The sequence below is a fragment of the Mesitornis unicolor genome, unplaced genomic scaffold (genome assembly GCF_000695765.1).
Source record: "Mesitornis unicolor isolate BGI_N332 unplaced genomic scaffold, ASM69576v1 scaffold50546, whole genome shotgun sequence".
NCBI lineage: Eukaryota > Metazoa > Chordata > Aves > Mesitornithiformes > Mesitornithidae > Mesitornis > Mesitornis unicolor.
This window is the reverse complement of record NW_010192637.1, coordinates 1-126,060: the sequence shown is the minus strand read 5'-3', so window position 1 is coordinate 126,060 and position 126,060 is coordinate 1. Positions and strand designations below refer to the sequence as shown.

The 126,060-nt window shown below is 41.5% G+C and overlaps 1 protein-coding gene across 1 annotated transcript; it reads left to right on the top strand.

Annotated features, from left to right (window-relative positions):
- Positions 1 to 49,610: 49,610 nt before the first annotated feature.
- LOC104542752 (AT-rich interactive domain-containing protein 1B-like) lies at positions 49,611 to 123,533 on the top strand (the record flags this gene model as incomplete). The annotated part of the gene is made up of 9 exons (XM_010187161.1): positions 49,611 to 49,854; positions 65,975 to 66,064; positions 80,847 to 81,026; positions 87,310 to 87,637; positions 105,213 to 105,358; positions 112,849 to 112,958; positions 113,697 to 113,855; positions 119,723 to 119,932; positions 123,329 to 123,533. Coding segments are annotated over 9 exons (1,672 nt in total), but the record flags the coding sequence as incomplete, so codon positions are not given.
- Positions 123,534 to 126,060: the final 2,527 nt, after the last annotated feature.

Here is a 126,060-nt window from a genome sequence, read left to right as displayed (position 1 = left end):
AGTCCCTGAATGCTACCCAGCTATCTTGGTCAAACAAATGACAATAGAAAGCCTATAAAATTTTCAGCCAGCTGGGCAAATTCTTGTGTGTGACCCGAGGAAACCGTAAGTGCCCGTGCAGAATATTTTGTCTTCATCAGAGCTGCTCCAGGCCACTGCCTTTTTCACTGGAGGAGCTGTAACCCCCTCACCTGCACAGAGCTGCTCCGTCAGGTGTGAACTCTGAGGAGCTGTGACCCAGGCCTGAGCGCAGCATTAAGTGTGTGTTGCACTGGGTAGTTAAGTGTGGATCGATGATCCTTTCCAGCATTAGTGTTAACAGGGTATTATATGGGAATTGGCATGCATCAGAAATGGTTATTATTAGTGCTTATTTTCAGATTTCCCTCCAGAAAGATGGAGGGGTTCTGTGACCCATGCCTTTTGTGAGCTGGTGATTTTGTCCTTGCCTACTTGCTACGCCGTACTCTGTTGTTTGGATAACGGTCTGGGTATTAAGCGTAGCTGTGATTTCTCACGTTAACAGTATTCCACTTCCCGTGGCTCTTGCTCAGCTCCAGCTAATCCTATCTCAAACAAAGTCATGATGAGACAAGGAGGAGCTGGACTGAGCTGAGGACTGAATCAACGCCAAGTATGGCTTTGGAGAAGACCAGATTGTAATAATTTCTTGTGTCACCTAATCACTAGGTTGTACAACTCTGTTCCAAAAAGGTTTTATTCAGCATTGCTCCTCAAGGTTTTGATCTATGTTACAACTCCTTTTCTCTTTGTCAGGGAGGTAAAAATTACTCTGTGCATGATTTACTGTAAGTCTCTTGGTTGCAATGCAATATTGTTTGTAGAATTGGGGCTGTGGGAGTCCTTTATTGAAAAGCAAAACAAAAATCCTGAGTAAGTCTCATTACTTCTGACAAAAAGAGACTCAGGGCTACTCCCCAACTTGTTTCAGGGTACTCCACGTGTTATTCATCAGGAATTCTCCAGGCTGATGTGAGAACATTTATGAATTCTTCTATCTTGTAAAATAAAAATCTATTAAATGCTGCTGTATTCTATTATTAAATTATAGCATACTACATAAGCAGTAGTGGTCTTGGCCAGAGCCGCCCATTTCAGAGACCACAATAGGTAGTGTAGGGAGGTGGGGAGTCCATATCTTGTCACGCATTGGGGAGGACCAGCAGGGTTTGTTGGCACCATCCCGGCCAGCCCCAGGGGGGCTGTGCTCAGGCCAGTGCCTGGTTCCTGGAGTGCCAGGGCTGGGGTGCAGAAGCGGGGAGCAGGAGGCTTTTGGAGGGGTGAATTGCCCAGGCAGGACAGGCATGCTCCAGCTGTGGGGTACTCCTGCTTAAACCACTAATTGCGTGGCATGTGATTGATCTGCAGTGTATGATTAATACACGCACTCTCTAGAATAATGCCCCATTATTTACCCCTTGCCACTCACAACAGCCTCCTAGCCCAGAATTGCAGGATACTGTAGTGTGGTTTGGGTTTGCTTATTAGAAGCGAAAAGGCTGTTTGCTTCTTTTGAAAAACTGGAAGAAAACACCAGTGAATAGTGATTAAAAGTTGTTTTTACGTAGAAATAAAATACAGGGTAGACAGGCCCATTCGGCTCTAACACTGTACTGTGAGGAGTGGAAAGTGGATGGCAGTGGAGATTTCAGAGCAGCGCCTAGGGGAAAGCTACTGTATCCAAAACAGATATACGTACATTAAATCAACAGTGCTTCATTTAAGAACCAAGTGCTTTTTTTTATGATGCAGTGAATTTTTCACTGTAAAAGAAAAACACCCCCCTGCCCAAGATAATCTATTTACACATGTACAGGCAGAACAGACAACTAAAATAGGAAACATCTAATTGCCACAAATAAGTATATAATGAGTAGTTCTTAATTAATGTCTGATTATCTTGAAACAATAATGAATCTCCTGTTCATTTTTTTTGTTTATTGAAATGGAAGTGATACATTTTGAAGATGATTAAGAGAAAGATGGTGTTTGCCTGATTCTTAAGGACGCGAAATTTTCTTTCCTGCTTGGGTAACGTGGGTGCTGATTGAAGTACTCTCTCATTCCCACTAGAGGGGGGTCCTCTCAGCCAACGTTGGAATGCATTTTGGCTTTTTTGAAACTCAGCATGAGGAAAACCTCACGTTGTCCCACATCTTGTTTCAGTGCTTTATACTCTGTATCTTACGGTGTCAGCAGTTACTTGTCTCTTACTGATCTTAACTGCCTTTTATCTCAAGAGGTGAAAACCGAAATGGACGGACTAACACACTGGTAAACACAGTAGTAACAAAGAGTACAGAGGATGTTTTATTGCATCACCTCCAGGTGAGGACAAGTTTTTATCACAGAAGCTGTGTGATCGCTCTTGGAAAAACAGAAATGGCTTTATCAGACCTGTTTGATAACATGTTTTTAATTAGAATTATCATCTACACCAACAGCTGCACTCTGAAACATTTTATTCTCTCTGCGAGCCTTATGTTTCTGAACACAAAATACTTCTCTTTGTAAAAGAAATGAAGAGTGTAAATGCATTTACATCAGCTTAAACTTCTGCTTTACTCTTTGATGTCACAGTTTATTCCTCTTTGCAGTTTCTTGGTGAAAAGGAGTAGAATTGATTTTTTTAAATGTGCTGGCCATCGTGCCATGTTAATTCCTGTCTCTTGAAACGATGGCAGTCACGGGCGTTCCCTTGGCCCTGAGTGAGTGGGATCTTAATTATCACAGCCCATGTGTTGGCAGTGCCACTGTACCCCACAGCAAAGGTCCCTCCGTGGTGTGCTGACCTCTCTGCAGGTGGGATGGAGTGTGGAGCCCACCCCAAGTGCTCTCTGCCACATCGCTGCTGGGCCAGCACAGGAGTTTTGTGCTGCCCGCGGTGTGCTCCTGCACAGAGAGGAACCCAGTGACAGGCTCCCGTTTTCTTAATGAATCTCTACAGTAGAAATCAAGCAGAGCAATGAGCATTAAAGGGTCTGGAGGTAGCACCTAGGGCATGGGACTGGCACAGCACTGGATGGAGAAAACTGAGTAAGTTTGAACAATCTTGTTCATGTTTTGGGGTCTATCTAGTTACAGTAGCTGGATTTTGTACCAAAACAATAAGCCTAGTGAAAATAAACACTCACAGTTTAGCTGAATACCACATTAACTCTAACCAGACTGGTTTTGGTATTGGATTGACTTTTTTTCAGAAGCCACTTGAGCATCTGAGTAGGGCTCTGTATGGTGACAAGCAGTCATACTGTTCTTTCCAATCCAGTGGTTTATTATTCTCTTTTTGGCCTTGGGCAAGTCACTTAACCCTCTGTCTGTTTCTTCATCTGTAAAATATATTATGGATATTTATCAGTCTCACCAGGACTGATTGTTTAATATTTATAAAGTGCCTAAAGGATTAGAAGCTTAATATAAGTAGGTAATACATATCATTTTAGATTGATTTTATTTACTTGAAATTTTTTTTCCTACCTCCTACTGCGAGAGATGCTATTTTGTAGCCACTCGCTGCCATTCTTAATCAGCCAGACAGGTCACAATTTGGTAACTTCAGGTTCATTCTCTTCTTTCATTCCTAGTTTCTAGAAATGCTTTATCTCCTTCCCCCTTTTTTTCTCCTCTCTTTTTTAATTTAGAGATGAAGAGATACCGTATGTTGCTAGATCATGACATAAATATATTTAAGTGCTGCCATCATTGTTAGTTTATCAGCCTTTCCATTATAAACTCTCTTGTTCAGGGGTTTATAATTCTGGCATTATAACGTGCTTCAGGCTGAAACTTGACATTCATTTTTTCCCTCTTGATTTGCTTTAAATCCTTCACTCTTCTTAAGTTAAACTGGAGATTAGAAACATTAGTTATAGTTATACTAGTTGTGTAAATTATAATGCGGCAGTAGGCATTTTAAAAAAGGATGTAAATCAGCAAAACAGAGAATTTCCTAGTTGTTACACTGTGAGCCTGGGAGTAGAAACCTGTGATTCTTTTCCTGAGCGTGTCCCTGGCTTGGCACATGACTAAGAAATTATTTAACCTCTTTCTGCCTCGCTCCTCTGTCTGTGTATTGGGATGGTGACATTTCCAACTTCACCTGGTGTATTGGGAAGCTTGATTAATTAGAATTCATAAAAGCACTGAGATTCTCAGGTGAAAGGTGCTGAAGTGTGAAGTATTTTTAAGGAGTCTAATGAAAAATCAGTGCGCCTGCTTTTCTCCATCTGTGGCCTGTTGTCCCAGATCAGCGCCTATCAACTCTTACTTGGGGCACCACTTTGTGGCCAGCAGCTTGCTTCCCTCAAGCTTTCTTTCACTGCATCTTGCAGCCAGCTCGTCTCGACCTTTGCCTGCGGAGTTTGTATTCCCTGAATTCTACATTTTTCAAGGAATTTGCTGTGTGAAGACACACCTGAGCCTGTAGGCAAGACCCCTGGAGTACCCAGCCTGGTTAGAAGATAAGGGGATAGGAAGAGTTCAGATATTGCCAGCCTTTTTCTTACAGGGAGTTGTCATGGCAGATGGTTCTGCTTGTGCTCAGGCAGGTGTAGCCAGAACTCCAGATGTAATGCAGTACATTTTGGGACAGTGACAGATCCTTTTTACATCATTTAGGTTGAGATACCTTGTTTGTGTTGTGAGGGATGCTTTCTGAGTTACCTCTCTCGAGGATTTCTGTTGTCAGCTGTTAGTTCAGCCTCTCCTGTCGTAGATATGTTTCCTGACCCAGGGCAGCCAGATCTTCATTTACAGATCTCTTCTTTGCCTGGACTGTGGTGCTGTGCTCAGGAGAGAGAGGCCCTCGGTAGTGGCTAAATTTGAAATGCTCTCTCTCCTTATAATTTCGGGTCGAAGTCTTGGCGTCCGAGGATGGTACATTTGGACACAAGGTGTGTAGTTTGAAGCGGTTTTGTTGTATAGGTCCCATCAATTTAAATTGTTGGGTGTGATGTCACAGAAGACAAGAAGAATTGAGGATCCTGTGACTTATTATCCAACAATTCAGAAATTTTCCCTTATATGTGGTAATCTGAAAACAATACGCAGGCTGTCTTGTATAAAACACATGAGCAAATTTTATTTGCCATGTGGAAACAGGGAACGTCAGCTTTGCAGTAACTTTTAAGATTGGAGTTGCCTGAGTGCTGGATTTGTTCTTGTTGCATAGATATTTCAGCTCAGAAATTGTAGTTGTTACCTGCTTTGCACTCTATCAAGTGAGATGCTTTGTTCGTGGTCCTTTCTGATAGCACATCTCAGGTAGAAGGTGATACATTGAGCAGCTGCATCACCCTGTGTTCAGTCGTAGATCGATGTATGGCACGCAGCGTGCCTTGGAGAGACAGCTGTAGACCCACTCTGCTAAATGGATGGACTGTGTCGTGGTCATTGCTTGAGTTTCTTTGGCCGGTGAGCAGTATGGTGACAACCATGGTTTTAATTGAGCACTAATATGATTTGAAGCCAGGTAGCTTGTGTGTAGGGTGTATCTTGTTAGCTGGGAAGGGAGTGGATGGGGAGGGGAAGAAGGAGATAGTAGGAGCAGGAGGCTAAATCATGACAATGAAGAGTTTCCTGCTGCTGAAGGCCCACATGCTGTGATACTACTGCAGGTGAGAAAATAGCAGTGCTATTACTATGAAAGTGAAAAAAAAATCAAGAGAAGATGAAGTAAGTTCCCCAAGTTTATGTAGAATACCATAAACAAAATTAACCCACAGAAAAAAATAAAGTAGCTTTAAAAGCACTTAAATATTCATGATGGCAGAATGTACATTGTGTCCATATTGTACATTTTTATGTTGATATGTGATAAAGTGATTTATTTAAATTATTAAAAAACAAACAGTGCTACTCAAGTATTATTTGAAGTATTTAACATATGGCAGTCTGCAGTATTTTCTGTTTTTTATTTAATACCTAGCATGCATACAGAATATTCTTTGAATATTTAATAAACCTGGAGGGTCAGCTCTTGTGAAATCATCTCCATAATCCTTCAGACTAGGTGGGTAAACAGGAATATTACTGAAGATTATAGTAGCCAGTTGCTCTCACAACTAAAACACTGTGGAGGAGACTTCTTATTTTTTTCAAGACTAAACTTGCAAGGTGTTTTTCAGTCTTGGAGTCATCTTGATGGGCATCCTTTGAAGCTCCTTTTCATTACCAAAAGTTTTAAGAGTTTTCTGCTGCTAAGCTTCAGTTTTACAAAACCAAGTCAGAATTACAAAACTGTCCCCAGCTCTTAAATCTTCCCCCAGAGTCCCAAGCTACTTTTATGTAAGGTTCAACTTCAGAACCAACAGCATTTTTCGCTCTCTTTAAATAGTAGTTTAATGTTATATAGTGAACTATGTATGTGTAGGAATGTCATGTACTTTTTATCAGTCAGAAAGGTAAATGTATCATCTCAAATTTTGTTAATCCCAGAATTTATCTTAGCTGTTGATTTAGGCATGCTGTGAAAGCACTTTCTTTCCTCCTCTCCCTTAAGAAATGCTTCCTCCACTGCAAATAAAGGCAAATAAATGTTAGCATCTCTGTTACATTAACAAATCCATTGGTATGCCCATGGTTAATACATGTAAGCACATTTTTTAAAATGAGAAAATAATGTTAATTTTGTGAATTAGGAGATAAGTTGTTATGGCGAATGCCAGATAATACAGTTGAGACGATGTAAGGTTAAGAGTTTGCACAATGTGATGCTTTCCTTGATACCAGCTTTCAGCCTGAATTTCCCTCCAGGTCTAGTTGACACTGTTAAGGGTCTTTATGTGTTTGGGTGTAGTATGTGCCTCAGCTTGAAACATTTTAGGACCCCTGTGTATGCATAAGCAGACCCATAATTTGCTGCAGGGGTTGGCTCTACTTTTGACTCCAACCGTTCCACCTACCCTTAGCACTTGCCACTTAGTTTTAGGTTTGTTGACAGGCTGTGTTGCCAGTAGTTACTGTAATACTGTTTTTTAAAAAGAGTATTTCTAGATTGCTGAAAGAGCCTATCAATGTTGTCTGTTAGTCTTAAATTCTCTGTGATTTTAGTCTCATGGTAAATATGCACAAATGAGGCTGTTTCTCAGGAAAAACATCCTGAATGAGACGGCAAACATTGTTCAGCTTCGCTGTAGTTTTCGTCAGTGAAGTGAAGATCTGGCTGGGCAGTCTGCCCCTCGAATGGTTGAGTCTTTGAAGATGATGGTGATAAGTGCATGTAGAAATCAGCTACAGGAGGCTTTTGATGCAGGTTATGCATATTGATTTGGAGAAAATAATTCACATTTTAGAAAGGAAAATTAAAACAAAAGCTATTGTTTCACACTGTCAGAATACCTAGGGAAGAGGCACCTTGAAGTGCCAGATCTTACCTTTACTCCATAAGCACAGAACAGGTGCAAATTGCAGACGATTAGCAATAGTTGTTCAAAATATTCCCTCCACCTCACCTTTTTAATAAGAAAACAGTATGAATATGAGGCATTTATTGGAGTAAAAATGACATTTTTCATGTGAACTTTTTTTTTTCATTCTATGCACACATGAGGCCACTACTCTTTAGTGGGCCATGAAAGTGAAAGCAGTTTTTCAATCAGTTTAAATAAAAGTTGTTTGATAACTATAAAGATGCACAGATTTGACAGCGTTGCTGTCCAAACCTTTCCTTTGGTTGAGCAGGAGGGAGCAAGCCCATTCTGCTTTCTTTGCAACGAATTTTGTAGAAGGAGGAAACTGTTACTGTGCTGTAACAGCTTTTTGGAAGACGGTACAGGTGGTGGTCAGTTTAATTTACACATGAATTTGTGTGTGTGAGTCTGTATGCATGTTTGCGTCTTAAAGGAAAGAAAAAAACCCAAAACATCCAACTTTTGACTGATCCTTCTGTTTTGATATTTAGAAGGGTTATGATGCATGCATGGTTTTGTATGGAGAGACGTAGAGGAAATGACTGCCCTGCAAATCATGAACTGCTGATAGGTGATCTGGGGTGGACTTAAGCCTGGTTCATTCAAATTGTGCTGAGTATAAGCTTACACATGCAGTAAGTTCCTCCAAAACCGCAGTTGCCAAGAAACTAGCGCAGAGTAAGAGTGAATGGATGGAGTGGTATCTGCCTGGGTCTGCAGTCAACACACAGGAATGTATTTCAAAGTCGGAAACTCCTTCAGTCCCATTAATCTCATTAAAGCCTAATGATGACATGTAAAATACTAACGGTCCCGATTTATTGTGTGTTTATTTTAGCTGGAATAGAAAGATACATTTTTAGCAGATGGGACCAGTGTTCCCAGATGGTAGAGAAAATCAGGAGGGATGCAGAGATGTTAAAAAGAGAAAAAAGAGAAAAAAGAATAAGGCACACAGAGCAGAAATAAAAGGTAAAAGGTTTAACCATTTTGAATGATACTGATTAAACACCGAGGCAGTGAACAAATAAAAATAACAGTGTCTGAGTTTTTTAAATCCTCCTAAGAGATTTAGATGCTCAATTTCCATTAAAACATTTTAATCCCTGAGGTAGAATTGAAAACCTTAGTTTGAAAGGTTGGTTATTATGTAAAGATTTAACCCACATTTTATTGTTGTAGGAGCCACATATTGGCGTCAGTTGGAATTAAGGTGTCGGATGCAGCAGCACATACTCCAGACAGGCTACAAATGGTGCCTGGCCCTATCCAGAGAAAGATGCTTGACTTTTTCAATATTTGCGCGTGGTTTACTCTCCTTTCCCTCCCTTTCCCTGCGGCTTTTACTGCCACCATCCACCTGACCCAAATAGCGTGTAGTAGAGGAGGCCTCATTCGGTTTAAGCAGAGTGAGATCACCTCCTCCACGTGTCTCAACCTGTCCGCAGACGTGAGAAGTGCCGTAAGCTCAGAGAGGGCCACAGAGCCCGCCTGCTGCAGCTAATGCCGAGGTGCAGTGATCCCAGCTTAGCACAGCATTAATATAAATAAGTTTGTTAATGGCAGTCCAGCAGCTACATGTCAGGAGGCTCACAACTCTGTGCAACAGGAAAAGAGACACTTATGTTCCCACAGTGGGGGAGCTCCACCAAGAACGGGACTCTCTTATTTGGAAGTGAGCTTTAATCCTTCCATTGTGTGGCGTTTTAAGCTGTGTTGTGATGTAATTGGCTTAATCATTACTATTATGTTGCTTTGCACAAGTTAAGATTGTAATTTGACATATGGAAATAAATGGCAGCTGGATTAGTGATGTGCAGGTGTCATTTAAAAACAGGAGGCAGGGAAGAAAGCCTTTCATATTTTGCAAGCAGCGTGTTTGCCAATGCACAGAGGCAGAATTAACGACTCAACTGCGTCTCATGCTGCCTTGAAGCAGGAGGGAGCTTCACCTGTTCGTTTTTGGGACTGTGCTGCTGGGGCTGAGGAGGGAGAATCTCATTCCCGATGGATGCACTCACAGGAGGACATGATTTTACGCTTCCTGTGCAGAAGACAAATACAGGAAAAAAGCTTCCACTTTGATCAAGAAATCAGCATCATGGAGACACAGCTCTACTAAAGAAATGCAGCACAAGTGGCATTTCTGATGTGGCTGTGTCTGCACGCTGGAGTTTTCAGCATTTTTTCATGGAACTGGCGGTATTTTTGTTTCATGACACAGCACAAAGGGATGACCTCCTCTCCATAATTTAGTAGAAGTTGTTGAGAGAGTCTGTTCCTAAGTCTTTCTAGGTATGTGCTGCTGGGATGCATTTTTTTTTTATACTCTTTCTCTGATGCAGCATATATGGTGTTAAGACTCAAATATGCTTAGGACTAAAATATCTTTTTTTTTTCCATCTAAACATGCTACTTCTACTTCAGTTTTAAAATTCTGAAAATACTATTTTTTGGTTTTCTTCACCCTGCAAATGCAGTTTTATTGCAACACTCAGCGCATCACAGTGCATCTTCTGCAGCCCACTTGATTTCAAGGTCCCGGATACCAGAAGTTTAAATCCCAAGGAGAAATTCAGCCACGCAGCATACCTACAGGTCAGCTTCCTGGTTTGAAGCATAGGGCACCAAAGAGAGTACATTTGGACTGTGAGTTGTGACTGTGCAAATCTAGAAGGAAACTGTTTTCTTTCTAACAGTATCTGTAACACGGAAGCCATCAGCTATGAGATGGAGTAGAGATGCCATTTGAGAAAACTGAGAAAACGTTTTCTCAAGATATATTTTTTTGTATTTATTTGTATTAGCTTGATGCAACAAAGTAGTACATACTTCTTGGAAAGAAGGAGAAAAGCAGCCTTTGAAGGAGAATAAAAAGTAGGCATTAGAAATTGTTTTCTTTTAACGCACGCCTTGTTTAAAGACCGCTTTCTTTTGTTGGAGACTTTAAGCAGCCTCTGCGTCTGCCATCTGGTGGTTGCTAATGAAAGTTGCATCTTCAAAGCCAAATGAAATTGTTTTAAAGCCAATTAATCCTTTTCAGAAGAGGATGTTTTCAAGTGTCTGAATTATCTCTGTCTTGATATGTTGACACTTGGAGTGTCTGTGTGTGTGCTTAGTATATGGGAAAATACAGAGAAGTGAGTCCTCATTTACATCTGTCTGTGCACTGTTGACTTAAGTAGGAATTTGGGGGTTGCAGATAAGTTCTTGGATTTGTTTCAGCTTAGGAAAGATAGATATTCATATTAGCCTCCGGTAACTTATGTTTCCCTACTCAGAGCAGGGTTAGGATTACACAGTTCCCCAGTTCCGTCGTCATTTTCTTTGTGGAGTTGTTTTACCTGAGGTGTTCAGATGACTAAAAGGATTTTCCAACCTTCTTTCTTCAAGTCATTTTTAAAGCTGTGTTTTAGGATTGCTGAAGTCTTCTGAGTGCCCTCTGTGCTGGGTGTTTTCTAAGAGTAGAGAATGGCATTACAGCAGGGAACAGAGTGCTCTTTTAATGTTCTTAGGGACCCTTTACACATGTTTTGAAGTAGTTATGACTAAGTAAGTAGCAGCAGCTTGAACGTGTTTCTGCCTGACCTGTGCATATATCACTGCTGTGTTACTTGAAACAATCTATGAGTACACAAAACCGAGCAATTGTGATCATGCTTTACAAATTTCATCTATGTGATCAATAATTTTTAATGTCTGGTAAAATTAGTCTCAATTAATATATCTGTGGTTTGGTTTTGTTCTGTTTTATCCAAACTAGTTTTATAGAAATTAAGAGGCACACCAAGAGATGTAGAGCCTTAAGTTCCTCTCCATCCACTGTACAGTCCTGACCGTGATCCAGCTTTGTCCCGAGTGCTGCAGGCTGTAGAGCAGTGCATCTCACCCCCTTCAGTACACAGTGAAATCAGAACAAGAGCTCTGTACCCCACCAAAATCCATTCCAAACAGCACCTGCTTGTTGGGGTGCCCCGCTCCTCACCACTCACTCCCGCTTCCCATATAGAGAGGATTTTAAAGCTCTCTGGGAGGATGTAAAAAAGTGAGGGATTCTTAGAGGCCCTTATGCCTCCTTGTGCAGTGGAGGTGGATCTGGACAGTTCCAAAACAATCTTACATGAAGAAGAAGAGATGAAATGATACCTGGAATAGGAAAAAACCCCATAGGTTAGCTGAGAACCCCCAGATGTGAGAATGTCGAGACGTGCTGGATAAGTGGCGTAGTTGGCTCTTTCCTCCTTGTCCCCTGTAGCCCACACTCCTGGACTGTGGTCTCAGGAAAGACAAGACAAGGCTTTAGAAGGGGACCATCTCCTGTGGCTGTGTCCTTGTGCAGGTACAGCATGTCAGGCTTTCTTGAGTATTCCCTTGTTTCTTTTGCCAGTGACCCAAACTAGCGATAAATACGTGTTTCATGCTCCTTTTCAGCGTGAAGCATCTCACAATGCTTTGCAGAAGAAATACTGATGGCCTCGGGGTTAGACTTAGGCAGTCTGCATGGGTACGAGGTAACATTTGTTCTACAAAGCTCCCCGGTGCTCTGTGGTGGGCTTGTGTGAGTGCCACGGGTGAGCACCGTGCCCTGCTCAGAACCCTTGAACGCAGCTGTCGTGTGGTTTGCCCGGTGCCCTACGATCCACTGGGGTTAGCGCTAAAAATTTGTAAACTGCAAGGTTTTCCCTACGTTGTCTCTGCTTTATGGGTGTATATAAATGTGATGGACAGCCTTCATCTCCAGCGCTGTACAGTTTATGTTATCAGGGTGTGGATGGGGCCATGCTTTGGGTTTTGATACATGTTTAAAGCTTCCCACCGCCTTTCTGCGAGTGCCCAGGGACAGAAAGCGGTGTGCAGTTTTCAGAAACAGATGCATATGCGACTCAAGGCAATTGTTTGATTTTTGGCTGAAGTGATGTCTGTAAGTAAGAAGGCATGGCAGCTGCTTTTGCTTTTCTGACTGGTGAGTATCCCTCTTTGGTCAGTTCTGTGCCAGTTTGGGTTGTCATTTTGTTGAAATTCCTGCAGCCTTGAACCACCCAGCTCTTGTGGCAGCAGCAGCAGTCCATGCTTCGTCTTGCTGCTTTTTTGAAGAGGCCGTCTGTAGTGTGGTTTGCCCTTCCCAAACTCCATAGAAATGCCAGAAGAGTGCAAAACTTGGTACTTCTTTCATGGTGGGAACATGCATCACCCTCAGGGCTTGACTGAACCCACCGTTTCACACCAGTCACTACCATGCAGCAATAGAAATAACAACAGAAAAAAACCAAAAAAGTTAATTTATTTTCTCTTCTGTTCCCCTCTACATATGTAACTGGTGAATGTGCTTAGGTGGCGCAGGTCTGGCTGGGTGTGCTGCTCAGGGTCCTGCCTTGCTGCCTATTAATGTGTAGCTGTGGGGTGCTTCCCCTGTCTAGGGGGTCTTTTACAGTTCAGTGTGGCCCCTTTGATTTATACTGCTGGTTTGAACCTTGAGGAAGGTAAACCTACCAGTCTACCAAGAAGTCATCTGACCATCGGAACACTATGTTTGCTTGTAAATACCTGCCCATTTTAAATATATGTTGAGGCAGGTGGTCTCTTTTTTGGGGGCGGGAAGAGGGCAGGACGGAGTATTTGCAAACAGGTTGCTGTTCCTTCTTGATGAGGAGAGCAGGTTAGACCAGATTTCCTTTTCTTCTGTAAATTCTGCCTGATTGCACAAACTGGTGGGGCTAGAACTGCTCCCTCCAGCAACCAACCCCACCTTGCTACAGGAACCATGCTCCCATTCATATTGCGACTTCAACAACAACAACAACAAGAAACCACAAATATTTTTTTGTAAATGCTATTCATTTGTTTGCCTTTCTTTCGGTTTTGTGTAGCATTCTTTTTTATCAGCATGAAATATATGTATAGAAGAAGGTTCAGATTTCTGCTGTGTGGCTACTTCCCCCTGATTGCATAGTCGGCTTGTTGAAACTAATGCTAGGTTTGAAGAATAGGAATTGCAAAGAGGAACATGAGAAAGTTGTTGGGTAGACAGATGTGATTCAGGTTTTCATTTCCCCTTTTTTTTCCCAGTGACAAGGCCAGGTGTGTATCACGCTTCAGAGCTGTGCTTTGCTCAAAAATGGACTGTTGACCTGCCATGGGTTTCAGAGTGGGAGAAGCAATGACAATAATGCAGAATCTTAGTTTTTTCACTGAATGTACATTTCTTTTACAAAAACATAATTTTGTAACTTTGAAGCTTCAGTTATTCCATTGTTCATTTTTTAAAGAATTTCTTTCCTCTTGTGAGACAGGGTTTTCTAGTGAATTGGGTTTTTGATGGATTATTTTATTGGATTAGCTTGTCACTCGGAAATGTTGTTTTCCAAGGTCATTTCTTTGATCTTCTTGGTGAACAGTTAATTATACTTGGTCTTAATAATAACATTTTTCTTATATAGGAAGATCAAGATTACAGATGGTTTTGGCATGATTTTCATACTGTTGCAATGCTTCACATTGTTTAAGATTTTACACATGCAAGCAGTTGATATATTTCTAGTGTTGCAATCACTCTATGTGTTTGATGATTTTACTACTGAATCCTTACTACTACCTGAACTAGAAAGCAGACAGATTTACAGTCCCTTTAGTAAAACATGCCTTAACATTTTAATCTGCAGCAAAATAAGCACAATTTGTAGCATTCAATGTAACAGGACTGTTTTCACTCCACCGGCTGATTTCCCCCACCCCTTTATCAAGAGCTGTTTGAATCTCCCCGAGCTCCTGCGAAACCCTCTGACAGTGTTATTCCTGGCGTCAGAACCCATGTCCCCATCGCCTCACAAATGTAATCTGTATCCAGAGTGGTTTTACAGCTTCAGCCCTCATGCCAGGGCCGTGCTCCGATGGAGGGATGTGCACCATAGAAACACACGCTCGGATATGTACTCATTGAAAAATTATTAAGTGTGTTTTGAGAAATGTGTTAACTGCTGTTTATGGAAGAAAGCAATGAAGTGAATCATGTGGAACTGGCTTTTGTCGCATCTAAGTAACTAGATGTCATTACGGCACGTATGATTTCGTGCAGAATCTTTATAGTAATGTGGGTATGGCTGTTTATATGCTTATTAACTCGTAGGTTTTTAGCTATGCTGTGCGCATAATGCTGCCAAGGTCAAAGTTGTTAAGCTGCCCCGAATAGTACAGAGAGAAGGAATTCTGTGAGCTAAAGCTTGCTTTATTTTATTTTTTTTAAAATAAACTCTCTTTTTTTTTTTGCCAGCAGTGTTGTGGAAAAGGATCTTGAAGGAGAAATTTGGGGGTGCTGGGCTTGGAAATGGTGTGAAATTAGGGAAATTAATTAGGATTAGAACTGCTGTCCTTGGTGGAGCAAATGTTGAGGATGGCCACGATGCTCTCAGGATCCTCTGTGTTGCCTGGTTTAGTTACACAAGGGTTTGAAAGTGAGAAGTTCAAACTTGATACAGTGAGCCAGGGAAAGCTAATGGAGCACATGAAAAATGCAAGCTGACCTAGATATTCCCTTGAACGGTGCCATGTGGTGTGCAGCTCTATATGGCAGGCTGCAGCATCTTGTTGACCAGAGTAAAGCTAAAAAAGCCGATAATCCCGCACTGTTTACAAGTCCAAAGAGAAGACAGAAGAATTGGGCCGTCCTGTTCTGCTTTCTAGGTGATGTTAAGAAAAAAAACCCCGCTGTTAGGGCTTTTTTACTATGAAAGCAGCCATTGATTTCTGTTAAATGTATACAACGTTTGCTTAAAAAAATCCTACAGAAAATACTTCTGGGGGCTGATCAATATGCATTCCCCATCGCCACCAGTGTGTATCTAATTTCTGCTCTCTTCTGTCTAAGATACATCTGCACAGAACCCTGGAATATGGAAGAAAAATTCGTATTATGTTAAGAGTTAGTTGATCAGAGCTGAATTCTTTCTTTCTGGAATATGATGATATTCAGTATGGGAAAGGGTAGCAGAATCTGGCCATTAAATTTACATTAATTTACATGAATTTAATTTTTAATTTTAATTTTAATTCCAGATTAACTTTGAAGACCTATTTTAGGAGGTGTCAAGGTATCAGAAAACGTTACTATTACATTATTTTTCAGTTAATTAATATTAAAATAGCTTTTACCTGCTGTTTGAAAGTTGATGGAAAGTGATTCATTTTGGTATTGAGACAGTTTCAATTTGGAATTATTTTCTTAGCTTGTTTATAAATACCAAAAAAAGCTCACAGAGGAGATGTTGACCTTCCTTCCCCATCCCTCCTTGCATCTACCGTAGCCTCAGCTGGAACTGCATGAATGCAGGCATATATGATTGGGATATTATATATTTTTATAGGACTAGGAGGTTTAAAATGGGTATTTTTTTCTAGGGCAGTAAGTTATAATGTGTTTTCAGTTGGTACAATAATAATAAAAAAGGCTTGCATGTACCAGTGATGCATTTGATTCCTCCCTGCAGTGACTCATTGTGGATCTCTCTTACAGCTAAGTGCTTGTTCCTTGTGATCAGAGGAAAACGCTACACACCTTCTGCTTCGTGCCTATTAAATTCAGGTTTCTATTGTAGGCAGCATTACACAGCTATCTTTGAGAATTAAAGAGGGGGAAAAAGCAAGAACAGTAACTGAAGTGAAAATTTAAAAAGCCACTTTGTTCCTCCTCCATCCTAATGTCGATTTTCAGTGCATTTCTGTTTTCATGCTTGCCTATTCCAAGTTTACAAATTTTTCTTTCTTCCTGTTCAGAACCCCCGCCTTTGATACCCTGTTGAAATTAGTGACCATAACGGCAATTGCTCTTTTCTCTCTACTGGTACCTAAATGATGGACACCAATCTTTTTAATCTCATTACGTTAAACATAACGTATAGTTCCTTTATCTGGAGCAGCATTTTGAGTTGAAGAAGGGGTTGCGTTCTCCAATTTTGTTACCATTTTCCCCCCTCACCTTTTTCATTCCCTGAGGGAAAGGTCTGGAGAACAAAGTGTCCGTGTTCCTGGGAACAGAAATAGGTTGTTCCATTCATAATTTAGTGATCTAGTTCTGTTTGGCAAAGTTAAGCACATGCTTAACTTCAGGTCAGTGATTAAATCTCACTGACTCCAGTACGACTTAAACGCTTTGCAAAACCGTGCCTTTTATTCCCATCTCGCCATCGCACCGCTCCTTCTGTCTCATTGCTCTTTTCTTTTTTCTTTAATTCTCCCCCCCCAACCTCCTCTGCAAGTTGACTGTGCTCATTGTCAGCAGTTTATGTTCTGCATGTTTAATGAAGGCCGTGGCTCAGCTCACCATAGCCCTTCCCCTCACGCTAACAGAATTTTGATAAATGAGATTTCCTCGCGTGGAGAGCCGATAAGGGGCTTTGACGGGAAAAGGCAGGGCAAGAAATCAGCAGGTGTCAGGGCGTGCGAATTATAGGCGTTTTAAACCAGAAACAAAATAAAGAGCTTGTTATGACTGACTGTCTTCAAAATGTGTATCTTCCTATGAAGCACAAAAAAGGATTTAACAATACACTGGCAAAACAAAAGTAAATGTGGTAAGCAGTAATCTGAATCAGTGTATTTCTGCCTGCCTTTTTGCTCCCTATTCCCTGTGCCTACCACCTCAGTCATCAAAATATGCTGTATAAGCAACTGAATTACAATAATCATTGCTGAATTTAGCACATGGAAATACATTTCAGTTGTGGTTTGTATCCTGTGTTGATCTAAACCATTAGAAATTCCCTATTTTATGCTCACTCAAGTTATTGACTGCAATAGAATAACAGAGAGCACAGATGAAAAGAAACTGCCGGCAGATATTGCAAGAAACCTTTTCAACTAAGGTACATTTCTGTGATCCTTCCTCCGTTTTCAGTTCTATTTTCATTTTTCTGATACTGCTCACTACCTCCCCTCACCCCCTTTCAGTCTTTCTCCTTCATGCAGATGTAGCTTGTTCAGTGACCGATCCCCTATTCAGACAATATTGCTGTGTAATTTAAAAAGCTCCTTTTGTGTGCTCGCGTGTACCAGTGAGCTATTGGATTGTTGAAATAACATCGAATTCTTCACCGGAGATTATAATCTGACAGAAATTATTGAAGGCCAGAAATTGATCCTGCAACCCAAAAACGGAGCTATTTTATTACCTTATGTAACGTTTCATAAAAGTTTCTGCAGCTGTAGCGGATTAGAGATGAATTGTTTTTATTGGAGAGATGAAGAGAAAGGACAGTTGGTACGGTTATAATAATTAATAAATAACAGAGTTAATTACTGTGCTGGCTCTCCAGTATGTTCAGAGATTAATTTAAATCAATTTGTGCTCGCTTCTATTAAAATACTCAAAACTGTGTTTTTGTACACACACACAAAAATATAAAATGTATATGCACAGAGCTGTCTATTTAGATATATAAGTATAGTTTTATTTCTTATATATCTGTATTTGGTTACTTAGGGGTTTTTTTCTCTTTTTTGGCAGGATTTTTGCATGGCTTGAAAGCAAGGGTAATTGCAGATCTTGTGATTTTTTTCCTAAGCTGGTTCGTACCATGCCTGTGTGCTAAATCTTCCTGTAATGTCTACCAAGAGTTTCTCAGATTTTCTGCTCACCTCCAGCCGCCCTGCTTCCCCCTGTCCTGTCTCCAGGTGCCGGTGGGGCCCCTCTGCAGCCAGGAGAGGTGCGTAATTGCACATGAACACCCACTGATGTGTCCTAGTGTACAAATTTCTCTTACAGACAGTGTATTTTTTCTTAATTATTAAGATATACTCTTTATTCTAATTCCATCGCATCCCAATTTTATATTAAAAAAAAATAAATCCAACCATCATTTCTTTTCTTCAGATGTTTTACAGCAAACCAACTGCAGTTGCACAGGTGGTGGCTTCCAACAGTAGCTGTACGTAGACCTTAGGCTATGCCGTACCTTTTCCGTATTTTACAGTGCAACTTGTAATATAACAGTTTAAAATCCCAAATTCCAATCTCTTAGCGCCCTCAATCACAGAGAGTGCTCACAGATCTGTCTGGGAGGTGCTGGTGACTGGCTGGTGGGCAAGCAGAATTGGTGGTTCCTGTAAACTGCAGCCCAGAAAAGCCTCTTCCACAGCACCTGATCAGGCCTTTTGGACCACTAGGCAGCTGTAAGGGCAGGTACAATTAGCATCCCTTCTCTTAAGTTTATTGTGTGCAGGGAAGAAGGGTTTGGGAAGGACAGCAGAAGTTGGTGTGTCTGCAGCAACCCCTCTCTGTAAGAGAACCAGTACCGACCCTAGGTGCTTCAGCGCTTTTGGGGCCTTAATTTCCTGGTTTCATTTTCGTACCAAAATGGCAGTCCCAATTTTAAAGTAAGAATATAGGAATAGAAAGTAGTACAGATCACATTATCCCCTGCCCCAGATTCTGAGTTTGGCGGGACTGTGTGGAGAAGCGAGTTGGTGTTCCATGGCGAGCGAGCAAGGTGGTGCGGGACAGGAAGGGCCCATTCTTACCTCGATCGGTGGTAAAATTATTTTCCTATACCGCAGGTTTGATTGCAGTGGGATCAAGCTAGGACTTGAATATAAGCTAAAATACATCTTTCCTGGGGAGAAATGTGCTCTTGTTTGTTTGGATGGTGCTCACGGTGTTTTGGGGTTACTGGAGAGAGGCTCTGTGTGTGGGTAATGTGCTACAATCGTATCTCTATCAGATCTGAAATAAATGGTTTTAGTTAAATAAAGAAAAACTGTGTTAAAAGAGAGCTACATCCCCTTTCTGCACTTCGGAGTTAAACTCTGCTTATTTTGCTTATTTATTCACTGTGAATATACATTCTACCAAAGAGCATTGCTCACTAAGATCTGGAGATTAGTTTATGATATTTTGCTCTGATGTGAAGTAATTATACTTTAAACTTAAACTACGACAGACGTTTTAATTTGGAGATTGCATTCCATACATACCTTTCCATCATGTTCTGGCAAAGGCCATCCTTCTGCTAAATCTGATAAAATATAAATTTCAAATCCCAAATGCACACACACACAAAACTCAAGCATACCAGGGATGACTGTCGCTTCCTGGCACTGGCTGGGATATCAGATGCTTTCGCTTTACACCATCAGAATGCGACTTATTATGTGATAAAACTGCAGCATTAACCTTACCCCCGGGGAGCGCTGGCTTCTCCGGGCGCACTCTGCCTGTGCGGGCTGGGTTCCCCAGCTCTGTGGAGGCCTGGGTACCACACTGGTCAGAACGCTCCTGCTTAGCCTTAAATATGCCAACAGCCCTCAATTGAGAGCTTTTTTCAATGAAGAGTTATGTAGAGCCTGAAATCTCCCCAGAACTGGGGGCCACAGTCTGCAAAATCGGAAATGGACTTTTGGTAAGGCCCAGATGATCGCTGTGCTTCAGTAGAAGAGAAGGGTTAACCGTCTGCTTTTCCACCCGCACATCTTGAGATTATTAAGAAAAAAAAAAAAAGGCCTGTGAGGTCTGGACAGATTTCCAGATCTTTCTCCTGGTTAAAATTGTCTCTTCTTATTTTAGTCTCGCACTTCCAATTTTGCTCTGCAAAGTTATTTGAGTTCAGCGTGTTCTAATTTAGGAGTGAAAGATGGTTTTTGCTACACTCAAGTACATGTGATCATCGTAGCGCGGTCTCCTTGCATACTTCAGCAGGCTGGGACTGTCTCACTCCAGGACTTGCTTCCCTCAAGGCTCATCTCTTCCCCGTGTTTTGATGAGGAGATGAAAGGTGCTGAGAAGGGCTGGTGTTGAACGGGAGTTCATTGTCTCGATCTTTGATTTATCCCCTGGTCTAGATGTAGAATATCTTGCACCTAAATATTTTAGTAACTCGGAGGAAAGAACTGTGAAGTAATACGCTTTTCTAAATTTAATTCTCCAAATGCCAGCAAGCTCAGTACGTTCTGGGACACGTAACCTCAAAGCGCGGAGAGTTGGAGCGAGCCACTCAAGTATGTAAATTGATCAAACATCAGCCAGTAGATTGAAGTGTACATACACCTGTATATGACACTTGGGCTAGAAGAACGTGGATTTGCTTTGCTGGAAAGATATTTACTAAAATATGACCATTTTGACATCTTGGCTCATCAGTTTAAGAGCAGGTTGCATAATTTCTATAACAAGTTTTCCCCCCTTGTTGTTTTATTACCAAAAAAAGAGGAAAAAAAAAACAAACAAAAAACTGGGAAACACAAAAGTAAAAGGCACCCCCCCAGAAAACAGGAAAATATGGTTCAAATGCAGTGTTACATATTAGTATTTCAAAGTTATGGCTCCCCATTGTATGCTGAAGTATGTGCTAGGAAACGTATGTGGAAAAGCTTAAGTTGGTTTTTGGACAAGTTTTAGACTTCTTTATGCATACACTCTGAAAACTCACATTTTCATTGAGAAGATCTTGCAAAAGGCTTATGTGTATAAAGTCCTGGCTGCACATCTGTAAAGCTGTAAATGCTCAATTGGAAGTAACAGCATCAAAGACTTCTTCCACCTTGGGTTCGTTTTGTATGTACCAGCCGTATGGATGGTGGTAATATTAAACTCTTCAGTGAAAATAAAGTAAACCTGAGATTGTCACTGTAGACTGCCCACAGCTCTGCTTGTTGCTTATGTGTCACCACTAAGCAAACTTCTGGTGCATGTCTCCCTCCCAAAATTGGCACCTGCCCTCGCTGAGCAAAGGAAAGAAGCTCCCAAGTTTGAGTCAGTGTGCAGCAATGGAAAGACAATTTGTTAAGGTGAAAGTTAGTTTGATATTTGAAGTATGTTCAAAATCAGAATGTAGCATTTCTGGGTTTCAAAATGCTTTATAATAATTCATATTTAAGTTTAGTAAATTGCCATCAAGGAATCATTAGTAAAGGGATTGTGAATGGTTTCTATTCTTGCATACATATGATCTTGTAAATCAGAAAGAAAGCAATATTTTAAAACGTAAACTGTTTTAAAGGGTATCTGTGTTAGCATTTTTGTTCTGTAGTTGTGTGTCATTATCCCTGACTAAAAAAATACTTGTTAATACTTGGAACCAGTCTGCAAGGAAATTGTAAGGTGTGATGAGCAAATGTCTAATTCCAAAATACTATTCAGACATTATCCAGGTTTTGCAGTATTTTTCAGGGAGTCACAGGCTGTACTTAATAATTCCATTCAGAGAGAACACTCTTTGTGACCATTTTCCGAATTTGGTTAATTTACTAACTTGTCTCATTTCTTTAACATTTTTAATAGAAGAAAACCATGGAAATTTTGCTAACCTGTCTTTAAGATGATGTAAGTTATTTAACATCGTGGATTTTGAAAGTCCTGGGTAACCAAAGATTACATAATTTCCTTGATACCGTATGTGTACTAAGAAATGGAATAAGTACATGTGCCAGCTTTTGTTCATGCCCGTATAGCAAAGGAATGAGAATAGCTGTGTGCAGAAGGGATTGCTTTCCAGGTATTCAGGGTCATTCTTGTGATGAAGGGAGGTGTAATCCCAGTTTTGAGATCATGTATGTTTTTCTTACAGTCTTCCAGGCAGTAACTAAAATGCAGAGTATTACACTCTCTAATACGAACTCAAAACAACTGTATTTTCTGTTGGATGGAAAATGGTGTTTCTCTGGGGGCACTTGTATCTCTGTGTCATTGGTGTGGTTGTGCTGAAAGGTCCATGGACAAATGAGGCATTGTTCCCATCGATGGTACAATCCAGCTAGCATAGGAAGTCTTTTAAATTAAAAGAGATTCCCGTTGTTTCCAACCTCCTCTCAGATTTGAGGATTTTGGGGCTGGAACATAATGCATATTTTCACCACTCTACCCCTGCCCCCCAAGAAAGAAGGAAACAGGAAAACAACATTTTAGGAAAGGCATCTGTCCTCCCAGTTTTGTCTTGGTGCTTCTGTTTCACTCTGGAAAAGCAGTGACTGAGTGTTGCTACGACATTACATCTATGCAATTTATCAAAGCTTATGGGATTTTTACTTGGGTTACAGAAGGCTCATTAGTCGTCAAGTCAATTGAACATAGGTCATAATTATTACAGTATTAGAGCGTTCTTGAAAAAGATAAATAACCGTTAGGGCTCTAAGATCTGTTGGAATAAAAGAAAAATATTTTAATAAAAATGTCAGTATTTTCACATCCCTCAAGTTCCACAAAACAGATGCAAACCTGACTCTCAAATAAATTATAGCTCTACAATGATGCTAAAAGTTCAGGGATGAAGGGATACTGCTGCCTAACTTGTTAAACATAATCCAGTACAGTGGTGAAGGAAGCAACTGATGTCTGATGCTTCTTTGGGACTGTCCTTGGTGAGGACATGAAGGGTCCAGGAGAGAACTGCTTTGTGACGAAACTTTGCAAATTCACACACTTAAATAGTTTTTAAGTTCTAGTTGTAGTGGTAGGTTGTGGTTCCCCTGCTAACCACTTACTCCAGGGAATGCATCTTCCCATCAGTTCTTGGGTTTATCACACCTGCCTTTTCTGCAGACCGTTCTTTTGCATTCAAACAGTGTAGCAATGTCTGCTAAAAGCAGTGTTCAGAGAAGCAAAGACTAATTTCCAGAATTCTCCATCGTTGCTGTATAGCTGAGAGTGGTGATACACTCACTTATTTTTTTCCCTGACTACGATGTTGTATAGTTTATGTGTCTCTATTTTTATGGTTTGGCAGGCAGGCATTGTCCGAGAGTATGAGAATGTGTCTGATAATGTGCAAGGCAGCTGCAGCATGTCACATTTGCACTTCCTAAACCTCAGCACAAATTCCCTTGCTGGGTAGAAATTTGCATGCAGCTTGAAGGCATTAAAATACTGAGTCTCTAGGAAGTCTTGGTGGAACTCGATCCATTTGTTGCTTACAGAATCATGGTCTTGGATGAAAGGAAATGTTGTTTCCAAAATTCAGTTGTTCCAAATAACGTAGATTTGGAATTTTCTTCTCAGGCTGTTTTTCATTCTGGATGTTGCTGAAGGGGTTCGTGTAGCTGATCTCCTTGCATCTGAAGTTTTGGGTCCTTGCTACTGTTTGCAGAGCCTTTTGTATTCCCTATGGAGATTACTTATTTGCACATGATTGTGGATGTTCTTATTAGATGAGTTACTGTTTGCTCAAAACTATGAACTACAATACGTATCTGGATGTGCCGTTAAGTAGGTGATACGCAGAACTTAGACTGAGGTTTTAATGACACTGTGCTGTAAGCCTGCTTTTTATGTGCTTCCTTGAGTCAGCTGAGATCAGTCACAGTGTAACATAACATTGCAGAATTGGAGTTGTGTGATTTTAGGGATTATCTCTCCATTCTTTAGATTAGGTGCCTACCAAGAGGTCCCTTGACAGATGTTGCTGCAGACGGTGTTACTACCCTTAGCTACTTACCAGAAGCTACCAACCTTGTAACAGATGGAGTTATACTGCAGTAGTCCAGGCAGTCACGGATCGTGGTTTAAAACATGGATTCAGTTTGAGTTGGAGTAGCTGGGTGCAAATTCACATTCACTTACACTTACATTCACAGTGCAGCAGAGCGGTGCACTGGACAGGTGGGACAGCCTTAACCTGCCTCAGACAGCTCTGTTAGTATTGGGCTATAAAAGCCCTTGGCCCCTGTAGGTGAAGCAGATCAACAAGGCTGCTTGCACCCCAAAACACCTCACTGGTTCCTAGGAAGGCTTTCTATCACAGGCTGCCAGATCTTTTTGCTTTTTGGCTTTGCCAGATGTATTCATTGCAAAAGTAGGGAGTCTTGCATAATTCTGCAAAATTGGGGTTGGTCTTAGGCTGCTTCTTCTCAGGGAAGTTGTTAATTTCGCAAAGCTGGGTGTTGGTGTCCGGGAGAGCACAGAGATGAAAAGGAAGAACAGAAGCAGAGCAGATGCATTTGTCAGCGCAGGGTGATGTGAAGGGCAGCTTTGGCGAGGGTTGTTCTGCGACGCTGTGCTTCCCTTGTATTGCAGAAATGAAGAAACCTTTTCTTAGTAGCTATTGAACACTTCTTATGAGCAGTAAATACACTGGAGAAAGAAAAGCAATGTCTGTAGAGCTTTATAAAGGTTCCTTTAACAGCCTCTACCTTAGTGGTTTTTTCAGCATAAGCTGTTATGGCCCAGCTGACTGGCCTTCATTCGGTTTGCTGGGGTTTATACAGCACAGGAGGAGTGAAATCACCAATCACAGAAAAGAAATCAAAACAAACAAAAAAAAAAGCTTTTTTTTTAAAAAAAGTCTTTCTATTGGTTCAAAGCCAAGATTTAAAGCCAGTTTTTAATGGCTTTTTTCCCCTGGTGATGGGCTTCTCCCCAGGTCACATTGTTTTGAGAGAATACGTTGAGAGTAGCAAAAGGGTTGTCAAGCACAGGAACAGGCTACCCAGGGAAGTGGTGTGGTCACCATCCCTGGAGGTACCTAAAAGACGTGTAGATGTGGTGCTTAGGGACATGGTTCAGTGGTGGGCTTGGCAGTGCTCAGTTAATGGTTGGACTCCCATGATCTTGAAGGTCCTTTCCAACCTAAACGATTCCATGATTCTGGTAAGTTAGAATCCGGAAAAAACTCATCCATCTACTTGTATGAAGTACATTGCAAGGTGATGCAACAAAGTAACACTGGGATTTTAAAAACAGCAAAAAAATATTTATATAGCTACTCTATACTTTTTTTTTTGTTTTTAAGCAAAGGTGAGAATGAGAAACAACTTAAGACAAAAGTGATTGAAAAGGTACCGTTGGTATAGATTTTGCTGTTTAGCACTTAGCAGAAAAAAAAAAGTCCATGTCTCTTTCAGCTCCATTTTGGGAAGCAAGGATGAAAAGATCACCAGTGATTAAATGTATTTGTTGTAATTCTGTTGACAACAAAGGAATTACACAGAGGTAGAAATTTGGCAGTGGTTTAGAGGAAGTGGTTACTGGGGAGAAGAGGTTAGGAAGAAGATGAACAATTAAAAGCTGTTTTTTAAATGATGATGTGTTACAGCTAAAGAAATAAGTACAGTCTCAACCATTTAGTACAAAGAGGTGAAACTAACCCACTCCCATTAGACTAAAACAGGTACATAACTTGCCTAAACTTTATTTCCAGAAAGTCTTAATTTTCCTTATTTTATGTTATTTAATCTTGCAGTGAGTAGAATTTCTGGTTATTCATAATCCTATCCAAACAGTAGGAATGGACTGCACTGATGGTCTGATTATAAGTCTTATTGCTCTTTTTCTTTAGTAGAGCTTCATTCTCTCATTGGGGCTGCACTGGTAAATGACAGAGAAGTCATCTCAATATGCACAACTAAAGTCTGCGACCAATGATGGCGACAGCACAAATTCAGTAAATCTCACTTAGAATTTCAAAGAAGATAATTTGGATTTCAGACGACTTTCCCCATACTTGTAATACATTTGAAAATTTCAACTGTGCTGAAGCAGTACTGTCAGAAGTTTTCTTTTAAATGCATATCTTCATTTCCCAGGGCACTTTTCATGCCCTGAGCTTCCAGCTGTTGAGAACATCCCAGACTGCGTAGAGCTAACGCTCGCCTGCCCCGCAGGGTGAGCAGGTCCCAGGAGCACATGTAGGCCTGGGATGGGCTCACCACCACTGGAGCACCACTATCTCTCCTCCATTGGAGCACCACTCTGCATCCTGGGGCAAGGAGGTCGCAGAGCAGGTACCTGACCCGAGGTTCATCCTGCACCGCCGGTTTGAGGGCTGCTGTAAGAACACCCAAGAGGAGCCTGTTGCTCTTGGGTTGGTGAAATGGCCATGGAGAATCTCTCTTAATACTCTCATCTGCTCAGGTTGAACACAGGAGACAGCAGCCTGATGTTAATTTACTTGTGTTTCTTTGTTTAACAAATGCGGCATTTGTTTTATGTTCAAATATATATATGTAGGATTTTAATCTAGATTTATTAAACAGAAAGCAAATAAAAAGTATGCTTTGTGGGCATCTCACTAGCATTGAAAAACAGAAGGCTAATGCCTGCAGTAAGCAGTACCATCTAAAGCAGTACCTTAGCTGTGTTAGATCTCGTAAATCCTTTATACTTAAAGGAAAAGAAATTCTGCTTGCTCTAACATGAAATGTAAAACTTTCTACCTCGAGGAACAAACCCATCTGTCAAAGCTGGCCTGTAAAGCACAGCCCCGCTGCACGATCTGAAGGGCAGAAAACAGCCATGCTATCTTCCCGGCTCGCGTTTGTTCTCAGTCTTTGGGTAATTTTTACCAACACGCGTGGTCTCCTTGAAGAAAAACGAAACGTGTTGCATGTGCGTTCACCAAGTTTAGCCCCGAAGAAGAAGTTGGAAAAGGCAGAGGGAAATGGAGACGTGCCAAGCTTGTTGGCTGGAGTCATGGACAAGAGCAAGGCCTGTCTGAACTGCCACTCAGTTTTTATTCTGCGAGTTTGCAGGGTTGGTGATTAGAGTGGCTTTCGCCCAATTATGCTGTGATTATTCTGCTGCACTGTAATTGACTGGGGAGATATGCTAATACCTGTCATTTGGGATGATAAAAGATGAGCGGAGGACGCAATGCATTATTTAGCTGGCTGTGTGATAGATGAGGGATGCGCAGAGTGCTTTAATTGCTGAGAAGAGAGGTTAAGCTGAACGAACGGATGAATTAGAAATGAGGTTTTTTATGGCTTGTGGAAAAGTGAAATAAAGGGAAATATGCTTTAAAACTGTCGCAGCAGATAGAAGCAAACACAACAAGACGAGGTCTTTTAGGCAGCTTACTCTCTTAATTTAAATACATAAGACAAAACACGGTTTAGTGTTCGGTAAATAATAATAACAATAATGATAAGGAATGCTTGCTGAGTTCATATCCTTGCCAAAAAAATCGTTGTTAAAGGAACTGTTCTTATTTGAGGTGATAGTTGCAGTTCAGACCTTGAAAACCATATTTCTAAGGGCTGTAGTACCACTGCTGAATGGTGCGTTTTGTGTGCGTAGGTCAGACCCAGATTTACATAAATAATATCACGCGCACACACACATATATGCGCGCACACAAAATCTCTTGAGTATATGTGTTATACAGTTAATAAGTGCGCAGAGAGAGAAGTGAGATAAAATGAATATTCATAGCAGTTGGAGGAGTGGGGTGATACAATTAGCAGGAGTATACAAATAACGCACAAGTGACAAAGCTCTTGCCCTTTGGGTGGGAAGGTCATTAGAAACTGTATCTTCTTTTTTAAAAAAATTACCTAGTGAAAAACAGTGAAGGCAACTGGTACTTTTCCCATTGCATCCTTCTTTGCATTTGCACGTGCTTTTGCCTGTGGTTTAAGAAAAATATTTGGAGTCTGTGCTGTGAAGGCGTGTGTGGGGTAGTCCCTTCCTTTTGGGAAGGACTTCCAGGTTGCAGGTTGGTGTGCATGGTTTGTCATCGTGACTCAGGATTTCAGTCAAAAAGCACGACCTTCTCAGCTTGGTGAGAGGGACGTGTAAATTCAGGATCTGTAGAAACAGTGAAACTGTTGTTAATGTTGTGTAACAAGCCCTACAGATTCGTGGAGAACATTACCCCATGGTCACCCCATTGCATTTTGATGCTAACGTTCTAGGAAAATAAAAGGCATCTGTGTGTTTTGGTATCAAACCTTTATAAAATGGAGGAAATTATTTCTGGGGTGGTTGACTTATCCCTGGACCTATCAAACTGCTGGGAGGCTGCTACTTGTCCATTGGAATTAGTTTTTTTAAATTTTCCAGAACATTTTGGCTCTCAAGCCATTATTACTGTCTGATAATGGGTTTGTCCAGAATATCATGTCTCGAGAGCTGGATGCCAGCTTGAGACAGATGCGGTCCTCTGCCACCAACATAGAGGCTGCAGGGCCCAATCGTTCCCCCAGATATAATCATCACCTTGGTCTTTCTGCCGTTCACCAAAGTTTCTTTATGGCTGCTTTTCATCATCTTAGTCAGGGACTGGCAGCTTACTTCAGCTATGCAGCCCATTGTTAATTTGATTTTTTTTCTGAGGTTAGTTTTAAAAGAGCAGTTTATAAGGGAGTTTGCTGCTTTTATGGAGCGATTTATATTGCTGTGTGCTGGTTAATATAATTTTTGTGAAAATGACCGCTTGGATTTTGAAATGCGAGTGCTGCTGGTTGCACCTTGGCTCCTTTCCATTAGCTGAATGGATGCAGCTCTCAGAAAAGCTGTGCATCTTTGAAGAAAGAAGCAGTAAAATGCTCTAACATTATTGTTTTATGGAGTGTTATATAGAAAAATCTAACTTTAAAAAATCCTTTATTAGTCATTTTTAAAGATGTTATGAGAGAAAGTTTATTCTACATGGCTTGGTTTGTAGTAACATATTTAATGGAAAAAAAGTGCCTTCTCCCATCCAGAGAGACCCAGGCAGTTTTGTGTCTTGACGGCAGCCAATACTGGGGAGCGCAGCCAATGCTTGGCCCACTTTTGGGGTCTTCAATATCAGTGCAAAACCGATGGGAGACAGCGCTGTGAAAGCGTGGTCCAGCGTAGTGCAAGCTCTGGTCCTGGTCGAGCAGCATGCAGACGAGGAAAGGGAGGTTATGGAAAGGGGTCAGGGGAGCTGCTGCTCGCCGTGGGTCCCAGGTGGGAGCGGGTGTCTGCTGGGAACCTGGTAACTTCTGATGTGACAAATACCATTTTTTTTGTCTAAATCCTTCTGCTGTTTTTGTGGTTTGTGGCCTCTTACAGTTTTCTCCCACTCTCCGGGCTGTGGTGGACCCTTGCAATTAGGAAGGGAGTGGGGCCCAGCCCTGCTCATTTGCTGATAGCACGGGCGCCCTGGGAAATGATCGTACCCAGCTGCGTGCTTGCAGTCAGCTTTCGTCTGCTTCTGCATGTAAATACAATGAGGACAAGGCTACTAGCTTTATTCCATCTTTTCTAGTCCAAATTCCCTGCAAAGCACTATTTTCACTATTATGCCATACACAGAGCATCCAATGACTTTCAGCAGGCTGTAACTATGAAACCAGCATGCAGTTTAAAGGATTTTCATGCTTCTTGAATAATAAATTTTAACTTACCCAGGAAAATAAAATTCACTTATGGTACAACAGCAAAGTACTGCTGAGTGAGCCATTTTTCAGTACTTGGCGTTACTAATTAAAAGATGTGTGTGTATGTTTCCATAAACATGTAAATATGTGTAAATACTTGTGTAACGTATGTGAAATTCATGTGTTCCATGAACACAGATAATTTCTGTGTTGCACCATTATGCAAATGCCCGTGTATCAGAATTTTGACTTATTCTGCTGTGCCCTAAAAGGCACCTACAGTAAGTACAGATGGGAAGATTAACTCAAAACAAAAACCAACATACCTGAACTAAACACCTTGCTTATGATCGGCTGAAATGAATTATAGGAAGGAACAGAGTGCTATTTCATAATAGTTAATCTTTGTGATTTTGTGTTTAATACGTTGCTAGGTCAATTGAAAAGTATTAGTCCTCAATTGTCACTTGGCTTAGTGCTATTTCTCTACATATAAGTATCTATAATTTAGATTCTGAGGCAAAAATACCTTTATTTTGTTACTGATAAAAGATGAAACGTATTCAACTGACGTTGTTGGAAATAAGCGATAAGAAACTTCAACAGATCTATCAATCAAAACAGCAGTTTCATTTCTTGTATTATTAGCTCCCGAGGCTTTGCTGCAGCGCGTGAGAGGTAATTTCTCACCGTAGGCTTTTCTTACTGTGCACTTGATGTACTTCTGGGGTGGGCGGTGAAAACTGTGCATTTTATTTTGCTTTTAGTGTTTCAGTCATAAGGTTTTGATGATCTCAGCTTGTTCCTTTAGTAGTTATGTCTGGGTATGATCTAAGGAGTCTTGGAAACCCACTAAGGCAATAGGAAACAGAGGTCAGGGGAGAATGGAGTAATTTTTTAGACTTAAAAACATGGGGGGTGGGAGGGGGGCAGAACTGCTCTTACAATGCTTTATGAAAGCAAACCAACAAATCTGGAGAATTTCAAAGCATCCTTTCCTTTTCATGGTTTTCCATCAGGGCTCTATACACATTTTACGGTGCTGCTTTAGGCTCCGTTTGTGAAGCGCGTTAGGGATTACGTGAGTGATGCTTCTGGTGGTTTTTGATCCCTAGATCAATCCCAGCGATGGGAGTTTATTGAAGCCTCCAGTGGGTGAAGCACGGGACAAGGCAGCAGCAGCTGCTTTGATAGTGCCTGGGTAGCTCGTTAGAAGAGGTAGCAGTGTCACCCCAGTGAAGCTATTTGGGAACCACAGAGCGTGGTACTGGAGAGAGCGCTTTCCTTGACTCATCTGGCACAAACGTGGCCCTGGTATAGATTTTTATTCAGAAAAAGGGAGGCAATTCCTCCCCCACGCTGTTTTTTCCAAGTAATTTTAAACAGCATTGGCCCAGATCCCTCCAACTTTGAATTTCAAATTATTCAGCTATATAAAAATGAATAGACACTGCTATGTCTAAAGCCAGGCACATGATTCCAGGAGCTTTGATTTGGACAGAAACCTCTGTGTTCATGTAACTTTATGTAAACACGCACGCACACACATGTACACAGTATACACACAATAAGAGTCTTCTTATCCCCAGTGGAAAAAGGCCTGTTGTGTTTCCTGAAAGAAAAAGCAAGTATAAAGTATAAGAGGCTAAGCCCAAGATTCGAGATAGGGATGTTATTCTGAAATGATAAGAACAACTGTGAATTAGAAATAAATGTATAGGGAGAGTAAAACCTAGCTGTTCATTTCCAGCTGATGGTGCCATTTAAAAATTTGAAATTTAGAGGACAGTGTAGTATCTTTCTGTCCAGTGAGAGCACCGAATTGGGAGTGTCTTTGCTTTATACCTTTTTAAAAATGTTGCTCTGTGTTAAGCATATTTCAGAGATTACTAAGTAATTTAGTGTTTACCGAATAGTGCTCTTGAGCGGTAGTTGCTGAGTCATGATAATAGAGCATTTTGGTGAGAGATTGAAGGGGAGTATGGCCAGCGTTGTGCTTTCAGCTCCAAAAAAGATGTTCCAGCAATTCTAAGCAGACGGGCTCTGAGGCTGGGGAGCAGAAATTGCTGCTGCTTGGAGGTCTGAAATTCCGAGTTCTCATTTATTTTAAATGTTTCAAAGGTGTCTAAATGAGACATAATGAATTTGATTTTGGGGGGAAGGGAATTTATTTCTGTGGTTGTGGCTTAATCAACATCTACTCTGCCACTTCACATCAGCTTCTGTCCTTTCCAAGTGAATTAGTTCTTTGGGCAGCACGTTAAGAGGAAGTGTATTGTTCTTGGCAGGGCACTTGAATTTCTAATTACCAGATTCCTGCCTTAATTGCAATTACCTGGACACCCAGGCAGGGTGAACTTTTGGAAAAGAATGTAATTAGTGCAGAAGAAACCTCGCTGCCAACTGCTTGTCTGGATATCTGCGCTAAGCAGAACTATGATAAGTTCACATCTCTGCAGACAAGCCATCAATCCATTGAGATGCTGCCCAAAATGTTGTGCAAGTCTCTTGCAATACTTTTGATTATTGTATGGCCTTAGATCCGGTGTGAAGTTAAAGACAACTCTTGGCTTTTCTGTTCCCACCTGAATTTAGGGAGGAAGAGGAACTTCTGCCATGAGAGAAATGTCTTTGGTTTTTTGTAGGTGCTAACCAATAAGGAGTTCGTCAGATGCAGAATTTGTTTAAATAAATGGCAATAGTAAATTGTGGTCTGTGTGAGATAAATGAAGTGCACGCAGTAATTTAATTCATGTAAAAAGAAACACATTAGAGCCTTCCTTTCCAATAACGTTTGTAGTGAGCTGTTCTTTGCATGCAACTACAAAAGCAAAATGTTGCCAGCCCAGAAGAAAACATGCAAAACCACACATCTCAAAAGAGCAGAGATGGAGCCATAGAAAGGGTAGTGGTGAATACAGGTTGTAGCATATCCTGAAAATAGACTGGAATCACTTGGCTTAAGGGCGTCCGGAAAGGTTTGCTGCATCAGGGTTTTATTGCATCAGCTCTCTTGTGTTGACTCACAGGAAAATTAAAGGTAATTGATGAAAAATAAGGGAAAAGAAATTAAAGAATTACTACTTCAAAAAAAATTACTGAAAGCCATGTTTCTGTGATTGCAACCTTTCAGTAATTCAGCTTTCCAATAATGTTGCTGATGAGGAAATTGAAAAATTCTGTGTTGAAACATTTTTTGTACTGGGGCTTGCATGCTTTGGAGGGCTTTGTTTCTTTCCTTGACCCCTTTTAATAACAGAAAAACCCCCAACATAGAGATGTTGATGTGATTGATCCCTATGAGGTCAGGGACAGACAGACTTTGTCTCCATGGTGGTAACCAGTTGCAGCGTACCGGTGTCATTTACTGATGGACTAAAACTAAGAGAAGCTTTCAGATAAGTGCCTCCTGTTTGTATAGAGAGAGTTATAAAACTGCTTTGTTCTTTCAAAAATGCAGCTGAGAGCACTTCATTTGATCTGCTCTAATGCTGGGCTTCCTAAGCTCACGTAATGTTGCAAGGGTTATGGCGGTAAGGGTGGTGTGGTGTAAAACTCTTCCAGTCCCTTTGAAGCCAGACAGAGGTAGAGGAGATGAAGGAGGTGGGCTGAGGAAGCCCTGGTGAGTAGTTAACTGATTTAAGTCCGATTACTGGGGTATTCAGGTCATTCACAAGTATCAATATAGTTTTTATTAACAGAAGGTTTTGTGTCACATATGGTGCGGTTGGCAGCAAGAATTTTTTCTCAGCCAGCCTGATTGCATGGACAAACCCCGTTCAGTCACATCCCAGGGGTTGTTACCCGTCCCGCACTTTTGCCAAATTAGAAGTGAGAATACTAAGGGCTTTGGGAGGTAATTCATGACATTCAAGGTCAGCACGCTTGATGGGCTCAATACTGGCGGTTTTACATAGCTTTTAAATTTGGAGGTCATGAAGAAAAGGTCCTGTTGCAATGTTTTCATTATATTTTTTTCTCTCTGCTCCCTGTTCAAATTTGGCTGTTCTCAGTCTTGCCAATCATACTCTTTTTCATTTTTCAGATGTGTATTATTGGAGAAAGTCACATTGGAATGGTTTTAGGTTTTTTTATTTCCCTCTGTTTTAGCCAGACTCGTATAGATTTGTATGCCTCTTGTGCTGGAAAATAATACACACATATTCGGCAGAATATTGGAGAGAGAGTGAGTGATACTCGTGCACACAGACAGACAAAAGTTTCAGAGACAAGTAGTGATTTTCTTATGCTGATGTTGAAACACTGTGAAGAAGTCCCGTCTTATCAGGCTTCTAGGAACTCTTGGAAAATTAGTTTTTTTAATGGGATTTCAGTCACTTGATTTTGAAATGCCTTGGCAAGAGATAGGATAACAAACATATTTTGAACATCGGATAAGCATTTTTTCCCTGTCCTTTGAAAGCAGATAGGGAAGGAGAACCTAGATGTATTAAAAGCCTAATATAAAAAGAAGACAATTTGTCACTGTAGGATTTCTTCCATGTTTAAATTTTGGTGGTCTTACAGCTGTATCACTGAAAGAGTTGTGTGTGTGGATGTAGCTGCCCTCCCTAGTTGTTACATGTAATCTGTATTCACTGGATGAGGGCTCAGTGACCACTAGCCATGGCTTCTGAGGACTGGCATCAGCCAGGTTGTTAGCGTGGCCTTGCCTGGTCACTTCATGCAGGAAAGCAGGGACCTTCTTAAGAGTCATTTTTAGCATTCTCATATTTTTTTAATTTGCGTGTTCACTGGTAATAAGAGGCATAATTATTTTTCCTTTCCGTCTTTCACTAGGAACAAGCACAGGGTATCTTGTTGTTTTCATCAGTGTTCTTATTTTTATGCCCTTACTTCATTTCCTTCTGTACTTCTAAATATACTTCCTTGTGCCTTTCTTTCCAAAAAAGTACTTAGTGCATTTCAATGTTGGGTACCACTGGAAAAAAAAGAAATTTCTACCAGCTTTAGTATATGCATGGCAATGGGGTGGATGAAAAGGCAGTACTTGTAATGCTGCTATTCCCTGTAAAGGTAAATTAAAGCACAGATTCCAGAAAATGGAAGTGGATCTGGAGAATGTTTTACTTCTTAGTTACAGCAGGTCTTATTAATTCTGGTTAGAGTCACAGAGTGCATGATATTGAAGCACTAAAAAGCTTGTACCAAAAGCTTGCGTGGAATCAGATAGTGAATCCCTTCGACTTCCCAGTTGCTCCGAGTGAGCGAAAGGTCGCCTCTTCTGAGGATGAGTGGGGATTGTTTGTCCTAGGACGATTGCTGCTTCTGCACCTAGGCTAGAATACATCTCCTAGCGTGTGTATCTGTGTGCTGCTGAAGTGAGCAGAGTAGACATTATGATTTGCACTTTGCTTCCTTTTGTTTTGAATTCAAAGGCCATCCGTAATTGATGGAGGTTTCCTTTACGATGCACTTATTTTCAAATCCATCATGCAGGGCTGGCGCTGCCCCTTGCCTTCGTGGATGCGCTGGTCTTTGACCCAGAACTGGTAAATGAACCCTGCAGGGAAATCATTAGAGAATTGGAACGGTTGCGGTGGAAGGACCAAGGGTCAAACCATTACCTCCCTGTAGGACCGTCGGCTTAAATTGGACTTCTTGCTTTTCGGAAGCAGGTCAAGTGTCAGGGACAGCTGAAGTGGTCAGATCCAAAACCGATACAGATCATGGGTGGTTTGGAGTTTTTTGCTTAAAAAATTAAGGCTAGGTAGGATGAATTTTAGTCTAATGATGCCTTCACTGTTTCTTTCCTCTTTTCTCCCTTTAAAAAGTAAAATACGGAGAATACAGTGGGAGCCACCACTCTGACATCAACATGCTGTTTGTGATCTTTTGGCACATTCATAGTTTTATAGAGTAGTTGGTTCAACCTTTTTAGTCTTTCTATGCAGTTTTCTTTGATTGAAAAAGAACAAATTATATTTTGTAACAAGGACATACCTCCCTAATTCTTACAAGAAACGTACCTCCTGCTCTTTTCTTCCCTTCCTAAACTGTTCTTGGCATAATTTTTTTCACACTTAAAAAATGTAAATTAACCTTTTTCAGACTGTACAAAATAAATACTTCCTGCTCTTAGAGGGCAGACTTCATAGTAGTGCATCTATGGCGATGAATTACACCGCTGAACATGAGAAAGCATTTTATTATTCAGTTTAGAAATCTGAAGCCCTTGAAACATTTTTATAATGTTTTATATCATTACAAGTGTGTAACTATGTAAAATAAGTTTAAGGTATAAAAAATGCCAAAAAGCCATGGGTATCTGAAATATGGCCACAAGCATTGAAGAACAAAAAAAGAAAGAAAAAAGATGAGTCTGTGAAACCTGCAGTTCTTTTCACTGCAACTTCAAAGCGCTGCAGAGACCCCTTAGAAGTGTCCTCCTTGGTCCTGTCCACCACCATTCATAGCACACAGCACTTGGTAGGTTGAAGTCACTTTCTGGCTTGCCTAAGGAATTATCCCCTTCAGAAGTAATTTACAAGATGCAAAAATTAACACAACTGTACGTTTCAGTGAGTGGGCTGAAACCCGGCTCCTCTTTTGAAATCAGTGACAAAGGAATGTTTACACAGGAGTAAATGTGTTTTGTCAGGGAAGATAAATTAATTGCATAGTGTCTGATAGGTAAATGTTTTAAAAATATTAATAAGAAAAAATTGAGGAAAAAATATGTGAGTACTACTTTGACTGGAGTATCCCGCTCTCAGAAATGCTCATACTTGAGATGCACAAGTCAAGAAGACTTGGAGAGCTCAGAAGTCCACATGAAATTGTTCACCATCTCCAGCTGAGGAGGGACAGATGATGTGAAGAGAACAGTGCTAGGTCACAGATGTCCTGCTTCCTGGCTTGGGATTCACACAGTGGGCTTTCATCCCAGTCCTCTTATATCTTACTCTGGGTGTACGGAGGAACAAAAAAGTTAAGGTTTGTGTATTTTTCCCTTGAATATAGTTCACTATGGGCCTTTTTTTCCCTTAGCTTATGCATTCATTTTCTGTTCTGAGGAGGGTTCTTGTAATTATGATGAGTTATTGGTAAGAAGAAAAAGAGAAAATCTGAGTAAGAGGGAGATTGTATTTTATCAGGCAAAAATTCCCTTTCTGTGGGGTGTCTGGTGCGTTCACATGCTGCCCTTGGTGGGGACAACATCTTTGGAGGCTGTGCAAGCCTGAACACGCTGGCAGCAGACAGCAGATAACCTGCTCGTTAGTTGATGAGAGTCTCAGGGCCCCGCTATGCCGAGCTCCCTGCTGCTGGCAGTGCTCTGGGTCTCTGCCCCACAGCCAGAAATGCAGGGATGTGATAGCGGGTTGGCAGGGTTCGCAAAGGAGCCGCCTGCCAAGATGTCACCGGTGCAGGAGCTGGAGGCCCAAAGCAAGATGGTGGGGGAGTCAAGGGGAGCTTAGCTTAGGGAAGAGGCTAGAAATAGAGAAGCATGTCCATTTCCATGCTTGTGGGAGTTATTACAGGCTGCCCCGTGCCCTGGTGGCACCTTGCCTACAGATGGAGGGAGACCAAGGAAACTGCTGTTAACCTTTACTCCAGCTCCTTCCTCTTCCAGCAACTCTTTCCTCTCAAGCAGGCCAGAGCTCAGAAGTACACCATTGCTTGCTGGCGTGCAGAAAGAAGGCAACTTCCCTAGCACCTTTGGTGTTGCGTCTGGTGAAAGCCAGCTTAATAGGGTCAGGGATTTGGAAAACGGCTCCGTGCCTTTCGATTGGCCTGGGCTGCCTTGAGAAGACGTGCGCTGCCCGATGTACGAACTCTGCCTGAGCATGGGGGCGAGAGGGAGCACCCTGGCAGCCTCTGAAAGTTAAACAGGGAGATTTTTCATTCACGAGGGCTGTTCCAACAGCTCCTGATATTGATGATGATGAATGGTGTGTAATGAAGGGCTGTGCTGCTGAGAGAAACAGTTCTTTGAACATGGCTTTTCTGCTGTAACGCATCAGGACTAACAACTCGGCTTCCTTTGATAGCAGGTGATGGGATAGGAAGCAAACTGGAAGGAAAATTATTTTCCTGAGTTTCTCACAGAAAACATACAAGGCACCAAGGCTTTTGCTTGTCAGTCATGCAATTTGCTTTAAAAGTTGAGGATTCCAGATAGCACAGATTATGGTAACGATAAAATTGGTTAAATTTTAGCCCACTAGAGAGATAGATATGACTGTTTAATGAACCAGTGCATTACTGTTCAGTTCACAGGAGGGAGCAATGTTCTGGGGTTTTTTGGCAGGCAAGTAATTACGTTTTCTACCACTTCTCTGTTGTTGGAAGGGACAGTGACTGAGCAGAGTTCCCGCTACCAGGCATCTCCTGGTATCCTCTGTGTAACATAAGGCTTGTTCATTTACTTACTTACTTCTGATTTAATGGTGGTGTTTCCAAGGTCATGAACCTTTGAGCTTTCTTCATGTCTTTGCATTTTCTTGTTCAGCATAATAAACAGAAAATAAAAATCTTCTAGAGCTAGCATTGCTGATCTCTAAATTTCCCCTAATATTCTGAAAAGTGCTACATATGCAACTTGAAATCAGTTTGCAAGACATGATAGTGTTAATTTGTTTAAACTGCATCAAATTTTACACAGAACTTACTTTTCACTCTTTTATATAGGCTCTACATAGATAGATAGATAGGTATGTGTATGGGAGAGGTGAGATGTTTTCATTTGGCTGTTTGTTAACTCAGAAGTTATGAGATGAAGGACCAGCACTTGAGGTCTTAAGAACTTTTCCCTTCCTTCTTTGCACATGTGTACCCCTAGAGCTACTGGTACTGCCCCTTCTCTGCTTCAAAATTCAATAACAGGAGAAAGTTAACACTGAATGTCATTTCATAATTGCAATAATGATCACACAGCTGTGCTTTCCTAGTTGTATAATGCGTGTCAGGATCAGTTTAGGAGCTGAGCCTCATTTCCTGCCCAGATGTAATTCTGGTGACCATTATTACAGTAGGAAGGCTCTCTCCATTCATTATGGCCGCAGCCTGGCAGAGGATGCCAGCACTGAAGGATGTTGCAGCCCTGGGTTAGGGGGGCGCGTAAGCTTTCGGCCAGCGCGGGAATCACGCGTGGACCATACGTGCCTATGGACGGGGTGGCTGCAAACAGCACAAGCATCTCGTGCGCGTGTGCCCCTGAGTGCATAAAAACTAATAATAAAAAATAACTTAAGTGTGTCTTTCTTTCTCAAGAAATGTTGTCTTTATTTATAAGCATGTGAAATTCTGAGGAGGAGCTCTTACACTTAAATGAACCTGCAAGCAGCCCATAGAAAAGCTAGTGCCTGCAGCGCTAATAATGAGAACTGACAAGGCGATCCTGCTGTGTTTATTTATGACCTTCTGCCTTTGTTAGCTCTTGTGAGAAATTCCTCTCTAACCATAACAATATTGCCGGAGCTTGGCACTGCACTGAGGAATCCTACGGCGCCCCAAGGCCACTCACTGGCACGGGTACAGCTCGCAACAGATTGGCACGGTGTTGAAATTTTCACATGTTTTCCCTTTATTTATTTCTTTACTTAATTCATAAGGCTGTTTGTTCCTTTAGTGCATTTGTTTGTTCTGACAAACACCCTTCAGAAGTATTTTGGGACTTCGCGAAGATCTCAACTTACTGATTTGCTTTTTTTACCCCTCTTTTTGGTGGTCTATCTAAGGAATAACTCTTTGGTTTCGTAGTTTGTCATCTTAGGAACTGTGGGATAGGGTTTTTTAAGAAAGTCTTCAGTGTAGAAGATTGTGCATGGGGGACTGGGACAAGTGCTCAGGCAAGACTGCAGCAAAGCAGCAACAACTGTACAAGACAAGTAAGAAAACTTTCATCAGTTTAAGAACTGTGTTCTTCTGGAGCTGTAGCTCTTTCAAACCATGCTGTCACACAGGTGGTTGATTTCTCATCTTTATATCACACACATTCCCCAGAAGATCTCTTGGCCTTGCTCTGCTCTTGGTCGATGGAGAAGCAGACACTTTCACAGTTGTTATATGCTGAACATCCTACCCTTTTTATTGGCATTACATTGAACTGGTGGTTTTGTGCAATACCAACCTCCTCCCTTCAAGCCAAGGGAAATTTTGGAGGAACAGCCTACTGAAAGTTTTATTTAAAAGATGTTGGGACTTCCTGTTTATGATAAGAAAAAGCTGCAACTTTCAGGTATACTCCAGCACTCAAAAACTCAGAAAAAGCTGGCTTTTGTAATTCACCATGGAAGGCTCTCCTTTCCATGATGTATTAATTAAAGAACTGTAGTAATTGTTATATTGCCTTTTCTGTAGATTGCGTAGTCTGTATGGTTTAACATTTCTGTAGTGACTCTTCCATGTTTCTGCTCATTTGTTGGATTTCAAGAGTGCACCTAAAATTAGGAAACGGTTGGATAAAGATTAGCTTAATGCACTCAACGATCAGGACAACCATGTGGTTATCAATATATATACGATATACCTCGAGGCACCTCTTCCCACCCCAAAAGCAGAGTTAGTAGCCATGGTTGGGACAGCATGCTTGGCAGTAGACAGAGAGAGGGTATTGGCCTTTCAGAATTATTTTCTTAAAGCTTAACTGAAGAACTACAAGTTATCCTTCCTAGTAGGGTAATCAAGACATTATTTCAAAAGAAAGCTGAGGCCGAGACACCCTTCTAGGATTTCAGAAGCCTTCTGAAATTTACACAGAGGTGTCTGGAATGTGAGTTGTACACCAATCTGTTAAGGCCGTATCATCTCGAAATACCGCGTTCCCTTGCCGCTCCATTATTTTGCACAAGAGGGTGCCCAACCAGCGCTGAATTACTGCGAGAAGCCGTGAACTCCAGAACGTGGGGTGATGAGGGAGTCTGGTTCTAGCTGGCATGTGCGAGAAACGACCCAAAGTTTATTTTCTGCTTTATTACCATCTCGGATTTCATTTCCCAACCTTTTCCCAGGTTACTTGAAAATGAAGAGGTGGGAGGGGTTGAGTGAGCAGCTCCTGCAGTGTAATTGTTTGGTTTTGCTGCTGTGGCCCATAAAGCTCAGAAACGAGTCAGCAGCTGGGGGATGGAGGGGGAAGTTGGAGCAGAGCGGAGTCAGAGCGATCACGGCCCTGCTTCTTTGAGCTTTACCGGTTACCAAGCTACGTGCCACTGGGTCCCATTGGGTTCAGAAGAAGAAAGGAGAAGCAAAGAGGGAGGAGAACAAGAGGTTCCTGCACGATGTGAGAAAATTGAGCCTGGAGTGGCAAATTAAGCTGCATTTCTGCAGTAAGCATTGTGACAGTCATTTCTGCTAGGCACCCCAATACCCAGTTTGTTCCAGTTGTGTTAAATAAGATTTTATTTATGAATTACTTGGTTCTTTGAGGCAAGTCTCCTTACTCAGTTCCTTAAAAAGAGAGCCTTTCTAACATTTATTGCTCTTTTTGGTGTATACATTTTTCTGCTCCTTTCAGCTTCTGATTCAAGAGGAAGAGATGGAAAGTTATTGGAGCACCTGTGTTTTTGAAGTTTAGGATATGTCTGTGGCTTGCTTACTGTCTCACTGTACTGTGGCATTTGGTCACAGGGTGTTGTGGGAGAGAGAAGAAAGAGACACAGTATGATGCTTGCAGAAGCCCTAAGCTAATGGAAAACTGCTTTGTAGATCCTTATTCTCACGGTAACCTGCTGGACATCGTTTTTATCAAACCATAACTCTACAAAGGGTATGAAAATGCCAAAACAAAAGGCAGGTGCTTTTAAACCTTGGACATTCAGATGCATAGGATCATCAGATCATCAGTTTTTAGCCCTTTATCATGGTCCACACGTAGGTAGCCTTGGGCTGTCAGAACAGCTGGCTTGTTATCAACTTGCCTAATTCACTGTGAATGAAGGGATCTGCTTTCAGTGATCAGTGGGCGATTGATTGTTGGACCAAGACTTTTTCTGTTCTCTCAGTTGCTGTCTCCAAATCTGATCATGTTGTAGGCCCGGACTTTTTAACAGCACGGCTGATGCCTTCTGATTGTAGAGCGGAATAGTCTGAGAAGCACGTGTGGAAAGGTGGTGATTTATAACTGCAGAATAGGTGCATTGTGTCTCAGGGTATGTCTGTAGTAATCAGCAAGGTACGTTAGGCCATTCTGAGGTTGTGTGGTTGTGTTTAAAGCTTCTCCTATGGGAGTCAGCCTGCATAGACCTACTGAGAATCTCTGCACTGCAGTCATGCATGGGTGTTCTGCAGGACAGACATGGTGTGAATTTTACCACATTTCACGTTGTGGTATTCTGAAGTGGCGTTTGCTCCTTTTTGCTTGACCCACACCTGCAGAATCTCGGGGTTTTGGGTATGTTGTCTCAAGATAGATGGTCTATATCTGACTGCATGTGCTGCAAGTTTCCACAAGCATGGTAGGCAGAGTAATTGGAATAAAGGGAGTAAGCAGTCATTTCTAATGCATGTCTTGCTGTTAAAATTGCTGTTAAAATTTCAGGTCTCACTCATGACTGACCCATATGTTCTTTTAGTAATGTCTTGTTCTTCTTTGTATGCATTTGTCCAAATCCATGTTTGTCTGTCTTGCGATTCAGTACCCCTCTCCTTGCTTACTGGGTCTGATTTCTTTCTGCATGAGCTGTGAAAATAAAGCAAGTAATGGGTAATGGGAGAGGAAATGGCAGGAGTATGGTGTTTTTCATGTGGCTTTGTGATGCAGAATTCAACATGGCCAGAAGCACAGCTGGGAAAGCAGAGGAGTCGCACAGTGGCCGAGCTTTCTGCAGAGAGGGAGGACAACAGCAATCCCCAAAATAACAAGCTCCAGAGAGCTTGAAAGGTTCTGGATCACTGCACGTTTTCCTCCAGTCAGCTCCTCTCTGTTTTGTCCTGCCAGTTTAGCCTGTCTTCTCCCCGAGGAGGTAGCTGTAGGGTACATGATCCAGAAAGTGGTTGCAATCCAAAGAGACGCAAGAGAGGAAAGTTGTTATGTCTCACCTCGTTGTTCCTTGCATGAAAACCCCTTAAGTGTAACAGAAATGTTTTCATGTTTGGGGATGGTGAAAATTGACACTGAGGAAACTGTGGATGGGAAGCAGTATGAGTACGATTGAATTTTATTAGGTTGCTGTTACGCAAACACAACTTTTCTGTCTTCGTAGAGGCAATTTGTTGTGGTTTTCATTGATTTGGTTGCTTTAAATGTTGTTGATTTATTGATGATAAATAGCTGATGCTGTAGCTACAAGAGTTGTTGGCTGAGAATTTTTCTTTGCTACAATACTGAAGAAATAAATGGCTCCTAAGGGCTCGTGGCTTTTTGTTTTTAAATTTTATTTCCAGAAATTCTACGTGCTAAGCATTCTGCTTCAGAGATAAACAGTGAAGTTCGTATCTTGAGAGATGCTGTGTTACCGTTTTTCTGTTCTGGAGATTTACTGTTTATTTTCGATATGAAAAAGTATTGTTGTCAGACAAGCTGAGTGTCTTACCCGTTTACAGGCCTTGTTAGACTTTGTCAGTTTGCTTTGGTGGCACATGGGTCATTAGTGTTTATCGTTTCATAGACGAGAGTCGATGTTTGTAAACCAGTGGCTTTTTTTATGCCATTAGGAGATTTCTTGATGCAGTTGAAGACCTCAGGAGCACCCTTCCCGTTAACAGCCAGGGAGCTGCAGGCCCCGTAATGAGTGGCTCTGAGCAGGGAGGTGTGCGGTTGCCTGGGTTTTCCTCTGGTTCCTCCAAGCTGCTGTGTCAGTTTTCAGTTGCTGATTGCCCTGACGTGTTTTGCTGTAACGCTCTTGTCTGGAAAAGCCAGTAAGATCCCATCGTGGCTCAGCGTAGACACAGAAATGTGGCTACATCCATCTTAGCAACTTGTTCCCATCCCGTGTCTGACAGGTATGGGCGTTTCATGCTCTGCCCTTGGACACCTGTGTCCGCAGGTCAGCAGTTTTTGTTTTAGTGAAGGTTGTCTTACAAACACAGATCCTTTGCTTGTTAAGCAAATGTAGAAATAGATTATTCTTCCTTTAAATGAACTGGGAATTGGACGCTACTGTCAGATATCTTTACTCAGCAGAACAAGATCGTGTTCCTCGTCATACTGTAGGACCAGGAGTTACCTAAAAAAGTCAAAAAAGGAGGGGGGAAGAAGATATGACTCCTTCCTCAGTTCTGATTTTGCAGTGAGTCCACTCAAGATCCCTTGCATTTGGCAGATGAAACTTTCCCATTAACTGAGTCTTTGGACTCAAGTCAGCAGCAAAATTCATACTAGCTTTAGTGAACCTGTTCTAAAACCAATAGATTAAGCCTTCTTTTGTTCTTTCCTCACTCTTGGCAAGTATTTATTTATTAGGACTAACGCTTTTCTTAGAAACAGTGTTTTCTGTGCACTTTTAATCAGGGGGATTTTTTAAGATTGGGAATTAATTTCATATCCAGATTACAAGTAAGGACTGTCCAAAACAGTCATTTGCTTAGCGATTAGGTAGTAAGCTGTGGCTTGAATCTGTTTTTCCGAATTGGCTTTTTGTACGTAATTTCTTGAAAACTGATGTAGTTCCAGAATCCCATAGGTTGAAAAGACGGCGGGCAGAGCACTGGCACTGCGCTGTTTGCTTACGCTTTTGCTTGGGCAAGTATAGGGCTTTTGGGGAAAAGATTTTGCATCCTCAGGGACTTCTCTGTGTAACTTCTCAGAGAAAGTATTTGGTACTGATTGGAGTCCTTGCAACGTGGATCAGTAACAGAGTTATTTTGGGAAGTGTGTGACGTCTGCAGAATGAAAGGAATGTGTTTCCCCAGCAAGGGATGCTTTGTCACTAAATTTAGTACGAGAAGCTAGGCTTTTTTTATCATATACTTAGAATTCCCTTCATCTGGAGTATTGCATGAATAGTTTAGCATATAGAGGTTAAAGTGTAAAATCTGGTTAAAAACACTAGAACATCTAGCAATTGGACTAAAGTAAGACTGACAAGTACTATGACTGACTAAGAAGTACCTCTACCCAACTATTGTCAAAATTTGGGTTTGTCTTGCGAGTAAATTTTTAGTATGAAACAAATCCTCTAATTACAGTAGCATTTTCTGGGGTAGAGTTACGCCTCTCAGTAAAAATCCAGCTTTTTTCCTCAAAGAAGTGTTTGAAATGGAAGTGATCTCATCTGCTTTTCCTTCTCCAGGACTTGAATTGCCAACGTGCAGAGAATGAGCCTTGATTTCTGTCCCCGGATTCATTTCAGAAAGGGGTATAAAAGGCAGTTTACAAAATTGTAATGGCAGCCTTGCTGTCTCCCATTAAAGAAGAATTTTTTTAAGGATGTGCGTTAGGTACTGCTTGGCTGAGAGTCGCAACGTACCTGGTGTGAAAGGAAGATGCCTGTTTTGGGGATAGCAGCCTTTGAACACAAAAGAGTTTTCCTCGTGGTACCTGTTGTCGCTGTGCCCATGTGTTTCGATGGGAGGCTGTTAGCTCGCTGGCTGCCTCCACAATGTGACCAGCAGGGCCTTTGGAAGACTTTTTGAAACGTGCTATTATGGGCTGCTTTGCGATGAAAAGAGGTCTTGCAAATATCTTGAAATTTAAACAGAGCTATTGTGGCTTTTCCCTTTGTGCGCGTGTGTGTGTTTGTCAGCCAAATTGTTTGTTCAAAGTTAATCTCAATTACAGAGCATATTGTTCATAATCCCCCATGGCTCCAAAACAATAGCAGACTGTATGCCTGCTCGAATGTATATTTACATACTTACACGTAAAATATGTTTGCGTGTATATATAATTTTGCTTCTAAAGTGGTGATTCACGTTAAGGAGATGGATATTTCATGCAGGATCCTGTCTTTTGAGCAGCGCCATCCTCCATCCTAATAAAAACACCATAGAAAGGCCTGAATGGAGCGAGCAGGGCTTTGATCCTGCAGCCGCTTGGTTGGTGCAGTTGCCTATGCGTAGCTCTCGGATTCGTGCTAGCAAAACAGGTGGTAGGGTAGAGTCTGGGATTTTCAGCTTCTTGGAGGCCGGGAGGTTTTGTGTGTCTTTAATTTTAATATCTACAAAATCCCTCTGCTTTTCTTCCAATCCTGGAGCATAAAGGAACTGACAGGCAATAGTTGGGAAGTTTAAATAAATCCCATGTACGCTTCACACAGCCCCTGCGAGAGAGCCCCAAACTACAGCGAACTTGGGGTGTTATTTAGTGGTGTAGGAGCTCAGTTAGCAAGGTACTAGTTACCTGCTTTCCCTTTTTACTCATTTCAGAGAAGGTGCTCATCATTTTCCAATGGTAGGTATTTAGCAGGGGATCCCATTAGTAAAATCTTGTTTTATGTCCACTGAGGCACTCCTGAGCAAAACCAGCAGCAGCGTGAAGTGTTTGCAGTGTAAATTTTTGCTCCGTGGTGAATGCTCTAATCCTGTCATACTCTGCATGTAAAACTGTGGTGGTATGATCGAGTTACTGTAGTCTCCTTTTTGCTGTTTATTTGATCTAGGTATATTTCTTGGGTAAGTTAACATTATTTTCTGATAAATGCATGGTTGTAAATTTTTTCTCGTGCTTTCTCTGAAAGTTACTTTGGGTTTCCTGGCTCTGTATAAGCAGTTTGCGGCCTTCTACCTCTCGCTGGCCACGTCGCAGTAGTAAATTGGTGTGCTATTTCAAGAGTGCCTCTCCTGTCAGTCCGATAAGATCATGCCACCAGGAAGGCATAACATTATAATCCCAAGCACAATGTGATCCTGTTCGTTTTAGCTCTTGTACTTGTCAGAGGGACAAGAATCAAGGTTGTGCATGGGTGGAAGGTGAGGCTAGGAGTGAAGATAGCCAGAGATAAGACACTTGGCTAAAAGAGATAAATCTGCTCAGGGACATTTCCGTTTGTAATCAAGGTATTATTATCTAGAAATGAACTTTGAAAGCTGGTTGGGATGTCCTGAATAATGCAGCATGTAAAGCTGGCACAGAGGATACAGAACTGTGATACGGATTTGTGACAGGGGAAAAAAATTATTTTATCCTTCATTTTTCCTTAGATTTGGTGCCACATTTGAAAATACAGCAGTACAACAGACAAGAATAATATGATTACTCTACAAGAAACAGATCTGTATAAGAGATTTCTGGTAATTCTAGACTTGCTATGTTTGACTGGAAGAAACAAGCGCTTTCCAGAAAAAGCCTCTGAAAAGAGGCAAAATTTAAGGCATGCCTTAGGGTATGGGGACTTCAGCCCCTTAAAAGAATCCCAGCAATTACCTAACCTGCCAGCTTTCCAACAAGATAAATGGAGGCAGTGTAGCTTGAAGGTGCCTTGGTTTGAATGAGATGCAGTAAGTAAGGTCTCTCTGTTCTTTACAGGCATCATAGATCTGATAGTACTTATAAAAGAAGAATAGAGTTGGTCCCCTGCTGACTAAATTGTCCTCCAGAGGAGTATTAGTTACAGAGCTTCTTTGTTAACTAGGCTGTGTGCTTAAACCGCTGTGAATTTCTCTTATTAGTAGGCTTTTTAATAGCTTTACATAGGGATATGCTAAGTAAATGCAAGTATATCCATGTAATTTATGTATATAATGTGTACATGTACAGTATCTTCTATATAAATAACTGTTTGTGATGTGGAAATTGCACATGACTTCATTACTGTGCTGTTACACCGAAGTAAAAGCTAGCATTAAAATACTGATAATAGGAAAACAGCAAGTCGACTTCTGCTCTTTCTGTCCGGGTGCTTCACATAAAGTCTTTCTTCTCCTTCTCTTTAATTTCCCAATTAGCTTTTGTGGATAACAGAGGTGTTTCTAAAGCCTTTATGTGCTGGAAGTTTCTCAGTCACTCGCCTACGCAGGCTTTCTACCTTAGAAGACTAGGTGAGGCCATTAAGTGTACGCTAACAAAAAATACAGAGCAACAATCTGCAAACCACCCTGCGCAGAATGGCTGATATTTCCCATTTTAGCCGGCTGTAACGCAGATTAAAGGTGGTGTGGCACAGCCCGGGCATTCAGAGGTGCTGTCCTGAGAGCAATGTCACGGCCAGATTTCGTGCTGGGGCTGATGGGCGAACACCGCCGTGGCCTCCTCGGTGGATGAGTTCAGCAATTGCGAAGTTCCCCAGTGCGGGGAGGAAATCCCAGCACTGACGCCGAGCACATGAGGAAACTCCTGGGACTTTCAGTCGCTCCACCCCTGTGGGGACTGGAGAGGTCAAGCGCGACCCGATGGGGAAAGCAAACTTCCTTCTCACCACCTTCTTCCCCATGTGTACTCGGGGAGATGCTGTGGGTAACGGCCAGATGTTGCCGTGGTCTCTGAACAGCAGATCACTTCATCACGGGCAGTGCTAACTGCCTCATGGATTTTCATCATTTTGGCTTGTTTGTTTTTCGAGTACTTCATGGCTTGCCAAAACAAATGAAAGCTTTAATCCAGGCGCCCTTTTAAAATCTTTGTTATTCTAAATGTAAAGCCCTCTGTTTTCTGTATCTCCTATCGGTTGGGTGCCTATCTGTCTTGGTTTTTTTATTGCAGAATTTGTATCCCTTTAGAATAGGCTCCATTCTGCTACATTCAGTTTTCAGGGGTTTATTATATGCTTTTCAGCAGCATTTGTTTTATCAGCACTTCCTGCAGCATTTGTTACCCATCACGACAGCAGCGATTTGATTCCATTTAGAGGGATACCGTATTATGTATGGAAAAGCAGTAATTGCTTACCTGTTTGCCCAATACATTCTACTGTGAAAAATCTCTAGCATTGCTTTATACAGTATCGAACGGTGTTATTTCTTGTTTACATTTTCCACAGTTAATAGTTTCAAGAAAGAAACAATGAAAATAGTTTATTGCCCATTTTGCAATTAAGTTTCCATTTGCAGGGATTTGGAAGTCTACTGTTGGGTAAATGCAGAGTCCACACACAGATTGAGGTTTCAAACTTAATTTTTGCTTTTCATTTGCCTGATGAAATACACATACAATTTTGTGCTTGTCAGAAAAAGAAAAATTAACCTGTGGTGAGAGTTGTGCCTGAAGTATTCCTGGAAATTCGTTGGAAATAAGGTCTGCAAGGTGTCCTGCAGAGAGCTAAGTCAGCTGGGTTGTATTTATGACCCTTATGCACAAGAATAACACATAGCATTCTAGGTGGCTTTTAAAGAATGTTATTGGTGTTTAAACTATTAATCGTACTCTTGCCATGCCTTGGAAGTCTGGCTATTTCTGTGTGTTTGGGGAGGCTGGCTCTGGGCCTCCCTCATGAACAGAGGTTGTCAAAGTCAGGCCGCACTCTTGCTCCAAATACACAGCTTTGCATTTTGTCCAAGTTCTGTAACTTGTAAAAATAGCTGCTTTTTTAATGAAAATTAGGCAGCGGTAAGGCCTTGCTTCATGAGCTCGTTGCTTGGGCAGAGCCCAGTTCTTTTTGTGCTACTCAGGCAATGGGTTACGAACTGAAAATGAAGCAACTGTTTTGCGTATACAAATGAAATCGAAGAGAAGCTGTGAATTGTTCCCTGGTTAAACTGGTGTTTGATGGAAACACAGGAGCAGCCCTCCTTGATTCTAGGTGACCAGCAGGTCCCATGCTGCTGCTGAGGGCAGGGCTTCTTCACGTGTCACTTGTGCAAGGTGAAGGAGCTGCACGTGAGCAGTGCAAGGGCTGCATATTTTACACCCTTCTTCTCTCGTTTTGGTGCTGGTTTGAAGAGTGAAGTGTGTAAGCTGTGATAGTAATGGTAGCAAACCCCAAATGAAATACTGTGTGAAAGTGAAACTGATGTATCATTTTCATTAGTTCTAGTATGCTCAGGCAGAATTTGTGGGATTAATTCTGAAAGCTTAATCCAGATGGAAAAGGTTAAGTTCAATGTTGAGTGAATTTGGTTCCAATTCATTTGGTGCCCTTGCTTGTTCTTTTTCTCGAAAGAATTAGAGATTAAGCGGAGAATTGTACATACTATCCTCGTGTTCTGCCATCCTTTAGCTACATGCACCAACATTTAAAGACACCCTCTTGGTTATCTGCTGCAGTAAATAAACAAATGGACCTCGTCACCATGCCAGCTCTCGATTCTTGTGGCCTGAGTATTAATTCCTACCACTACTTACATTCTTTTTCCCTTTCTCCTTAGGATTTATCTGGATCCATTGACGACTTGCCGACTGGAACTGAAGCGACCCTGAGCTCAGCTGTCAGCGCCTCAGGCTCCACGAGCAGCCAAGGGGAGCAGAGCAACCCTGCACAGTCTCCATTCTCCCCTCATGCTTCTCCGCATCTCTCTGGCATCCCCGGGGGCCCATCGCCTTCCCCCGTGGGCTCTCCCGTCGGAAGCAACCAGTCGAGATCTGGCCCCATTTCTCCAGCGAGTATTCCAGGTAAGTTGGCTCCAGCAAACAGAATTAAACCCATAGAGGACTTTATTAAATCAATAAATACTTCTGCATTCCAAATTCATTTATTTTATGAGAATGCGACATTTTAAGGGCCTTTTTCTGCAAAATATGCATACTTCAGATGTAGGCAAATTCCACCTAAATTTTAGCTGCCAAGACCTTGGAGCGCTCAAAATTCTGAGCTTGACTCTGCATGGGTGTTTGATAAATACCTTTTTCATCGACCAGTGCGAATAGTTGATCGTAATTTTTGTATTTGGTTTGTGTGTCATCTGTCACATACTTCTCTGCATTATTTAAAGGGTCCCTTTCTTGGTATTACTGTGTATTTTTGCTGGTTTTGGCTCTTGGACTTGTATGGTGGTTTCTGTCCTGTAGGATGAGGCAGAGATTCTCCAGCCTTGTATTGCAATAATTTAATTTTGGACATGTGTACAGAATATTGTAAGAGATATTTCTTAATATTTGCAAAGGTCAACAAGTTACTAGGAATCTTGCCCCACCAGTAATGAGTGAAATGCCAGTGGCACGCTTGCCACTCGCTCTCTTGTGCCAGATGGGGTACGACACTCGGTCACGTGTGTACATTCAGAAGTTTGTGGAAATGTGTTAAGATACCCAGAAGAAGAAAAGGAAAAGGCATGCATTAATTCCAGTTCTTCCCTTGTCCCACCCATCTGGCAGGTTAACTTGCAGAAGGTCCGGCAGCAATGTGTTATTTTGTGTTTCAGATGAGTTTATTCTCTTTCTGATGCTCAAGCTTTTGATTGTTTTCTGGCACTTTTAATAACAGGGGAATTCCTGAGAGTACAAGAGTGCTGACATTTCCCCACGGATAACATCAGTTGCTGACAAAACCACAAAAAATTCGACATGGAGCTCAGTTAAAAGAAACAAAACCAGTGGTGCCTTTTCATTAGATGTGCTGTAAACCAAACGCAGGTTAAAATTCAGTGGGTAGCGTGCGTTTGAGTATTGAGTACAAAGGTATCTGTGTGAAGTGTTGGTGCCTGTTTGTATACAGAGGTTAAACTCGGTAAGCAAAGGGGAGTAAGCGGAGCATTTGCATTTTGTGCAGTGTGGTAGCTTTGTATTTGCAGTGTATTTTTCAGTACGCAGTGTAGAAGCCCATTGCTGTTGTAAAGTCAGACAGCCCACCTAGCTGGAAAGGTGACGTTTTCCCACAGTCAAATTAAGGCAGGTAAATGGATTTGCATTTTAGCAGCTCGATTGCTGAATAGGGGAAGAATGTCGTGACGTGTAAAATAGCTCTGTTGTAGCCGTGATAGATAAGGATGGGAACAAGGCAGTGCATAGGGGAAAGCAGTAACTTTTGTGAAACCAGTTGATTCCTGTGGGGTAAAAATAGAAGGGGCGTGGGCCTAAAGGTCAGGGTCAGAGTCGCTTCATCACTTCAGCTGAGCCCAAAAGCTCGTTTTTGTGACCGGCCTCATGAAAACTATGGCCTCTTCGCACAAACCGTGCCACCATTTTGCATGGTGGTTTTCTGGTCTGCTGCAGTAACACAAAAGCAGCTTTTCCTCAGGAGGGATTTTTATGAATGACACTAAATCAAAATCGCCCCGGCGTGGGCGAGCTCCTGATCTCTGCGGCTGTTTGGTAAAGGTGAGCTCCCAGGCATGAGCTGATGCAGCGCTCTCCGAAGGGGAGCCGGGCAGCTGCAGTACCATTGCTGCTGCTGCTGCTGCGATTCTCAACCTACGAAAGGACACACGGGCAAGGCTGCTATTTAAAATCCTGCAAGTGGTGGGATGCCACTGGGTGCTGTGCCTTTCAAGCTGTATGAATTAGACTCTGCTTTCACCTAAGTGTATTCCCGCCACTGTGCTTCGTTGCTAGGGTTCTGGTAGCTTTTTTCATCAGCCATATTCATGAGACCCTGTGAAAAAGTAGCACGGAGCTTGTTTGCATTTCTGTGGCTGTTTGCAGCATGTGGGTTCTGGCCATTTTTAAACATAGACTGTGTAGTACGGCGTCTCGCCTTCAATAATTTTCCTCGCTGCTATTTTCCTCTCCGTTCTCACCCTACTCTTGTTTGTTCTGACCTCATTCCTCTCCTATTACCTCCCGCGATGTTGTGCCACAGCTTCTCCGTGTGACATAGATTGGCTCTTTCAATCATTCTCTCTCCGGCAAGTCATTGTAAAATGAGCAGCTGTTGTGTTGCTGATAGCTATGACTGGGGAAAGCCAAAATGTTGCAGGGGGTTCTTGGTGGGAAGGCCGTTAAAATCAAGGTGTTGCTTTTCCAGGGTTTAGTGGAAGAGAAGCATCCTTTTCCCAATGCCTCCTTCCTTGCAACAAAATTGAAGACTAATTTAACATCAAAAGGGCAGACAGACAAACAGCCCCCTCTGAAACCTCCCGAACGGCTGCTTCTCTTGCCCTGCACGTTGAAACTCTCTCCCACCCCACCGCCAGCCTGCCGCCCTGCGCTGCTCTCTGCCGCACGCCGCGAATGTGACGGGGACGGGCTGGCACAGGCAGCAGTGACATTGGCATGTCCCTCGCTCAGCAGGCGTTTCCTTCCCGTGCTCTCTGAAGTGCTGAACGGGTATTCTGTGTGGTAAGTGGCACACACAAACACAGCCTTTGTTTCCATTTACGTTACTGGAGTAGACCAGGGAGATGAACCCCTAAGAGCAGAAAAAACAACTGGGATGGGTTTTGTTCAGAAAAATAGTTTTCTCTCAAAATGATAACACTTTTCGTTCGGACACACATTTCATTACAGGTCTGAAATCCTACGCTTTTGTGATTTCTTTTAGAGAACCGTAATGGCATTCTGATTTCCTGTTAAGCAGATCGTTATTCTGCTTTGCCAGAAATCCTGATGTCTTTATTTTGTAGCCGTCTTCGTAATTAGAGTACATATTCTTCCAAAGAATGAGATGTGATGCCCTGCACTGCTTTGGGTCTTGAACTGTGCCTGATTCAACCCTGAACCATTAAACCATTAGTGGAAGCTGACGCAGCACATCATCAAAATGCACTGCTGTTGCCAGAAGATTTAGTGGCTGTTAATTTCACTTTTCTCTCTTTTTTTTTCCCTTTCCCTCCTGCTCCAGCCATTCCAGTTTACTAACAAAGCAAAAATGTAAATAAGCTGAACTCCCCTTTCTCCCCCCATCCCCAGTTTTGATCTCACTGGCCAAAGGCTTTTGTCAGCTCTTTCTCCCTTGCGGTGTAAGCAGCAAAAATTTTTAATATTAAGAGTTCTGTGGCAGATTGCTGATAGGCCAGGAATCCCTTTACTCATGATGGACAAGCAGATTTTGTACAAGTTAATAGATTCTGTTAGTTTTAAACCTCTGCTGCAATTTTTATCTGTATAGAAGGGAAGGGTATGCTATACTGATAATGAATAGCAAATGCTGTCTTTAGAAATATGTATAGGTATTTTTTTCACACAGATCAGTATTTTGACTTGTGCTTTTAGTGCGTTACATTTATTTTCTGAACAAGCAAGCTTATTTTCACTCTGTTAAGCATCAATTGCATTTGTATTACAATTGTGTGGATGTCATATTTCACCAAGGGGCTTGGATACAGCTGGAGTTACAATTTTCAGGTAGAAATCTACATGTGGATGCTCTCACTTAGGAATGTTATTTCCGGTCATCTTAATTTATACAAACCAGCGGTCAGCACCCACCTCTGATTAGAAAGACCCCAAATTTTTGATTCTGATAATTATATTAGTCAATTTATGTGTTCCGTTTGGTCATCAACTGTACTTTCTGCAAACCTGGAGGTCTTCCCCTCCTGTACTGATTCAGGCTAACTCGCTTGAAATCTAGGACCCTTCAGAATTGCAGCAAGCACTCCAGGCAAAAATGGAACAAGAGGGGAATGGGGTGGTGCTCAGAGAGAGCTGTACAGAAAACCTTCCCTTGGTGTGTATCTTAGTCAATGTGTGGATGTTAGTCCATGAGCGACTGAAATGCTGAGAGAAGACAAAAAATGAGCAATAGTCTATCGTAGTCCAAAAGGACTTTTTAATGCAGAAATCTGAGTAGGAGTGATGCTTTCTTTCATGCCTTTTAAAAGGAGAAGCCTAAGAGTTGAACTGGTTCCAGAAGTGGCTGCAGTAAGACAAACTGATCAGGCAGATCTTGTTTTAAACAAGAATTTGGAAAAATGCTTTGCTTAGGATTGAGCTGTTCCACATGGTTACTCCATTGACCACCAATACTGCCATGGTACACGGCATGGACTCTTCTCAAACATCATTTGAGGGAGAGAAGACTACCATATAAAAGTGAATATGTAATACTGTAATTTTTTGTTAAAATTTTCCAAATACCCTAAAACAATTTTGAATCAACAAAGGGGATTATGTCTTTGTAAAATGGATATGATCCCTCTGTCTAAAAAGATTATTTTAACACATCTATCAATATTTCCCCCTTGGCTTCTCCGGAGGCAGAAATCTTGCAACAGCTTGTTGCAGGGAAGATGCATGCTGTTCACTGGCATCCGGACCAGGAAAAAACAAAACACAAAATGCCATTGACGTAGCTGTGTTCTTAATCACTGCTAGCGCACAAAACATCTATTCAGCAGTTTTGCAGATCTGGAATGCTTCCAAATGAAATACATGAATGTTTCACAGAGCGGTAGTTTAAAACCCTTTCTTTTGAAGGGTTTGAACAACCTTTGGAGTTTCTCTGTCTTTTGACAAGAGGAAAAATAAGCAAATGATAAGGTGCTCTAGCTCGAGGCATTGCTTCTAGCATATGGAGCATCTAACCTGTGTGATACCTATTAGAATTCAGCCCAGGTCACAACTGATGAATAATCTGTTGTCTCACGGCTTCGTGAAATAAGTAAATAGTCTCAATCTGTTTCTTGAGGAGAGCCCGTGTCCCAAAAGGTGCTATCAAAACTGCTGTCATACTTGCAGTCTGCCCAGGGAGATAAAGAAGACGCCCTCCTCTGCAGAGGTGGTCTTCCCAGAGCAGGTGCAGGAGCTGAAATGAGCAGAGACACGCTGTTCAAGTGCCTCCTCTTCTGTTTTCCTCACCACAGAGGGTTTCATATTCCAGCACCATCATCCTGGTAGCTTTCATCAGCTGTACATTAAGCATCAGATAGAAGAACAATAAATCACCAAAACCAGCGTGCCCTTGGTAGTTATTTTCGAGGGGTAGTTTTTGCCTTTTAGTTTTAAGTACTTTCAGTTGCATAATATCCAATTTATATTTGAAAGTCACACATTTTAGTTCTGGCATTTAATTGCTCTGTGAGCCAGTGATGAACATTTCTGCCCTATGCCCTGAGCATCCTGCAGGGTGTCCGGGGAGCACAGCAGTGAGGGTCATCCAGCACCTTCAAAACCTTCATGTAAACCGCCCCAAAAGGCCACGTCCCCATCCTGGGGATGTGCTCTGCCCCACTCCTGGTTTGTCCTTTGTGTCAATTCCTACCGGGCCCATTTCCACCATCCTGGCGATTGCTGAAGGTCGGCACGGCAACACGCATACCGCAGGCCGCTTCTTCCTTCTTGCCCTGTGTGTCACTGGTAGCCCCATGCTGGTGCAAATCCACCTCGGGTATGACGGCTGTTGAAATCCAATTAAAATCTTTGCATAATTATGCGTGTGCTCTGGTTCACACAACAAAATTCAAATGCACTTAACCACAGCAGCCAAGACTTGACAGGTATGTTTGTTGTTAGTTTTAGATGTATACTTTAAGGACATCCTTGTACAATTATTGTTTACATTTAATCATTAACCTGTGCATTTCTTTCTAACTTTTCTGCTCAACCCACATATGTTTTTGTCCAGAAATTTATTAGTGTTTATTTGGTTTTGAACGTTTAAGGTTTTTTGTTCTATTGTTATTATTTGGCTACACAAACATAGGTTCCTGTGTTGCCAAACAGAGCATTAATTTGCGTTTTATCATAAGTTAAAAGATTGTCTTTCACTCCTTGTCCTTTGCAATACTAAGCAGTGATTGATGGGCGAATGGGAAAAGCCTCTCGTGTTTCCAGCACTTTTTGCTGTTGTTGTTGGCACATGGTTGCTATACCTAGATAACACAGAGTGTAAATGTCGGAGGTGGTTTGATTTTTGTGGTGGGATAGGCTGTTGCAGTTTTCAGTGTTTCTGTGGACTGTGTATCACTGTCATTAGAGATATTTAAAGCAGCTTTCATGCTTCATAGTTAGTGTCAAACTTGACTAGACAGGTACGTGGTGCGTCCCTCCTTAGAAGGAACCTGAGCGATTGCCAAGATGGCTTGAATTAATTCTGGGCCAGCTAGAAAACAGCCGTTTAGCCTCAAAAGAAGAACTTTTTCAGTACCTCCAGATAATAATTTTTTAAAAATTTAATGAAAAGCAGGATATTCTCTCTCTTCCTTAGGGTCAGAATTTATGCAGATTGGGCTGTGGCTTGAAAGATTCAGATGGCCCTTTGACAGCATTGTTCTGTCGGTAGATACGGAAGTCAGATTGCAAAGAGGGGTTTTGGAAAGCAAACACGAAAGAGCAACTTGCTCCGACAGCGAGCTTTTCTGTTTGCTCCCCTTCTCCAGATAACAGTGGACTCAAATTATTGTGATGTGTTGATTGATTACAGCCGTTAAGTTTCTTAGTAATCAGTTTCATCACTTATTCTCAACTCACGCTCACACCTTTGATTTCTCTTCCACAACAGGGTGATGTGGGTTGTCGTTGACTAATGAAGAACAGAATTGGTTTCGGTTGCCGACACCAATCCCAAAATGCATTAATCTTTAATAATCCACATCTGCATGTTTATAAATGGTATAACCAGGGGTTGCTAACGCTGATACTTCCCCTTCCAAACAGAAGCTGACACACGAGTTGGTGTCTGCAGACTGCGCGAGAGGCGCATGGCACGCGTGACCTTGCGGAGGGAGCCGGCTGGATGAAAGTTCTCAGTTGATGAAAAATACATGAAGAATTGCTCTTTGGAGCTTATCGTTGTCGGGCAAGATGAAATATGGCATGATAGATCTTGTCTTTGGGAAGATCAGACCCACCAAATGGGTTTTGGAAGCGGCTTTGCCTCAAGGTGCTTTTGTACTTTATGCATTCAAGTTGCCCTTTTCTCGCCCGGCCCTGAGAACCGTTGAGACCGGGGCTGTGTAGTATGCAATATAACGCAGTAAGAAAACTAGATTGTCTGAGAGTTTGTTCCTTCTGAGGATAGTACTAATGAGAGCACATACATTTTGCTACTAAAACGCCCATTAATCACAGGCAGTGAACTAGTATGAGAAGTAGCAGGCAGGACTAGCAAAAGAGTTCATTGCCACATACCAGAGCAGCTCCAGTTTCCACCTGCTTGCCTGAACTTGAGGAAGTCAGGAGAAGTAGAGAGGAGTGAAACTCCATTGCTGCTGATATTTCGAGTTAATGCCACCTGATGATGACTATTTACTCTGAGCGATTCTTACGTGTAGCTGAATCAAGGGAAAAGAAATACAGACAGGAAATAGGAATTTCAGTTCATATTCATCCTTTCTTCAGCATCTTGGATGTTTTCACACTGCAGATATTATAAATGAAAGTTGATAGATGGTTTTGTTAAAATTAGGACTTGAGGTTACCTTTTTATTAGGTGGCAAGTACCAGAATTTGTCTGCTACATTTGTTGTGTTTCTCAGGCTCTTAAAAATAGTAGGCACAATGAAGAACAGCTTAGAGAAAAACTCTCCTTATAGTTATAAATTCAGTCTAGACAATGAACATTGCTAATGCAAAATTATTCCTTTTGGAACTTGGATTTGCTCCCTAAATGAAATTCTGAAGTTTTAAGTTTCAGGTGTGTTACGGGGTAGGTTTCATTTCCATAAGGAAGAAATCAGCCAAATATAAGGAAGAAATACGACACTGTCCTTTGTTAAGAGCTTTTAGATAGTTAGCACTTGCATCAATTACCATTTTATATTTTGGTTAATTGACATTTTATAAAGAAATTGAGACTATTTTTTCTCTAGCTAAAGCATATGCTTTTTGCATGAACAAACATGTAATGTCATGTCCCAAGTAATTACGAGTGACTAAATCCGTGTAACCCTTTGCAAGCTTCTACTTCAGTATAAATGCAAGCAAAACTATCATTTTTGTGAAAGGCTGAAAAGGACAGAGTAAAAAAAACACAGTATGATTACAGGGTTTGGATCATTCCCTAAAGAACATGGACGCTTTTTTCCAACAATTTGCACAAATATAAGAAAATACAATTTACGAAATCTAAAGCCAATTCAGAGGCCCCGCAGAGGTGTGAGTGAAAGCGCTGGGCAAAGCTGCAGCCACAGCCTCTCCCAGCCCCTCTCATCCCAATTCACGCTGTCGCTTTGGAGGGACGTGGTGACACAGAGTGCAAAACATGCGGAGGGGCGGTTAAATGAGACTTTAGAGGGGGAAAAAAAGGGAAAATGAAGTCAGTGGCTGAGCTTTGAAGAGGTCTTGTCTAGTGCAGAGCAGCGAGCAAGTGGGGAAGAAAGGAGCAAGCGCCTCATCTAATCTTTCTCCTGGGGACCCAGGTGGACAAATTGGCAACCCTGTTCACAGCCCTCCCCCCCCTCTCCTTTGTAGCGTAAGAACTGCTAATCGGATCCATGCTGCTGCAACTGTGGTTAGTTATTAACAGAATAAAAGCAGATTTCTTCAAAAGAACGAGCTGGGGAAAACGGCTATACAAAATTGCAAGGTTGTTAGAATCTTAAATGCACAGCAGTCGGTTTTTCCCTATTCTGAATTAGGCGATGAATACGGCCTTTCATCTGTCACTGTGCCCATTTCTTCACAAGGCAGCCAAACATTAAGCTTCTCAAAAAAAAATGTTTGAAAGAGGAAAAATATTGGGGAGCAGAAAGAATAGAGAAATGAGAAGGAGAAATCAGGTTTTGTTTTTCTTAATTTGGCCTGGTGAGAGAAATACGAGCTTGCCTGCCTGCTCTGTTCAGTTCCTGCACGCCAGCCGCTGTGAGCCACCATTTCTGAATGCGGGGATTAGAAAAGATTTAACTGGTTGCTATCCTGGGCTGTGCCATTCTGGATCGGCCTCCAGCAGAAAACACCCCGGGCTGGGAGCTCTCCCGAGCTTAATGGAAATAATGCATTAAATGAATGCGGAGTTAGGCAGAGGTGAAAGCAGAAAGAATTTGATCCCCCAAAATGAAACTTCTCATAACTGTAAAGTGAAATTACAGGTCTGAGGTAGGTGTTACTGAGGATAGAGAAGCGGTGATCCCTAGATTTAGACCGACTTATGCCCTCGCTTATATAAATAAATAAATGATGCATCCTTAATTTTGAGGAGCTCTAGTGCCTCCCTGGCTTGCAGCAGGATTTTGAAATTTGTTGGAGATGGATAGTTTTGGGGCAGACAGGTGATTGCTGTGGTCTGCTGGAAAGCCATTCATTTTTCGGGTGAGTCTCAGCCTTTTGGAGATTTCCACTGACAGCTTGCTTTGGGCTTGTTGGCAAAACTCCAGGAAAAAATGCCAGGGTGCAGTGGTGCTTCACTTCGGTCCAAACGCAGAGGTGACTCCTGGATAGGGCGTGGATGAAACAGACCCTCTTGTAGCAGCTGTTCCTGCCCCAGGCAAAGGGAGCTTTGGCCTTGGAGGGCAATACATGTGCTTTCCTGCCCCTTGCCACTCAGCCCATTGTCAGTTGAAGCAGTGTGAACAATTATTTCACTTTATGCTCCTGAGTATTTGTTAAAAGTCCTCACACCTTACTCAGAGGTTACACAACCTGGGAATAAAACCTGGATGCCTAATTTGGCAGACCCCAGTTTCAGCTGCTTAATTCTTTTTTTACGGAAGTCCATAATATAATGAATTATTCTGTACTGAGGATGACATTTGGATGGTGTTCCATAAGTAATACCTTGGGACTACATGCTGAATAATGAGGATGAACAAAATATTGAATAGCTACCTCATCCTGTCAGTGTCAGCTTTGCTTTGAATTAAATGTTATATCATGTCAAACAAGTGGCTTCTGGTCATGAAATTAAGATGTTGATGCTATTGCATGATTGCAGAGAAAAGTCAGAGCTAGGGTTCTGCAGGCCACTTCAGCTCAGTGTTGCATTCTTTAATGGAGATTTGAGAGCAGTTTAGCACTTAGAGTGAATTTGCCCATAGTCCTTGGTAATGGTAAATGTAATGAAAAAGAAGATGGACTGTAACTTTTAAGGATTAGTAGTCTGAGGATTATACACTTTCATGAGAAGTGGTTTTTCACCTTTTACTGTTTTTACACAGATTGTGAGTGGTAACTCATGTATGTTAGGGAATCCTGTGTCTTTGGAGTCTGAGGGGTTTGTTTTAAGAGGTAATACAGAAAATCAGGGCCAGGCCCAACAACAATCTTGATAAATTTTTTGTAATGTGGAGCGTCTGTAAGTCTGGCTTAAGTTGTTAACCGTGTTTACAGATGCTTTGCGTTGCTGTATCAGAACAAATCCACCACTTGCGATGTCACCCTCAGCAAGCCATGCAGCTGCCCACCAAAAGCATCCCAAGGCGGGAGAGCTCCGGGCTTGGTCCCAAGTTCCCAGTTTGGAGAGGTGGAAGGTGTCTCTGAGCAGAGCCGGGAGGCTTGGTTCTAGTGTGCTTGACTCCACGTATTTCCCCCCCAGGGTGGCTCAGTGGGGCCATGGCTGCTGCATCTGGAAGGGTCCTCGTGTCGCCGGCCTTTTAAAGCATCTGTGCTCGGGTTACCGTGTGGTTACAAGGAAGGTTTTCTTATTTTGTGTGTCTTTAATTTAGGGGGGTGGGCAGGTAACCCTTGCTTTTTACTCGGATGAGTAAGTCATTTTAAAAATACTGTTGGTACAACAGGAAGCTTAGCTACAATGCATAAATTAAGGAAGAAAATAATTGTTATTCGTAAGGGGTCATAGGCTTTGTAAGATGAAAGAGATAACACAAACCACATGACCAGTTTCCCTTTATGCTATCCATAGAAAAATGTCTTTCCTTTGAGGTCATTTGCACCTCACTTCCAATTTCCTGCACAGCTCATTTAAAACAATCCCATATAGAAGCCTATTTATGATCTTTCATTTCTGATGTAAGGATCCAAGACCCAGAATGTCCCTTCTGGTCTGTGAGCCTTTACTGTCACATCGACTGTGATATAATCCCATTATTTTATCAGATTTCATCTTAATCACTAGGTTTCCTGGACCTCATTATTCCTAAAAGGAAGTTGTTTCAAATTCCAGTAATGGTTTGATTATCATCCTAAACAGCGTGCTTTTTTTCCTCCCTGATATTTAGCAGCAAATACATTTTTTAAAAAGTCACAAAATTGCAGCTGTAGTTTTTGCCACGCTAAATAATACTGGCTCTTTCAGGCTCCTGTCACATCATGCTGGTAGCCGTTCTCGGTTCCTGTTCCAGTCAGTGTTAGGCTTTTAGTGTTGTCTGTGTGAAGACTCACCAGTGGCACATCAGCAGCGTTGTTATGTTTCCTTACCTGTACTGGAAACAATTCTTTTAGTTCATCCTATAATATATGATTGATTCAGGGTGAAATTAAATGGTTAGTTGTAACAATTTGTAAGTCAAGAAATATGGTCAAATTTTCTTTTCTTCTCCCATTTCTAACTGATAACCCTATAGCACCGTAGTTATAAAAGGCCCATTTCTGGTCTATGAGCTTAAATTTTTTGCATCACTGCTACTCCAACCCAAAAGGTGGTCCGGCTTCTTAGTATTTTGATCATCTTCTATATTGACTAAGCTTCCTTCCTTTGTAGTCAGACAATGTCATTAATTCAGTCCCAGCTTGTAATTCCTAAATTAGATTGAGAAATGTCCCAAAGACAACCCACAAGATCTTTAACTTCTGACTTTCCTCCAGCCTAATGTTCCCCTCTCAGTACAGTCTGGGATCAGTCCCCAGCCCCTTCCTTTCCCAGTTCCTCACACATCATACAATCCCTGTGCTGATAATCCCTCCTTTCCTCCTTAACTAGTAATTTCTCAGGAGGAACCTGTTGTCACTGAAGTGCTTTCTTCATTCAGTTGTTCAGGCACAATTCAGCAAGGTATTGTCTAGCTAGTACAGTGTACCACTGCTGAGCATCTTCCAGTGTCTTTACAGTGATGAGAGCAGAGAGCCCTCAGCGTGTTTCAAAACATTACAGATTCAGGCTGTAATTCATTGGAAGGACCCCTCCTCAGCAGGATATCAAAGGTCTGCTCTTTCTTGCTATGCTGGCTCTAAGGAATCTACATTCTCCACTTTAACTGCAGATTTCATGGCTGTAGTCATAATGCCATCGCCATTTAGTGCAGTGCAGTCTCTCCTGACTCTTATTTCAAGCATAGCTTTTCAAAGTCTCATGTAAAATGCTTAAAAGCATTTCTAACATAATTTAGAAAATAGAAAACCAGCTTACAACTGTGGTATTAAGCATTTTAAAATTCTCTTCAACTGACTTAAAGGAGCCTATAAGAAGGATGTGGACAAGCTTTTTAGCAAGGCTTGTTGTGACAGGACAAGGAATAATGGTTTTAAGCTAAGGAAGGGTAGATTTAGACTGGATATAAGGAAGAAATGTTTTACAATGAGTGTGGTGAAACACTGGAACAGGTTGCCCAGAGAGGTGGTAGAGGCCCCAACCCTGGAGACATTCAAGGTCAGGTTGGATGGGACTCTGAGCAACCTGATCTGGTTGAGGATGTCCCTGCTCACTGCAGGGGGGTTTGGACTAGGTGACCTCTGAAGATCTCTTCCAACCCAAACCATTCTGAGATTCTTTACTTTTCTTTAAAAAATAGCAGTAGACTGCTGGTTTTGGTAGTTCTAATAACTAATTTTTAGAAATAGCTGTATAGATTTGAATACCATTTTGCTCCTTTGTTAAATCTGGCTAAAAGAACTAGTGTGGCAGCATCTATTCTTTTAACATGCCTTATTGTATCTGCTGTGATTTTGCATAATAAAAATATTGTGAAACATCAGTAGTATTGACTTTGCACAAGTTTTGGCAGGTGGAGTATCTCACCAGCATGTAAACAGTACTATACAAAACATGGGAAAAGGTCATCCCTGTTTCAGCTTCCATTTATGTATCATTGGGTCAAAGGAGGCAGTAGTCTGTCAGTGAAAAAAGATCACTGGGTTTTTTTCACCTCTTAAATAGCTGTACAATTTATGTTCAAAAGAAAAGAGGTTGTTTTTCTTTTGTAGAAGTTTTCCATGTCTAATAAAATGCAAAAGTCTGTTCATGTATTATTTAAAGCATCTTCCAAGAATCCCAACTACAGTACTGGTTGAAAGAGAGGAGGATTAATACCATTTAAAGGAAAGAAATGGAAAATCTTTAAGGTCATTTCTTTTCATGACAAAGGAACTTACAAAGCATGGCAGACAGGATCTTCAAAGGTTTTTAAAGTCCTGTCATCAGCACCCAATCAATAGGAGTTGTATACCCAAATTAAGAGTTCAGTTCAAATCTTCAAAGGTGTTTAGGTGCTTAACCTCCTTTTACCTTTCAGATCACTTCTAAGGATAAAATAGCAGTTTGACTGGAAACATTTTGGTGTGATACTGTGTGTCCAGCACCTGGGTCATTTGTAGCACCCACTGATAATTAATGTAATTGACACCTCTCCTGCAAGTTCGTTACTTGTTTGAGTATGTGTGGCGTTGGTCTTGTTTGCAAAATTGTTTTCCTTTGTGAAACAAAAAACTTTGATTTAAAGTTCTTTTAATACAGAAAAAATCAGAAGTAAACTTTAAATGTGAACTAATAAAGTAGTGTTAATGTATATAAAGCCTAATAATTTCAGTGAACTTGCAAAACTCCTGAATCTTTATTCCCTAAGAATACAGATTAAAACAGTTTCACTGTAACATGTCATACGCACACTGTTCTAGGCTTTGACTTTCCCTGTCTGTGCTTGTACATTTGCATGTGCAGGATAAGGCCAGATAACTGAAGTTATTATCAGTGTAGAAAATTAAAGACCCTATGTAAATGTATTCTAAATATGTTGCCTAGCATGGATCTTCCATGAACTTTTAACGTCACAAAGTTTGCCAAGCCTCCACCTAAAGGAGAATCCCACTGGGAGTTGTATGGTGCAGTCAGGACTGCCCTTGCCTTTATTATTTTTTTTAAATATTTATAAAAATGGTAGATCATTCAGATCTGCTTGAAGTATTGTGTCTGATAGCGGTGCCCCAGGCACACGGAGTGGAAGCAGCAGTGCCTGTGTTAACATGGAGTTGCTGTTTGTTTACAGTCTTGACTCACTGCATCCTTCCTGTCAAGCAGAAAGCGTTCATTACCATGCAGGCACTCACCATCTCCGCAACCCGCTCTCCAGCGACATCAAAACACAACGTGGGATATTATTGTCATATGCCTCAGAGTTTGTGAATGGGCCGTGGATCCCAGAGCTTCGGGCGCTGAGTGGCATGTTTGGTCTTTTGGAGGAGCGGTTCTGCCTCTAGTCCAGCATTTGCATCTCTGAGACAGTTGTCACAGCTGGTAATGTCGACTGTCATGTTTTTTAGTGCAAATGCACCTCATCTGAATAGCGAGGAACACACAGATCCACGTTTTGTGGATTTGCTTTTTGTTCTTCATCAGTCTGGCCTTTCTTTAGAGTTTGTGCTGAGGGCCAGTTGCTTTGAGGCCGGGAAATGATCAGGGCAGAGCAGACACTTTTACTTTCCTGTGTTTGCATCCAACTTGTGGTGCAACTTCATCACTCTAAAGAAAGAGCAGCCCTTGCTCAGCAGCCCCTGACCCCCCCTTGGCCGGGCTCCCAGCACCAGGACCGGCCGCGGGATTCCTCCATTGCAGAGGGGCGGCTGCTGAGCGGGAGGAAATGAGTCTCAGCAGGCGCAAATCCTACTGCGTGTCTTTTTATTCTTTCAATTTCTTTCAAATGGAAAACAATCTGAGCCATTTCTGAGGATGAGGGGTATAAATCTGTCTGCTGCTATTTATACCGTCCTCGTCACTACAGCGCCTAAATGCTTAAAGTGTATATTTACTGCTTAACCCGAGGTGGTCTTCAGGCCGCTTGGGCTGTCAGGAGCAGGCGTGTATCAGGCCAGCGGCAGAGAGTAGTCCCAGGAGACATCCACATCTCATTCTTAACCCTGCTCAGGCTGTGGCAGGTTGGCTTTTGGGCATAAGGCCTTTGGGGTGTTGTGGCAGTAGGAGGGTGGTAGCATGGAGCTCCCTGCATTACACAGTGTTGAGTGGTGAGCCAGAGGAGGGACCTGCATCAGTGCAATAAGCACCTGCCTTACTATCTAGTAGTAATATCCAAAGAGTCGGTTTTGTGTCCTCACAGACAGCACTGTGAGCACTGCTTGTCTTTGAATGGATAGACAGCAGTGGATGAACTGTGTGAATGTCTGTTGAGTGAGGCTATAAAAATGGGCCTGTCTGTTCTGGATGGGTATTTTAATAAGCAAATATCTTTCCTTTGCTTTTATTTGAATATTAAGATACCTGTTTTCTACCTGTTCTCTTTCAAGCACGGTTCGCTTTCGCCATGTGCACCTACATATTATTCTTTATTCCCATATTCTACGTGGACATTCAACTAATATAAAAATCTCTCATTCATTGAAATATTTTTTAAACTGTTGTTAGTCACTTTTGTATTGACTGAATTTCTCATTGGTAATATTGTTGGCAGCAGTCCATGTCTGCCTGGCTGGAGGCCAGTTTAAGCGTGGCAGGATGAGCCCTATTGTTCAGCAGACTTGGATTTTGTTAAACTCTCTCACAGAAATATGTGTCAGGAGATTTGCAGCTATAAATTGGATCATGTCAGTGAGGTTGGGAACTTGCTCAATACAAAATTGAACATTTTGCCATGCCTGTTGCTAAATATGTTTATGCATTTGTCCTCCGTGGGTTTAAAAAAAAAAAAAGAGAGAAAGAAAAAAACCTGAAAAAAGCTAGACCTGTTGAGCTCTGTCTTTACCTTATCCAGCTGGTACTTTCTTTGATGTTGAGTGGTTGAAAAATGCATCAAGGCTTGGTTTTGTGCACTGCAATGTTAAAAGCAAGTCTCTTTTCCCTTTTCTCTGTGTGTTACAGGCAGTCAGATGCCACCGCAGCCTCCTGGCAGCCAGTCAGAATCCAGCTCCCACCCTGCCTTGAGCCAGTCACCAATGCCGCAGGACCGAGGTTTGTTCGGTGTCAGGGCTTTTTTAGGTGGTGCCAAATGCAGCCTTCTTTCTAAGTCATGCATTAGCAAAGTGAGATTTCCTGGTATTTCTGTTCTTCTCCCAGGGAAAATACTGGCGGTCCTCATTGTAAAAGGCTCAGGGTTTTCCTTCTCTGGGGAAAGAGCAATTGAGTAGCAGGTTTTACCAATATATAATGGGAAACAAGACTTTCTCAAAATTCAGTGAATGCCCAGAGTATAAAGGCAGTTTGCTGTAAATACTTGATTCGTAGCCTAGAGAATTCAACTTTTTGTTGTCTGTCTTGGAATTACGATATATAGAAATAGTGTTGGCTACGAGTGCTGCAGTTTCACTCCTGTTTTTAAAGTTCTCATTTATGATGTCTTTGCATGAGCAGGATAGCTTGTCCCCTAGCCAGTTCTAGAAATAAAAATATCTTTTAAATATAAAGGGAAATCAACTATTTAGGTCAAATGGTTCAAAGATTTGGAAATCTTCCAGGGGAAAACCTTGCAGCAACAGCATTGTTCTAAAAAGGTGCTTCCTAGCAAGTGCACTCCAATATAGAGAGAGGATTCTTTATCTTAATGTTACCGCGTATAAACTTTAAGCCCATTTACTTTTGCCTCCTTCCTCCCTCCCCAGATCATTGTCACAGCTTTCTTGCATGGCCATATGATCGACTGCTGTATACTGGGCATCCCATCCATGCAGTGGTTAACATGTGCCAGCAACAAGCTTGCAAAACAGACGCATGATAACTGTGATAAACACAGAGTTATTTATGAAATGCCCCTCCTAACATGTCTTGCTACCAGAAATATTCCAAGTGGCACCATATGGGGATACCATAAATACTAGAAGTTTTCTCACAGTGAAACAAGTTGAACTCACAGAATGACAAATTTCTGGGACAGCATCCAGGAGGAACTAAGAGGACTCAGAAGGAAGAGGAGCGAGTCTTAATTTTTGCTGTTTTGCTGTGTTGGATGTCCCCTCCTCCAGGAATGCTGATTAATAAGAACACGAAATGAAGAATTCAACACTCAACCCATGTGTTTTGTTTCCTTTTCAGGTCATTCTTTATGCACAGTTTTTAGTGCAGGGACTTATTTTCTCTTTAAATTTTTTTTATAATAATGTTTATGTTTGGTGAAAAAAGAATGGCCTCAGTACCCAATACAAATGTGTGATGCTCTGGGGGATAGATCGTCAGAAGGCAGCGGGAATGGAGCCGATGGAGGCCTTGAAGTCCCAAGCATCTCAGAAAGATGTGTGCATTTCCTGGCGTGACTGGGTCTTGGTACAAAACATTACACTGCCCAGTACTAATTATTTCTGCAGTGTGTGTTCCTCACCTGGCTTTGGGGGATGAGTTAGACAGGTCTGACAGAACTGGAAGGATCAAACCTCTCCATTTCTGCTGGAGAACAAACTTGGGGGTCATTGTCAGGTAGAGGGGTGTTCGAAACTAAAACAGAGAAGACAGCTGCCATAACTGGGAAGTCAAAGAAGTAAATAACAGTGAGAGAAATAAAATTTACAGGTTGATTTAGTCTGGTTCTTCCCCTGCGTGGGGAGTGAGAATTCTTAGAGAAAATGTGTTTGGGAATGTTGCAGCTTTTACACTCTCCATATGCAAAATCTGGTGGAATATGAGTGATCCTTGTGACCCAGCTTGTGCAAGAAGTCTATTTGTTTCATGCAGCAGATATGAAATTTGTAACTAGCTAGGTCATATTGATTTTGCAGAACATGTTCCCCAAAGCTTCTCTAAAGTCTGTGCTGTACGCACATAAACATGCATGCATTCCCTTTTGCACCCTGTCATTGATTAGAGGCTCCTTTGAAATGGAAAACTTCACCTTTTAAAAAGGCTGTTACATTAGTTGATTCCTTTGCTTGCTTGAAGAAAGGAAGGGGGGGGGTGATGGGGACTCAAAGGGAAGGTGCTTGTCATTTACTGATAAAAACCTGAGCAGAAAATCGTTGCTGCTAAGGACACCTGATCCATAGGCATCTGTTACAGTAATTTAAACTCTTGGCTTACTGATACACTTTCTCCCAAAAAAGAGGGAAAAATAAAGAAAATTAAAACAAAAAACCCAGAGACCCACCATAGGATAAGGTAATGTTTTTTTGGTTTAGCACTTTGTATGACATTTCTTTCCTTGGTTAGACAGAATGAACAAAAGACAACTAATAGTTTCATAAGCAGAATCCTCTACTCTCAATACTTGAAAAAAATTGTATTTACCAGATGCTGCGAAGCTTGATTGACAGGTGGAGTGTAAGCTGTAGCACTTCTGGATGCTAAACCACTACCTTGAACTATTAAGTTTACACTTATTTATTTTATTATGAAAGTGTTTGATTATATTTTACCCTACTTTCCATGGTTACTCAGCACCCAGCTGGGATTTTTATGTTTGCCTGCCTAAGGCTATACATCCCTTGTCATACAGTGCAGCGTGAAGCAATGAGCATATTTTTACATGTACATTCTGTGTGTGGAAGGAGGGGAGTGGTAATGTATGTGCGTATGTACAGTAATAGGAATTTCTTGAGGGACTGGATTTTTTGTGGTCTTCAGCTTGCCATTTATATTGCCTATTTCATACTTTCTGTAATAAGCATAAAAATGCTTACTTTTTAAAAATAATTGGAAAAAATTTCATGTCCTGCTTAAGCTGTAGAAATTGCAGGACCCAAACGGACCTCAGTCAGTATAAATGGAGAGTGCTATTCTAGACTGCCCACTGCTGTTCTCATCCCAAGATCAGTAACTGGCTGCTGTTGTTTGATGCCCAATAAATGAAACTTCCTGTTCTAGCAGCGGACATCATCTACCTGGGCAATAGAAATAGCACGTGCTTTTATGTGCATAACCTGTGTCTCAAAAATCAAAAATAGGGTTTTGATTTTTTCTTGTTTATTGAAGTCAAAGCTTTTCATAAACTTTAGTTATGTCAGCCCCTGGAAGTAGGGCACTGGTGATACAACAAACAGCTTGGCAAATAATTCATTTACACAGTTGCTTGAGTTCCCTGTATTCAGCCATACCTACTTAGATCATCCATTTGGGTTTTGAAAGCCACACTTTGAGGATGTGCTTAGTAGCCAAAACTGCTCAGTAGGTTACAAGTTATTTGTGTGGATCAAATAGAAATGCAGCATATCCAAACTGACCCCCTAAATCAGTTTCCTGAAGCTGCAGTGTGAAAATATAGCCTTCTGTCCTCACCATTGGCTTGTGCTCCCACTCTCACTTTTGTGACCTAAGGGGGACGTCCGTCTGTGTATATGAATATTCACCTGGGCAAACCAGGAGGAGAATACGTGTCACGATAATGTTGAAATAGGCTCTTTTACCCCTGCAGAAATGAATGATGCCTTACGTATTTTTGAAAAAGCTTAGAAAACTTGCATGCTTTTAAGTAATATTTTTCATGCTTCTCCAGTTGGATATGTACATGTCAGGTTTCAGGCTTATATTAAAATAGTGAATTGGGAGTTCCTAAAAACCATTGAATTTAATGGAAACAGTTAATGATTTCACATTATTGCTCTAGCAGGCACTCTCATAATGGGGATACTTAAAGAAGCCTTATTTATTAGTGCAAATGTATATGGGTCAGAATTAATTTTTTAAAAATCTTTAATTGTTTTCCCCTTATAATTTTCACAGCGGTGTGTTGTTAAATATTCATGATAATGCTGATGATATGCTAAAGGTCTGAAATAGATCTGGAGTCTCAAAATCAACACAGGTTATTTAACCCTTTTCATCTAATGCACCACTGGGGACTTGCTCAGTGAAATCCCAGAGCACTGGAATAATTAGAAGATAGTAATGAGGATTTAATTAGTCCTTGAGATATGCTGAAATAGGACCACTGAGAACTTTTCTGTTTGGACATGGATTGCAAGCAGAATTGATGCCGTTGCAGCTGCTGTGATGTGCTGGAAAATGTATTCCATTGCTGGAGGCAGTTTCATGGCACCATTCTGTGCCTGTCAGATCTGTGTGGAAAGTGCCCGGAGTAAGCACCTCCAAAATTGTTGAATAGTAACCTTCCTCTTCTCCATCACCTCCTCCTGGTACCTTTTTTCTTTTTTTTTATGTTGTTCTTTCCATTCTGTCTTTATTTCTCTCTATTGTTGGCATGATCCAGCTTTTGAGGATTGTTGTACAGTTGTATGCTCTATTAAAAACACAGCACAGGGAGTATGAAACTGCAGGCTTGTACAAGTACAGGTGTTATCCTCAGCAAAATTTGGATCTTTTTTGACATAACTGCTTGTAAGTTTTATCTTCAGATCTAGTCCTTACTTAGTATCAGATCTTCACAGGAGTGATATTTATCAGTAGCTGCTATGTAGTAAATTTAAATAGTTTTTTTGGCAGCCAAGATGTTATCCAGCAAGAGGTAGTAACAGATGGGATGTGATCAGGCATTTTGATGTTCTCTTTGGGCTTCCCTATAAACACTAAGTAGCAACTGAATTCCTGTAACTACAATTTCCTAATTTGCCCATTAGATTTCATATAGGTATTTTTCTCCCATTTAACTGTTTTCTGGGCATGCTTTTTTCTATGCAGTCATTGCATAAATTCCGCTGTCATGTATTTTCTTCTAACAAAACATAAATGGTTTTGCTTGTGTGGAAGACACAGAATACCAATCGAGTGTTTTGCACCTATGATTCCTGATCAGATTTATGGCTTAATACTGACATTTGATGGTGAGGTTTCTTTCCCTGAAATCTATTTTCTTCTTAAAAGAAGAAACCAGAAGGAAGAAAATAGATCAAAGGATTCTTATTGCAACAAAAAAAGACACTGTAGTTTGCTTTTAGATCTTAAAAAGACTTTTTTCCCTGAGAATACGTTTTATGCTCTCATTTGGGGATTTGGGATCTATTCAGAGCACCAAGGAGTTAGAGAATAAAATGATTCTTGTCATTAAAATTCTTCTGCTTGCCATGTTAAAGATGACACTACTTAAGGTTAAATCAGACTTGGTAATAAGTTTACTTGATGTAGACTGAAATGTTTCAGGCTCTTAAAGGAAGATGCTTGAGACATGCACTGAGTGCAAAGCCACAGGTATGTTGAGTGCCTCTTCTGCACATCGCCTTCCCCAAGTGGGTCAGCGCGGAGGAGCTGCTCCAGCTGATACCAAGAAACAGCGTGCCGGGCTTCGTGCCCTGAAAACTGGAGTTAGAGGAGCTGTGCCCTCAACAGCCAGAAAAGCATGTCATATAGGGAGGAAAAGCAGGTTTTAGTTGAAACTGTAACCCTAGCTCTGTAAAACTTACCAGTTTCCATCTCTAGGCACGTGCTGGAAGAGGAATGATGCATAGGAGCATAGAGAGCTGATCTGTTTGTGAAGGCAGAACCATGCAGTAAAGCCATGCACTAAACTTCTTTGATGACTCAGAAGTTGCATTAGTTTCTCAATTTAGTGAGCACTAAGTTTATCAGCAGCCTCTTTAAAAAGGATCAGGCTGTCATTGGTTTTTACCACTGTATTTTTCATTTGATTGTAAAAGTAGAAATGAAGTGCACAGAAATGTAGTGTTGGTCTGATGAGCAGGTTTGTAAATGTATGCATCCTATTTTTCTTTGCTATTTTATTTGCAGTAGCACCCATGGCTCCCATTTTTGTACCTGTTTGTGTTATGCTGCATCATGTAGCAACACACAGCAAAAAAGCTTGAAATAAGTCTGCTCTGATTTGTAATCAAGATCTTTGGCATGAAAGGTGACTGGTTTTCACTCTGAGCTGTGGAAGTGAACAGTTTTGTGTCTGTCTGTCTCTCAAGCATTGCAGGAAGACCTGCTTTTCTTGCTCAAAAGTATTAGAAATGGGGTTATTCTGCCAGACCAGGTTAATTTTTAAATAAATCAGTTGCCATTTCAGGATGCTGGTTTCAGGCTGTACTTGGATTTCAAACGTACACCAGCCAGTGTCTGCTTTAGGCTGATCTGATTAGTTGTGGCCTACACTAAATACGCAGCAGCATTAACTGTCTGCAAGAAGAACTGAAGGAGGAAAGGGTGTGATTTACATGTGATAAGCCACACTGGGAGAGAGAGAGCAAAACTGCAGAAGTAGGATTTGAAGTAGATAATAATATCTGTACAATCAAAACCCAGAGTCAGGTCTCCCAAGTAAATTCTGTATACTAGCAGCTGGTCATTGCTTTCTTCTTGCTGATGTGAAATCTTGTTATACTTGGGGATGAATCTTTATTTCATTTTTTAAACTAAATTGGGGGTTCTCTTTTTTGACATTAGGGAGCAGAATTGAATTATTCTGAGAGAGTTTATATAGTTGCCAGCGGAGAGACTTCTCAACAGAAAAGTTTCTGCTGACTTCATTAGGAGCCATCAAATTCTCAGCCTCTGGGCTCGGGGAGCGAGATAAGCCACAAGCAGACACTGATGGAGAACTTGACCAAGTGGCAGTCGATATTGCTGTCACCAGGCTCGATGTAAAGTTATGGGGTGCGATCCCTGTCCTGGGACAGCTTCCCATTGGGGCCTGTAAACTGGGAGCCGCCTGTGGTCTGCCTGTTCAGCAGCACCATCGTTTCCAGGACACTCTGCTCCCTCAGTGCATGAGTTAACCTTTTTATGAAGCTTCTCTAAAAATAAAGTACTTCTGATCTAAGACACTTTGTGTCTTTTTAAGTTAATATATAGGGCAGTGAGCTGAAACTTATATAATGTATATATTAATAGCTAACACTGGATAGTTCTTTCCATCCCAAAGGATCCCAAAAGGCTGTAGGGTAAACACTCATCGGGGAACAGCTGCAAATCAAGGAAGGGAAGAATCAGTCAAATCGTAACTCGTGGTAAAATAAGACCAAGACGAAGGCATTTTGGGACTGAGGACAACATACTAATTTTGTATTTTTTAAAAAGTATTTATTTTATATGTGTGCAAGACAGAAAAGACGCATCGTGTGTATTTTAGTCTTGTCCACAAAATCCATATATATTTATATCATGGTATTCAATGTATTTACTTCATGAAAAGCAAGATCTTAGTTGATCCATGGAACCTTTGAACAAGAGTCTCCCGGGAGGGTAAATTTTTCAAACCTGAAGTTTAGACCATTAAGCCTGCAGGCCTTGCACATTACACGTTGAAAAATGCCATTCCTTCTTTGCTCTCCTCTGTGATTTTCATAAGTATGCATGTTATTAGGGAAACTTAGACAAATGTTGATTGTATAAAGCAGACGGGCTCCTCAGGTTTTTCATGTTGCTGCTCAGATTAATTGCAGCAGCCCAAGCTACCTACTGAAATTGAGGATTTGCTTCGGGGGGCAATTGGGAGGGCAGGCTGGGGTGCTTTTGTACTGCAGTTCACCATTACCCTGACTTTCCGAGCACCATAGTAGAAGCATCTTGCATAAGGCATGTTAGAGTAACAAATTATGTGTAAGATGGTGGATAAGCAATGTTTTTTTGTTCTGTCTGTGCATCAAGATCTCCTCACATGTCTTTTCTTCTCTGCCCTCAGTGTAGCCCTTAAAATTTACATCAGAGAACATTACACAAGGTTTGCATTAGGAAAGGTCGGATATTTCTTCGCCAGCTACCATCTGGGTAATCTGTCTGATCCTTCCCCAGATTCTAATTTATCAATGATAGATTACATGAATTTCAAAGCTAGGCAGTAGCAGAGGGAGGTTTAGGGGTGGGAAAAATTTAAACATTATTGCATGCTATACATAGACTGGGTTTTGTAATATCAGAGAGAGAAGCAGAGGAGATTCTGCCAGTTAACCTAATAGCACAGCTGGTAAAACACTAGGGGGTCTGGGTTAAAACCTTAGCTAGGTCATTAGTTTCCATCTTCCCCAAAGCTATTCACATTGTGAAGAGAAGCAGTCACACAGATAAACAGTGAGGAGGCTGTGAGATAGATAGTAAAGCATAATAAGAAAATACTTTTAAAAAAAAATGAAACCAATCCAGCACTTCTCCTTAAACAGAACATGGATCCTTTTGTGAAAAGGAGAAATACCACAGTTATCTTTGCAGGAAGCCCAAATTTTGCTAAGGTGATGTTTCATATAGCACTTGTATGCTACTTCACACAAGCAAGGAAACGTCTTTTGGTGAATGGGTGTGAAGAAATGTGGCAGTTGTTCTGCAGATATTTGCAGGTGCCAGTGTGAAAATGTCCAGGTAGCATGCTGTTACTCTGGCCCAGAGAACTTTTGATGTTTTTAGTGGCACCCTGATGGACTTGGAGAAGACGACAGGGTTTTATGTGGGCTGAAGAAAGAGCTCAGTGTAGAAATTAGATACTTTTTTCATGGTTAATGGGGAAACAATAAAGAACTTTCTCCTAAAAACTCTTTGGGACTTTTTCAGAAAACAGACTGTGAGAAAGAAATGAGGTTTTAAAAATCTTTTTTTTTTTAGATTTTATATAAGTAAAAAACTTATTATCAAGATTATTAGCCTTCTTGTTAGAGGCTAAAGGATAAGCCTCTTAATTTCTCCTGTGTCGGTCATCTCAATACGTTTTTTTATGCTGCTACCCTTAGGTTGCCCAAGTTGCTTGTCAGCAGAAGTGTTCACTTGGTACCAGGGATATTGGCAAAGATCTGGTGTATTCAATACCTAAGTATGCCTAAGTCAGTGCTGCTGCTTAGGGCAGATCTAACGGGTTCATACCAGAACCATCCAAATACTGGTGCAGTGTTGCAATTTTGCTGTGCTAAATATGGTTCAGAATCTTGTTTGCCATCTGTTTGTGAAGGTGTTTTATTTATTTGATTTGTATTTCTTTTACCAGCCTATTAACTGGACAGGACTATTGAGAATTAGTATTTGCATCATCTAAGTGAGGTTTACACTGCAAGCTGATCTACTCATGCTCTCCAACCCATCACCCTGTAGTGTGTATTACTAAGTTGGGTGTTCCATGTATGACCAGCATAGGTTTCATATGTGCTGTCACCCATCCAGCTGGGCATATTTTAGTAAGGGCTGGCTTCTGGAAAGTGAGAATAAGAGCTGAGGAAAGTACTTTATCTTGAATGTAGAGAAATCTTGTGCCTGCTTGCTCTAGAGGCCAGTTTTCTTATGCCACCCCCATGGTTTCACTTGATTTTCTTGAGTTGTACCCTGGTACATGGGTTAGACCTTCCCCAGCTTCTTCATTGCTTCATACTGCGTTCCCCTACACACAGGTTTTTCCTTTACATGTAGTGGGATATGTATCTTTTCACATGTATTTTTTTAGCTCATTTGTAAGTAGATAATTCAATGCTATTTTTCTCTAATTATTTGATGATTAGTGATTGCATTCAATCTGCTTGTCTCTTTTCATGGTTTTCAGAGTAATAAGCCTGTCCAACTCCTTCTTTAGCCTCTGCCCTTGCACAAGAGAAACTTCCTTATTCCTTACTCAGAAGGGTTCCTCAGTTGTTTTGGTCCCATGCTCTGTCACTAAGCCTGCCTCTCTAGAAAGAGCGATAGCCTGAAGTATTTTTTCTTACATAAGTTCTTATTTTACAAAGTACCGTTGCAATCCGTATATTTCCTCATTTTTAATTTATCAAATGTGTAATTTAATGATGATCTGCTATCGCTGTAAACTCCAAAGTTTTCCTGAGCTTAAAATGAGTAAGTGTTCCACATGTTTTCAGGTCTAATTCATTCAGGAAAATCAATGCAGTCCTCCTGGCTAAATCAAAAGGGCTCTCATTGACCGCAGGTTAAGTGTGTGCCAGCAGACACTTGCTGTCCATCAGCTGATACGCAATAACTTCCTACTTTGGGGTCACCTCCTTTGTGTTTATGCTCTTGCTTTCTGGGAAAAGCTTTTTTCATATTCCAGTCAGTATCAAAAGAATCCATTTCAGATTTTACGGCAACACCCAGCACATTTGGTCAGTACTAAGGAGATTGCACTCAATGAACAGATGATTCTGTATTGGTCAGTGTACAAATCTAATTAAGACAAGCGTAGTGCATAATTTCATAAAGCTTTCATCATTTACTGTTGTTTATCTGTTTTGTGTATACTTATGCATAAGGGAAAAACAAGATTTTAAATGTTTTTACAAAGGCATCATAAATAGCATTAGCTATATGATGTATGTTACCGATGTTAGTACCATATAGGACAACAGAAGTTTCATTTTTGTCTTTCTCTTTTTCAAAGGAGCAGAAATACTTCTGTCATAAGCATTACCTATATTTTCCCTATATTATGCTAAAAAGATAGAAGAAAAATACACTGCTACCTGACCATTTTAAGCCCGGTTCTATTTGAACATGCAGACATATTTTATTAAAGTTACAGTGTGCTAATTGGTAATAATACGCTACTGTTTCATTTAGAACTAAAAAATGCAAAGATGACTCTATGGCTTTAAATTGTGTTTTAATAAAGACAGCCATTCTTGAGGTATATAAATGTAGTATAAAAAATAACTAAAAAGGAAGAGGATACTGCTGGCAGGCTCGCTTTATTCAGCTACTCCTGAAATAGCTTAGTTTGCCAAAATCTGTTCAAGTGTTTTTTCAGTAAGTAAGGTCTTCTTGTGATGGCAAGTAAAGCATCATCTCTGTCTCTTTTATCACTAGTATTAAGGGAAGGGAGTAGATTTTTCCACTGATGAGCATGTTGCCATTGCAGTTTTTAAAGTCTTAACTCATAGCTGTTTCTTAGTGATTTATTTAAAAGACAAAAAACCCCACCTTTTTGTCACAGAGGTTTTCATGTCAGATGCAGTCTGTTTAATCACGCCACCACGTTTACTCTAATGTAATCCTACTTCCTTTCTTTACAAAACCAAACTTTATCTTAGATCTAATTTTCTGGAAAGAAAATTTATTTCTCTTTGTATCGCTTATAAAATGAAGCTGAACACCAGGGGAAACGTGTGTGAATAAGGAAAAAGGAACGTATGCCAGCTGCTCCCTCTCATTTCTGGTAAGATTGCTAGAATAGATGTTGTTTTCTCTTTATGATGCAAGAATGTTAACATCTTGACCAGGAACCCCTTTTCTCTCTAAGACATCAGAGCTTCCTGTGAGTATTTGAAATGCTTCAAACTCATGCACTGATCTCTGGACTTTCACTGGGCTCTGACGGAGGTTGATGAGGATAGACTCTGCTTTGTGTTAGTGGAATCGAGATCACAGTAAGGACCTGACCTTACCTTCTTCTCCACATCACGTCTGTAGCTGAAGTGATGACTTGCTGTCTGGAAGGACGTTGGAGCATGTCCTATTTCAAGGCCGTGCTTCAACATACTGTACAGACAGTGATAGAAGATAATACGGCACAGAATTTCTTCCTGAATTTCAGGCTTCCTTTTCCTTAGTTCTTTACCTGTCCTGCTCAAGGGAACATAGCAAAGCCAACCTCATTTGAGAGGGATCTCACAGCCTCTGGGGTGATGAAACTCATGCCTTATGTCAAAAGCTGTTGAGTTTGTTCCGTTGCTGTTGTGTTAATCAACATCTCTGTAAACTAAGGCCTGAGCATGAGTTTGAGCAGTATCACAGTTATCTCTGCTGTTGGATTACTGGTGTGCCTCACGTTGTGGTTTTGGTTGATGCCGGTGAGCACTCCCTGAACCACAGCTGAGGGCATAGATGAGGCACGTGCACAGAAGTCATGCAGATAAGACTACTGGGATTGAGTGGGAAGGTTTAGCTGGACGTGGCGTGTGCCACACGCTTGCCGGAGCAGGGAATGATCCTGGCATGTTTTATTTATAACTATGCACATGGCCAGGCAGTCCACTCCACAGCATCAGAAATGGATGAGGAAAAGTTTCCTGAAGAAGAGGTCATTTGAGTGGAAACATTTATTTCAGTTATTACTCTGTTCCCTTCAGGAGCCCTTCTGACAGCAGCAGAGCTGGCTAAAACTGATGTTCTCCATGTTCTCCATTAGACATTAGTCCACGTTCTCCAGATTCAACAACCAGCAGTCCCTCTGCCTCACTACTGGAAATCACTGCAACCCAAAACAAACAATAGCTTTTCAATGTGTCATCCATCCTCGTGGTGTTAAGAGAAGTACTGCCGGCAATAATAACTGAGCTGAAAAACCTATATCACTAGCACAATGTTTGGAAAGTTATCTCGTATATATTAAAAGGCCCATGGTGAACAGAAAGCCTTCACTTCAGTGCCAGATAGAGGAGTAACTTTACTATCTTTATAATAAAAAACTTAGTGTGACCAGTACAAAATTTTTCATTTAAATGGATCCCACGAGTGTGATATCTATGGTGTATGTGCGTCGGGAATGCGAGCGTTTATTTCATACAGACATACGATTGTATTAGGTTTCTAAATTAGTTACAGCACTGTCGGCAGAAGGCATAGGCTTTGTAATAAGATTTGTGCACAGAGTGGAACCATTTTAAAAAATCAAGGGGTCTGTTTCAGAATAAAGCTAAGTGGAGAAGGTCATTCGAGCTTTGCTTTGCAGGAATGTGGTTTTCCAGCCAGTACAGACCCGTTTCCAAGTCACTGTTTTGCCCTCGGTTATTTGCAGTGCCGCATGTCAGAGCGCGTGGTCCAGCTTTCTCCAGAGCGGGTGCCAGGCTCTGACTTTGCAGTTCAGGTGTGACCAAATCCTTGCACAAGGATCAGGAAAACTGTGTTTTCTGCCAAACCTTGCAGTTGTTTTAGCACATTATGGGTTGAGCTGCTGGTAGCACAAAAGAACTGGACACGAGGGGGTGCAAGATATCTAAGCTCCTGGTTTTTCTCCTTATGAACTGTGGCATTGAGCTTCTTGTCTCTCTGACAGGTTTTAGTGGAAGGATAAGTGTGCTGTATAGCAGAGGTTTGTGGAGAGCTCAAAAACTGTTCACATGCATTTGGACTCAAATCCTGATCTCTGTTAAAAGTACACACCATTTTTCATTTCTACAGCTCAGATACTGTCCCCTTCCATATAGAGCACTTTGTCACCAGTGTACAAACAGGCGGGAAGGTTGTTCACTCAGTGTCACCTACCCTGTCACTAACAGCAGTGCTAGGGTGAGAAACTTACTCTTTCGAGTTCAGGAAGTGCTTGTCGGGGCTGTGGTACCCACAGAGAGACCTCTGAGCCACCTGCTGTCCCCTGTGGCTGCAGGGCTCAGTGGTCACAGGAGCCACAGCACCTTGATGTTTCCAGTTACAGGTTGGAGCATGTGTCTGTATGTATCTCAGAAAAAATTACCTGTCTTCATTAATCAGGCGCTGAGCGTTTGGTCCGTGTAATGTTTGAAGCTAATGAGTGGAAGGACACACTGTCTCTTTGGGGGATCATCCCTCTGCCACCTCTCCCCTCTCCTGTCACCCGCTTCTGTCTCTCTTCACAACTTGTCTTTTCCCTCCTCTCTCCTTTTCTCATTTTTTAATTTTTCTGATCTTCCCTTCAGCAGTTTCCAGTTGTCCACTCACTGTCAGGACTTCACTCTTACCTTTCCTCTTTCCTCCCTCTTGTAAGGAGAGGTGCAATTACTGCTGCCAGGCCTGGTGTTTCATGGCTTTCAACTTGATGCTCCCTCCCCACATGCACGCCACTAAAATTAACAGAGGGAAATGGAAATGGGCACCTTTCATAAATAAAGCTTCAGCAATCTGTGGCCTCAAAGCGCGGTCGCCTGGACTAGTTGGAGGACGGGCCGAAATGCCGATGTGCTGGTGCGCGTTCGCCCACTGGGCAGCGACACGCCATGTCTCTTGCCTCACCAGGTGCGGTGAGCAAACGCTGTCCTTCAGGACGTTTTGCCTCGCAGAGAAACGGGAAGATGGGATTTTAATATGCAAGCAGAACAGAAAAGAAGGCGGATTTCCTCCAGATATAAGAAAATAACCTTGCCATCTCTTTGGCACATCCTCTTCAGCGCTGAAAGCAGCACTAAAACCTTTCAGGGTAAAACATTAGAAAGCCAGCATCCCTGCATAGACATTTCAGGGGCAGGATTGCAGGACCTTTCCCAGTTCATGAAAGCTTAAAAAACTCACCACAAAACTCTCTTCTTCTCCCATTTAGTAGGCTTTTGGTTCTGTTCCTTCATGTGAAGTTTCTAGATTTCAGCATTTCACTAGGTCTCTTGCTGTAGCTTTTGAACCTTAATTTAAACTGGGATTCATTTATATACTTACAACAGGTAAAAAGGAAATAGTGCAATACAGGTGTACTGGGGATAGACCAGAAGAAGGACCTAGAGCAGAAACACACACCAGAACAACATTACTATTTTTTTGTATTTTGACTGGTATGACTCCTCTTCTCACAAAGGGAAATTTAAGCTCCTGAGAGTCTGTGGGCAGTAGAGGAGTATTTACAGTGGTTTTCTATATGCTGAAGTTAACGCATTTTGGTAGCAACATATAATTTTGGAAGTTATGATACTCCCACCATAAGTCGTCAGGCAAATTGCCTACTGCTTATTAAGTAATGCAGATAATTGCCTTTAGGTTTTTTCCTTAAAGATTGTTTTAGGTTTAAAATCAGCAGCCATTTGTAATGTAAGCAGGACTGCCCTGTCTTTCTTTTACAAGTAAAAATTCTTGAGCCTTGTGTACAGATTTTGGTTGTTGAGACAGCTTTGCTGACTCTGAGATGTGTTTGTTTCTGTTCATATAAAAATAGCAGTTTTCTGGGCCTCTTTAATCTGAAAATAACTAAAGAGGGTTGGGTTTTTTAGTATCAAAGATTTCTTAAAAAAGAACAGTTACGTGAATATTAATTTTTGCTTTGGTGCTTTTTTCCCTTTAGGTTTTATGGCAGGCATACAGAGGAACCCCCAAATGTCACAGTATGGACCTCAGCAAACTGGACCTTCCATGTCACCACACCCCTCACCTGGAGGCCAAGTGCATCCCGGCATTGGTAGCTTTCAGCAGAGTAATTCAAGTGGTACTTATGGGCCTCAGATGAGCCAGTATGGACCACAAGGTAAAATGCCTGCTGGTAATACTATATGATAATTTTTTTATATGTATTCGTAAAAAAAAAATATATATATATATAGTATATGTAGGTGGGTATGTGATTTCTTAAACAAACAACAACAACAAAAAAAACCCCACAAAAGATACACAACACGCTCCCCCAAAAAACTAAACCAACCAACCTGTTCTCCAGAGTTATAGCTGCATCTTGTAGAAGAAGCTGCTACTGTTATTAGCACAGCTCTCTGTATAAAAATAGTGATCTCAAATTGGGCAAGGAAATGATGAATCTGTTGCATTGCCAGGGCCATTGTTCAGGAGCCCAAGAATGTCATCTCTGCGACAAGGCCGCGTTTGACCAAGCATGGAATAAGGGTCACAACACCAATCCCAAAATAGGACTTCTTTTTTTAGATGGAATCCCAAGGCCAATCTGAAATTGCGTGGTGACTGTGAGGGTTAAAGTCTTCTAATGAGCATAATAATGCCGTGGCTACTGTGGGAATATAATATTGAGCTCTAATGCATACGATTTATGAATCTTAACTAACCCTTCAGACTGAGAGAGATGTTTCCTTTTATTTTGCTTGTTTGACAGAATTGTTGGAGGACTAAAACAAAAACAGAATACACAGTTTCTGCCCCTGGACAACCTTGAACTTGTCTATTGTTTTGCCTTTAATGGATAACCTTTATAAAGTATGCATCTGTTTAGGGGTTTAATGAAGTTGAAGTCAAGCCACAGAATATATAAGGGGCAGTATTTTCTTCTTCAGAGGTACATAAAGAAGCTTTTCTATTTCAGCACTTCCTCCTATTGCTTTCTTGCTTAAAATCCTCAAAAAGGACTGGAGCCAGCGATGGGAAATTCTGTAGGGGCTCGGTGGCTCACCCGTGCTAGCAAGGACGGTTATTTTAGTCCTGGGAGTTTCTGAGAACCAGCTCTGATGTTTGTTTGCAGGGAGCCGTGCTGCCCTGCGCAGCGTTCCTCTCTGTTTCATCTCTGTTGTAACGTTCTGAGCGCGGGGCTACAAGCCAAGATTTCCCAGTTTCTAATTTTGGCTCTGCCTTCTACACCATCTTTCAACTTAGGCAAGTAGATTCATTTCTCTGCTTCGCTTTCCTTAACTGTAAAATGGGGCTAGTAATGCCTTGTAGCCATGTGTGAAGATTAATTACCTAACTCCAGTTGACTGGTGCTTTCCTTTTATTTGGAAAGCATTTTGTGGCCATAAAATGCTGTCCAAGTGCTTATTTTTATCTACACAGTGAGCAACTAGCTTAACTGGTAAAAATCCAGTGGATTTATGATGTGCTATCCTGACTTCCAGCTGTACCGCTGCTGCTGAGATTCCGAACCATGGGAATAGTGGGTGTCAAGTGCAGTAAAACATTAGCCATCCACGCTGATTGAATGGAAGGGGTTTTGTACTAAATCAATGCATTTAAGTAACACACCGAATACTACTTTCTTTTTTGCTTGAGTTCAGCAGTTCTTTTCCTCCCTCTGTAGATGAAAGTGCCTATGTAATGATTTTATGGGTCGCGGTCAGGAAGAAACGGCTATTAAAAAGTGAACTTGAGGGGCAGGAAGAAAATGAGCATCATTGTCATTAGCAGGCCATTTCAGAAGGGTCTGGTGAACAGTGTGATGGATGACAAGCGTGTTCTTCTGCCAGCTCTTGGAGAGTACCGGTGATCCTGTGCACCGGTCATTGTAAAATTAGGGCCCTGCAGACTTTCAGCTCTACAGGTAATGATTAGAGCAGAAAAATACAAAGTTTTCACCAGGCTAATGTGACCATTAATAAAATCTGGGAATGAAGGTGGTGGTATTTCAACGTCATGTATTTACCTGGATTTAAGTTTTTAATAGCATTTTTCATTTTTAATGAAAGTAATCTGTAATTGCAACTCTTAACATACCCTCTTACAAAGCACAGTTACATGCCAGCAATGATGAATACATAATAATGTTACCTCATTTGTCTTTTATTGCCAAAATAACAAATATATTAAAAATTACCTGAGTTGCAGCCGAGTTCTTAAAATATTAAGCTAAAATAATTCTCAAGGTTTTTATTTGCTTTCTGTGTTTTGTTCACATAGGTTCTTCCTTCAGAATATTGCTAAGCATAGGCTGAGTTTGACAGGACTAGTTGTATTTTTGTATATGCATCAAAGCGTTCTGTGACATTAAGCTTTTAGTCTGAATGCTAGATTTCACTGTGCTGTCCTGAAAACCTTTGCTCAACGCTAGCGCCCTTTCTCTGCAGTGGAATTGCTCACCGTAGTAAAGACTACACCAGTAAGTTCCCCAGTTCATGAGAGCAGAATGATCCATTTCATGTGTATGGTTGATTTATTTGGATTCCATGTGTTTACATGACACTTAGATCTATAATAAGAGCAAAGAATATTTTCCCAGGAAGCAGTTCTGTACTGGGGACATAGTCTGATCCTGTGAAACCATTTCCCACAAAAATAAAAAATGGCTTTGGCTGCACAGTTCTGTGTGTCTGTGATACAACACAGGAGCACGCAATACAGAACATTAGTTTTAATTTTGTATTAAATCCCAGCACTTTCCTGTCCCCAAGAATAAAATAACGAAAAAGCAGAGCGAGAATGGAAGTTGTTACTGAAAGGAACAGTCTCTCTGGTTTGTATTTGGACAACATCTAGCTCGAGGGCTAATGAAGCTCTGGTCTATGACCCGAGCATCAAACTGCTGCCACAGCAAAATGTCCCTTAAGTGCACTCTGGAGAGCAGTCGGATGCTGTCATCAGTTGGGTCTTTTAAGACTGAGGCAGAGAAAAATTTTCCTGTGGATCAGTAAAACGTGTCAGAAATGCATCCCGTCTCCCTTACTTTTCCTACTCAAATCAGCAGTAAAACGGTTCTGTTTGGGTATAAGTATAAGAAAGCAAGAAACCGCTGCTGAATATACAACCCCAGAACTTCACAGTAAGTTAAACCCCTTTTTGTTTGAGGTAAAGTCATATGAATTAAGTATTTGTGCTTTTGTAACCTTTAATGTTGGACTCATTTCACAAAAGCACTTTGGTGTCTAGCTCCCACTGATTTTAATCCTGGATTTTAATTAAAGTGGTAGCATCTTAAGGATGAAATGCCCTAAGTATCTCAAGAGTCTAGACCTCTGAATCCAGCCCCACATGTGCAACAGCCTGTGGAGTTAAGACTTAAATATCAACTGCATCTACTGAAGTCCCCTAGGTAAAATAGTTTCAGAGAAATTCAGAAAAATACAGCTGAATCGTCTGTGCAAGAAAAACTTGATGGTTAAGTGCACGTGAAAAAAAATCTGCTATTATTTGGAGATACTATTTTTAATATTGTGAATCTGACCTGTGCCTCTGAAGCAGAGAGCAAAACAGGTAGTTCTCATTTTTCCGTCTTTTCAGCTTGCCTAGAAATGGCAAAATGTCAGAGCACTTTGTTCAGCAAACCTGGACAAGGTGGACCAGAGTTTAGCAGTAAACGTGAACATCTGTCTTTGGCAGGTTGTTCATAGGCTTTTTTATGTTTTGTCTTCATGACACTTTTTTCTTTATATTCTTGATTCCAGTCACTGCTTTGGTTTTTCTTGTGCACTTGAGATGCTGTCTCTCTGGGTGCAATTCTGCTCTGCCGAGGGGGAGTTGGAATCACAAATCCCTGGGATAGGGAGGGGAGGAGTTTTTCAGTAGCGTTGTACAGCTGCTGTTGCCAGGCTTGTACCCTCTTGAAAAGTGTGGGCTCTTGGACTTGGCTGCCTGACACGTCCAGCTGATGTGGGCTGGCCTAGCATCTGCTGCATTCATTGTGTTTAATGCTGCATCCATCTGTTTTCTGTCAAAGCCACTGCCAACAAATTACTAATCTATTAGAGAAACATGAAAATAAGATTGCACTCCTCATTCCTGGCAATTCCTCTTGTATTTTGTTTGGCTTTTGTTTTGCCTTTTTTTTCGTGTGGTCTGGGAAAGGTATAAGAATAGCTAGTACTTGAGGTATTGAGGAAATGCTTAGGGGAAAAAAAACATGGAAAAAAACATTGAAACTTGTTTTCCTGACTGAAAAGATACCACTTCCCTGTGCTCTTGGATGTGTATCCCTGGAGATGAATGATTAGGAGCTATTTTAACTGAGCCACATATTTTTATGGAGAAGATTCCACTGTTTTTTCTGTGTTGTGTTTACACTGGAGAAGCCAAAGCACGAAAGAAGAGATTTTTTTGTCCCAATTCAAAATAGCATCAAAACAGCAATAGTGTTTAGCATTGGTGTTTGCTCCTCCATTTGCTTTGTAGACCCTAACTGACAAAACAAATTGTCTTTATGTAAATTGGACTGACAGTAGCTCCCAGTGATTATGGATATCAGGTCTGCTAGTCTAGGGAGGGAATTTGCTTCACTTTGGAAAGCGGTGTTACTAATAGTGTGTACATAAAATGTGTTAGCTGGCTGTGAGTAATCTTTGAGTGCACACCTACACCATCGTGCTGTGTTACATCTTTCTTACACAAAACAACTGGAAAACCAGAGCAGCATCCGGGTCATGTGTTACACCTTTATCACAGAGCAGAGCAGCTTGAAACTGGTGAACCCTTCAGTCTGTGGTCACCTGTGTTCAATCAGAAGTGTGACATGAGCAGGTCTCAGTAACCAAAACTCTGGCTAGGGATGATGAACAGAAAAGAGTCAGAGGAGGAGAAGTGGCAGGGCAGTCTGAAGTCAGCATAAAGCTGAATCTGGAGGCTTTCATCTGTCTGGAACCACATCTTGGGGATCTTTCTGTAAAGACTCCCAGGCAGAAACATGGTTTCTAAAACAGAGCCGAATTGTTGCTCCATTTCCTTGGGAAGTGTCGGTCTCATGCGTTCTTGCTGAGGAGAACTCGTAGCAGAGTGAGTCAGCTACCAGGTGGGGCAGAGGGGAGGATTAGCCAAAGCACAGCAGCAGGAGCATATGAATTAATTATGTGTGCATTCAAATGATGGATGAATATATTTATTTTAAATATAAACAGGAGTTGCATGCCACCGACTCCTCCGCCTGGTAGCTGAGGCCTGAGGAGGGACATGGCTGATCTCCATGTTCAGAGGAAGAGTCCAAGGGCTGCTGCCTTTGAACGAGCGTGGGAATATCGGAGAGTACTCAGGAAACTCTGCTCTGCAGCATCCCGCAGGGAGGGAACGGGTCATGTTTCCACTAATCTGGATGAGATGGAAATAAAGACAAGTCAAAACTGATGACTGAAGTAGTGTAATATGATCCATTTCCTCAAATAATTTTCTATCGTATCTTTACCTTCTTTTTCCCCCTCTTTCTCATGCTTCTTGCATTTGTTTCTGTAACACTGACTGCTGTACAGTTGGCCTTTTCTTGAGCTTTCAAGATGACAGGAAGATCTGCACTCAAATGAGTTAAGCTGCTGCAAGCAGAGCAGTTTGTTCCAGTGACAACGTAGATTGGGGTCAGCCAGGTTTTCACGCCATCCTTCATAAGGCATCTGTTTATATTAGCTTAGCATCTTTGTACTATTGCTGATTACTCTTGTTTTCCCAGAGGAGGTGTGCTGTAAGCTACCACCCCTTCTGCTGCTGCAGCCAAACTTTGAACTTACCAGGAAGGCAGGGTAGTGCAGGAGGGAGCCCAGCAGCCATCCTCACTGGTCCATGCCAGAGCATCTCTTAACACAAATAGGCCCAACAGTTAGCAGCAAGGAGCCGGTGAGAATAGCCTGTTGCTGAAATTGCAGAAACATGTAGAAATGAAAACATGAAATTACTAAAATAGGATTCTCCCTTGAGCTTATGTCATGGGTTTCTTACATGCCACGTATCTCTTTACTGCATAAGGCAGTTTTGTACTGCGTGCTGTGTTGTTAACCGTCTGGAGGCTGCACTTTTCTGCATTGTCTGTTATCCCATGACATATATTAGGCAGAAAATGTTTGAGGGTACATGAAAACCAGGTTCATAGGATCATTCAGGTTGCAAGGGTTCTCAGGAGTTGTTCTTGGCTGACCTTGTATTCAAATCGGGGTGAGATACAACATCAGAGCAGGTTACTCATGGCTTTATCCAACTGGGTCTTGAAAACCTCCAAGGAAGGAGTCTGCCCAACCTCTCTGGACAGTTTGTTCCACTGCTTGTCTGTCCTCATGGTGAAAAAGTTGTTGCGACTTTAAAGGCCAGCATGGTTCACTTTAGTTCACATGTGTAAAATACTTGCTCGGGAGTTTAATGTTTTTCTCTGTGCTTTTTATCATTTTACTCAGGAAACTACTCCAGACCACCGACGTACAGTGGAGTGCCCAATACAAGTTACAGTGGCCCAGGACCCGGCATGGGTATAAATGCCAACAGTCAGATGCATGGCCAGGGGCCAAGCCAGCCTTGCGGTACCATGCCCCTGGGGCGGATGCCATCCGCTGGGATGCAGAGCAGACCATTTCCTGGAAACATGAGCAGCATGACCCCCAATTCTCCTGGCATGTCTCAGCAGGGAGGCCCCGGGATGGGCCCACCCATGCCAAGTGTGAACCGTAAGGCACAGGAGGCGGCTGCTGCAGTGATGCAGGCTGCTGCAAACTCCGCTCAGACCAGGTATGTGTCCAGGTGGAAGGAGTTTAAATGAGTCGGAATGTTTTTCTTGTCATTTCTGAAGTAACAGCTCTGTATAGGTGTATGTATATGCATTTATATATGTTCTGTTTGTGCCCTTATCTCTGAGAGGAGAAGGCGCGTGGGAAGAATACTTTTCCTTAAATGTAAAAGGAAAGCGTGCTATCATATGTTTGACTTATCCTCTCAAAAAGCAGCTGTGACAGTGGAGATGACAGCCACTTCCAGTTTGGTTCTTGGTGCTGTAGGCTTTAGGAAAACCCACAGGGTTGCAATGACATTCAGAGTTGAAAACAAACCCTCTGGAACTTAAAATTAATTAGCTGGATATATATTTTTTTTATCTCTGGTAGAGCAGGGGCCAAAATGTCCTTGGCAGCTTGCCCCTGCCAGAGAGTAAGCTCGCTCATGAAGCTGCCCATCAACTCTTGCATGTACTGCCCATGCTGCGAGCAGCAGCGCTGAGCCCAGTTCTCTTCTATGGGATGTTCTCATTCCTGTGGAAAGAGGAGGACAGACTGAGGGAAGCAGCTGGAGGGGGAAGCCAGGAGGAGGCATAAAAGCCATCTGTAGTTATCTGGAGTTGATAACTGCCACTTGTGCATCCCTGAGAGAGAACCTGCGAACAGGATTGTAGAGGCTGGAGCCATCATCTGTCGGCTTGTCTCTCCATCAGGCAGCGTAACGGCATGTTGCCATTTGTGCAGGGATTTTAGCAAAGGCACTTTTCTTTCCATGATTATTCTTAAGATGCCAGAATACTTGCAATGAAATCATATTTTCTGGGAAATTTTTCAGATGAAGTAATTTCCACGTTTCCCTGGACTCAAATAACTGCTGGTGTATTTATTATCTTTTTCTGTTACAAGAAGTTCCATTGCATTCGAGAATTACACTGTTCTGGTAAGCATGTTTACGTGTGGGTCTGTATTAAGCATCTTGCATTCATTTATGCATATACACAGGTGCACATACACGCATACAGGTATTTATCATTCGAGGCTGGTGTTTGTGGACACGAGAGTTGCTCTGATTCCAAGACCCGTTGTAAAACTGGAAATAAGAAGCTAATGTGTCCTTGTATCTGTTGTATTTTTGTTTCAGGAGTTTGGAAGGCAGGTGGCTTCTGGTGATAAGCAGTAGCAAACTTCTAAAACAGCAACAGTAAATTTAGTGTACTTCATGTTCTTGCTCAGTAAAATAGGACCACACTCCCTTAAAGCAGACCATACCTCAGCAGATATCTGTAAACGAGCAGTCTCTCGCTTGTGTTGGTTGTTTTAACAGACCTGTCTAGTAGGATTTACAGAAGTGCTTCTGTCTGTCTGGTTTAGGCTATAAGCTGATAGGTCAGGCAGGAAGGAATAAATGGGGCATCACTGCAGCTGCAGGAACACTTTATAGTCATGTAATGAAAGGAAAAGCTCACGTTTGTTCGTCTTTACAGCAAGAAAAAAGACTTTTTGTTAAGCAGAAAGTATTTGGTTGTGATTCAACTTACACTTTGGGCATAGCATGTGGTGTTTGATCAAAAACTAGGTTAAACGATTACCACTCCTATCTCACACCTTCCTCCCAAGTCAGTTTCGTAAAACTGCTTTTGGTCTCTAGGTTTGCTTGGGCAAAACTGCACCTTTTCAGAGCACTTTTTCAGACCCAGCACCTGTGGAAGGGCTGAGCAGTCATCAAATCTCCTCTATTGCAAACACTGGCAAAAGGGCTGTTTATAAACTGCAAATTGACCGAAACCTGTCACACCTCTCTGAAGCCAGGGGCTTGCAAGCACACAGTTTTCCTCTTTGATCTCAACTCAGCCGTAGGGGAAAAAGCGTAATGGCTTTTGGCTGTTGCTGCGAGTCCTCCATACTTGCACATGGAAGGAATATACTTGAGAGTGATTCGTGTTTGTGATACAGGGCAGATCCAGAGAGGCTGCTCTTTTGTTCTGCTTTAGGCCACCCTACATTAGGTAGCCTGCCTATCCCAGCCAGTCTGGGGCTGGCAGACGCCTCATGTTTTCTTCACAGCACCCAAACTATGGCAACGCTCAGGCTCCCTTCATGCACCAGCCTGACCAGTACGGGTCGGTAGCAATGTAAACTGGACTTGCTGTGAGACCTTGGCAGGTTTTTTTTAATGTTTGTGAACATGCCATCTGGCTGCTGAAGGAGTATAAAAATCATGCGAAAGATACACAAATACTGGCATCATAGAGAGGATTTTAGTTTTTTGTTTTCTTTTTACTAAAGCCACTGTGACAGTATGATTAAAATCTGCATGTCACTCGCTCTCACACCTGCATGGCTTTTGGCATGGCTCTGTCTCCTTGGGCCTGAGAGGGAACTGAAAAACCTCATCACTGAGAAGGAATGAGATTCCTCCTCCTCCTGATCCAGGCGTCGTCTTTTCCCCTCATTTTGGGTATTCTTGTCTCACAGTGGTGCTGTGCAACCCTATTTTCTTGACTTGGTGGTGGTATTATCACTGCTGCCTGGGCAGTCAGCTGCAACCCCCAGAGTATGATCCCTTTCTGAGAGGTGGTGTGCTGCAGGAGTGATGACAGGGTTTCTTAATGGGATTTCCAATAAAGTTTTATTACACTCTGAGCGTGCGTGCATTTGAAAATTTTCAGTTAGTCACTAGAACAATTTTTAGGAGCAATATCCAGTGGAAAACGTTCACCTGAAATGCAGCTACTCTTCTCACTGGAGTCCTTCACACTGTGATTTCTGTAAGCATATTATAAATTAAAGCACTGGGAGGAAATATCTACACTGGCTCTAGCCTGTTGCTTCCTTACAACCAAGTCCAGCTTCACCCGAGATTCACGTTTCATGGAGTTCCCTGCCACCATGTTATTTCAGTTGTTACCTCCATAGGAAATCTGAAATACCCAAATTACTACTGCCTCCATGGTTATTAACAAGTATTAATTACCAGTTTTCTGTAGCTACTTTTGTTTGGTTGTTTTTTCCTTAATAACATCATTCATATACGTGCATATGGAAAAGTACAAAGCAAAACAAAAAAGCAGAACACGAGCCTACTGGTTCTCCTGTTCAAAAAGCAAAAAGTAGTGAAATGGGAGAGCACTCACACTATACTGCTTTGTCTAACTGGAAAGACATCTACTGTTATATGCCAAAGTGCATGAATAGTGTCTGGCCTTTTTCTTTGAATGTCTTTGAGTTTTTAAGATTCAGCTGTGGGGTTCAGAAACTATTGGATTTTAGTACTATAAAACACACCCCTCTATGTAGAACTAAGAAGAAAATGAAATGGTTGTGTCAGAGTCATGGTTACACAGCAGTATTTCTGTACAAGTTGGTTGCGATCTCCTTCAAGGTCAACTTGTTGAATCAGTAGCCAAGTATCATAGGGGAGTGAAATTTATCTTCAGCTGTTAATCCACAGGATCTATCCGTTACCAGCTCAGGAGTCTCATTTAGACATAGCTGGTTTGCCTCTGCCTTGCCAAGCCACACTAAGCAGCTGTGTAAAATGAATTTAAATGGCGTGCATCAGAATAACATCACTTCCACTGGGGCAGAAAATCAGTGTTCGTTAACCAGGGCTGGATGATCAAGATCTGAGTGTCAGCCAGTTATACCTAGGTATCATCCTCAGTGCAGGCCACCACCCTTTTAATTAGAGAAGATACAATCATATAAACAGAAGTGATGGCTGTGGAAGATACTAGGTTTATGCCATTTGAATTAGTCTTTGATCTCACCTTGAGGCCTGCTCTGTGTTAAGCCTAGATTAATTTCTACAGCTACATAATACCTTCTCTGTAACCTAAAATCTTACGATGTGCTAGTCTGTCTTGCACATGGAGGCTAGTGTTTCCCAAATGATACCTAACATGTCAGGCTGAAGAGAAGAAAGGTGTTTTTAAGACCTCTCAATTGAACTGTCAGTGTCTGTGATTTCACGCTACCCAGGATGTTTAAGCTTGGTCTGGGTAACAGTTTACAGCAGGCAATGCTAAGTAACTCTGTAATACCATGTATAGTAATTCTCCTTATTTTCAGGAAGACAATGTGAAGGAACTGCAAAACAGTGCTTTCTTTTTTCTATCTGTCTTAGTCTCAGCACAGCCATTGACTGGTAAGGGCTGTATGTTGAAGACCAATTATATGCACTGAACTCCAAGGAAAGACTTTTCATAACTTAGGTTGGCATTGGCTGAGACCCCAAGATCTGGTTCTGCTGCTGGAGGTTATAAACCAGCAGAGGCCTCTGAGGACCAGGTCGCTCCAAAAAATAAAGTCTTTTATCTCACTGTAGTTCTTTCAGCCATGTATGTATTTATAGTGATAGGTAAGTATTTGTGTGTGCAGACCTGCCACACAGTAAGCCTTCAGTAAAAGCAAACAATTTTAAGCAAATGAAATAGCTTTTTCCCTGTTGATGTGAAAGGCAGCAAATTTAACCAGTATTTTCTAGTGCCAGATGAATTTGAGTTCCTCTGTTTGTAGGTGCCCAACTTGAAACTTTTCAAGACTTACGTGCTCATCATCTGTGAGCTTTTGTTTCCCACCGTAAGTGCCCAGTACACACTTGAAAATTGATTATTAGGTTGACGTCTGAAGCCAACAGATGTTTTTGGAGCTGGATGCTTGCCATCACCATTTTCGGCATCTCTTGCGCTAGCAGTGAGTGTCAGTTTGAGCATGTCTTCTCAGCAGTTGAAGGTGTCACTGTAGTATATGGAAAAGGTAAAAATGTAGTTGTGAAATAGCTGGCTTATGTACTGCTGGCAGTGCAGCCTTAGGAAGGTGTAATTCAGTGCTAGCTGGCTGTAAAATACACATCCAACTGGTTGCTAAAATGAGCATCTTGCTGGTGCAACTACAGTTATCAATACCTGAACTAATTACTATAAAACGAGTTTTGATGTGCCTACGCGAGGAGCAATCCTATCTTTGAAGGCAGGGTCTTTGACCTCAGTGTACTGTACCTTAATATGATTCTTGGGATTGCATGTTGCAATTTTGTAAATTAAAGCCATTTTTGAAAATAGATTGAATTAATTTAGAATCCAGTGTCATTGATTTCAGAGGAGACACTTCAGACATAGTTAAACTGAGGAATTGGCATCCAGCTTAGCTATTTGCAACCTCTGGCCATTTTAAATCCTGGTCGTTGGGTTGCAAAATTGAGGTGGATATTTACATCATCGTCCACTGCTCCCCATGCCACCTGAGAAACGATGTTCAGTCTCAATAGGAATGTGTGGTGTTGCATGACTTTGACATACTTCTAGGCACTCCAGAATGTGGTTCTGGTCTGAACTGCTTAGCAACTGGTTAGACACAACAGCCTTATCACGGTGAGGTCGGAAGAATTTAGGTAAGTTTTCATTCAGCCCTAAAACTGATCTGTAAAACCTGCACTGATGGAAGAGAATTCCTGTTTTACAGAGAAGCAGTTACCATTAGTGTAAATGAGTTTAAAATGTGCGTTCTGTATGACTTCTTAGTCTGCATGTGTGCATACATGCACATGCATGCTTGCACTCATATGGACATATAACCTTCCATCAGCATCTCTCTTCTGCTATGTATGCATAATTCGTACTCCGTGTCACTGGTGCCAGCGAAGCACTTTTTCCGTATTATTTTCTCCAAACAGTAGGGTAATGCAGCAATGCTGATGGACTAGAAGGTATTGGTGAGGAAAAATAGTAATGGACATGGTGCATTAAAACGTCAAAAGGAAAAAGAAGGAGGCGGAAATAGGGAATAAATTTTTTAAAAAGAATAATTATATAAATAAAAACCAGAACTCTCTTGCATGTTTTACATCCTAGAGGCTGTCAACTTCTTTGCAATACTTTCCAGTCTGCCCTTTTTCCTCTTGAAACTTGGGTTTAAAATCGTAATTGTGATTTGCAAAGCTGCGGTTATGTTGCAGGAAGACTTGAAGTGCTAAGGTTAAACTTAGCGGTCTCTAATCCCTGGAGAGAGTATGTATTTTCCATTGTTTTCCCTTTTCCCCTTAAGCTTGGAGTTGCTGTTCTTCTCTGCTGGGAAGTGCAGTGGAGTGCAGGAAGGTTAAGTACTCATTCAAGTTTCTTTGCTTATTCAAACCAGGCTACTTCTAGATGAAAGACTGCCAACTGTGAAATCCCCAAAGTAAACTAGGCTACGATAGGGCTGGTAGCCATAATTGGAGCCAGTGCCAGTACCTTATCTGTTGCCTTTGAAATAAGCCCCTAGCAGAAAGGCTCTTTCTGCTGGGTCTTTTATTTAACATTGTCACAGGGAAGGAGCTGCTCCTGTTCAAATTCAGGCCACTCACAATTCTCCAGTCTCAAGGTGTCGGTGGTTTCCCCTCTACCCCAAATGCTCCCATTATTTGCATTTCCTTTAGGGATCCTGATGGATCACCCTGAAATGAGCCCCACTTCGCTTTCTCTTAAGCGCTGTTTGAATATCCAGGCAGTACATTTCAGTCCATGAGACTACATTTGGCTTCCAAAATAAAAAAAACCCAACAAACTTTCATGTATAGTTTCAGCTGGATGACTTGGTGTTGCTTCTTGGCCTAAATGAGTGTAGGGTGTTTCTGTGTGTTTCTGGGCTTGCTCCACCTGAGGCTGGGGGTGTTTTGGTAACAGGTGGAATATCTTCACTCTGCACCAAATTTTGGTGTGACTTGAGGGGTTAAAGTCCAAGTATTGATGCTTGCTGTAACTGTAATTTCTAAGGGAGCTATTAACTAGTATTGACATATTTTTCTTCAAAAGGACCCATGCTTCTTCCCTCTTCATGAGAAATAGTCATTTATATCAAGCTGATTTTTTTATTCTTTCTTTTTTTGAAAGGGCGCTTCCTTTCCTCATGTTGCTTTTCAAAGCGGAACCATAGATTGCTTTTTTTCTACAATGTATTAGGAGGAGTGAAGTACACTTAGCTTATATGTATTTGTTATAGTAAAGGAAGAGCTGGAAATAACACTTCTGTGATTTTTTTTTTTTAATGGCAGTGCATTTTTGTAGATCAGCTCAAAAATGCTGATAAAATCATGTCAGGAATGGAAGAACCTTTACATGCTGAGCTAACCAAAGCCATTTCTTGTGGGAGACTAAGAGAAATATATTTTTATCTGGAATTTTGTTTTACTAAAAGGTAAATCCATCATTTTGGAGCCCTGGATGTCACCAAGCTGCAGAGCTGGTGCAGGCAACCAGTGATTCGGGGAGGCATTTTTTTCTTTTCTGGTTACTCATCAATCAAGTAGACTGCTGTGTGCTGTTCATGCCATTAGAGATTAACCACAGATTGCAGGAGTCCTACTCCTTCCCTTCGTCAGAGAGTAACCATTCTTAAATTGTGGAAGCAGGAGTAGGGTAGTTTTCAGAGTCATGAATGAGAATTTTCTTTCATCTTAGAGACACTTCTAATTCAATTATTATTGTGTTAGTATTGTTTTTTGCTTGATTTGGTTATTTAGGAGGGCTGTTGCCCTCTATAGAAGTACTAACTGTTTTTAAACAAAATTTCAGTATAGGACTCTGTGTGGTTTATTAACATTCTACCTCAGAGTCAGATGTTACATTGAAATTCTGTACCTGAAAAGGTGATCTTTAGGGCATTAAGATGAAGTTTTTCATTAATTGTTATTGTATAGAACTAAAGAATATTAAGGACTCTTTCTTGGGTGGCAAGAAGTTACTCAGATGAGAAAACAGGATTTTCACACTGTCTATATTTTGCCTATTAGCCAAAAGATGTACTAGTTTAAATCACAGCACTAGTCAGAAAAAAAAACAACACACCAAAACAACAACCCATAACCACCCAAAAAAACCCAAACCAGGAGAATAGCCATCTGTTTCATAGGCCTTATGAAGAAAGGTAATTCTGGGTCTGCTCTGTGTGGTTTGGCACATACGTTGTGCGAGTACAAGACTGTGATTGAGCAGCCTAAGATTTTTGTGACAGAAAGAGAGAAACATAAAAAATGATAGGAGGGTTTTAGAGCAGTTTTAAGGTTTTAGGTTGTTTTACAACAGTGATAGTTGAGAGAAAATTAAAGAATTTTTTTAGCAATGGTACCTGGGGAAATATGAGTGGGAAGTGCCCTTCACTTTATTGATGGAGTTCAGATGAGAGCGTCGGTTCTAACTGGACATAAAAGTAACCTTGTGAGAATCATATTAAATAGTAACATAACAGCAGTAAGATCTTTGTAATGATGGCGAGCAGTCTCACTAACACATTAAATACCTGTTGCAGCTGTCAGAGTAGGTTTTCAGGCATCTTCTGAGCCAAAGAGGAAGAAAAGAGGCAGCTGAAACCATGCTGACATGTGCACCACATTGCTCTTGTAAAACTGTCTGGGGTGCCAAAGTGCTGAGACTGATGGTAATAGCTGTAGTAATAGTATTGATAAACATACAAAGCTCCAGGCTATTGGGCAAAGATAGGTAAGGGAAGATGTGTCTGTGGGGAAATCCCTTTGGAGAAGCTCCTGGCCACGCTGCTGCACATGCACAGTTGCATTCAGCGTGCTGTCAGCCAGATGACATTTTACTACGAAAAGATACACTGAAGAGCTGACACGAAGCGCTCAGGATTTTATTAGATTTTCGGTTGGTTGCCAGCACACTGAGCTCTGTAGAGCTGCAGCGGTGGTCAAAACCGGGGCGAGGATGTGACTGAACGTGGTGAGAGGCGGCAGGAGGTCTGCATCCCAGGTGGAAGAGGACGGAGCTCAGCGGTCCAGCGTCTCCCACCGGAGTAAGTGGAGTGAGTGAAACGTGCAGCGTGCCCTTGCCTTCCTGCAGGTTTTAGCACCGTGCTTCGGTGACCTCCTGGCTGTTTGTGTGCTGGGAACAGACTCTTACCCACTGTCAAGTAATCATTCTGGGAGAGAGTTCATAGGCCTTCCGACTTTTTAATACAGCTATTTACAAGCATGCACAAAAATAAACGGTGCATAGTGAGAGAGAGATATGAGTCATTCCCATTTTGATATCGAGTCACACCAGGCTAAGTCACCCTTCTTGGCATTTTGGTTCAGATTGACTGCATTGTGTTATGCAGGGCAAATTTCTTTTTTCGTTACAAACCCAGTTCATGCAAGCTCCTACTTGCTGGACAGATTACAGCAGCCTTCTTTTACTCATTGGGCTAAGAAATGCATCTCTTTTTAGTGCCCTGATATTACATCTGATGGGGATAGTGTGCAAGCAGCTGCCTTTAGAGCTGCTGTTTAAATCCACGTTGTCAGGGAGGTAAGCAGAGGTCACCAAGAGCAGAGCTTCGATGGGATTACAAGCCATTGGACTTGGCCTGCTTCTCAGCAGTCCCGTGTCTTCTGTCACGCAGCGCTGTGTTGTACTTATTCAGTACAGGTTGCACTGAGTAGAAAGGGCTCAGTTTGTTCTTATACAAATAAATTCAAATGCAGGCGTCTTGCTGCACTTGGAAGAACGCTGGGCAGCAAAGGCATTTCTGGGAGTCCCTGTGGGTTTGAAGACTGGTGACCAAATGCTGCAGTCACCATGAAATTCAGTCCAAAAAAAAAACTTTAATTGGCACAAAAGGAGTTTTATAGAAACAAAATTAAATAGCTGCAACCTAAAACAAACAAACCAACCCATCTCCCCCAAACGCTACAGTATTTCACTGAATATCCCTCATGTTTTTCGGTTGCATACTCTTGTATCATTAGGATCAAATGAAGTTAAGGATTTATTTTTCTGCAAGCTTATGCAATGTTTTCCTCACTGTATTCCACTGCTTTATTATTCTTCTGGCCATATTTTAGACCATTATTAATCTTGGATCTCTTCCTCAGTTTTTGTTATCTGTAAAATGGGATAGGGAGATTTATTCTGATCTCAGCAGTACAAATGTTGTGCAGTTGTGTTGTTATTAGCATCAGTACTCATGAATTACACGTTGCTCTTACGTTGCTGTTCCAGTGTGTGATGTGGTGTGACTCTCCTGCGTTTTATTAAGCTTTGAAGGACTACCAAGTAGGTAGCCTGTGAGGCAGATGTTTTCACTGGCAAAATGATGAATATGGTGACAGTAGCATGTAAACAAACAATAAGTTTTTGTGGCTGCCCTTCCGAGGAGCTGCGCATTCAATCAGCCTGGTAGGAACAACTAATTTTTAAATTTCTTCTCCCTCCTTGATTGTTTCTTAGTGGAGTCTAAGTAATGGTGATGATGCTAAAGGCACAAGTATTTGCATAATCGGAAGGAAAAGAATATATTTAGAAAGGCTATTACTGTTATTCTTCCAAAAAGTATCTTACACAATAATCTTAGATCAGCCAGAGAAAGAAACAGGCGGCGTGCTCAGTCAGACTGCAGTGGATTACGAGGTGATGTGCACTATCACGTAATTATGAAGCTAGAAAATGATTCCCCATTTTAGCTTTGGCCTTTAGGTCCAGTCATTGGGAAGAATAGTTTGGCATTGGTTCTCTGTGCCTGGTGTCAGCAGACACGCACGCACCCCAGTACAAATCTGGATGCTTTTTCATTTATTTTTCCTAGTGTTTCGTCAGTGCATTTCAGAGCATTGGCCTCCCCTTTCCACATGTGCAGACACACACACAAGTATAAAATTGTCTTTTTCTTTCTAACCTGAAAAATGGGAAAATCTTGTGGCAGAGCTGTCACATCGCCACCTTTCGTGGTTCCTTTTTTAACACCTTGTTATGGTGAGTGGCTAGTGTCCCCACTGAACAGGGGAGGATATGTAAATCCAGGTTAGTACAGGTATAGCAGCAGCTAACAAGAAGGGGATACTTAGCTTTCAGATACAGTGATATTAAATTTGTTCATTACATTTACATGGGAACTGCCTTTAATGCCATTTTATAGCTGCTCAAGCCAATGTTCAGGTTTTGTGTCTTACCCTTTGCTCGCAGCACTCACACACCAGTGGACTTCCAGTCAGAGCATAGCAAGCAGTGCTGGGGTTTATTTTCCCCTGCTTGCTTGTCCGTCCTCCAGTTCTCCCATATCCCCTCACGACAGAAACAGTTTCACTTCTCCAAGGAAGCCCATAATGTAGAGAGAAGGAAAATCCATAACAAAGGAGCATATGTATCTGCATGCACATGTTTATGTGTAAATTCTCCAGGGAGAAAGCATTTGCAGGTCTCACTCCTGAATTACTCTCATTATAATAACCCATTTGGTGTCAAAGTATGACAGATTATAAGCGCTTAAGGCTAGTCCCAGCTCAAGACAGATTTAAATAAAGTACTTCTGGTTATTGTGCAGGTCAGTGTGTTTAAATAACAACCCCCCAAATCATACTTTGACATTTAAAAGAGAGAGGAAATATTGTCATGCTGCAGACCTGGCACAGATAAGCACAGGGCAATTTGGTCAGTACACTGTGATTTGTGAGCGCAGCCTAACGCAGTCATTTTCACAGTTTGTAATCAAGTAGCCACCTTAGCAGTGTGTCAGCATTAAAAAAAAAAAATGTTCCTTTTAAGATGTTTACACAAATTACTCCCCTGAGGTGCTATAGTGCATTCACTGCAAAGCTGATGTAGGTTAAAGATCTGGAGCAGAAATGGCAAACTTCCATGAGCTTGTGGGCCTTTTTCTTTTTTTTATTTTTACCAGCCAAGTGCTCAGGTGGCCAGGTCACAGTAACAGGGGGATTTTTCAGGTCCAGTGCCTGGGGCAGGAGAACTGGGAGAAATCCCTACTTCACAAGAGTGCTGTGTGTGCACAAGCAGAGGAGCTGCAGGACGGCACATCTCTGGTAGTGTCCTGCTTTTGAGGCCCCCCTGTGAATCCCGCCCTCCCTTCAGGCAAGCCTGGCTGAGAGGCTCCACGTTCACACTGGAGGGACCTTCCCTGGGTTTACCCCAGGAGCAGCAGTTCTACAGATGTTCCTCCCTGCTCCTCCTCCTGCATCTCTGCTTCATCTCACTTCTCCAGAGCACCCATTCCTGGCCCTAAAAACCTTTTGGCACCTAGTAAGGATGATCTCAGCTCTTGTTGCTCGCTTTTCATTTCCATCTACTCTCCCATTTCCATCTTTCCTGGCCCAAACTCTCCACCTCTGAACCCTTCTTGTGTTCCTTTCATATTTCCATGCTCAACTTCCCCCATGCCCAGGCTTCCACAGGGCTCATTCCAGAAGCTGTATCTGGTTTCTTGACTGCATGAAGGGCTTTGCTCCAATGTTGCAGTTGAATCAAGAGGAGAGCGCAGAGTGTTAGATGCACACCAGAAAATCCACAGAAAGTGGAAAGAGGCTCAAGGCCTCTGCACACACCAAAAACCTGAGCTCTGATGTGTTTCTATATGAAAAGTTGTGTCTTCATTTCTTACCCTGCTGAGAAGCATAATCCACTTCTGTCATTGTCCAGAGCTAACCCACATCTACCTCTGAAGTCAATTTTGTAATCAGTTGTTTGTTCAAATCTGAGGAAGATGTCAGTAAAAACCTCCATCAGACAGCAACACTGAGTAGGTACTAAATCACATAAGCATTAAACTTAAGGGCTACAGGATGACTTCTGTGTAGCAGTTGGAGACAACTCACTCACCTACTGGTGATTTCAGGTCCAATTAGAGGAAGACATCTCCGTACAAGAGAGACTGCTCGGCAGCTGTGACACTCGTGTGCTTCTTGTGCTGTCAGTGCTCTTCTTCCTTATAATTTTTGTTCTGCATTTTAACGATGACCAGATCTTGCATGTCATCTCCTCTCTTTAAATACATGTCCTTCTGCATTAGCTCAGAAGACACAATTAGATCTGATGCTACTTGTTTTGCAGAGAAAAGAGATTAAGTGCAGATTAAGCTTTGGGTAGATTGCAGACAAAGGAAAACAAAAGAGCAGAACAGGACCTTCGTAAAAGGGAATGTTTTGAATTTGACCAGTTGTATTTTGGACCCAGTAGTACACCCGACTGTCCACAGCACTGTCCACATTTCCAGACAAGCTGGAAATCTAAGATCATAGGGTCACTGAGGCTGGAAGGAACCTCAGGAGCTCTCTGGTCAAACCTCATCCTCAGCAGGTTCAGCTGAGAGCTCAGGCATTTATCCAGTTGGGTCTTGAACACCTCCAAGGACAGAGACTGCACAACCTCTGTGGGCCACCAAATCCGGTGTCTGACTGATTTCACTGGGAAAAGTTTCCTTATGTCCAGTCTGAACTTCTCGTGTTTTAACTCTTGCCCGTTGTCCCTTATCCTCCCACCGTGCCCCACTGTGAAGAGCCTGGCTCCGTCTTCTTGCTGAGCTCCTTGTAGGTGCTGGGGGCTGCTGTTAGGCTCCTTTCAAAAGCTATCTCTGTCCCAGGCTGAATTAGTCCTCGTCCTTCAGCTCAAGGTCCTGACCATCCAAGGGACCCTCTGCTAAACTCACTCCAGTTTATCGTCATCTTTCCTTTACTGGGGGATCCAAAACTGGACACAGTACTCTAGATGGACTCTAATGAGTGCCAAGTAAAGAGATGGTCAGTTCCCTCCATCTCCTGGCCCCAGATCACACAGCCCAGGATGCTGCTGGCCCTCTTTGCTGCCAGGGCACACTGCTGGCTGAGCTCAGCTCCCTGCCTGCCAGGGTGCCCAGGGGCTTTTCAGCAGAGCCCCAGCCAGCACCGCTCGGCGCGCTCGTCCTCCCCAGGTGCAGGACCTTGCGCTCGCCCCTGTTGACTCTCATAAGGTTCCTGTCAACACATTCCTCCAGCCTGTCTGTGTCCCCCTTTCCTCGAGCACAACAACTGTCTCTGGCATTGCACAAGCGCAGTGAAATACTGAATTGTCAACAGAGTAAATAAGGCACAGAAAGCGAGGAGATTCCTCCCCCTTCCCAATTTTAATCTCTTTCATTTGCTGAATACTTGGAGTTCTACTTGTAGCAGTAGAGCAGAAAAAAGAAATGTGTAGGCTTAAATATAGTGTTTAAATGGATAGCATAATCCTATATTGGCCCAGCTGCTTTTTTCTTCTAAATGGGGAAAAAAACATGGTCTGGGATCAGGGTATTGGAGAAGTTAGGGCTGGAAAATACCTGACAGGTCATCTAGTTCATATGTAATGCAGGATTTCTCTGACCAGTACCTTTTCTGATGTGTTGTCTGTGTGCACAAGTGTCAAGTACTGAGGTTTCCTTGATTCCCTTGGAGGGTAACTGCATCTCGCCATGAAGATGTTTTTTCATTATACTAAAGATCAGGTGTTTCTTAATTTCTTCCAATTATTCCTAATTGCCATTTGTGTCATCCCTAAGCAACCCAGCCATTGGAGTTTATGTGGTAAATATTGTAAAATCGTATTCCTAGCTGGGTTGGTTCTATTACAGAATTCATAGCCGGTCAGTTGAGTCTTTGCCATTAGATGTCACTACGTGTGCAGCAGACTGTTTTTAAAAGCCTTGATTTTTATTTAGCCTCCCAGAAGAATGGAGGAGGGAATTGGGAGATATAGGAGAGAGTCTGGTAGTATGCTTTGAGATAACTGCTTCTTAAATAGTATGTTGGATGTGCCTTTACTAAAAGCGGCACAGAAGGAAACATAAGATTTTTGACTTAACTCCAACAACCAACAGATGATGCTGTGACCTTAAGCTTATATAAATATGTTAGCAGCTGCTGTGTAACATATTTATAAGTGTTTAGTGACCTGGAGGTTAATCAAAATGAGTTTGGTGATCTCAGCTCAGTTCTTAATGGACTCCGCTTCATATTATAGCACCGATGCAGCACGATTTGTCACAGTCGGCAGTCTTTACTCAAAGGAGGCCCACTGTGGAGTGGGAATTAAAGGCTGAAGTAATACCTGATTATTTCTCCCAAAAGAAACTTTCCATTCCAAGCCATCATAGAGCAGAATAATATGTGGAAGAGCTCGGTATTGCACGCTGCACCCAATCTCAGGATAAAGTAGCGTTTACTCTTGCGGGATGTTGCCTTTCAGCGTTAACTGAACCAGCTCACACACGCTGGGGTCGGTGATTTGGTAGGGGCTAGGGAAGGACAGAGTTCTGCCAGGGATGGTGCCGAGTCTTGCTGGGCTCTTTCCAGAGATGGAGAGCTGTGTCCGTTCCAAGCATTCATGGGAGGATGTGACAGATGCACTTGACCCCCTAAAAAGGAAAATTGCCTTGCCAGATGAAATTTTTGGAATTAGGTTCTGCCATTCGGGTCTTTCTGGGTAGAGAAGCCAATTTTTTAGGTTTTGGTGGTTTTCTTATTATCCTGTCTAAAGCGAGTATGTTCCTTTTATTTAATTTCCACTCTCCATCTAAACTGGAAATAGTTTCCTACTTTTTGATTTAAAGCTGTTGTACAGCAGTGCGCTTTCATGAACTGCAATTGAGATTGATGTCCATAGTGGGTGACATCAAATAGGTTGTACCTCAGTTTGAGACAATGAACTGCCCCATAGCTTAAAAGAGATACATGCTATAGGAAGTAATAGTATTGAAATATTAACAGGTCAAGACCAATTCCAGCTTCCCTGCAAAGTGCATCTCTCCTGTGTATTTTTGAGGCAGAAGAAGGACATTGGAGAGCTAGATGCTTACAGGGACTTCTGTCTTTTCCAGAATCCCAGCCTTATTCCGTATAAGAACCTTTCAAAATCTATTACTTCTTTTTTTAAAGTGTCAAAACGCACTTGCACGCTTTCTTCATCTTCACTGGTGGCTATACCCAGTAATAGAAAGGATATCGCTTATCCAGCATAGAAAGAACTTTTCAGTTAACCGCATTTGTTGAATTATAGCAATATTCAGCTAAAAAAGGAGGGTGGGGGTGTTTAAGATGCAGTATTTACATAAGAAAAGCTTGATTGTACGACTGAAATCCTTCACAGTTGTTGCCAAATGGTCCTGCTCTCCTCTTTTCCCTTTGTAATTTTCCCTTGGAGCATTGCACCACTGTGCATTTTAAATCCTTTCCCTCCGCTGCTCATTGCAAGCTTCATCAGGGAAATGACATTGTATGGCAGTTGTCTCCTTCATATCAAAAGAAAGCCTTTGCGTTTTTCCTAGAGTGAAGAAAAGCCTTCAGAGAGCAGAGGACAAAACTGACTTGGAAAAAGATGCTTTATTTAGATAACACATTCTCTTTTCCTTTGAAGAAATTCACAATGTGTCAGGAAAAATTAGGCCAAATAGTGCTTTAATGGTCTTCCTCTTGTACCTCCTAAAAAAGGAATCCATTTCTACCAGTTGCGTTAAGAATCTGCCATGACTTTGGGGAAGACAAGAAGCCATTGAAGTTATTCAGAGTTGTTGGTTTCGGGGTTGGCAGTTTTGTTTGAATACTATATAATAATAATAAACCATAAAAATTATACCGAAACTCCATCTTGCTACCAGGGCATTCTGCTTTCCCTGACTGTAGGATTAAACCTAAATGCTCTGTTTTTCATGTAAAAAAAAAGAAGCAGAGATGCATCAAGGCTGTGTAAAGGAGTGGTTGCCTCCTTTTCTTGTCTCCTTTATTTGGAAAAACAGCATAAATTTACGGGGGATACATTGAAGAAACAGATCTGAGTTTTGTATTTTCCTATGTAGGCTATGAATATACAAGTAAGTATATTTTTGTATGTGTTTTAATTTATATGTATGATTTTATCTGTATAAGTCTGTATCGTAATATAGGCCATCTTCAACTATACCAAGAAAAGGTAGATAATTACACTATGGATTAAAAGAATAAGCAGTTGTTTTTGAAGTTGGATCAAGCATGACATTGGGTGATTCATCTTACTTGGATTGAATTATTTTCTTCCTTGTGCCTCAGTTTAGCTGTAGAATTTGATAAATCAAGTGCAAAGCATCCTTAGGTACTTTCTGGCTCTTAAGAGTAGATAAGGTTTAGCCTTCAAAAATATTTGGTCTGAAGATTTTAACATCTGAAGATGTGGAGAATTAGGTAAGGGCTTCTTCATTTAGGGCAGTTGTTCAGACAAACTTAAATCTCAGTTATGAAAGCATTATACGGCTATGTGATTAATTTTCAAAACCAGAATAGTTCTGCTGAGGTTTCCCATTTCAACAAAGTATAGTCTATACATGGTTTTTTGAAAGGTTGGACATAGATGGCATGCACAAGATGAGCATTTTATTCAATGCGATAACATCAGATACAGAAATCTGAAACAGATTCTGTGGTACCCATTTTTCTTCTGGTCATTTCATTGTTTTTTAAGCTATGGCAGGGAAAGATCTCTATTACATGATCAAAATTGCAATTCACTGAAGTTATTTCATGCCAACCTTACGTTCCGATTTTGACTTCTGATCACATTGCTGTCTACTCACAGGATAAATAATGAGTTGTATTTTTCTGCTGATTGGTTGTGACGTATGAAGACACTGTGTACATCTCTTGAAATTTGGGTTTAGTCCAATTCTATCTCAGATATACAGTAACTAATTCAAGACTAATAGCTCTCCATGTAGGTAAAAGGAACTAATTGTGTGCCTTCTCCTTAGCTATTTGCAAGCAATAGGAGATGTACTCTGTGACAAACCACAGCGTCTCCAGCGACGAGGTACGTAATGAGACATCGTGTGTGTGCTTTTTCTTCTCGTAGGCAAGGCAATTTTCCTGCCATGAATCAGAGCGGTATTATGGGATCCAGCTCCCCCTACACTCAGCCGATGAACAACAGCTCTGGCCTGATGAACCCGCAGGCTCCTCCTTACAGCATGGCACCTAACATGGTGAACAGTTCAACAGGTAATGGTGGGTAACCTTCCTCCACAAACCTGCTGCATGGCACCAGTCCTGGGCTGGTGGTGGAGAGCAGCCTTCTTCGTGTGGTTCACCCGTGCTGGGTAGTTTGGGGTGACTCAAAATTAGGCTAAAGTATTGGCATTTTTTGTACAGTAACTCGTACATTTTCCATTAAGTCCTTTTGCACAGCATGTAGACGAGTGCAATGTTTTGAACAGTTCCAGCAACGCTCGGACCCAGTTTGACATAGGTGTTGACTAGCAAGAGTATTTGTGTGTGTGCATCCGCAAGAGGAGGAAGAAGAAAAGCCCCGTCTTTAAAGAGGCTGCTGTTGCTTTTCAGTGTCTTACTTCCTTCCCAAGATTGCAATTTCAGATGTTCAACGCGGTACTGGTTTAAAAAAAGAGATGTGCACCTGCTCTGACTTGAAGGTGCTGTAAGTTGAGCACTTAAAATAATTACTCTGTACTGAAAACATAGGCCATATTTACTGTTGCCAGAATTCATATAACCATATATAGGGTTTCTTCATTTACCTATTTAAATATCAATATATGAAATTTAGTCATAGCCTCCTTTTGCAAGGAAAAAAAGTATATTCAGTGTAGCTGCTGGATTTATCCTTCATCTCATGACTTGTGAATTTAGAACTTTTTGCAGCTTTGTGTGTGACTGAAGACAGGTGAATTCTGTGCAAATGTGCTTTATAGACCATATTCAGCCTGGACTCCTAACAGTTATCCTCCATCAAGATAATACTTCAGTGGAATCAATTCTGTGATTGGGGTGGGTTTGGAGGGAGTTTCAGTGACCCTGAAGTGGATCCTCCCAAGTGCTTGTTCCAGTCATGGAGTTTCTGTGCATGCTTTACTGATTACATTAGCCCTTGTTGAAATGTTGGGGGTTTGGAAGTTTTTCTGAAAGCAGGATAGGTTGTGCTAAGGTGATTTTATGTTCTTTCTTAGTTGATTTTGTTTCTACTTTTGTTTATTTCTTTAAAGATGCCTTACTACTTACCTTGTATCTTACCGAGAGCCTGTATTTTGGTATCTTCCTCTCTGCCCCGCTCAGCCTGTTTTGTTCCTTCATCCTTTGCCTCCTTCCCTGTATTTCCTCCCTATCAGATTTAGATGTCCCCGCTTCTTGGGCAGAAAATGGCCACTATGAGATCCTCGTGTCTGGTGTGTCCAGGGGGTCTTTTTCCTCTACATAGGAGCTCCTGAGACACTTAACAGTGTCTTTATTTTTCGAGAATATTCTGTTGTTCTTGGTTAGCTGAAGAAACAGAAAGGAAGCTGTTAATCCGTAAGATTAAAAAAAACTAAAAATAATGAAAGAAAAGAAAACCAAAAAGAAAAGGCTTTTTCCAGTGCTGGCTTGGAAGCCATTGGTTAGTGCAGACAGCACACTTCACCGTCTGGATGAAGAGGGAAAAGCTGTTAAAAAGACCATTAGATAATAGCTTGCTTTTCCCCCACCAGAGCTGTCCCAGGTAATATTATGTTTTGTTTGTGTAGTTATGTGTTTTGTCTGGCTTGCTGAAATAAAATTACTTCTGAGCATTGAAACTGAGCTATAAATTCTGTTTTGCTATTAGCAGAAGTAATTTTTCCCCCTTTTCCTTTGGCCCCCAGAGCTGCAAAAATAACCAACAGCAAACAGATGGCAGAGTGCCCTGCCTAAGAAGATTTATGTATTCCTAAGGAATAACCAGTTTAAAGGAAGATTCACAGAGGTTTTTTTGTTCAGATAATTCAGCCATTCGTTATTTCATACAGTGGAAATCTGTTCAATGCAAGGCCATTTATCCTAGCAGTCTTTTGTATGGGGTAGTCATACTCTTTTTATTGTGTTATGCATTCTGAAATATTGGATTTTTAATAATTTAAACATTTATCAGGGCTTTTTTCTGCCAGTGCATTTGTGAGGTTTTCTTTTGTTCCAGTTTTATTAATTCAAAGACTACCCAATGGAAAGTAAGTCTGAGATGAACCAGAGGAGTTCAGCGCACCTCTTTTTCTCTGTGTACGAGCAGACGTGCGTCTAGATTGCAGGAGATGGCTTTCCGCAGCCGGCCTCCAGAAGCACACGGACAGCGTTGGTACAGGGGGAACAAAAAGAGAAAATTAGGGGTGGATAAACCACGGGGGACACGTGCAGAGGGAATGCTGCACTGGCCCCTATCCTGGCTCATCCTTCTGCTTGGATCAAAGGAATGAAGTGTAAATGCAGTGCTTAAAGTGGTGGTGTCTTGAGCTGAGGGAGCGCTTCGGGGTCAGCTCTGGCTCTGCATTTTACAAGGTGGAGAACTCACAGGTGATGCCTGCTTTTGGGCTTGAAAACTGCATTTTCTGTGATACAATGACCAGCTCAGCTCTGGCTCTTGAGCCTTTTTCCTTGGCTGGCGTAAAGTCACACATCTGTCAGATAAAACAGCGTTCAGCCCAGGTGTACACCCAAAACCCTGTGCACCTGGGTGGCTGCTGCTGGGGGCATTAGTTGACCACTCACGTGCGCCGAGCATGAACAGCTCTGGTTGCAGTTGGAGGCCAATGAAAAACTACAGTAAGCCATAGGGAGAATTTGGTTTCTTGGCTCTCTGGGTTTTGGAGACTGCAGTTGTGTTGCCTGTTTTGAGGGAGGAAGGTAGGTTTTGGTTTTATTCATTTCAAGCAAATGTACTTTTAGGTTTTACTCTCTAAACTAGAGGAGATTGCTGATGCTGTTTGGAATTGTTTTCGTATGGTTTTGGAGCTTCAGTACAGCTAAGTATAACACTGGTTTTGCCACACGTTTGTATTAGTATTTGTAACTCCTTATTACCAGTTGATCCTTTTTTCTCTTTAGCTTTTTTAATTAATGTCACAACTGAAAGGAAAACGGTGTCGCAGAGCTGCATACTGATACTTTATCAGTGACTGTGGATCAAACAACAGATCACCAGCTTCTGCTGATGTAGAGCAGTTTAGGAACACAGAAATTACGAGATCAAAGCATATAGATCCTTCTGATAGAGTATGTCATCCATAACAATACCAAAAGCTTCAAGAAAAACTGCCAGAATCCCTTCACAATTATGGAACAAACTGCCATTCAGAAAAAATTGTATAACCTCCACTGTCCTTTTGTTGTATTAGTTCACACTTCTTCTATATATTTTAGGTTTTTTCCCCCATTTTCTAAATTAAAGCCTTAAAAACAGATATAATTTTTTAAAAACCCTTAAAAAACTCAACATAAATAAAGTAATGATTTCATGCTGTGAGCCTTGTTAATTCTAGTGAAAATTATCTTTAAAAATAAGTGTTTAGATCTCACAGACTTCCATATTGTGCTTGCACAGAAACTGGCACTCGTAATTTCTGCTACCTCTTGAGGTGAACAAAACAATAAAAGGGCATTAGTCTCCTTACTGCCACAAGGATCTTTTCCTGATTTCACTACCTCTGTCCTACTGAAACCTTCCTTTTTCTGGGTACTGTTATTCCCAGCAAATTTTAAACATTGTAGTACTTTACATAAAACATGAATTTCTAGGAAAAGTTATTTGCACTAAAGGAAGTAGAAGCATGCCCTTAACAATAACCTTTAAAATAGATACAGCACTCACCTTTTCATATATATTACATGTATTTGACTTTGTATTTAATTGGATGGACCTCTGACAGAGAAAGCAATCATATTTATGAATATGAAGCATTTTTTAGAAATTTTATTTTGTTTTTCCTGTTTCACAGCTTGGTTACATTTTTATTTTCTGAATAACAGAAACCTCTATTTATTTCACTTTTTTTTCTCTAACTCATGTCTTGGTATGAGCTATTATATAATGCACATTTAAGCATATTTTCTGAAGAATGTCAGCAGTTGGTAGCAGCTGAAGTGTCCCATCACCTGTACACCAAACAAGTGATGACCGTAATCAGTGTGTGACTGTAAATTGAGACAGCTCCTGGCATGGAGATACCTGCATCCCAAACCGCAGGCAGTTGTCATCCTTGGACGAGATTGGGTAGGCTATGAGGAGGTGCAGCTATGAGGTCCTTGGTCACCCACTCAGCCCCTTTCAGATGAGGTGCCCGAGCGCCCTGGGATGTGGTTTTCTCTAAGGGGTGGTCATTCGTGGTAGGACATTGGGCAATGCTGTTGTCCCTCTTCCGTTTCTCCCATGGTCATAAAAGCAGTGGGGATCTTGCCAACTCCACGAGTCACAGATTCACTGCTTTTTATTATTATTCTTTTTTTTTTGGACGGGGGAGTGCTAGGGGTGGGAGGGAAGAAGGAATGGCTTACTAAGGATGCAATACTCTGTTTCGTAGAGTGTGATTTGTTATTGCACTAGCAATAAAGAGAAAAACAATATTTGTGTATTGCTGCTCCTACAGCGTTTCATCATCTTCTGGGACTGATAGAGCAACCTTTAGTGAAAAAGAATACTTTGCTGCAGTTTTACTCATGTCGCTATCTGCCTTTGAGTACATTAAATTCAGTGTGGAATAGTTAATTCAGGACCTTGACCCTTACTTGCTTTTTGAAATCACTCTAGCTCTTAAATTCTTATAATAAGCCAGAGGCTAGTACTTGAAGCCTATTCACAGTACACTACAACACTTTCTGAGTCAAGATTTCCCTGTTATCCTCCTCTCTAAAATGTTTTATCCTTTGGTCTGCACTTCACACGCAGAATTATTAGTACCTGTGTAGAAAGAGACCGTGTCTTATTTTAGCAGTTGCGTGACAATAACAGTATGTCACCGCTCAGAAAGGGTCAAAACAATGTTCTCACTGTACTGCCTTGCTAAAAAAAGTGCAGGAATGTCTGTTTGCAAATCGATGGAGAGTATGTTTGCAAGAAGTTATGAAACAGCATTTCAGCAGTGGATAGAAAAGTAGCTGTGGAAACATCTTGGGTAAAAGCTCCAGGGAAACTAGACAACCTTGCAATTTGCTAGTAAAACCCTTGCACTTCTGCTCTTATAGGTAGAAAGAAAAGATGTAGATGAAGTGAATAATTCAGCACTAAAGGTGAAACAGAATTTGGGAAACTATTGTTTTTTTCATAATTATCTCCACCTGCTGATAGTTATATTTGCATATGCCAATGAGAAATAGTCAGAAGCCAAAATGGATCTGTTTTTTTACATCTGTAAACATGATTAATACAATCAGAACACGTGTGGTCATTTGCAAACTAGAGTTACTTGCCCTTTACATGGGGTGTTAACTTAAACCTCTCTGGAAAAGAGATTTTTAAAAGGAATTCTGATAGAAACAGGGCACAGTTATTATATTCTTTGTAATAGAAATACAATGTGCCAACCTAGATAACAGTGAGATACCAGCGGAGGATTTAGCCTTGCAGAATTCTCGTGAAGAAGCGTGATTGTTAACTTGGCTTTGTTTGACCTCTCTGAAATTGCTTTGGAAGGGAACGGTCATCTTTGCTGGCTTTGAAACTAGAACTAGGACTTCTTTTTTAGCGCTTTCACAGCATAAAATGTGTTAACTGTTAAAATGTTTATTGTGCAACATTTTTGCATCCCAGTTTGAAACCAGGCTGACAAACATTTGGCCATTTTGTACATGTATTTTAAACAATCTCTAGAAGAAAAATAACTTTTTTTTTAAACTGTGGAATTCAAAACTCAAATGTGTTAGGCTGCCATCCTTCACTTCATAATGGTTGCAAGCTGTCCGAACTCCTCAAACAGAGTACAGGGGCAAAATGCATACATATCAAATGCTTAGTGGATGCTGGCTTCCCAGTATCATATTCCTTGGCTGTTTTGTTGAGGTTTCACACACATACATAAAAATAACAGCATTTTTAGCTGATCCAAATAGATTTTTCTCTGCAGCTGCATCTCTTGAAAAAGGCTTTTTGTTCCAGTTCTTGAAGTCTTTAAGTATTGCAAGTAATTTATTTTTTTTTAATCTCAATTATGATTTATGTGTTGTGATGACTTTAAGGGCTTGATTGGGCTACAAATGTGCTTTGAAAAAACAAGAAAATGTGCCCATGAAAAACACCGGCAGTTCAAAGCTGAATATTGAGCGTACAGTTGTAAACTCACACGGCACATGGCTGGGTAGGTTTTTTTGGCAGACCCATAGTCTCAACCTGCAGTGATGCTAAAGATATTAGCAAATTAGCACTGCAAAGCTTGCCAGCATATTCGCCAGAGTCCTGCTCATGCTCTCACTGCTGTAATTAAAACTAATTATTTTCTAAAACACAGTAATACATGAATATGTGCAATAATCATTATGTAGTGGGCAATCTGTGAAGTATTTTTAAAGCCTCTTTTGCTGCTCATCTCTTTGGCGTACTCTGCCCTGTGCCTGCTGCCTGTGCGTGCCAGCATTGTCATTTTGCAGAGAGTCACACCAGTCTGGTAATGATCTGATTTTTTATTTTGTTTTAACAGTGATGCTTTGCTGATTCTTAAAGTCTATATGTTTGGGATATGTATTTTTTTCCTTTTTCATTGCCTGTAGGTTATTCTATCCTATACTTTTCTTATCTTGGATCCTTCTTTGAAAGAAGGACATGAGGGGAAGAGAAAAGGGAGATGAAGGGAAGACAATCCAGTCCTTCATAAATGCTGTGCACATGGTTTTCTGCAGGAAAAGAGTCACTGGGTGTTTTGCTGCTCTTCTCTGGTGATTTGCATTGTTTCAGTGTCATGGCACCTCCTGGCACATGCTTTGCCCAGTATTTTCTGTCTCTTTATCTGAATGTGTCTCCTTGCATCTTTCTAGAAATCCAGGAACCCAGCAGCTCTGCAGCAATAATACTATACTTAGCTCTTGCATCTTCAAATAGAATAAAAACCCCCTAAACTCCTCACATCCCTGGAAGCAACTGCATGCCATTATCAGAGAAAGACATTTACGCGTTCATTACAGTCCCACCTCATTTTGGCAGGAGGGGAAGAAGTCGAGTGCCAGTTCTCCAGCAGCGGAGTTTACAGCTTGTACTTCTGTAGTTAAGGCTCACAACAGCTGAGCCATTCATACTGAAGTCGGTAGGGGCAGGAATTGTTTGCTGAACACCATCCTTAATACAGACATATTTGGGAAACTAAACCTTTTTCTTGTATTCAACATTGCCAGCAAAATGCACATCATTTCCATTTACGTTTGCCTGTTGCTGAAGGGAAGGTGCAGTAGTTATAAAATAGACTGTGTTCTGTTAAAATGTAGTGGTCAGATGTGGAAACAGTTGAAGACCACCAGCAGCATGAAAAATGAATTCTACTTTGTAAAGTGGTTGTTGTTGTTTCCTGGTGCTTGTGTTCTCCCCTCATTCATCCTCTGTTATTTCCTCACTTCAACCGAAGAGGCTTCCCAGGTTTCCAGACACTAGAATAGCAGGACAGAGGTGGGATAACCCCTGCTTCACGTGTCGCCACAGTCTTGCAGCAGGAAGCGTTTTTCCCCTACAAAACCAAACATAGTCATGCTTAACTGTTTCTTCTGTTTTCGATTAGCACCTATGGGTCTTGCAGATATGATGACACCCGGTGAGTCCAAACTACCCCTTCCTCTCAAAGCAGATGGCAAAGAAGAAGGAGCCCCGCAGCCCGAGAGCAAGTCAAAGGTATTTTCCTCCTCAGCACGTGGTGTTGGTTCAGCCCGCAAAAGTCTGCTGTGTTGTCCTTCATCTTCTGGTTTTGGCCTACCCACTTCTGTTCTTTCCTGCATGCCTTTCCATTCACGTGCAATCTCTTTGTTTCTTTTAATTTTTCTTCTTTTTTTCCTTCATTGTGTGGATCTGAAAGTTACTAGTTCTTACGGCATTTTAACTTGCGGGGGCAAAGCAACCCAAGCCAAAAGTTGCGTGGGGATTCGGCTGTGCCAGGTGGGTGGGAAAGAAGGGTCTTGCCTGGTTTCAGTACTCGCAGCCATTTTTCTCTGCCTTCAGTTATAGCTTCCTGTTTTGGCCGCCTCAGCAGCAGCAACAACATACTTTAATATTTTGCTTTCGTGCCTTATTTGATAAAATAAGGTGAACAGCTTGTTTTTTTCTTTCTTTCATAAGGGGAAACCCATGCTTAGCATTCCATGTGAGCTTGAAATAAGCATGGTGGCTTAGTGACTTTAGCCAAGCATCCAGCAAACTTTCCAAATTATACTAATTAACAATGTTGTTTTAATATCTTTTGTATATATATAAATATATTTATATATGTGTGTGTTTTCTGTATGTGTCTCTCTGTTTATATATATTTTATATATAAAAATTGGTCAGTCTGTTAAACTGGATGTATTTTTTTGTTTTTAATAAAGTTTGCCCTGCCTTTGTCATATTATTTTTTTTTTTATTCCTCTACCACAGGATAGCTACAGCTCTCAGGGTATTTCTCAGCCCCCAACCCCAGGCAACCTGCCAGTCCCTTCCCCAATGTCCCCAAGCTCTGCTAGCATCTCCTCATTTCATGGAGATGAAAGTGATAGCATTAGCAGCCCAGGCTGGCCAAAGACTCCATCAAGCCCTGTAAGTGGCTCTGGTTTTTTGTTTTGTTTTGTTTATTTTTTTGTAATTATATTTTAATGCTTGCTTGTTTGTTTTGTAAATTCCTTTTCTTCATTATTTATCCACTAAACCGTTTTCTTTCCTTATAACACTGGGTACAAATTCTGCTCTCGGACACATGACTGTAAGTTCCACTGCCTGGCTTCAGTGGGGCCTGAGCATGCTTATCCAAGGGCAAAATTTGTCCCAACAGTACTTTGAAATAAGAAAGAGTAAAATTGCGTGCATCATGCAAGTGTGCTGTCTGGTAACACAGCAGTTGTTGTGAAGAAAACATCCTTCCTGTAATGCATTAGCTTCCAAGCATGCCGACTGTGTTGTTAAGGACAATTCCATTTCTGTTCCTGGGCCCAAACTCCTTCACACAACTGACTTCACTCTGGTTGCTGCACTTGTCTTTGCTAGGATCATTTAGGAAAAAACCAAAACAAAATGAGAAATCTTCTCCCCTGATTAAACTAAGATCCATCAAAGTTTAAATTGTGGACTCAGCACAATGAAAAAGGTGCCATGTATATTTTGGAAACATTTTTAATGGATGTGGAAATACAATCATTAGGTTGTCAGGGCACAGTCTAAAACAAAATTGTTTCTGATTTGCTTCATACAGTTACTTTGAAATAACCCGAATTGTGGGTTGAAAAAAAACCTGATGCATGTGTGTTTTTAGAAAACTATTTTTTAGATGAATAACGTGTAGTCATTCTCATACAGGTGGTAAAGAAAAACCTGAGAGAGATGTGTATAGCTAAAAATGTATTTCCTAATATATGTATCTATATATATACACACATAGAAAATCCATATGCACCTATAGAAAAGAGAATGCAGACATAAGCTGATATGACCTATGGGGAGCAAATGTCCGCTTGGTCATTTTTGCTTTGCTTTTTGAATTAGAAAAATAGATGTTGTTCTCTTTTCTTTCTTTTTACTAAATTCAATAATGATCCTAATTTCTCTGTAGAAAAATGCTGAAATATATTCTTGTGAGGGCTTTTTTCCAGTGTTAATGTGCACTTAAATTAGCAACAATTCTTTGATAATAAATTTCACAAAGCGAGACGTTGAAAAGTGTCTTGGTGCAGACAGAGGAAGGCCAATTGGAGGGAGAAGGATTTACCCATCCAAAACAACAGACATCTAGTGGATCTCCTGAGCAAAGGGGAAGCATGGCATGAAATGCACCACCTTAAATGTTTTGATGTTTATTTGGCAGTGACTTTGAGTCTCAGAAGGCAGCTGGTGTTAATTGTTCCCACAGAGTCTCATCTTTTTCTTAACAGCATTTTTGAAAGGGTGATACCAAAAACTCCATTACTTTTGAGTATTGCTTATTTCGGCAGAAAGCAAGAGAGTGATTGCACAGGCTGTCTAACACATCCGAGTTCTTCCTCTACAAGGCTACCAAACGATAATGCATTCCTGAGCTCATTGCCTAAACTGGGTAACAAATCCTAGAGTCATCATATGAACATATGTGGAGTTTTTCACATGTAAATATGCCAAAGTATAGTGTTGGGAAAAATAAATGGAGCAAGTTTGTGCTTTCAGTTTCTTCTGACTGGCCTTCTGTCCAAATGCTGCTGCATCTTTAGCTTCAGGTAGCTTTTTGGTACACAAGATACAGATACGTACAGTGCTTTGGAATGATGGAAAAGTAAATGCTGTAAATCAGCTGATTGCTTTTTACCTATGAAGGCAAATGTGTTGGATAAGTTCATCGACTTCAGCAGCATACTGACATAGACTGGAACGATCGTTTGTAGGCATTTCATTACACTTGAAAACAGCCTGAAACTGTTCATTAAATCCCAAACCTGCTTCATGCAGCACAACATCTCCATTCCAGCAGAGGACAGAAGCAAGGGTGAATGGTCTGTGGTTCGCTTCACAGCATCCCTGTGATCCTTCCAGCTAAATGGATCCTCTCAGCAGTTTTAGATGGGAGTGAGGCAAGAGGAAATGTGGAGAAGGAGTTGTTGAACACTGTGTATTGAGGGCTTTTTGGTAAAAGAACACTCCTGCTATGCTAATTTTGCATGTATTGTGCATATCTGACAGTGGCTTTAAAATTCTTTAGAAGAGAATTTGCAAGTGTGGGTGTGAACTGTGCAGAGTCACTGCAACGTGAATAAAACAGTAGGTTACAAAAGGCCCATAAAATGCTGTTGGCTGTCCATAGGTCCACATGAACATGGCAGTGGATACACCTGCATAGTGCAGCATCTCCGTGGTGCTGTGAGGGTCTGCAGAGTCCTTCAGGAGGAAATCTTGACAGAAGGTTGTGTCCTGCAAAAGTCTCTACCGGAGATTGGACTTTGGCAGGTTTTGCTGCCTGCGTATGCACACCCTTTTCTGTAGTAAGATAGATCTGTGTAATAAGTGTAATATTGGCAAATTCTTTATTGACGTGGGAGAAGTGAACAGTAGATAGTTCTATAAATGTAGATGCTTAGAGATACGTACAGAAACAGCTACCCACAGCCTTAACGTGGAAAGAACTCCTACAGAAATTTGTGTTGCTCTGAAGGATTCTGCAGACCCACCATGAAAGAGTCTGTGTATAATACAGTTTTAATGGGTGGTAGGTGTATTGAAAATAAAGCATGGGGGTTGACAAATTTAATATGGGAATTGGCTTTGATAGCCACATATTCAGATGTGGGGGGTTTGTCATCCCCCATTTAAACACAGCCAGTCAAAGCACATAAAAGAGTTGAGGGCAGAGTAGGGTACAGCTAAATCGGTAAACGTATGTGGCACAGGTTTGCACCAGCATTCTGTTATCACTAAAATTATCAGCAAACTCAACAGAAGAAGAGCTCTTGATCTGTGTTCTTCCAGCATTGCCTGGAATGCGCTCATTTAAGTTATCAATCTGCTAATGGGATCATTTTGTAATAGAACCTTACTTTCTGAGGGTTAACATTAATTTTTACCTATAGGCAAATTTAGGCTTCCAGCTGAACCTGCCCACATGGAACTGAAGTTTGTTTGTGTGTAGACCAGCTTGCACACATCTGTCATTTTTTGTGTGTTTACATTTATAAAAACAGAGAAAAAGATTTTGCCCATGAGGAATAGCATTCTTCCCTCCAGTGCATTCTTCTAAAGTTAACATTTCATTTTAGCAGAAAATTGCACCCATTTTACAAAGCATGACAAGCTGAAAGCTCACACAGTAAGAAACACTTCTTACCTTCTATAAGCTGTGAAAAGTTTTCAGATTATTCTGTCATTTTCGAGCCTGCTGCCACACTGCTGAAAAGCAGCATCATTTGAGATGTATAGTAGAAAAACCCAGAATGAAAAATTCTTACCTGGTTTTCATCCTGCTCTAAATCTGATTTGAAAAAGAGAGTCTTACCATATAAAAGTGAAAACATAAAACTAGTAAATCTGAACATTCTTAATCGTGAACTACCGTAAAAGTGAAATAGAAACTATTTTGTGGCCTCATATGTGAGAATATAAGCACATACAAAAACTGCTGGGTAAAAGCTGAAATTTCCCCCCTGTATTTTTCTTTGAGTTCTGTGGCATCATAAGTGTCAGATTCAAATTAATGCTGATGAGCCATAGAGTAGCTCTGTTCTTACGGCAGTTGGTAGTGGGGTAGCACCAGTTTATTAAGCTGTTCAAGCCTGTGTGATCGTATATCTGTTCTCACTACAAAATCAAATTAGTAGCAACTTTCCACCCACCTACCAAAACAATCTTTGACAAACTATGAAAAGAGTTAAACTGATTTTCTTAAACACCCAGATGCATGGCAAGTGATGCGTAGAGTACACTGGTGGCCATTACAGAGTCAGTTTGTGTTTTCGTTGCATAATCTGCAGGACTCATGTCCAACTACTTTCCTGCCAGCCACTTAGTATTAGTAAAACAAATTCAGCCTTGACTGGCTTTGGTAGGAGTAGTAACACAACTGAATCTGGCTCAGGTAAACTCAGGACTGCACCTCATTTCCAAGTAGGAAAGGTAATAATAGCTGTCTGTAGGAAGGACTACTGCAAAGAAGTTACAGTATCAGGAAGCCAGGCAGAAAACTTTGCAGGAGGCTATTTATTTAATCAAAATGAATATCCATTCACTGGAAAGAACAGCAATGGCTCATGGAACTGCTGGGTCACCCCCTTGGCTTCACATCTCTTTTCTCCTGGCTGTCCTCCAGCGTTGCCAAGTTTCCGCTGACGGCTGGAGGGAGACACAGAGCCTGTCATGTTTTCCAGGCTAACGTGCAAGATGAATGGTGGCAATGCTTTCAGAGTCACTGGCAGCTGGACACTACCCCACTGCATCTTTCACGGTGGTGAGTGCCAGTCCTCACCAGCGCTACGTGGGGGCATGGATGGAGTAGGTGGTTCTGTAGCATCCATGAGGTACAGCTGGGGTCTTCTTTAGAGACGTCCAACTGGAAATAAGTTCCTGTTTACTTCCAAATAGTGCTGTCTCCTATTCTAAGTAAGGAATAGGCAAAGTAGGAAAGGAGTGATTGACTAGATGAGTTTAAAGAAGTGTCTACTGCAATCAACAACCAAGTTTAGGATTTTACTATACAGACATAAAGGATATGTTTCCCTTCATATATTTGGCTCCTTTCACAAAGCTTTATGTCAATCTTTTTCTCTGGTGTTTAATTCTGAACCACTCCCGTCTTCCGCTGCTGAGCAAATCACTTCACCTTCTGCAAGCAGGAGGGTCACCCTGCAGTGGCAGCACCCCCTCTCTGCTGGCAGATCAGAGGCAGACGGGGGGCAGTCCATTCACATGAAGCACAGAGCCCAGCTCACGGGGTTGTATTGCAGAGAAAAAATACGGAGAGAAGTATTAGCTCGTAGAGCAGCCTCACTGCTTTCTGCCATCTCCACATGGAGAAGAAAAGGGCATCGAGATAACGTGAGCTTTCATTAGCTGTGAAGCCCAAATAGCAGCAGGAAAATAGGTTCACTCTTGCGCTTCTGCTGCATGAGAAAGAATTCTCTGCTTTCCACTGCTTTAGCTTTCCTGGTGGTGCTTTAGCTCTGATTGCTGTGCACCTCTGGTTTTCCGCAAGTCAGAACGCACGTTCCCTTTGCAAGGCAGGACATGCGAGATGCCCATCTTCTGCCCTCTTTCAAGGGAGGAGAGTGGTAGGTACTCGTAAACATTCTCAGCTCAGGCAGTTCACAAAGAGTATTGCCACCAGTCTCCTTGTACTGTAGGCACTCCTGCTCATCTTGCTTTTTGGGCAGTGGTGGTGTGAAGAAGTAGCGCATAACCATTTGTGACTCTCTAGAGAGTGTGCTACACCTCGACGTACTAGTTTACTATGATTCATGCTTCAGACTACTTTCGTGCAATTCCTGTTCTGGAGGAACACTTTTCAGGTTTTCTAGCCCCTTTTTGGGAGCAAAGGGTTGATTTGGTTTGGTTATAGGATTATTTGAACTTGTGTGGGACAAACTTGTTTTTCATTTTATCCAAATTACTGCTTACAAAGCACTTTGAGATGAGTGGATAAGAAGCACTATGTGAGAGCTACCTCTTCTCAAAATGACATGAGGCAACATCAGAAACTTGCCTTCTGGGAACCAAAGTTCAGATCGGTGAAAGACATGCAAATGGGGAGTTTGGGCCCTTTATTTAAAAAGCTGAATTTTCTGTATATGGACAGATTGTACTGTTTGTGCCTGAACTAGTAGCCTTCATTCCTGACTGTTGTGTGATAGCTTTAGTTTGTTTGACATCTTCTCTTTTTCAATGTTGTGAGTTTCTTACTTTCTCTTCCCTCCCCCCTCCCACCCTTCCCCCAACTCTTTTTGTTTCTTCTTGCGATTTAGAAATCGAGTTCCTCTACCACAACCGGAGAGAAGATCACTAAAGTCTATGAGCTGGGAAATGAGCCGGAGCGCAAGATGTGGGTGGATCGGTACCTCACGTTCATGGAGGAGAGGGGCACGCCTGTGGCCAGTCTGCCAGCCGTGGGCAAGAAGCCCCTGGACCTGTTCAGGCTCTATGTCTGCGTCAAAGAGATCGGAGGTTTAGCACAGGTGAGAGGTAGTGCTCAGAGGTGAACCTTTTGAAAAGGTGATACACATTTTTTTTCTTAGAGTATTTCCTGCTGGTGACACTACTACATCTTCAGCCTAGACCAACATTGTTGAAGAAAATAATTTTGTGTTTTAATACTTGTCTGGAGTTCATTTGGGGCTGCATGATTGCCCTAAAACTCTACAGCTTGCATCAAAATGGACCATTGCTACAGACAGATTAAACTGTTACCTATTCAGAGGAATCCAGTAGTACCACTAAGAGAAGACAAGAGGAAAAGGTCATTGGATCAGAGTTATGAGTAAGAAACAGATGATGGATTCCAGAATCTCCTTTTGTTTTCAGCTCTATCCTTCCCAGGTAGGGATGCTGCCTGTAGGACAAACTAAGTCATCTCTCCAGAAAAGTGGCAGATACATTCTTGCAATGCAGTCCTTCGTCCCAAACATTCATCTGAGTGTTTCTGTATGGTACATTTGGTTCTTAGGCACGGACCGTGCTTTCCCTGTGTTTGGAAAATGCTAACAAGATATTTTGGGTTTGCCTTACCAACCTAGTGATTACAAGGAAAAGGTGAATTCCTTAATTGAGATGAAGGAAAATGAAAGCAGGAGCAGCTGAGAATAATAAAGCCACAGATAGGAGAGAGAAGCTTTGGTTTATGTTCTCGCCAGTTAACTGGAAGTTTTGCAAAAAGATGTTTGGAAATTGCTTGTGAGTTCTGTAAGACTGACCACCACAGAGCAAAACGAAACATTCTGTTGTGTAGCACCATCAGAAGGGAAAGCAGAAGAAAATGGGTCAGTATTTGCAGCCTTAGATTTGGTATTCAAAGTCATCTATCCTTGCCTGATGCTGTTATAAAGCATCCCTTGTATCTAGGCGATCACTTTGGCTGGGTGCTAGAAGTGGCTGTGAAGTGCTGAGACCCATAATTTCTGTGGATTTAAGAACGTTTGTGGATGTTCAGTGCTTTGCAAGATGAGGTCTTAAACATAGCTATGTAGATAAATATGTATATGCAGTATTTAATATAGATAATATTTAAATAGATACAATTTTACACTAATTACAGAATCTGAACTCAAAAATATGGCAAACAAAGTAGGTCCTGAGAAAGGGAACACATTTTAATAATCTGTGTGGTTAGTTCACAAAAGAAATGTCCAGCATCAATTAGTACCATTTTAATGCTATTTTGGGTAGTACCCCTCACAAGATAGGATTTGACCACATCGCCCCTTCAGTTGCAGAAATTTTAGCTAAACCTGTTATTAAAGGAAGGCAGAGAAACCTAATATAGTTCACCTTGCAAGGTGTTAAATGCTGTCTATGGGTAAGAGATGTTATCCTGACATTTTTAGTGATCAGCTCATGCCCCTCAGCATCATAAAGATGTGATTACTTTTAGCTCAGAAACTTTATTACAGGTAAATCGTATCATGCAGCTGCTCTGCCTCATACAGCGTGATTGTGCCCACACTCTGACTCTTAGCATCAAAAATTAAGCAAGATGGGGGGCAGATGGGATATTCTAGAGTGTCATTTATGTTTGCTTATTATGGAAATGTATTTTATTTTGGGACAGTCAGTGTTGATTTGCAGTGACACACAGTGTGTATTGCCAAAGAATAGATGCTGTTCACTCAGACTGATTTTTGAAAGAGCCCAAGTTTCAAATGTGTGTACTTCAGCACCGGTGAAAATTGACACTGAAAACAAAGGCTCCTGGTTGTGCTGGTGTGCCCATGTGAACAATCACCATGTTCATCTGTCTGGGGCTGTTGCGAGGTGCAGAGCTTTGCTTGCTGAGGTTTATTGGATGCATCTGTGTGACGCTCTCTTAAAAAGCTGTTGCTTCAACTCCACATCCCATGATTCTGCCCATAGAGTGACAGGGAGCGGAGCTGTGCAGCAGCGGCGCATGCTCCTTGTCTGAATGATTGCAACCGATGGAGTTCCAACGTGAACAGACCAGCTGTCGGCAGTCTTCTTTTAGATGCCAATATACTGGGCATTTAGGCATGAATGTTGCTGTTTCCAATATGCAGTGTGTTCATTACGCACCAGTTATCTGTAAGTCAGTGGGCACAAAAGGCTTTGTAACTGGATTTCAAGCCTCAACAGGAGGAGTTTGTGAAAATCTGTCTCCTTTAACTCCTGGGTTCTTGCAGGATGTACCAGAGAAATAAAAACACTTTGCACAGCCATACCAACCTGCTTGCTATTAATGGTAGCCCCAGAAGATCTTTGCTGACTGGCAGGTGTTATTAAACACCGAGAGAAATAGAAATGTTTCCTTTGCTGGCATGCAGGCTTAGGAACGGTGTGGCTAATGATAACCTTTGTAGCTATACAAGTTACGTTGGAGTCATTAAAATCTTAGGACTCAGGGCAAGTAGCAGTCATCCTGGTGCACAAGAATCAGCATTCTTCCCCAACAAGAGCTGAGATGCTCAGACATTTAAAGCTCATTTATTTCAGTGCTGCCTCCCCTCCTCAGATCATACCTAGCAATTGCACAACTGGTTGAATGAACTGTGGGGCATCAGGTGTTACAGCAAAAATACTGGCTGCTGTGAGTGGTACAGCTGAGGAAGCCAGAGGCATCGTCCAGGATGACAAATGAACTTTGCTGTTATTACAGATCAGCTGTGTTTGAGGAACTCATGAACAGAGTCTTTCAATATTCTCAGCCTTGCACTGCAAACAAGACTCGCAGCAGAGTTGTGCAGCCTGCACTGTAATACAGAGTATTGCTGGACCAGCCCTGTGTGTTTGAAGTCTGCCTTAATTAATTAAGGGGCCTCGCTTCACTCTGCTTCTCATCCAGCCAAGGGATCATTGATCTGTCCCTGCAAGACAACCTGAACTGAAAGGCCTTGAACCAGGAATTACAGCTTGACAGCTGCTGGCTATTTTGAAGAAAAAAATATTTTTCCTATCAGTGCTCAAACACTTAAATTGCAGAATAATGCTGTTATTGCTTTCAAAATTAGTTTTTAGAAGCTGCTTTTTAATTAGAACGGGGTGGCTGTGGGTGGGTGTTGGAGAGAGGGAGAATGAGTGTGCATTTGCCTGGAGATGGATTGCTAACTGAAGAGCACAGGCCCTGGAAGAGCGCAAGGCATTTAAAAGATGCACCATGCAGAAGGATCTCCACTAGCAAAGCTTTTTATGTAGCTATCAGCAGGTTCCTTAATGGTTTTATAACTGTAAATGCCATCTATGCATTACTGCGTGTGGGAGTAATGAGCATTAGTTAAAAGAGGAAAATAAATAAAGTAAACCAAGACATTAAGTGCTTTTTTTTGGCCTTTTTTCCCCATTTTTGTCTCCTGACGTAAACAAACCACTTCGATGCAAACCAATGATTCTGCTATTTATTTTGCTAGGTTAATAAAAACAAGAAGTGGCGTGAGCTGGCAACCACCTTGAACGTTGGCACTTCTAGCAGCGCAGCCAGCTCCCTGAAAAAACAATACATCCAGTACCTGTTTGCCTTTGAGTGCAAGATTGAGCGAGGGGAGGAGCCCCCTCCAGAAGTCTTCAGCACTGGAGATACGAAGAAACAACCTAAGATTCAGCCGCCATCTCCTGGTAAGTCAAAAGAACCACAGCCCCTTACACAACCATTTTTTGAATGCAAAAGATACTTCCTAGGTTGCAGTTTATATATTTAGAAGCACGTCTTGCTAATGCTGGACAAACAAGATAAATATGTTGTTGGCATCTTGCTTTCAAACCTGGAGCTAGCTCCTGAGTCAAGCCAGATTTAACTCTGAAGGGCCATCTGCAGTCACGTGTCCAGTTTGTCATTGCTTGCTCTGACATATAAAGACATATGCGCCAGCACACCCTTACTATTCAGAGTTAGGTTGGCGTAGTGAGAAGGATAGCACTCTGCACGGATGTGCTTGCACTGTGAGACACAAGGCAGCCAGTACTAACAGAAACTTCCATTTATCTAAAGATCACATTCTCGTACTTGCACTTTCCTTGCTATGACTCTGAAGCTGCATTTTCAACACAACTGTGGGTCAGTAGAGCTTCAGTTGGGGTCAGGGTGGCAGATGCTGGACTGATCAGTGAGTCTCAGATGGTTGCTCTGATACAGCTCACATTGACTGTGTGGCAGATGGAGAGAGTTGAGAGTATGGTGTATCCCCACTGCCAGCCCTCGTAGTTTGGAGGCACGCTCTCTGTTCTTTTGTTGCTAATCCTGTATGTCAGATTTAGCATCACTGTCTTTATCTTCTCATAAGAAAAACTGGAACCAAAAACGCGTGACTTTTGGCTGTTCTTTTTGTATGTACCATGTGGTGTTTGAAACCACGCTGTTTTCTTTCTAAATTAATTCAGCTTAAGACTCTGAAGATTCAAGAGTTATGAGTGATAATCAAGGCAGAAAAATTCTTCAATCGTAACATTTTAAGTACATAGGAAAAGGTGTAGTAAGTATTAGTCTATGATGTTGCCTTCTGGACTACCCATGGAAGAGGACATATTTCCTTTGATTTGCTGGTTATTAGGCTTTTCTGACCACAAAATAATTTTGTTAGTACCTACCTTCATAATTACTGTTAGGCAGACCACCTTCTTATATGGCCGAGAATGTAATTGCTGGAATGTTCACAGCCGTTTTCCTGCATTAGAAGGCAGTATTAGGAAAGTATTAAATACCTTCATTTCTGTTAGTGCAGTTCACTGGTTGAAAATGGGAAATGGTGAGGCAGGGACCCAGCAAGATCTCCAGGCAGTTTGCAGGCTGCATGACTCCAGTCTGAGAATTCTTGCTGTGGATACTGGAAAGTTGCAAAAACCTTTGTAACCATATAATACAGTTCTGACTTTTATAAGATCACTTGTTATGATAGCGCTTTGTCAGTACAGAAAAAGATAAAGGCGATAAGACTTAAATCTTTTTCAGCCTGATGTATTCACTGTAAGGATTTTGGGCTGTGTTTAGTTAAAATCTTCCTACGTACATCTCTTTGTGTAATACCTTAAATATTTAATCCACATTGTTAACACCTAGGGTTATCAGGTACCCCAGTGCTGATTATTTAACAGAGAAGATAACTAGGTTACTTTGCAAAGCAAGTCTAGAAGATGAGGAAAAATACTCGGTACTGAAAGTGAAGCCTATAGGCCAAATGTTCATCTGTCTGAAATGAGTGAAAGAGTATTTTGCTTTGCTTTCTCCTCCCTTACGCCTCTCCCTCCAACACAACACTCAGTATTTGGTTTGGGGATGATCACTGTCAGTTGGCTGAATTTTGAGATGAAGAATCATTATTTAAATATGTAAACCTGAAACAAAGGAATAGAAACACCAGACATACCACTTTTAGAGGGTCCTTGTGCATCATGATGCTACAGATGAAAATGGCAAAATCCAAGTTTAAATTTATCATAACATTCAAGCAAGCTGTCTATGAGGAGAACTGAAACTATTTTTCTAAAATAAAAACACAGCAGGACATAGAGACTAGAAGAGGGGGAAGCAAGCAAAGACCTCAAGGTTTGTTTTGCTGGCAAGAAAAGAGCTCATGTCACTGAATGGACTGCACTTCTGTACGGAGAAAGGCTTTCCCAGTGTGTATCAGCTTTAGAACATGAAATCCCGCTGAGGTATAGATGCTGCAGAGAGTACAAGCCTGTTCTCTTTAATAGTCAGCTTTTTTTCTTGCTTCTTTTCCTTTAGTATATACCAACATTAACATTTTAACTGCACAAAAGCAGTGGAGTTGTAGATGTAGTTTAGATAATCTGTTACTCTTTGGCATTCAGGGGGAGCAGGAGCCCAATACAAGAAACAGAAGCCTCCAAAGGTCCTTGCTTTAGCCATTAGCCTCTGTTGTGCAGTTAGCTCAGTGGAGGCAGAGCCACTTTGAAGCCAAATCCATTTGCAGAAAACTAGTTATCGTGTTAGGGCTGAAATTAATGCTGATAAAAAAGCAGGGGGACTTCTCTCAGAGGGGAGAGTGTTCTGTTTTGTGCAATTCTCATCCACCGATGCTGTGAAATGAGAGTTGAAAAATCAGCTCATCTTCATAAAATGTTCAAAATGAAATATTTCAATTGCTTATAAGAATATATAATGGAATATATATATACATACATA